The sequence below is a fragment of the Trachypithecus francoisi genome, unplaced genomic scaffold, assembly GCF_009764315.1.
Source record: "Trachypithecus francoisi isolate TF-2019V2 unplaced genomic scaffold, Tfra_2.0 Lachesis_group4, whole genome shotgun sequence".
Classification (NCBI taxonomy): Eukaryota; Metazoa; Chordata; class Mammalia; order Primates; family Cercopithecidae; genus Trachypithecus; species Trachypithecus francoisi.
Window position 1 is genome coordinate 75,699,853 of NW_022681469.1, and position 144,179 is coordinate 75,844,031.

The window sequence follows — 144,179 nt, forward strand, 5'->3', positions numbered from 1 at the left end:
CGAAATATAAAGCAAATATTTAAATACAGATTGCATTTTCATTCTGAGCACCATTTTAAAAAGAAGAGGAAAATAACCTTTCAGAATAAAAAACACCTGAAGGGACAGCTATGGGAGGAAATTAGCTCTCTTTGATCATTTGCTGCAATAGGAACTTTTATGCTTATTTTTTATAAAACTCTTAATCCATAAATCTAAGCAAATGAAATGCAATTTTTCCATTAAAAATGTTTTAAAAGAATGAACAAACACTTGCAGACAGGGCCACTTTGATAAATCTTGTGCAATAAAAGTATATTTTTATCAATAAAGCAGAAAGTACTCATATTTGCTCAAGATTCCCTGTCCGCCTCCACACCTCCAGGAGGTCAGTAAGAACTCACTGAAGCTTTGGTGTCAGCTCCTTTCTCATTTCCTGTTTGCTGTTTGGACAGGCCTGGCAGCTGGGCGACTGAATCTAAGAAGAAAGGCTGATAATGCTCTGCTGGTTTCATAATAGGACTTTTCAAGGCACTGTCCCATCCATTAACTCATTTGAAACGAGAGGTAGGGTTTTCTTTTTTCCCCCCATTAAGAAAGATACTTACATGTTTTATTTAAAATTCTCTTTTAAGCCACCACCAAAGAAGAGAAAGAAATTAACACAATAACTCTCAGGGTGGTTCCCTGTTTACAAAGTAAGTTTTAACTTTTACTTTGTTTTCTTTCAGAGCCCTAAATTCAACTCCTACTTTATTCCATATTTCCATTTTCAGTCATCCTTGATGCCTGAAATGATTTAGTTGATGCCATATTGATTTCGTTATTGTTGGCTTCCTCAAAATGTCTCATTTTTCTGTCCCCTTGGCTCATTTCTAATGTCCATATCCTGCACAATTGCCAGCAGCACCATGACCTAGGGAGGACCCTCATTATGAACAGCGTTCTATAGAAAAAAAAGACGCGCATCCCCTTCAAATGATGTGGCTTGCCCCGTGGAAAACAGAGTTGGTGTCTGAGTCAGGTTTGCTTCTCCAGAGCTCCAGGGCCATTGCTATTGCCCTGTCTCTTTCCTGCATGCTTCCTTATTTGCAAAACAATGTGAATTCTGTTCTTGCTCTTATGACTAAAGGAAAACTGAGGAAGATCAAGAGTGGTTGCTTCAGGGATGTTCCACACTGTTAAGAAGGCCACTTCTACTTTTCCAGGCTCCAGGTATATTTTAAAATGAAGACATGTCAAAATAGGTTTCTGCTGCAGTTAAAATGTTTACACTTATTAGCAATTACATTTGTATGAGAGTTGGAGGCTCTTCCAACACTGTCAGTGTACTTCTGTGACTGTATGTATCTAAACTCATTTGGAAATAAACAATAATTGTCTAATTTTGGCCCTTAACTAACTTGAGGTCCTGGCTTAATGCCCTCTTTTCTCAAAGGAATGCCCTTACATGAACATTAGGACTTTAGAGGACAGCAGGGGTGGCAACAGTGGAGTTGACTGCAGCTGGGGCAAAGGTAGCAGGTTAATATCAGCTAACACCTCCAGAGCATTTGCCATGTGCCAGGGACGATGCTAAGTATTTTACGTGTGCTAACACTATGCTTTCTTAGGCAGGTACTATTATTATCTGCTTTTTGTTTAACAGATAAAGAAACTGAGCCACACAGAGGTTAAATAACTTGCTTAAGGGTACACAACTACTAGTAGTATTGAGTCTATACTCTTAAGTATTGTGCTATTCCATTTCTTACTGAATACAAAGCAAAAAAAATAAGGATCAGAGGAGGAGTATGAGTGTCCTCATACAGCAAAGGGAGGTGAGTGGGTTTGTGTGGTGGTGGGAGGGGACTTACAATATTAATAATGACACTAGGTGGGGGCTCAGTAGCTCATGCCATTTTGATTCTCTACTAATGTGTGGTTGTCCCAGGCTGAAGGAATTGGGTTAACAAGGGTTATATCTGCACTCATACTCTTTCCCCAAAGGCCATATGATATGTCCAAAATTGAAAGTGCCATTTTTCAATGACACATAGAATCTGAGCAGTAGCACAGGACCCTCTGTTCAGAATGACCAGATGCTTAGACGAATGATCTGTTGACGCCATCTTGAAAATCTCAATAATATTTGAACAAATCTCAATAATATTTGAACATTTTGCACTGGGCCCTGCAAATTATGTACCTGGTCCTGTGTGGAATTCTGGGCAATTTGTAGACACTAGTAGCTCCAATTTGCTGGGGGAAACAAGGTTCTATCTCTCTGTGATTCCTGTGGAACTGCAGTGCTATAAATCTGCAGTTGTCTATTAGTGGATTTGCATTTTACTGCAATGTAATACTTTTCCTCACAGGGAAAAGCAGTCTACTCTCGCTAATAGGGGTTTTAATGATGTTCTGCCAAGGTCCATGTGCATAACCTCAAGCAAAAAGGCTCAGGACAGGCTCTGAATTCCACAGCAGGGTTAACTACAAGGGAGCTTCTTTGCAGTATGATAAAACACGGTTAACCTCAGCTGGATTTGCAGCTAGCCCCAAGGAGCACTCCTCAGGAGCAACACAGGTCTACGTATAACATTTCACCTCTAGTCCACCTGGAAACGTGCTCTTCTCATCCCACGGTGTTCGCATAATTTAGGCATGCTATACTTAAGATTTGCCAAAACTTGTAGAGAAAAATCAAACTGTCTCAGTACAAGGAAGCCAAACTGCTAAATCCTCTATTTCCTCTCTCGATGCTCCAGCAGTTTGGCAGTAACAAATGATTGCTCACCAGTGGCAAGTTTCCATGGAGTCGGTAGCTCCTAATGTCTTTTCTGAAGGGAAGGGCAGTGAGCTGATTTTCTCCACCAGGGAAGTAATGATCCCAATGAGCAGAAACTAGGAGAGAAAAAAAAGTCAACTTCTCGAAGAAGACAAAAAGGGAATTTCTCACCTCTATCTGTCAGAGGAGTCAGAGCTTTCCCATTCAAGGAGACCCATTGGGTTGCACTGAATTAATCATGATAGCTAACATCTTCTAGCATTTACTATGCCCTAGATACCCTTGTAAGGGCTTTACACATGTCAACTTAGTTAATGCTCACAAGAACCCAATGAGGTATTATTATCATCTCCATTTTAGACGTGAAGGACCCAAGGCACAGACAGGGTAAGCAGTTAAGTCAGGAGAGCAGCTGCCTAGCTGTGAGAGCCACAGGTTTATCCAGGACAATAACAAGCAGTGATGAGTTCCCAGTGGAGCCTGGCTGGGTGTGCAGCTGCTAGGCTTCGTACTGTTTGTCCTTACAATAAACCCCCATTAATGAGGGAAGCACGATTGGTATCCCCTGCTCTTGCAACCTGAAAGAGCCTATAGAATACAGATGCCATTGTGAATGCTTTTGTAATTTGGAGATTCTTTTTTTTTTTTTTTTTAATCAACGGAATAATCAGCCTTTTCATGTATCCATAGGGAATTCAGGAGAGGATTGAAGAAGCAGTTCCTGTTTTTGAGGCATTTGCAATCATTGTTGGACAGACAGAACCAACAGATGGGGAACAATGGCCAGGGACTCCAGGCCTGGTTTAAGCAAATGCCGCACTGTGGTCTTTACCCATGAATGGTGTGGAAAATGAGAACAGGGAAGAGGATTTACTCACTGGCTGTGGAGTTAGGTCAGAAGGGGGATAGAAAGAAGGAACTGGATGGCTTTGGGGACATTTCTTAATCTTTAGGCTTCACCTTTCTTAACTGAAAATTAAGCCATAAGTTACCTCCAGAACTCTTTCAGTCTTAGCGTTCAGTGGATCTCGATCTTTTCTGTAAAGCTAGATTTTTATGTGTGGCATTTGCGAAAAGTTTGGGCGCACTCATGCTTGATCTGGCCCAGTCCGTAAATCACATGAAGATCACGTTCAATCAGGTAGAAAGACTTTTCTGACTTCACATTAGCGCACATGTGTGCTGAACTTTAGTCTTCTCCTTTTCTTGAAAATTCAGTTTAATAATTATCTCTGCCATTTTACACATTTATTTTTCTTGGCTATTTATATTTTCCTTTTGGGGGGTCAAATATAAAAATAGGATATACATGGACTGTAGCAGTTGATAATAACTTGTGTGCTTTGATTTTTTAAAGAAACAAAATTTACCAAAAGGGATCTCGCTCACTTACCAATTTGGTTTTTTTATATCTCTGTTTTTTACGTATCTTTTAATATTTTAAGTTATTCTAGCCCCCTACAACTGGACTCCTGGTTATGATTACAGAATGTGCAATTTAAAATCCTGTTTTAAAACTCAGTTTTTGGCCAGGTGCGGTGGCTCAAGCCTGTAATCCCAGCACTTTGGGAGGCCGAGACGGGCGGATCACGAGGTCAGGAGATCGAGACCATCCTGGCTAACATGGTGAAACCCCGTCTCTACTAAAAATACAAAAAACTAGCTGGGCGAGGTGGCGGGCGCCTGTAGTCCCAGCTACTCGGGAGGCTGAGGCAGGAGAATGGCGTAAACCCGGGAGGCGGAGCTTGCAGTGAGCTGAGATCTGGCCACTGCACTCCAGTCTGGGTGACAGAGCGAGACTCCGCCTCAAAAAAAAAAAAAAAAAAACTCAGTTTTTGTTTTTCTTTTTGAGACAGGATCTCATTCTGTCATCCAGACTGGAGTGCAATGATGTAGTCATGGCTCACTGCAGCCTTAACCTCCTGGGCTCAAGCAATCCTTCCACCTCAGCCTCCTGAGTAGCTGAAACGATGGGCACATGCCACTACACCAGGCTAGTTAAAAAAAAATTTTTTTTAGAGATGAATGTCACCAGGTTGTCCAGGCTGGTCATGAACTCTTGGGGCTCAAGCAGTCCTGCCTCAGCCTTCCAAAGTGCTAGAATTACAGCATGAGCTACCACGCCTCATCTAAAAATTAGTTTTTATATCATTATGCATACCATGTTTTCAACGGTAAAATGGTTTTACCCCAAATAGGCATGTAGTTAAGGTGAAAATTATCTGATATTACTGAACATTGAGATTTAGAAACAGTAATTAAGGAGCAGGGATTCAGGAGATACTTTTGCAGTATGATCCTTAGGATGAGGTGACTTTCTATAACCTGGCAAATGTTCTGTAGAGCCTATAGACAAGCTGTTTTTTATGTATTGTGCCTAGACCAGCAACGTTGACATTTAACAAGAACTCAGATCTCACTCAGACTCTGTGAGGTGTGACCCAGCAGTCTGTGTTGTAACAAGCCCTCCAGAGGACTCTGAAGTACTGAAAAATTTGAGAAGGGCTGTCACAATCCAGGCTGTCAACAGAATAGAGTAGGATCATATGCTTTACACTCACTACACTATAGCCAATGACCACCTTTCCTTACATAGTCCCTCCCCATGTCCACCTGGATATAGAATTTAGAAGTAAAATCACAACCCAGAGTACTGGCAGTGGCCAGTGACTCCCCATTGCAGATTGCATTTAATTAATTAATTATTTTTTGAGATGGAGGCTGACTTTGTCACCCAGGCTGGAGTGCAGTGGCTCAATCTTGGCTCACTGCAACCTCCACCTCCTGGGTTCAAGCAATTGTCCTGCCTCAGCCTCCCGAATAGCTGGGACTACAGGTGCGTCCCACCGCACCCGGCTGAGTTTTGAATTTAGTAGAGACGGGGTTTCACCATGTTGGCCAGGCTGGTCTCAAACTCCTGACCTCAGGTGATCCACCCGCCTTGGCCTCCCAAAGTGCTGAGATTATAGGCATGAGCCACTGCACCTGGTCTTGAATTTATTTAATAGCTGAATCGCTCTACTTGCATTCAAGATCTTCTGTCTTTATAAAACCAAATCATGTATTCCAGTGTCATCTTCTATTCTTCCTGCTCATATTCTTTATCTTTTAGTAAAATTGGATGGCCGTTCCTTCCTCTGTCTCTAATCCTTGTCATGAGCTGGCAAGGTTGTGAAGAATCTTTAATTAGTGAAGATTTATGGGAGTGCCTTCCTAAATGGCATCACGGTGTAAACAAAGAAATCAAGTCACCTGAACTTCTCGGTCTCTATGTATCACGATCCCAAGATTCTATTTCAAGTACCATTTCCTCTGTGAAATCTTTCTTGATTCCTCAAACAGAATGATGTGATCTCTCCTTTTTATAATGCCAGCCCCCTGTGTTTCATATTTCTTGCACAGTAGATTCTGGTCTGCCTTATTGTATAACCGGTGTGGTCTAATTTCATTCGTCTATAAGTTCTTGAGATTGCAGCTGAATCCTACTCATCTATCGGTCCCTACTACGCCTGTCACAGTGTCAGACACCTAATAATAACTCAGTCAATAGTGTTCAAATTGTGGTATGGAGCAGCAGGGCGTCCAGTCCATCCCAGCCCAGAGTCATTGGATAGCTTTCAGACAAGGCTGTTAGCTGTGTGAGGTAGGTACATATTGCATGCTTGTCCCAAACTATTCTCTTGCAGGTGACTGGCATTCTTTTTTATATTTACAAAGAAGATTTATAGAAAGCTCACAGCCCACGTTTAAAGTACAAAATTCACCTGTGAGAAATCAAGAAATGGAAGGAAGATCTAGAGGACAAGCCTAGCTTTTTTACCCCCTGGAGCAATCAAGGGGCAGCTACAGACACTAGTAAAGACCAGGGCTGGGAAACGGGAACAAATCTTTGATTTCACAGTCTTGCCTGGGGCCTTGACTGACAGTAGCTGCTGCTTTAACCTCCATCTGTGGCTTCACGCCTTTTTAGAAAGGACTCAGGAAATCACACTCGGGTCTTATAGGGAATATTTTCAGCCTAGGAGAAAAATTGTGAGCATGAGAAGGAAGCTTGTCTTGCTTTCCCATACCCAAAGAATGAGACTCATAAGACAACGGTCTGTAAAGAATCTGGAGACACACGGTACGAAACATATTTAGCTTATTATTTTGAATGTTCTTTTTAATACCATTGTAGCAAAAACGAACAACAAATGGACAACCCACTCCTCCTCCAAACAATGTTTAATTTATGTATTTGTTAGATACATATTGAAATTCATTTTATGAAATCATAAACCCATGGCAAATTCTCAGTAGAGAAATTCATTGTAGGAAAATATGATCAGGAAAGATATGGTTTACGTGGATTAAAACAAAAGTTTTTAAAATCCATATTTGTGATTTAATCTGGATCACGTTTTATCCGCATTGCCTGGGAATTTTTTTCCCCCCAGGATACTGCAGCTGGTCTTCCGGGTTCATTTATCGAGGAACACTGCCATCATGTGGCCTGACGTGTTAACACAGTCACTAAAAGACAACTAGCAGCACGGTTTTAATTTTGATTCTCGCTCTTGAAAAATGTTTGTGGCTTTAAAATGTGCTTCGTCGTTTGAAGCTGTGTTTGTTAATACCTTTCTGAAATGGCATCCTTAAAATATTTGCCAAAGGATCAACGCTATGTCACCTTTTGAATTTCTCAAGTATATAGTTATCACATCAAAAAATATATAAAATAATAATTGAACATTGCTCATTTTATAAATTTGTCAAGTCTTCACAAGTTTATATACTGTAAAAAGAGCTGAATACTTTTCTTATATACACTAGTGTGGCTGCTTATTTTTTCTTTACACTGTCAGTTTAGGGAGGGGAGATACAAAACTATAGAAAACTACAGAGAGGCAGCGTAGTGTAGTTCAAAAACTAAAGTATGAAGCTTGACATTAGGTTGGAGTCTTCGCTTTGTGACTAAATAATTATGCAATTTTGTGCAAGCATGTAAGCGAGATGGCCTCAGTGCTTTTTTTCTTAAATGAGAAGATTCGATACTCTTAACAAGAACCTTTTTTGCTATAATTCTGTGATTCTACAAGCAAAATTAAATTCTTTTAAAAAGCAAGAGTGTTGTTTCTCTTTAGGTATACTATTTTTCTATGGTTTTCTGAAAATATGTGCCCCCTTTCTCTCCACTCCTCTTTCCCATTCCTAACTACAGCTTTGTCTGCATAATTTGTTGTGTAATTTTTTTTTTTTTTTCCTGCAAGGTCCCATAGTTTTGGCGTTGTGTTGAGGATTACTCCAGCTCAGTTTTCATGAATTAGATAGTTCCATAGTATAAAATAAAACTGATGAATCTTTGCAGTTGGTAAACAACTTATTGGCTTCTGACAACTGTGGGTGTAAAAAGAATGTTAGAAAAGACAATTCAGAGGACAGTCCAATTTCTTTACCCCCTGAAAGGGAAGGATGATTTTTTTCTCTTACTGCACCTCTGCATCATAAATTTGTCAAAAGTAAAAAGAGAATGCAAATGCTGCCTGGAGTACAATTGTGAGGTTAATGTTCTGATGAGACAAAATTACGGTAAATTATTCCCTCGAGTTAATGTTGTGAAGTGTGTAACTGGGTGAGAGATGGAAATACAAACTGGTGTTGATATTTAAACTGTGCTGGATGGCATGTAAATGCAGGTTAGTTGCTAGGAGACCTGGAACACAGAGCTAATGCCCCCTCTGTGGGGCAGGGATGTTTGATCTCAAGAAACCTTGTCTTTCACAGTCAAAGATGACATTAAATGAATAGTCTGTCAAAATTCAGGTGAGCCAGCGCTTGGTTACTGCTTGTGTCAATCTAGCCATTCTGACATCCACCACCTGTAAAGAGAGCCGCTGAAAGGGAACAATCTAGCATCGTGCCAGTGACCAAGATTCTCCGGAAACACTCAGGGTAATTAGCTACGAATTCAGTTTAAATACTCTTACATGAAAGGCAGCTGGTTTGTTCGCTGATATGGGATCCAAGAGGTGGGCAGTAGCGGCTAAATAATCACTTCAGCATTCCAGAGAGAGGGATGCCAGGCCACAAATAGAGTTCCAAGCGAATATGTGCTTGCGTAGGACTTTGGACCCTCCCGTTTACCAAGCAATCATTTCTGCCATTTGTGGGGATTGTTGAACAGATTTTATGCTAAACACACATGTTCCCAGTATGTAAGACTGAGAATAAATACGCCGAACTTTAGAGCTGAAGCATGTTAGCAGTTCTTCCAGCGTCCCCCACTGCTTGAAGACAGAACCTGAATCAGTCTGTGGACAAGGGCAGCCCATAACATGGCTTCCACAGGGAAGACTTTCAAAAAACTTCAGCAAGGTCTTCTGCCCTTGCAAAATAGTGTTAATCTTTGCCAATGTCCAGGACACTGTGTTCCACAAGGGAGAAAAAAGCCCTAAAGGCTGAGGAGTGGGTCTAGTAGGTCTCATTTTACTTACAGGAAAAGAAGTCACTGAGAGATATTTTGAATTATTGGAAACACACAGCTATGACCACCAGAGCTGGGAACACGATCCAGGTGTCTCAGTCTGATGGTCTTTCACCGTAACACCACTTAGTATTTCTCAGGAAAAATTGTGATGTTCTGTTAGTCCACTGACACGAACAACAGTAATAATTTGTAACTTTCCTATAATGCTTCTCAATAAGCAAAGCACATTTATATACGTTGTTCCATGTGATTTTTACAACCCTGGTAATTATTCTTATGAAATAGCATGCTTAGTCCACAGAATTGATCTGTATTGTTATAAAAGTATAGTTTTAATTGTACTAGCTTACTGGCTCTTTATTATAATATTGTGGCCATGCCCCCAAATCAAGATGTGGAAGTGGAGATTTTTCTTACTTGTGGGTCCACAGGAGCACACCTTGTTCTGATCTATACAAGGGTGGCTTATGGTGTGGCTGCAATCCTAGACTTTACCCAGTTTACTTTTCTTGGTAGCACATATTACCATGTGACAAACTATATATCTTACTGTCTGTTTTTTTGTCTGCTCCCTTGCAGCCCCTCCACTAGTATAAAGACTCCATAAAGGTAAAGATTTTAACATGTTTTCTTTGTGTATCTGCAGTACTTAGAAAAAGTACTGGTGGTAGCTAAGATGGACGCCATTGATTCTCACTTCCTGGTTTTCACAACTGTAACAAAATCCTCTCTCACACTGAATCAGGGCTAGTCAACGTGACCATAGGATATGATAGACATCGTGGTGTATGACTTACTAGGTTAGGTCATAAAAGATGTTACAGCTTCCAACTGGCTCTCCTGGATCTTTCTTTCTGGGAGAAACAAGCTGCCATGTTGTGAGGATACTCAAGCAGCCCATGGAGAGAACTACATGGACACAAACCACATAACCAGTATCAACTTGTTAGCTAAGTGACTGAGCCACTTTTAAAGGGGATTGTCTAACCCCGGACCTTTGTGTCTTTAGTTTGAGGCCTCAGACATCATAGAGCAGAGACAAGCCTTTCCCACTGTGTCCTGATCCACAGAAACCATGAGAGATAATAAATGATGACTGTTGCTTTAAGCCAATACATTTTGAGGTTATTTGCTATGCAGCAAAAGATGACTAATACAGTGTCTGGCTCATAGTAAGTTCCCAATAAATATTTATTGAATGAAGGGCTAAATGTGAGTCAATTTCTTACTAGATTACTCAGTGATCAAATAGAATATCTAACTAACCTGAATAAAACCATATAAAAATCCATTTGAGCAATAGAACATTGGTTGGGAGTCTCAAAATCTAGGCTTGAGTGTTATATCTGCTGCTTATTTGCTATTTGACCTTGTGTAATTCATTTATAGTCTTTGATTCTTAGTTCCCCTGATCTGTAAACTAGAAAAAATAATAACAATTAAAATTACACCACAAATAATACCTCCTGCCTTGAGGAGCCTTGTTGACATTGTGAACTTCTGGATCAGACCTCCGCTGAAACCCAAACACTACAACTGGAATTTTCCATTATAGAAAACAATAAATCTTTACTGTTTAAATCAGTTCCAGTTGCTGGTGTTACTTACAAACAAAAGCATCTTTATACTAAGTACTAACACTAACATATAAAAGAATAGCAAAAAAAAAAAAAAAAAAAAAAGAAAAAGAAAAAACCCAACCAGATGACGTGTAATGAGTAAGATGCTACATATTAGAGAAGTATAACAGATGAGAAGAAAGGGATGTCAGACCACCTAATCATCCATTTCTGTAATAGCAAGGACATCCTAATTCAGCTGCTGGGAAAGTCAGGAGGCCCAAGGGGTTCTGTTGCCACAGAAATTCTAGTTTCCAATTCTAGCTGGCTTCAAATTTCTTCCCTATAGTTGCATTTGATAAGTGATTGTGGCTTAGTAGCATCAAATTCATGTTTAAATGCCATGATAAACCAAGGAGCCATTTGTGTTCCAGAGAAGATACTCCAAGTAGACAGATTATGTTGTACACAGAGAAGCAGCTGGGACTTCGTGCCTGCTGTCTCAGCCATGGGTCCCCAGAGAGTACACGAGGGTCTTAAGGGCCACTTGCCACAACATCATTGCCTTGTCAGAAAGATCTTCATACTATTTCAAGAGCAAAGGACACTGTTCTGGACATGTCATGAAACAGTAATAAAAAGCTCATCTTATAGGATGGAGAGTTTTCATTTTTAAGAGCTGAGGAGACAGGAATTTCTAACAGGCCTGACTAGGCAGTGTGAAACATGACCACTGTGTAATTTGACCTCCTGAGGTGACTTGAAGCAGTGGCTTGGATAGTGGAGGCAGGCCTCAAACCTGCTATTAGCATTGGTGGCATTGCTTCCTATGTTAGAAGGATTTTGATGGGCAATTTAATTAAGCTGCTATTTGCTTTGTAGGTGCAAATAATCTATAAGTTGTATCCTTTGCTGCTCAGGTAAATCGATCAATTGATTTTTAGCAGAATTATATAGATAACATTTTCAACTTGATGCATTTTTTAAATGAAAATTTGCTTTGTTTTCTTGGATTATTCCACCAAGTTTAGATCTAGGATTTATTTATATAGCTATGGGACAAGACTGAAATAGCTTCTGTGGGAAAAATTATAGCCATCTCTTTAGGCTAAAATTTTAAAGTTGTATCCAGATATTAAAGCAATGCTTTAAAATTTCATTCTGAAGTCATGTTGCCTGTGGCCTTCGACCTTGAGGGCCAAGTTTTGAAGTTTGCCAACCCAAGGAAGGACCATCTGTGCATTGATCAGGTTTAAGTCTCAATGCAGACACTTAGAAAGATAGCCGTTGTGAGACTCAAGCATTAGGAAAATAAGGATATTTCTAAATCACCTTATCTCCTTATTTAGCATTTCAAGGACCATGCCTGAAGGACTCACGTCATAGGGTTTCTTTCACAAGGCAAAGATGATAACCATTCCACCTCTGGAGGGAGATCAATAGACTTGCTGACATAGGGAGAAAAGGAAAAGCTAGAGAGGCAGTAAATAGTTCAACTGGACCCTTGTAGCTAGGAAGGCTAGACACCTTGATGGATTATGAGAGGATATATAGGCTCATCCAGGGGTCAGATGGCATGTACTCAGCCCTCCTCACACACTTCTTCCAAGGTTGAACTTTAATGGGATGGGGGGTGGTTTAGAAACAACCAGATATGCCTGAGGAAGTTCAAGGCCACTGAGGTTAGCGGCTCAGCATTAGAGAGAATGTAGACCCCTTGGAAACTTCGTTCCTTAGCTTAGGGCTATGTCTATTCTGGCCCTAAGAAGATGGCAAGAATGTGGCACAATAGAAGATGACTTGTTCTTCATCGTTCTTGTCAGCCAATGGGCTGCAGTGTTTGAGGACATCAAAACTGTAGTCAAATGACCAGAATCACACACTCCAGTAGCCAGATAAGACCAAGTTAGTGAGGACTCATTCTACCACGGAGATATCAGGGAAGGTCCAGAGGACAATGAGTCCATCTGAGGACCCCCTTGCCTTTCAGTCACCATGAAGTCCTATAAGGTGCATTCTTACTGCTGACTGCTATTCACTTGATACACGTGGTCTGGCCATACTGGTAATTTATGACAAAAGTCTCTCTTGCAATTGATACCAGTTGTTAAATATTTGCATTGTGAATATTGTTCCTCCATGTATCCCACATTCCCTGAAACTCTCTTAGTTGGAAAGCCTGAACTCTCAAACACAGAGAATTTTATTCAAAGAGACTGATCATTTACCTAAAGAGACTGCTAAATATTTGGATCAGATTAACACATCAGGTTGGACCAAAATTAAATTGTCCTTCTTTTTGCCACTAAGTTAGGTGTGGAGACCCATAATGGGGGTCGTCAGATCAAACGATTAGATATAAACAAACTATATTATTTTTGTATGAAATTCAGTATATTTGCAACTTTGTGACAAATTCTAGTGTATAGGAAATAGAGATGATCTAGGGATTCCCATTGCCACTTAAATCTGTTAGTGAGCTAAGTTACACATGGGCAGGGGTTTTTGTGTTTGTTCACTGCTGTATCTGCAGTGCCCAGAATAAGTGTCTGGCAAATGGTAGATACTCGATGGGTATATGTGGAAAGAATCATAACAATAGCATAAAACAGACTTGCAAAGTACTCTCTAAGAATGCCAATACAATTTCAACAAAAGCACTGTGTCACAGAGAGTCAGTTGGGAGCCAATCCCTTGGTTGAGGAAGTATTTCCATATATGGCTCTTTTTGTTGTTGCTATTTTTCAAAAATTATATAATTTAAAATTTTCAAAAATTGTAAAATGTTTAACATTAAAAAGTAGAAAAAAAAATTGGCAGGGCACAGTGGCTCATGCCTGTAATCCTAGCACTTTGGATGGCCGAGGCAGGAGGTTCACTTACACTTAGGAGTTGGAGATCAGCCTGGGCAACATGGCAAAACCCTGTCTCTTCAAAAAGTCATACAAAATTTAACCAGGTGTGTTGGTTGCATGCTTGTAGTCCTAACTACTCCAGAGGCTGAGGTGGGAGGATGGCTTGAGCCTGAGAGGCAAAGGTTGCAGTGAGCCAAGATTGCACCACTCCAGTCCAATCTGGGCGACAGAGTGAGACCCTGTCTCAAAATAAAATAACAAACAAACCTAATCTACAGTATTAGAAGTTAAGACTTATTGTTATCTCTGTGAGGCAGGTGTTTTGATTAGAAGAGGAGATAAAGGGGGCTTCAGGTAAACTTGAACTAGTCTATGATTTAACCTCATTGTTGATTACATGAGTGTGTTCACTGAAAATTTGACAAGCTGTATACCTATAACTTGTCAATTTCTTGCATTTATATTACACATCAATAAAACAAGTTTAAAATTATGTTGTGATTTGCCTCATTTACATACTTAAGTAAATTCTAAGAATCAAATAGTATCATTGTAAGTTTTTTAAAAGTCATGTTCTTAATTATTCTGCAGAAAGTTTACACTAGTTTTGACTTCCACAAACAACATAAAATGCAATTTATTTGCATTCTCTTTAGTACTTGAAATTATAGTTTTCCTAATTTTTAATGATTTTATGCAAGAAAAATTAAGTATATACTTTTCTCTCCAACTTTTTATTTGAAAAATTTCAAACTTACAGAAAAGCTGAAAGAATAGTGTAATGGACACCAATATATCCCTTATTAGATTCACCAACTCTTTAAGTTTTTGCCACACTTGCTATTCTCTGTTTCTATTTATACATACATGTATATAATGTATATGTATATATACACTTGTATATATATTACACATGTGTGTATATATTTATACATATACATATATACGTATACATGTACATATATACACGCATGTGTAAATAGAATACATATATACACACACATCTATCTATCTGCATTTCTGAGCTATTTTTAAAGAAGTTTTAGACATCATGACAATTTATCTCTTAGTGTATCACTTAAGGGTAAGAATATTTTTCTACATAACCACAACACATTTATCATTACACTTCTATATTGTCAAGTAATATCTAGTCCACGATTATAGTTCCACAATTGTCCCAATACTGTCTTTTCTAGCTGATTAAAAAACAGGATTCAATAAAGTTCATTCACATGTTGCATTTAGCTGTTTTATCTCTTCAGTTTCTTTTTTACCTAAAACAGTCTCTGCCCCGACCATCCCCCCTCACCCGACTTTTCATGATATTAAAATTTTTCAAGTCTAGGTCGCTTGAAAACCTCTTGTTTGTCTTCAAATATGTATGACCGTGGTTGATTTTACAAACTCATACTGCAAAATTATTATAGGTTTTTAGAAGTACATGTATCAACAACTGTAACAGATTTTCATTTTTGGATATTGGTTAGTCAGAGCAAGACACTGGATATCCAGCCAGGCACCAGATGTTTTTATTGAGGGGAAAAAAAAGAGCATTAAGAGCTTTTAAATCTTATGTTATTACTTTGATCATATAAGAAATAATTGTGACATTTTGTGCTTGGAAATGTATCACAGGGGCTTTCCTTCATATTGACACTGTATATTACTGAATGGATCAGTTAATATATAACCAGTTTAAAGGACCTGAAAATGTAGTGACAGCCAAGAAGGATATTTTGAAGTTTGAAATGATCCCTATATAAATAGAACGGATCAGCATAACTTTGGGATAAAATTAGCTGACAGTTTGTGGACTCTCCAGCATGCGCCTGTTTGCTTGGTGCTGTTCTCTTGATAAATCACAACAAAGCTTCCAGAAGGCGAGGAAGGATGGACGGCACCACTGCCCCTGTCACTAAATCTGGAGCTGCCAAGTTAGTTAAGAGAAATTTCCTTGAGGCTCTAAAGTCCAATGACTTCGGAAAATTGAAGGCTATTTTAATCCAAAGGCAAATAGATGTGGACACTGTTTTTGAAGTTGAAGATGAGAATATGGTTTTGGCATCTTATAAACAAGGTAAAAATATATAGATGTTATTATAAAACTGGTAGAAAATGATTGTTTTTTAAAAAAAATGCAGTGTCAGTTATCCACTCTAAACACTAGCTTGTATTGTTTCTTTAAGTATTCATTTAAAAAATATTTCTAAATTGATATTTTCTTTCTTTTTAAACTAAAACACATGGTGGGCTGATATATATATGTATAAGTTGTGTCTCTCCTTTTCTTTTCCTACCCTTGGGCCTAGGACTTGAAATCCCAGACAATCATTTTTAGCAACGCACTCTCTGTTTTTAACTTTTCTTCTGACTATGATGATATAGAAGGAAGAAAACATTTCTAGATTATGGCTAAGCAGATTGTTGAAATCGTATCTTCGACAATGTACCTGGTTTAAAAACAGGCTGCTAATTCTCCATTAACAGCCACTTAAAGATATATCCTCTCTATATCCACGTGGATGAAAAAGAGGACTCTCCCCAGCATTTGGAGGGTTAATAAATGGATAAAGCAGTGTCACAGGCACCTTGATGGTCTTCATCATTTTAATGAGTTTTCAGTTCAGGCACAAAAGCTGAATTCAGCAAAACAAAAAAGTTAACTTTTTTCCTGGACTACAATAATTGTTCAAAATTGTAGATAAGTTTAATACAGAGTACCTGCCTTATAAAGATCTAAGGAAAACAAATTAGAACTTTTTTTTTACCAAGGAATTTTCTGGAACCCATGCTTAATAAATCAGAAATAAATTAGAGTTCCACTGATTCTGATTTCCCAAATCAACTGGCTAATGGAGGGGAACGTGAGCAGTTAGATCATCTGGTGAGCATACTGCAAACATGCTGCTCAACATCACTAATGTTTAATACAATATAGATGCTAAGGTCTTGTGTACAGCATTTAGAGACAGTCATTATTTTCATGTTTAAAGATGATTTTGGGTCATATATAAATCATCATTATAATCCATTTCCAAATACAAATGCTAATGGTACATTATATATTTCTTCATTAATTTACTGTCCTCTGTCAGTTCTGAGGGAAGTATAGAAGAGTTGAAGCTAGTTACTGTGTTTATGATTTTTACTCAAAGGCTTTATAATATTTTTGCATTAGTGGCATTAATATATTGATGGGAAGACAAAGAAGGGATTTATTTTTTAAAAAGTTTATGGAGTCTCTGTTAGAAAGAAAATTTGTATATACTACATAATTAGATTGCTTTCATCTTATAACTTTGTTCAGTGATAGAATGTCTGAAAGCTAAACTAATTTTAAAGATGTTTTTAAAAAGCTTATAATTCTGCCTAGGGTGAAATAACTCAGGTTTAAGTCAGTGGGTAAGTTATTTGACCCTGAGTTGCAAACACTGTCTACTCTCATCTCCTGAGCAAGTCAAGTTGCACAGATTGTGCGAAGTTTCTGAGGATGTAAGAAACGAAGTTTTAGGTGCAGGCTCTAGGGAAGTGGAGGGGAGTGGGGGAGTTGGTTCTCCTGCTTCCACTGGTGTCATCACCTTTGAAGGAAAAGAAAATACATTTTAAATTATTCTTGTCAATGTGAGCTGACTCCTACGGTCCTCATAGAGCTAAATTTTCATTCACACGAATTGAAGTGTTTTCATAGTGTTAGGACTGTGGGATGTGGCTTTCAATTAAGGAGATAGCAAATTACACCCTCTGGAAAAGGAAAAGAACAGTTCCATTCTTACGTATGCCAGGTGGATGTTTGCACAGAACTAGTAAAATCTGTGGTCTTACTTTTAGGGTTTATGCAGGAAATTTGTGTCTGTGCATTCATGTGTAGAAAGAAACACGCTACTCTGTTTAACACGAGTATGGGCATAAGGAACTGTCTCTTTAGTCTTAAATCCAGGTTAAGACCTCATCTTTCTTAAAAGTTTCTTCAAATTTTTTTCATATGCTTCCAGCCTTATCATCGATCCTTTTAAACTTAGGAATGGAAAGTTAGGAATGGAAATGATAAATAGAATCCTAGCTGCTAGAGATCTAAGTGGTTATATCAATATCTTAAGTCATAAAGTCATTGTCAGGCAACAGCGTGGAGCTGAGCAGTCTACAGTGGTTAGTTAGTTCTTTTCTAAATAGTTCAAAGGAATAGGACCCATTTCTATGTGGTCGTAAAGGGTATGTGGCTGGATTAAAGTTTGTGAGACTTTATTAAATCAAAGGAGAAGTTTTGGACATTGGATGCTGTTGAACCGCTACATACTGCTCTTTGATTTTTTTTAAAGCACTTTTGAAAAGCTCTACACAGAAGTGCATGAATAAGTGTGCAACTTGATTACTTTTCACAGAATAACAAATCTATGTAGCCAACATCCAGATGAGGAAACAGAACATTCCTGTTTACTTTTAAAGTGTGGGAATCTTCAGGTTTCAGTTATTTTTGGCTTAATAAGAAAGACAATGTGCAAAACCTGTAACAAATCTCATGCTACTCTTAAATTTCCTTGTGTAATGAATACTAAAATTCTATATTCAACATTTGATAGTCCTATAGAAAATGAAAAGTACTACAATCAATTCTAAACCATTCTTATTTATTTAGAACATACAGCATTTTTATACAATTTAAAAATTAACTAAATTTTGTCCTGAAATATAGTCCATCTAAGCCTATATGAAAGTCAGTGTATAATTTTTGAAAAGGGAACTCAGAACTCTGCTGGCAAATAAATCACCTAAAATCTAAATAGTGCTCCCCAAATTTACATTCTAGTTGGCACACCAGTAATCAAAAGTTGAGCTCATAAGCAAATATGAAATGTGGATTTTGTGAGGAAGACAGAATAAAGCTATTGGATTACCAATAAGTCTGGAAGCTCATTTCTGCTTTCCTCTGTAGCACTGAGGCCATCTCATTGAGTATCGTCTCTTTCCAGTTTGACAGAAAACAGAGTTTATGTTCAAACTGTGGATCCTATCTTTCTCCAGCACCTCATCACGATTCTTAAAGTTAGAGAGTTCTCACTTTACTTTTCTAAGTTATTTTAAGCTTCATAATAAAAATCTTCAGATGAAATCATGTTTTATTAATTTAAAGAAATTTTCCTCACATTTTGTAAAGTAAACATTTAAAATGTGCTGGTTGTCATCTGAGAGACCTCCCTGGGACTGGCGGAGAGAATGGGTCTTAAAAGCAAAAACAAGTAAGCAAAAATTGCGTTTACCAGGTGATCACTTTAAAATAAAAATGATACAAAGAAAACATAAAGAACAACTTTCTAACTGCCAAATGCAATAAGTCATTGAAAGTCAAGGGATGTCAGTGATATAAAATTTATTATGAGCCAAGCATAAAATAAATCTTTAAAGAAAACACAAATGTCCCTTCTATTGGTTTTCACTGGTGAACTCCATACTGGGAACATGAAGGACTGTCCATCAAACTGTTGTCAAAGGCTTTACCAACTACACAGCTTGATCTTCCTTCAGATGTATGAGCTTTGGCTCATAAATGATACAGGCAGATTTTCATACTTATCTCTTTGATAGGAAACTCCCTAGTCAGCAAGGTTCATCGGAGTCCTTTTATTAATCAGGGTAATGCACTTTAAGTACTTCGTTTATGGCCCATAGCCACTGATTCCTTGGTTGGTGGTCATATTTTTAATTAAAATAACCAGTGAACGATTTCACTTGAAAACTTTCTGGCAGGTACTCTATCTACTTTACTAAATAGTAACTTATATCCAAATGTCATGAAAGCTCTTATTTCCACTCTCCGAATGAATAATTTCTTCATCACCTAATTTTCCTCTTTGCCAGAAATTCACTCTTCTGCTTTCCCATTTCCATCCTAGGGTTCTTTTCCTTTCTTGGATGTTCAAACTTTTTTCTTTTACATTTTACACCTCAAACTTGCTTTTTCCGCCTGCTTCCCAGGGGAACTTTGAGTTATCTGGAAAATATTAGCTATTAAAAAATAGCCAAGAATTGTGCTTCGGTCTGTAATCCTTCAGGACTGTGTAAATACGTGGACACAGGCAGAGCAAATGTCTGCTAATCCAGCCACGAGCAGTGTGTATAACCTTTGGCTGTAATAACAGAGGCTTCTCGTGCGTGGGGTTCTTTTGACTCAGATAACATTATAGTTGATAACTGTTGCAGAGCCCAGGCTTAGCTGAAGGTTTACCAGAAATGTGTACATCCTCTCCAAATGCTGGAGCAGAACCAAGCCCTTCTTCCAAAAGAAGGCCCAAACACTTTGCTCCTTGCTATATTTCTAGGCAGCTTTCTACCCAGCTATTGGGGCCATATCTCTTTGGTTTCAGATTTAAATTAAGCACACACACATGCATGCGTGCACAAGGGGCCATATCTCTTTGGTTTCAGATTTAAATTAAGCACACACACACGCATGCATGCACACACACACACATACACACACACAGGATTAGTCTGCGTATTTTTTTTTCCAGGGATAAAACTTCTAAAATTCCTTTAGAACTTTTAGCTACAAGTGATATCAATTTGGAGGTAAACTGCATGTAGCCTTCGGATCATAGATGGCTATTTAAAGATTTGGGGGCAATGGAGTTTGAGAGTTAGAGTTGGTTCTGTCAGTGCTTGTTAAATGAACATGGACACTTTATACTACTTAACCTCTTCCAGACTGATTATCTTCATTTGTAAAATGGAAGCTTTGACAAGACCCTCTCTAAGTTCAGATTCCTGCATGCAGATAATTAATCATATTATGCAGGTGAAACTGTAAACAGATTGTGTATCATGGTCAAAGCCACATGAGCATAGCCTGTATTTGGGAGTTCCTGTGGGTTTTGTACATAGGGGAAATAATATGTATTTTTCTTTTCTTTGTAGTGAGCTTCTTACTCAAACAGAACTCTTCTGCAAGGAGCTGTCACTGCACACAGACTGTAGACATGGGATAGTGTGTGAGTGGTTTACATTAGAGGGAGGCAGCCGCTGCTTCACCTCCCACCCCCAGCTCCCATGGGCTTGGTTTCCTGGTTCTGCCTCACCTCTGTCCTTTGTGCAGTCTAAACACATAGTAAAAGGGCAGCCTGAAATCTGCAGAGGTGAACAGAGGGGACTTTGAAAGACAAATACTAAGAATAAATCACATCCTAGGTTTCGAAGTCCTGGGAAAATTTTGCTGTGGGAAGAAGGGAGTGTGTAAAAAGTGAATCTGCCTGATCAGTTAATTGAGTTTCTAGCATGCTGTGATCATTGGTGGTTATATTTTGGGGGACAAATTCTGATCTCTTGACATATCAGCATCAGCACAAGATTGTGAACAGGCACAGCCTCATCTGTGGTTTTTGAAGATAGTTTTACTTGTGGTTTGGTCCTCCATGACAGTAAGTGTGTTTACTTCCACACTTACTACACAACGACCTGTAGGCCCCACCTCATTTTAAAGTTATGATTGTACGTTCATGTCCCTTTTGCCAGGGGCTGCTCTTTTCTCTGCTCAAACCAGCAGGCTTTCCTGATATGCTGGGGGCTGAATTATTCAACAATCCCTTCCCCCACATTACCACCAAAGTTTTGCAACACAGCCTCCAGATACACTTCAGTACACCCTAAACCACAGCCTGCAATCTGTCCTCTTCCCATTTCTCCACTTCAGCTCCCCAGGGGCAGCCACTAAGGTGTCTTGTTGCCACCTACCTACACACACTCCTATCTAAGGAGAGGTGAGTTGTAGCCACAACTCCATTCTGGGAGTTGGCTGATTTCCAGGACTTGGTAGTCTGTGAGCCTGATTGACCAGTTAATGTTTATGATTACAGGAGATGCAGAAAAAACTGACTGAGAGGCCAAGGATGACTGATTCACGTAATACATGGGCAGGATAGATTCTTTAGGTGCTACTGGCAAGTTAGGAGGAGGAAAAAAATTCAACTAGCAAATGCATTTCCACATCAGAGATGTGAAATATTATAGATGAATTGTGGATCTTCTTCCTTTCCTTGTGATTTGCGAAGCAGGCTTGGAGGTAATTCTATTCTGCTTCCACAAAGACAAAGACAAAGACAGATAGAAATTCTGCATTGCGGGTATTCTGAGTCTATGAGTTTGGATTGAGGCAGGCAACTCATGGCTCTAGCAGGATGAAAAAGTGGCAGTTTTCTCATCTGGAAAATGAAAGGCTTGGACTGGATAATCTTCCCTCCAGTGCTGACATTCTGTGTTTCTTTGATTTTACATCAAAATGGTGTTTTCTTAATCAGCTCTCTGCTGCTTCCTTTCTGGGATCATTTTTCTTCCCATTGCAGAAGCAGGCGCAAGTTTCCAATCAGTTGTCACAGAGAGCTGCCTAATTTTTGCTGTTAATCAGCAGGCAAAACACACCCTGGTTTTCAGACCTGGAACCAACTTCTTAGGCAGTTAGAAAACACTGTTTTTGCCAATTGCTTTTTGAGGAAATTTGAGTATTAAAATGACTGATTAAGTATTGATGTTAATATGATTCATTCATCATTAAAAGCAAGCTGCATAACATACAGCTTAAGAACTCTGCTTGGAACAGAGATTCAACGTACGTAACTCAATAGAAATGTGTAAATGAATCTATATGCACATACATTGTGTGTGCATATCAGTTTGCACACACATACACACGAGGCGTGGAATTGATACTCCCCATCTCAGACCTTCTATGATACTACTTAGTTCTGCCACGGAAAGTCCGTATAATCCAACACCATCTCTTCCCAGTGTCTGGAATCTCAAATTAACATCTTAGAATTTAATTCTATTAGCTGAATATAGATTTTTCCATAAATTCAGATAATCCTGAGAGTGATCACACTTTAAACAATCCTCAGTCCATTAGACTTTAATGTGAAATAACTGGATTTCTTTTTAAAGAGTAGATTTGGATAAAGGGAAAGGTGGGAGGGAGAGAAAGCAAGATGGCTCTAGAATTCTGAATGGAGTAAAAAAGGGATTAAAGGTGTTTGTGTGTGTGTGTGTGGTGTGTGTGTGTGTGTGTGTGTGTGTGTATGTGAAGCTATGTTGGAGGATACATTGCAGAAAGACAGACTTCCAATTGAGTTCATTCGTTCCTGTGGGATTAATCACTGTGCACAACCACTAATTATTGTGCACCATTAATCACTGTGCACAATAAATAGCTTATTCAAATTAAGTTATTCTTTCCCCTCAAGACAGAGAGACAATAGCTTATTTTAATTTTATTTATTTTTGTTAAAAAGCAATACATGCACAGGATACTACATTTAAAAGTTATCAAGGGGATATTCAAGAACAAATGCATATCTGTCCTGATCCACCAACCCTCCAGTTCTTCTTGGAGGCCACCACTATAACCAGTTTCTTGTTTTCAGTGTTTATAAATATAATTGCATATGATAGCATAGTCTGTATACTGTTTGGCTCCCTGCTTGTCTCACTCAGTAATATATCTTGAGATCTTTCCATTTCAGTCTATACAGAACTGCCCCATTTTTTTTAATGCTTGTATAATATTTGATTGGATGAATGTATCATAATTTATTTAAGAAGTCTCCTATCACTTGACATGGAGGTTGTTTAACCATTCAAAGAATGCTGCAGTGTAGTGCATGTTCTTATATGTAGACCAGGTTGTCAAGATTCCTAAGTCTGGGAGCATGTTCCGCAGAGTACAATACAAATGGTGTTCTTTGTGGAGTTGTGCAATACAGTGGTCCTTTAGGACGTTTCACATGGGTGTTTATGCTTATAGGACAAATACACAGGAGTGGCATGTCTCTAGTGTTTTTCACTTAAATGAGAGAAATTTAATACCTGATCACCAGGCCCACTTTTAATGTGGTCATCATCTTCAGAGCACCCTCTAGTAGTTCATCATTTCTTGTAAGGGGCAATGCCCAGAAGTAATCGTAATATTCTAGATTTCTTCTGGCCTTATCTAATCAGTGAAGAATACAATGTTTGCTTCTCTTGTTCTGGGCACTACACTTTTATTAATGTAGTTTCAGATTGTATTAGTTTTTTGGCAGCACCATCCCACTGTTGGCTTATTTTGAGATTACAGCTCAAATCCCTAGGTTGTTTCTCAAATAAATGACCATTAAATCATATTCTGCTTACCTTGTACTTGCAAGTGGAATTTTTATAACCTATAAGTAAACTTTTGATTTACTCATGTTAAAATTTATTTTGTTGTTTCAGACCTAAAGTAACTTCTATGCTGTGGCTGTTGAAGAACTATCTCTTCATCTTCTTCCCCTCAATATTTCTTCTTTCTGTACCTATTTTCCATTCTCCACTCATAAAAGCTTAAATGCTATGGCTATTGGCATTGACATAGAAAGAAAGTTTATAAAGTCATCATAGTTACAGCTTGTCAAATGTGGCAAAAGTTGGAGACTGATAGAAAAAAGACCAGCTCAGCGTATAGAAGTCAGAGATCAGCGGGAGAAGAGAGAGAGAGAGAGAGAGGCAGAGAGAGAGAATGCACATTTCCAAAAACCAATGGGAAAAATTATCGAAGATCTCAGTTCTAGGCGCATCTACACTTCTCCTGCCCAATTCATTTATGTATGGCTGTAGACATCGTTAATTATGCAACATATCTTATTTTCCTGTTTATTTTAGCTGCTAGGAAATTCAAAGGCAAATTTGCAATGCCATTCTAGTGTACAGGATAGAGTTTATATTTTGTGTATATATTTATCTTACTTTTGACATTTTAATTTTCCTACTTTTTTATTTTGCCCTTATTTTCTAAATCGTTTTAAAAATCTTAAGGTGTGTGAAAGTTGAGAGTTGCCTTAAATTCGTCTTTGGAAAGAGATATTGCATAAATCAACAGGCAGGCAAATAAAATTTTGGAGTGATAATTTTTTTAAAAAATGGTTAAACACATTCATATGTTGGATTGGCAACAACTATAGGAAAAAAGATTTTGGATAGAATAAAAATTATAATCTTGTAACTAACAACCTTGGAATCATTCAAGACAAACTCTCAATGATTGACAGCTTTAAAAAAAAAATCCTTAAAGCATCTCAAGTAACTCACCATGCAAAATAAAATACAATTACCTAAATGAAGATCCCAAAATTAAATGCTTGTAAGACCTAGAAAGGTAAAGTAAATAAAGGAACAAGACACAGTAATAAGAAATAGTAGAGACAGTGAGAGCTTGAGAAAGCCTGTTTCCCTGATGAACATCAGAATACCCTATTAAACAAAATGCCTGCAGACCCACTAGCTGTTAATTTAAAACCTCTGTCATCCCCTCTCCACTCCACTTTTGTAAATGTGACCAAAATAAAATACCTTGTAAAAATCCTCATAAAACAGGGAGAAAGCCTAGGTCAAGAAGTTAAATTTTCTTTCCTTTTCTTTTTTTTTTTCTTTAGGTTATTGGTTGCCTAGCTATAAATTGAAGTCTTCCTGGGCCACAGGCCTGCATCTCTCTGTCTTGTTTGGTCATGTGGAATGCCTTCTGGTGCTACTGGACCACAACGCTACAATCAACTGTAGACCCAATGGGAAAACCCCTCTTCACGTGGCTTGTGAAATGGCCAATGCAGATTGTGTTAAGATCCTCTGTGATCGTGGGGCAAAGCTCAATTGCTACTCCTTAAGTGGACATACAGCTTTGCACTTTTGTACAACTCCAAGTTCCATTCTCTGTGCCAAGCAATTGGTTTGGAAAGGTAAGCCTTTCTGGGTGGCCAACATGGTTGTCTGCTTGTACACTCATGGTTTCAAGACTTTGTGACCATGTGATGTAGTAAGCCTAAAGATGCAATTACACCTAGTACAGAGGGCCCTAAAAATACATAGTTCTGTTGATCCAGGTAATTCAGTGATGATCACATTGGAATCTTATTATTATTATTTAATAGCAGGAAGTTCGTTCATTTACTTAACAAATATTTATTTAGCTCCCATTATGCATCAGGTAATGCACTAAGTAAATGAAAAAGAGAAAATACACCTGCCCTCAAAGAAAGCATATTCTAACAGGGGAGATAAATATTAACAAAATAAATTCATAAAAACATAATTATAATTGGGAAGTGTTGTGAAGGAGAAAACAGGAGCTACAAATGAGAATGTCAGAAGTGAATTACTCTAAAATGTGTAAAGGCTTCTGTAGGGATATTATGCTAGGTAGGCTGAAACTTTAAGAATGAAAAGGAGGGCCAGGTGCAGTGGCTCGTGCTTGTGGTACCAGAATCTTTGGAGGCTAAGGTGGGAGGATCACTTGAGCCCAGGAGTTCGAGACCAGTCTGGGCAACATAGGGAGACCTCATCTCTACAAAAAGTAAAAAAAATTAGCCGGGCATGGTGGCATGCAACTATGGTCCCAGCTACTCAGGAGACCGAGGCAGGAGGGTCACTCGATTCCAAGAGGTCAAGGCTGCAGTGACTTGTGATTATGCCACTGCACTCCAGCCTGACTGACAGAGTGAAACCCTGTCTCAAAACAAAAAAACAAAAGGCAAAAACAAACAAACAAAAAACAAATGGGAAGGAGACAGCCATTAAAAAAGAAAGCCGAGAGGAAAAGGGGTCTAGCTGTAGGAAACAACTTGAGCAAAGTTGCTAAGAGAGCAATAAAACTTGGAATATTAAACAGATAGAAGAGGGCTACTATGACCAGAGTATCATGGGTGTGGGGTAGGGTGGGAAGGACAAGAGGGTAGAGGAGAGAGTCACAAGATGACATTGGATGTGTTAGATCCTGCAGGGCCTTCGAAGGTGAAAGTGTAGGCTCTGAAATAGAGCCACAAGAAAGTTTTCAGTAAGACAGTGACATGACTTAATTTTCCCAAGTCATTATTCTGGAGTTATGCAGAAAATAGATTGGAGGTGGACAAGAATGGAAGCAGGGAGACCAGTAGGGAAGCTATTTTAATAGTCTAGGTGAGAGAAGATGGTGGCTTGCACTAGGGGCAAGTTCAGATAGGGAGTTTAGGAGATGGGTTTGCAATACATTTCAGAAGTAGAATTGTTGGGATTTGGAGATGGATTGGATGTGGGTGGGGTGTGAGGGAAAAAGGAAGTCCCAAGTATTATTGCCAGGTTGCAGGTTTTAGAAAATAAGCAGAGAGTGATGCCATTTTTTGAGATAAAGAAACTTGAGGAAGAAGCACCTATGTAGGGATAATAATTAAATCCATTTTTTAAAAAGTCAGTTTATGGAGGTATAATTGTCATGCAGCAAAATTAACAGTACAATTTAACATTTTGAGAAATACTATTTTTGTGAAACCATCATGCCAATCATCTTAAAAAGTTTCCTGACACCCTTTGTAGTTAGTCCTCTCCCCTTCTACATCTACTGACAACCACTGATGTTTTCCATCCCTATAATTTTGCCTGTTTTCAGAATGTCATATACATTAAATTATAAAATATGTAGGCTTTTGAATCTGGTTTATCCCACTTAGCATAATGCATTTGAGATCCATCCATGTGGTTGCATGGACCAATAAATTAGACCTTTTTATTGCTGAGTAGTATTCCATTGTATACACATAACAAAATTGATCTACCCCCAGTAGAGGGACATTTGGAAGGTCCTTAGTTTTTGTCAATTTTGAAAGAAAAGCTGATATAAACATTTGCATACAGGTTTTTATGTGGATGTTTTTATTTCTCTTATGTAAATACCTAGAAGTGGGATGATGGCTATGTGGTTAATTTACAAGAAACTGCAACACTGTTTTCCAAAGTAGTTCTATCATTTTGTATTTCTGTCAGCAATGTATGAGAATTCCAGTTGCTTGGCAGACCTTGATAGTGTGAGATAAAAAACAAATTCGGCTGGGCATGGTGGCTCACACCTAGAGTGTCAGTGTTTTGGGAGGCCAAGGTGGGAGATCTGCTTGAGTCTCTGAGTTTGAGGTCCGCGTGGGCAACATCAGTTTGCAATAATTACAAACATATTAGAATGGCTAACATATTAGCTAACATTCTAAATGTCCCTCTACTGGGGGTAGATCATTAGAATGTTAGCTCTTCTAATATGTTTGTAATGGTATCTCATTGTTTTAATTTGAATTTCCCTGATGCCTAAGGATGTTGAACATGTTTTCATGTATTGATTTGCCATCTGTATATTATTTACTTTGGTGAAATGTCTGTAAATTTTGCTCCTTTAAAAAAATAGGTTGCCTGTATTCTTATTGATTTGAGAGAGTTCTTTATATATATTCTGAATACTAGTGCTTTATCAGATACTTGGTTTGCACATACTTTTCTTCATTCTGTGGCTTTTCATTTTCCTAACAGTATCTTTCAAAGAGAAGTATTTAATTCTGATAAATTCAATTTATAAATTTTTTTCCTTCTAGCAACAAAATTTGTTTCCTATGTTTCTTTCTAGAGGTTTTGTCATTTCAGATTTTACTTTTAGGTGTAGGATTCATTTTGAGTTAATTTTTTTAATATAGTATAAGTTATGGGTTAGGTTTGTCTTTTTGATATGGATGCCCAATCGTTTCAGCACCGTTTGTTGAAAAGAATATTCTTTCACCATTGAATTGCCTTAGTATTTCTGTCAAAAATCAATTGGCAATATATGTTTGGGTTTCTTTCTGGACTCCAGCCTATTCCATTGACCTATATATCTTTTCATTTTTCTAATGCTCCACTGACTTGGTTGCCATAGGTTTGTATCAAGTCTTGAAATCAGATAGAGTAAGTCCTCCTAGATCAGTTTTAAGTATGAGAGTTTTCATATTTCTTTGAGACTTCAGTGAAAATATCAAAGATGCACTTTATATAAAAGTATAGATTTCAGAACAGAGCCCTGGACTAAAGCTATAATTTCAGAATTGTCAGCCTATTGATTGTATTTGAAGCCAAGGAAATCAATGGAATCACCTGGATAAAGAGTATATACAGAGAAAAGTGAATCTATGAATAAGCCCCAATGAATTCTAACATTTCAATGTTAGAAGGATAGGGAGAAACCAATAAAGGAGAGTAAGATATACTGATAAGTAAAGTTGGAGAAAACCAAGAGTATTTTGGCAACACAAGGACTAAGAAAGAGGTAGTAGGTTTCAGAAGCAGAGAGTGGCCAGCTATAGTGATAGCTACACGGGGTTAATTAGATGTTCATTAGATTAGGTGACAGAGTTATCACTGACAAAAATAGTTTCGGTGAAACAGTGTTAAAAGTCAGATTTGAATGGTATAAAGTGCAAATGGGTGGTTAGAAACCAGAGATGTCACAGGTAAACAGTTGTTGTAAAGAAGTGAGGCTGCAGAAGTGAACATAAAAAGAGCATGATTGCTGGAGGGGCTGGAGGGAGGTCACAGGAAAGTATTACCTACAGGTGGAGATCAAAGAAAAAGCTTGTGTGCCAAAGGAAATGATTCATAGAAAGAAAACAGTTGAAGATGCACAAGACAAGATAACTGAAAGTCTTTCAGAAGTTGAGATGAGATTAAATCCAGAGACTATGGGATGCATCCTCTTTTCTTTTCCTTTCTTTTTTTTTTTTTTTGAGACATGGTCTCGCTTTGTCACCCAGGCTGGAGTGCAGTGGCACGATCTCAGCTCACTGCAAGCTCTTCCTCCCGAGTTCACGCCATTCTCCTGCCTCAGCCTCCCGAGTAGCTGTGAACATCCTCATTTTTAAGAAGTGGGACAAAGTAAAAGATGGTTTTAAATGCCAGAATGTTTGTAGATTTGATAGTGCTAAGATGAGGGAGTTCTGATGGTTTTTCCCCTCAACAATGTGTCGGGCAGTCATCAGCCAAAAAATGAGAGGAGAGCAGGAAGCGTGGACATTTTCATAAGAATGGAGAAGGAATGGGAAGTTCAGGAGAAAAAAAAAATGGGAGAAGAATCTTACTAAAGAAATGTAGTAGGATTACTGGACTTATAAAAGATGCCATGTGGCTAGGAGCCGTGGCCTATGTTTGTAATCCCAGAACTTTGGGAAGGCTGAGGCAGGAGGACCTGTTGAGGCCAGGAGTTTGAGATCAGACTTGGCAACATAATGAGACCACATCTTTACTAAAGGAAAAATAAATTAACCAGGCATGGTGGTGCATCTGTAGTTCTAGCTACTCAGGAGACTGAGGCAGGAGAATTGCTTGAGATCAGGAGTTTGAGGCTGGCTGCTGTGAGCTATCATTGGACCACTGCACACCAGCCTGTGTGACAGAGCAAGATCTGTCTCAAAAAAAAAAAAAAAAAAAACCATGATCTTCTCAACCTGTGGAAATGAAGGGGAAGAAAAAATTCAGCCCAGCTTATTCTCCTACTTCTTCGGTTCACCTGTTAAAAATGAGGGTGTATCCCATATTCTCTGGATTTCATCTCATCTCAACTTCTGAAAGACTGGAACCTTTCAGTTATCCTGTCTCATGCATCTTCAACTGTTTTCTTCCTATGAATCATTTCCTTTGGCACACAAGGTTTTTCTCTGATCTCCAACTGTAAATAATACTGGTCTGTGACCTCCCTCCAGCAATCATGCTCTTCTTATGTTTGCTTTTGCAACCTCCCCCTTAGGAAGGAAGCTACAGGGACAAGGTTAGGCATCATTTGGAGCTTACCCACATTTTCTATGTGTGGCCATCACTGCTCTTCACATTTACTCATTCATTTATGTTTAGATTTAGTTTTTATCTTTATTGATTTTTAAACTTAATTAGTTTAAACATGCAAGCTTTTTATTTTTAAGAGTTTTAGGAATTTTGGAAATTATGTATTAATTTAATAACTTTTTAATTAAAACATTTTTTGTCTTACTTTGCAATAATCACATTTAATGTCTAGTTTCAATAGATTTCCAGTAAATGATGCAGTGTTATTAACTATAGTCATCCTGCTGTACATTAGATCTTTAGAACTTATTCATTCCACATAACTGAAACTTTGTTAACTTTTTATATTGTCACCTTTTCATGTGACTTCATCAACCACAAACTGACAGAGTGGCCAAACCTTTCACTCCCTAGTGGCGTCACCTTTCCCAGCTGGTACAGTCATTCCCCATCTCTTTTGTTCCTGTCAACAGAGGGAGACTACCTAGAGATGAGAAGGAAGAAAGAGGTAGGGGGAAGCTTGGGCAATGCTTGTAGGCTGACACTAATGAATTAGGCTTACAACAGTCAAGGAGAGAGAATGGAAGTCCATTAAAGATCCACTTACTCTTTCAAGCCATGTCATCAAAGGCTGAATTCACAAAGAAAATAAAGATAAATTAGAGAAAGCAAAAATGTTCAACTTTAGTAGGGCAAACATCATAAAATTAAAAGGCAATCATAAAAGTGGGAAAAATATTTGAGACTATATGACAAAAGGCTTACTATATACAGAAGTTTTTCAATTAAAGTAACGAGGCTAACAACTAAAAAATAAAAGAAGAGAGAAAGAGGTAAAAAAAAGAAAAAGAACAAAAAGACCAAGAACAGGAATATTTAAGGAAAAAAAGGAATAATCATATAAATAGCAAATAAATATATGACATAATGAGAGCATTTATTGGTAATCAGTAACATGTCAATTAAAATAACAATTAGATATTTTGTTGTTGTTTATTACATTAATAAGCATACGAAAGATAATATATATGTGACAAACACATAGGGAAGTGCTCTCACACACTCTTAATAGAAAGGAAATAGGTATAAGCCTGGGTGGCAAATTGATAACACATATCAAAAGCTGAAAACTTTCTTTTAACTTAGAAATTTCACCTCTAGGATTAGGGACCAATTCTAGGCAGGGGACCTTTTTACCCAGGGCTCTCATTTACTTAGGGCCTCAAATTCAGACTTTAGATGTTATCTCTGAACCAGGTTATACCTAAAGTCAAAGAGATAACTGGGGAGAAAGAAAAAGACACAGTGATCATGTAACTTAGAATTGTGCGTGGTCACGTGACCTACAGTACACTAGAAATTAGAGACTTTCTCCTACTTCTGTAAGTTTTCAGAATAATGCAGTTAGAGTATATTTTACTTATTTTACCTTATATTTTTGTCTTAGAAGTTTTGATTGGTTAAGAAAAACATTTAAAATGTACCACAATTGAAAATATATAGATAGGCACTTTTAATTTTTAAATGTATTTAGAGTCTCAAAAAATTGCTTGAGTCCTATTTGCCCTCAGAGAGTCATTTATATTACTGAAAAACTGAAAAACACTTACATATCTAATAGAAAATTTCATGTTGTTGCCGCCACGCCGTGCAGATATTTGAAACGATGTTTAAAAGAATGTCCGTTCACATGGGAAGTTTGTAAAAAGCAGCTTATAGGACAGTATGGACTTTACAGATGTATTTTTTAAAACATTGTATGTGACTATGCATATCAAAATAATATTTAAAATGTCATAGTCAAACTTGATATCATAGCTAATGCTTAACTGTAGCTAAGCAATTTCAAAAAGGCTAATGTATTATTTCAGATCCTTGCTGCTAGAATATTTTTTTAAAGTGTGGCAGCTGGCAGATATATAAATAAGAAAGCAAACCTGTGAATCAGATCATTGGGGAAAATTTCAACCCATCTTATGGATGAGGAAATAGAAGGAGAAAGTAAGTGTTTTGCAGGTGGGTCTTCTAACCTGGAAACTAAAAGACTGTGAGCATCTTGTCTTCTTTCCTTTGCATTTTTATGCCTCAGCTTCTTGGACAGTGCTTGGCACATAGAACGTGCTCAATAAATAGTTACTGAAGTTACTGACAGATCTGGGAATGGCTCCAGAAGCCCTGAGTGCATGGATGGGGACCCACTGCCACCTAATAAATGAAAACTGTGTGGTTCATGGTTAATGAAATGCTGCTCTTCATCAGTTTTACCCTCTCAGTCTCTAGAGATATAGCCAAAGGCTAAATTTTCTCTCTCTTAGATTGTGTCATAGGTACTCTGGGGGAGAACTCAAATACATCATTTTGTAGCAGGACAGAGGGAATTGAGACAACATACAGACAAGGAAAATAAGTCAGGCTAACATTAAGCTCAGGACCAGAGAAGTCCATTAGAGGAAGAACCAATGCCATGGCAACTGAAAACAGATGTAATTTCATTTGCTGTTTAATGGGCTCTTTGTGGAAAAGTGCTCTTTGTGGAAAAGGCTAATTGAGGCCAAAAAATTGCATCCAATTTTCTCTTAAAGGATTTGTCCCTGTTTTTTCGGTGTTGCAGAGCCTGCTTTGTCCCCATGCTGGATTTTGTCTGCTGTTTTTCTGTTTGCCTTTCTACTTAATGCCCCCATCTCCTGGCCTTTGTTCCCTTTGGTATTAGTATAATAGTGTTCATCAGTTGAGAAGGCTTATTTACCTTGGTGAAAAACGTCCTCTCCTTGAATCCTGCATTTCCCTATGAATAAAGAGAGTCAAGGCAGGTTTAGGTGGCTGCCAAGCAGCATATTATTTCTACTTATTCCATTCGTAAGAGGAAAATGAAAGCTGCCCGCTTTACTCTGCGTGAAGCAAATCCTGACAGTAGGAGGAAAATTTGTTACTGCAGGAAAGCCATAAAAATTCAAATGTTCCTTAGCAGGATGTAGCATGGGGGCAATGTAAAGGGGACCATGCCTTTTAAAAGACTGTTCCCTGCTACTTTATGTGACAGTGACACAAGTCACCCACATGTTAGGAAATTCCCTGGTCAATGAAGTGTAACATGGTAAGGCAAGATGTCACTGGCCTTCATTTTAATCCGAAATAGATATGCCTGCTGGACAGACACTGCTCTTACCACCTCATCGCCTTCCATCTTTTCATCTTCTATGTTATACATTGTAATAGCATAAATCTGATCAGTCATTTGCAAACCACCCAGAGGATTTTTGCCACATCTGCTGTATTGTGAGTACCGCTGTACAATATGAATTTAATGTTCTCATCAAATTGATATTACTTATTAAATTCAATTTTAAAGGAAACCTGATATTACTCTAAAAAATCGAAACCCCAAATCCCTTGACATACATTGAGGGTAACAGTAACAGTAAATAAAAGGCAATTAAATTCTTGACCTCTATCTGCTCAGAGACCCTCTGTTCTCAGATGGCAGAAAATGACTCTAAAAATCTGCGTCTTCTGGTCACTGCTTTTTCCAGAAGGCTTGCCTCCAATCATTCTGCTCTGAGTGAGTTAACTTGAAACGAGTTTGCAGTCCCTATCTCACACCTGGTCAGTCAGCAGTTACTCCAGTCCCGTAAAGAATGTTCCACGAAAAATCATACCACACTTCGGGGAACACAACCTTAAGCAGTGCTTTCAAGTTGATAGTCTATTTAGTGCTGAGATTGTAGAAGCATCTCTTTAGAATCAGGAATGAAACAACTTTTCTGCTCTCATCACAGTCTCTTCAGCCCTGTCCTGGAGGTCCTAACTGGCACAAAGAGAAGAGAAAAATAAATAATGTATGACAATTGAAAAGAAGGAAGCAAAATGGCCATTATTTAAAACAGGATGTTTGTCTACATAGAAAATCCAAGAAAATCTACAATTAAATAGTTACAACTAGTAATTGAATTGCAGAGGTAGTGCATTTAAGATCAATATATAAAAATCAATTATATTTCTGTATACCAGAAATAAGCAGCTACAAATTGTAATGTAAGAAAGGATATATTTATAATATCACCAGAAATTTAAGGGGCCTAGAAAATATATTTAGCAAAAGAGGTGGAAGAAATGTGAACATTGTTTAAAAGACATTAAGAAGATACCATATTCAAGGTTTATTATAAAATATGTAGTACTGGATTATTCCTTCTTCAGAGGCAACCACTTTTACTTCCTTGAGCTGATTAGTTTGATATTTAGCTCCAAATTACTAAATAAATACCACTTATTTATCCATAAAAGTGGAAAAGAATAAGTAGCAATAGAAGCAGCTTTATGAGAATCTATTGATTGATGCGAATGGAAAATGAGGATCTGGCTCCTTTTCCGCTATCCGTGTCCCTCTCCCCAAGTACTTTTTCATTCCCTGTCCCTTATGATGGAGTTACATTATAACTATGAGGCTTGTGGCCAACTATGATAGCTTCTTTTTTTGTGCAATGTTTGTTATCTCTGTAGAAAATTGTCTTATTTCATTCTTTGGCTTAATTTTCTACATACTCATTGCTATTTAACCTCAAAGCTTTTGCCAATAGTTTTATTTTATTTTATTTATTTTTAGAGACAGGGTTTCACTCTGTCACCCAAGCTAGAGTGCAATAGCATGACCATGGCTCACTGCAGGTTTGACTTCCCAGGCTCAAGCAATCCCCCCACCTCAGCCTCCCAAGTAGCTGAGACTACAGGCGCATGGGCCGTGCCTGGCTAATTTTTAAAAGATTATTTTTAGTAGAGACAAAGTCTTGCTATTTTGATGAGGCTAGTCTCCAACTCCTGGCCTCAAGTGATCCTCCTGCTTATGTCTACAAAGTGCTGGAATTATAGGGGTGAGGCATTGTGCCTGGTCAGACAATAGTTTTAATCTTTTCTGAAACATTTAAACTTAGTGGGTATTTTATCAATTTTATTTTCTTGAAGAAGTTCCTTCTGGAGTCTTCAGCCCTGCTCCAAGTAGGTTCAGGTTGATGTGCACTGTCATCCTGGGATCCCCATTCCCTATCATCCCAGGAACACCCTTTTCCTCTCTCCTGTTTCCTGGACCACAAGTCTTCCTAAATCTTGGTGTCTTGCCTGTTTGGGTTGGATACATCCTCTGGTAGCTTTCTGAGAAAGGGTGCATGAGACTATACATGCACCCCAGTGCATGAATTCTACCCCCAACTTAGTGTAGAGTTCTAGATTCATAAACATTTTCTTTTAGCATAGTGAAGGCATTGCCCCATTGCCTTCTAGTTTCCAGTACTGCAGCTGGAAAATTGAAAGCCATTTACTTCTTCGTTTTTTTTTTATGGGACTTATTATCTTCCTCTCTGGGGAATTTAGATTTTTTTCTTTTTTTTTTTTGGTCTTTGATGTTCTAAAATTTCACAGTGAACTGCCTTGGTAGGTTTATCTTCATCCTTTGTACTGAGTCCATTCAATTCCACAATGCTTGTCTATCAGTTCTGAGAAATGTTCCTGAATTGTTTCCTGCATGAGTTCTTTTCTTCTGCTTTCTATATGCTATCTTTCTTGAATTACTATTATTTGGATATCGAACCTCCCTGGACTGTTTCTCTAAATTGTCTTGTATCGTCTCTCCTATTTTACATTTCTTTATTCTCTACTTTCTGGGAGATCTTTTCTAGGTTGTTTTTCTCTGTTTTTATTGCCTCTGTCAAGTATATTAGAGGTTTTCCTTAGATGTCTTATTATCCTTGGCTGTCTGCCTACATTTAAGATCGAGTCACTAAAAGCTGATTCAGAATCTAAATATCTAGGAAGAGTGGTTTTTTTTTTTTTTGCTGTATAGCATCTGGCTGGACCTTTCATCTGAGGAATCTTTGACATAGTCTCTTAGGAATTGGTCAGATTCTCTGAAGAAAAATCTAACTGTTTTTTTTTTTTTTTCTAGAGAATCAAGACCTAATTGCCATTATTCCAGGTGCTAAGTTAGGGGAAAAGGCTGGGGATGCAAATATAGCATATCTACTATCTAGGATGCTCTGTCCCTCTTCTTTGCTGAGCAAACTTCAACTCCTACGCAAGGTGTTAGTTCAGACTTCACTTCTGAGGATCAATCTTCCTTCATTCCTTTAAACTCAATTAGGACACTATGCTATGTTCTGTATTCTCATATCTCACTGTAGCTTTCCTTTGTGGTACTTATATTTTATTTGTTGAATTCTTTGATTAGTATCTGCCTCCTTCACTAAACCATAAGTTTAATGAAAGCAGAAACTGTTTTGCTTGGCAGAGCCCAGTGCATAGTACATATTGGGTGTTGATTGTTAAAAATTTATTGAATATTCAATCGTTAACAAGTTCTAGCACTAGGGAAAAGAGTGCGATTGAACCAGAGCAATTTCATGATCCTTACTGGTAAAATCATGCTCAGTTGTACACATTGCTTCTTTCCCATATGAAGAGAGTACGTCAGGAAGGAGGGAGAAGTCAGAAATGTTATATACTACAGAGAACTCCAGTAAGTTGAGAGTTAAACAGCTGCTATTGGATTTAGTGACATGGATGGAACTGAAGATTATACCAATCAGTTGAGCGATGGATGCAGAAATCAGAGCGGGGGCGATTGAGAACTAAAAAGGAGGGTGTCTGAAAGTGTGAACAAGCCTTTTAAGGAGTATTTGTGAAGAGGAGACGAGAAGTAGATGAAGAGGAAAATGGGTTTGAACTTTTTTTTTAATTTATTTTTATTTTAGATGGTAGAAACCTGAGCATTTAAAAAACTGATGGAAAAATCCACCAGTAGGGCATAGATTGAAGAAAAAGAAGAGAGGAGGGATAATTTTTGGTGTGAGGGCTCTGAGAAGTTTGGGAAATGAGATCCAGAGCAGGTAAAGGGATTGACTTTGGAGAGGAAAAGCTTTGTTCTATCATAGCCAGAAGCAGAAAAAGAGGGAATGAGAGTTGATATGTGTAGTGGGAAGGCTTTAAGGAAGCTTCCCTTTGAAGGGCATTTTTTATGTAAAGTAAGAAGTGAAGAGAGCTGAGAGTGAAAAGAGAAGAAGCATAAAAGATTCAAGGCAAAAAGAAGTTTGAAATAATTGTTACAGAGAATATATTATATTTTCTGTAATTATAGAGAATAATTATTATAGGGAATTACAAAGAATGGGAAACTAAGTAAAACAGAGAAACATTGGGTTTCTGAGCAGTCTGGAGGGTCCAGCTGAGTTCTGATGTTTGACTTTATGATGGTACTGGTCTTGCACAGGTGGCACAGGTGTTTTTTGCCACACAGCATTCAGCTGCTTGGGTGCAGACACTAAGACAGCAGATAATTGGGCTCACGCAGGGTTAGGGTCACTCATAATGGCCCCAGGTAGATGCTATGAAGAGATGAAGGGAATTTAAAGTTCCACCAAAAGAGTTATTAAAATGATAAAATATGGAACTAAGCTGGATAGAGAAGGAGAGAAGAAAGGAACATCTAATGGACAAAGAGAACACAGAGAGGGCTCTGATGGAGTCCAAGAATGGTTATAGTGGACACTGAACAAGTAAGATGCATAGATAGAAGATTGTGGGCAGAGAATTGGATATGTGAATCAGTGATTTCTGGAGACAGATAAATTTCAGGTAATGACTCAGTCCAGGTATGACTGTGGGTTGGAGTCATCAAGTCAGAGTAGGAGAAAGTCACTGAAGGGAATAAGATTCAGAAACGGGGAGACCAGGAGATTGGGTGGGTCATTCATGCGGTATTAAAGACCCCCAGAATAACGTCAGGAATTTTTGAGGAGAGGAGTAATGTGAGGTAGGTGCCAAAATCTTAAGAAACAGATGGGAAGATAATTATATTAGGGAAAGAGATTAAGTGGTATAGCTGAAAAAGCAAAGCCCTAAAGAAGTAGGGGTGTTCCTTTTATTTATCTTTCCACGAGAATTAGGGAGTAATTGGAAGGAGCAATGGGGAGTCAGATATATGAAAAAGAACACCCAGCTATATACCGCAGGCCAGAGTTAAGCATCCCACATCCGTTGTTTGAGCTTGGAACACAGCAAAGCTAGTTTGGTTGCCATGGTGACCAACGCCATGTCTCCGGGCTCATTAATCCTATGTTCCAAACTAAGCACTTAGCAATAGCTTCTGAATAAATGCAACAAAGCTCTGCATACTGAAAAGGGCACATTCATGTTAAGCAGAGGAAAAGGGTTTTCAATTTCATTCATTAAACTTGAGTAAATAATTTAATATCTTTGTGCGTCAGTCCTCCTAGCTAATGAATAAGGATAAATGCTTAATGGAAAATCTAGCTTAATAAAGTTAACAGCATCGGGGCTACATGTAGAGGAAATTGATGTTGCTGGCATATATGCATATGAAGGGGAAAACTGAAAGGAAAATAACATGTATTAAGCATCTATGATGTGGCTATGTCAGGTACTTGAAAATAAAATGTTTCATTTAATCCTTGCAACAATCATGTGAGGTTGCATATTGTTCTCCTTATTTGAAAAATGAGGAATCACAGACTCAGATAAGTTGAATCAGGCCTCAGTTCACAAAGCTTGTCAGATTTGAGCAGATCAAATTTTATTTGTTTTGGGTCTGTGATGCTCCCACTGTGTCTTGCTGGAAATTGTATAATGCTTATCCTTCTGGGACATTTGGCTAATTAAAAAATTAGGAGAAAAGACTGTGCTAAGGTGACACTTACTATCTAAAAGAGAAACTTAAATGCTACATCAGAATTCTATTAGCTTAAAATAATTAACTATCCTAAGATTTTTAAAAGGCTTTTCTAAAAAAAAAAAAAAGGCAGCTGGGTATATTCGAAGTGTGTTTAATTAGAAGACATGAAAACCTGTCAATATTTCTTCTGAAATGAGTCCCACCAAGGCAATTGTTTATCCCCATTCTATCGTGTCCTCACATGAAGAATTGGAGTTGCAAAGCACACTCTCAACACAGAAACTGATCCTTTCCTTTTAAGTATCATGCCTTTATTTTTTGGTTTCTGGACTTGCTCCAACAAAGGTGTAGATAAGTGGTTGAAAAAGATATATTGAAAATCCATTAATTCATTTTCCTTAAAGTTAAACTCTTTAATTAAAAGCAACACTTCGATCAATTTCTAATTTCTACCTCCAACAATGTAATATAGCAAGGTTTAAAATAATAGAAATAACTAGGTGTATGTTAAATATCCCTGTCACTAACCTTAGATGTTAGCATTTTTCTTTTTTTCTCCAAACACTAATTGTTTTGGCCTCACCTATACGACATTTTTAGGTCAATTTTTTCAAGTTTGGGTTGCTTACTGCAGCCAGGTGATTCCCAAGTGCATTTTCAGAGGAGAAGTAGTAATCACAGCCTTCTTTCCCACCTGTTAGCATTATAAGTTTCCTTCTCTGACCGAGTCTCTTTAAATTCTACAATCAAAAACCATATGTGTCTTCTGTTCTGAGTTTTCAGTCTGGGTGTATTATGTTTGTTTTATAACTGGAAGCATCTGAAACCGGAAATTAAAGGATGAAGTTTCCTTGGGCCTGTACTTCTTTATTTATTTTCTATCAGCACTTTTTCTTTAATTTGTTTCTTACTTAGGGAAACCTGGATCTTATTATCTTCTGAACATTTAAATACCCATTTAGCAGAAGATATCAGACTTACAAACAGAAATGCAAGTGTTTTCTTTGTCATCTCTGTAAGTAATAACTTATGGAAGATAATCTAAACAATTTTAGAAGATTTTTCCATTAAGCTAACCAAGAAAACATACAAATAGGGGAAATGATGAAAGCTCAGAATTGGATGCTAAGAATCAAGCACATGCCAGCTTCTTGAAGTTTTTACTAATTAGAAAGCTAATGGAGACAGAATAACGGTAGACCCCTCTCTTTTTCAAGACAAAACATTTTGCTGGCAGCCAGCCCCCACCAAGAGCTACAAAGAAGTGAACGCTGCAGGGAAGGCCCAGTTAGGGAGTCCGCTGAAAGCAAATCACTCCAGCCCGTTTTGCTTTGTTTTCTTGCGGCCTCAGAATTCTGGCAGCCCTCAGCAACACTCTTCAATTAAGAGGGCCACACCAACCAAAGACCTGGGTGGTAAGAGTAGGAAGTACACGCACTTCTTGCAAGCATACTTGAATTAACCTGGGTGGGGCCAGGAGGAAGAGCCATGAAGAAAGATCGTCTTGGACTTAATAATTAATAATTAATAATAACCCTGTAATCACAGCTACTAGGGAGGCTGAGGCAGGAGAATCGCTTGAACCTGGGAGGCCGAGGTTGCTGTGAACCGAGATTGCGCCATTGAGCTCCAGCCTGGGCAACAAGAGCAAAACTCCGTCTCAAAAAAATAAAATAAAATAAAATAAAAAAGATAATAATAACAGCAGCTGGATATGGCATTTATTTTGCACCCTTGGCACTTTGTCTATGCTTTCATTAATCCTCACAACTATCCTATGATGTTAAGACTGTTATCCTAATTTGCAGATTAAAACACTGAGCTTGAGACAAATTGCTAAATAGTGAAATCAGGTTTTGACCGCAGTGACCTCACTGCAGAGCTCTCGTTTTGTCCACTAGGTGGTGCTGCCTTCCCTTTGCTACTGAGAGTCCTGCCGGTAATGTAACTTAGTCTTGGGACTGCCTTGGGGGACTTTGCTGTTGTTGCCTTATTCTGTGAATGTCATCTCCACTGCAGACCGTGTATGTCAGTCAGCAAACCTGCCACTCCCTCAGCTTCTTCTATAACTGCCTTGCTCACAGCCCCTGATAAAGGGGAAGCACAGGTGCTATCTTCTGTAACACTTGATCCTTCCATGCTGTAGCCTATTAGACCAGGGGTGGTGTTCAATCAAGGGCTGGTCAGGAGGCTTGGACATGGCTTAATATGAAAAAAGGAACTCAAGTACAGTGCTTAAAAGTGAAGGTTCTGGAGTAAGACAGACTGGGTTCAGACCTTGACTCTTCATAAGGGCAAAATTTAACTTCTTTGAATCTTATCCCTCACCTACTAAATGGGGCTATGGATAATTCAAGTTGATTCTAGGGAACTCCAGCAAGGCTTTATGGATTATGTAAGGCTCTTTTCCCCCATCCCTGGACCAGTGAAAGTATCTTTGTGTTGTCTAGAAATGCATTTCCCAAAGTCCACTGTATTAAACAATGATTCTGGAGCTGTTAATAGGTGTTGCAAAAAGAGAATTCCCTGGAAAAATAAGTCCTGGAAAACCCATGTTAAACTGGACAGACTTCCTCATCATAAACTTCTCAGAAACCTTCATATGCTAATGTGAATTGTAAAGATACAAAGGTACATAGAATCTACACATTTATTTAACCACAACGCTTTTATTTTTAATGCATCTTGCAATACTAATATGCCACAAAGCACACTTTGGGTAATGCTGGCTTAGAAGAATGAAATTAGGGCCTGTAGCTAGAAGGGGAACTCATATTTGGTGCAGCAAGAACTCCATTTAGCCCTGTGTACATCAGTCTTTTTTCCAGCTTCTCTTCTGAGGGCAGATTCTATCACTGTGTTAGGCAGAAAAAATGACCCTCCAAAGATGTCTAAGTCTGTATCCCTGGGGCCTGTGATTATATGTTACTTTATATGGCAAAAAAGCACTTTGCAGATGTGATTAAATAAATAACTTTGAGATGGGGAGATTATCTTGGATTATCCATGTTGGTCCTGTCTCTTTAAAGTCAGAGGACCTTTTTTGGCTATAGTTAGAGGAAATGTGACTATAGAAGGAGGGTCAGAGAGATAGAATGTGTAAGGGATTCTACCCACCATTGTTAGCTTTGAAGAAAGAGGAAGGAGATCATGGTCACGAAATGTGGGAAGCCTCTAGAAGCTGGAAAAGGTGAGGAAATGGACTCCTCTATATAGTCTGTTTGACCTCGATCTTAGCCCACTGTCAGGGATTTTTTTTTTTTTTTTTTAAGAAATCGAGCCAATAGAATGTGTGTGTGTGTGTGTATGTGTGTGTGTGTGTATGTTCAGAGAGGGAATGATTTATTTTAAGGAATTGGCTCATGCAGTGTGAAGGTACAAGTCTGAAATCTGGAGAGAAGGCCAGTAGGCTGGAGAACTAGGGAAGAGATACAGTCTGTTGCCAGAGCCCTTCCTTGCTTATGGGAAGTCAGTCTTTGTTCTACTAAGACTTTCAACTGAGTGGATGAGGCCCACCCACATTAAGGAGAACAATCTGTTTTTAACTTAAAGTTTGCTGATTTACATGTGAATCTCATCCAGAAAAACAGCATCACAGAAACATCCAGAATATTGTTTGACCAAATAGCTAAGCAGCATGGCCCAGTCAAGTTGATACCATTACATCCACTGAGACTTGTGTCAGACTTCTGACCTGCATAACTATAAATAATCAATTTGTGTTGTTTTCAGCTGCCCAGTTTGTGGTAACTTGTGACAGAAGAAATAAGAAGCTAGGACTCTCACCTACCCATCCTAGGCATCCTAGGCATTACCATCTGCTATAATGTAAGTGATTTCTTTTTGAGGACTTGGTCATCTGTCTCTCAGTTGTGGTTCATTTCTTTAATTCTGCCATCATCCACAAAGGATTTTGATGCTGACATAAATTACCAATCCAAAATCACTCTCATAACTCCTGGACCTCCACAATTCTAACAACCTGCATTTCACTCTAGGTCAGCTGTCCACTCACATGATCTCATCCTTGGCCCTTTTATGTCGCTCCAGTATTTTCTCTTCTTATCTTTCCATCATTCTCTCTCAGTTACACTGCACCAATTCTTTAATGTCTTCATGACTCCAGTTCCTTGCCCCTTTTTGTATACAGGTCTCTCACCCTCGCTTAATTTCATTTCTTTCTCCACTCAGTCTGGGCTTCCTTGTTGATTACTTGAATTACTGTCTCACCGATACTATCAGTTTGCCACAGTACAATCCTTCTAGATTAGCACAGACCATATACACCTCTAATACACCACTCCTTGCCTACTATTAAATCATCTACAAAAATACAGAAAAACCAAACAAAGCCCTTTAGCAATAGCTATGTAAACTAAATATATGAACAAACTATAAACCAAAGAATGGTGAAATTTCTATTAATTACATCATAAAAGGGAATTAATTTGAAGTCCCTTTTAAACAAAATAGACAGACAACGCCCCCAAGAGTTAGAGGAAGAGGTTGACTGACATGTTCAGTGTCTGGCTTCAGGGTACACAAATTCTCCCTCCCCTTAAATTCATCATTCTGACAGGCATGCAACCTGTCAGGTATTCGAAGAGACACTCTCAGATAATTAGTCACTGCCTGTCTTACCCATTTCTCAGTGATGAAGATGGTACAAAGAAGCACAACCTGGAGTCCTTGAAAATATTCTGGCCCAGCAAAGAGGGAGCCTTACCCTGACTACACAGGGAAAGATAATTCTGAAATGGCCTTTCTGCAAGAAACAGACAAAAATTGTGAAGGCTTTTGCTTAATTCCATCCAAAGTGTGAAGGGGACTTGGCCTCTATGAGACCTAAGGAGACGATGGACTGAGATAAAGGCAGAAATACAAAGGGAGCTGGAGAAAAAAACTTCCCTCTTCCATTCACCTAAGGGGCTGTTCTTAAACCTTTATATAGCCATAGCCCTAGTTTCACCAGCTGGTGAAGTAGACGGTATCACACGTAGGTACCCCTGTGTTTAGCAGCTGTGGACCTCCACATACTGTGTTAGCAGGGAATCTTGTTTCTTCAAGGTACTCCTTCCTGATATGAATTCCCAGCAGAGACAACCGCTGTCCAAGTAATTGTTCTTTCTTTCTTTTTTCCCTTCCTTCCTTCCTTCCTTTCCTTCCCTCTTTCTTTCTTTCTTTCTTTCTTTCTTTCTTTCTTCTTTCTTCTTTCTTTCTTTCTTTCTTTCTTTCTCTTTCTTTCTTTCTTTCTTTCTTTCTTTCTTTCTTTCTTTCTCTCTCGCTCTCTCTCTCTCTCTTCTCTCTCTCTTTCTTTCTTTCTTTCTTCCTTTCTTTTGACAGAGTCTCATTCTGTCACCAGGTTGGAGTGCAGTGGTGCGATCTCGGCTCACTGCAACCTCTGCATCCTGTGTTCAGGCAATTCTTCTGCCTCAGCCTTCTGAGTAGCTGGGACTATAGACATGTGCCACCAAGCCCAGCTATTTTTTGTATTTTTCATAGAGATGGGGTTTCACCATGTTGGACAGGATGATATCAATCTCTTGATCTTGTGATCCCCCCCACCTTGGCCTACCAAAGTGCTGGGACTAGAGGCATGAGCCACTGTGCCCGGCTGCAGTTGCACTTTCTGTAAGGCACTGGTTGTAGAATAAACCCTGGTATTCCCTCTGGACTAAAGGGCTCCTTTCTTGTTATCAAAGATGCTGGCTGCTCCAGAGATGGGCATCATCACCCTTGCTTTTGCTGCTGTTGCTGCCGCTCAAAAAAGTAGGCTCACTGTTGCTTGACGAATTCCTTCTCATACAATTGGCTTCTGATAACCCAATGTCCCATTGGTACCACTCTCCTTCATGTCATGTCATCTCCCTGTTTCACTCCAGTCCACCTCCATGAGCCAGGGCCATTCACCTCTACCCCTAGGGCTGGTCCAGGCCTCCTCTTGCCTTTGAGTCCAGAACAGACAGAATTTTGTCCCTGAGTGGAGGAAGAAGTCCTTATCACTTTATCCAAACTTGTACCCTCTAAAAAAAATCAATCTTCCTGAGGATTAACCTCTTTTTCAGTTGAATGATAATAGCAGCATTAATTTCCTTCAGTGAAAACATCTCTCCAATGATAATATATGGTCTGATTTCATGAGCCCAACAGATTAGTGCAAAATAATATAGTAATGGTACATATTCCAAAGTCTGAGTTATTCAGTCTTATCCATGGTTACTTTGCAAAACTTTAATCAATGATTTTTTGGAATTAAAAAGACAAAAAATAAAATAAATGCAGGGTGACTGAGCTCAGTGTCTGCATCTTGGTTATTCTCCAACAGCACGTCTAGAAAGATATCTTTTCTTTAAGGTTGAGTAAATTAAAAATAAACAAAATGATAAATAAACATGGGTTCAATGGAAAAAATGTGTCTCCCAAAGGATGAGAAGCAATATTCTGCGGAGTTGGCAGATAAGCTTTGATATGAAACAGATTTGCTTCAAGAGACAGGGGAAATAGTTTGTGATATTTGCTTCCTGTTTTCAATGTGGCTTAAAAAATACAAGTAGCTGTTAAAGAAGAAGAAACTCGTTATGAGAGCAGACCAAGTGTCAAATAGTTTGGTTTAAAAAGCATTTGTAAAGCCGAGCTGTTTTCCTATTCCTTCACTGGTATTTGTTCAGTCTTATTTGCTGGATCCGTTACTCTTTTCTGTGTTTAAATGTTTGCATGCCCTAGGCTCAGTCTAAGAGGCCCTTTTCTCCATCTGAATTCAAACCTGTGTGATCCCATCTGCTAAATGTTTGCATGCCCTAGGCTCAGTCTAAGAGGCCCTTTTCTCCATCTGAACTCAAACCTGTGTGATCCCATCTGCTCCTGTGACTTCAAATGTCATCAAATGGTGTTCACTTCCAGCTTGGTATCTCTGGCTTGAGCCTCTGCTCTGAACTCCAGACTCATCTATCCAACTATATATAATCTGTCTGCACTGGATGTTTAGTTATCCTCTCAAGCTTTCCATGTCCAGAATGAAAGTGTTTCCTATCCCTGTGTTAATGATCATTTGCGTGGTTTGTTCTTGTAGAAATGTCTGTTTATATACTTTGTCCATTTTTAAATTGGGTTATTTGGCTTTTTCTATTGAGTTGTAATAGTTCTATTTTTTGTTGTTATTGTTGGAGACAGGTTCTCACTCTGTTGCCCAGGCTGAGGTGCAGTGGAGCCATCATAGCTCACTCTAACCTCAAATTCCTGGGCTCAGATGATCCTCCTGACTCAGACTCCCCAAATGCTGGGACTACAGACGTGAGCCACTATGCCAGGTCTAGTTTTAATAGCTCTTTATGTATTCTAGACACAAGTCTTTTATCATATATATGATGATAGAATTTGGGGAGCTATCTTCACAGATAAAGAGAAAATTGTAGTTTTGATTGCTCAAGGAAGTTGTGCGTAATAGGAAGTGCAAGGAGCAAATGATGACACCCAAAGTGAAGCAAAAATTTAGGGAGTGGGAAGAAAGAAATAACAGAAAAATCATCTCGGATTTTGTTTTCAGAGAGGGAGAAGAAAGCACATCCAAGAAAACTGAAAAAAACAAAAAAAAAACAAAAAAAAAACAGAAAAGAATTTCAAGAAATGAGTCATCAATACCATTAGATGTAGTAGAGAAGTGTGGTAACTAGAAGGTTGAAAAATATAGATAATCAACCACACGCCACTAGTGATCTTCGTCTGAACAGTTCCAGTGGAATGTGGGGACAGAAGCAGGGTTTGTTGGACTGAGGAGTGCATGGATGGCGAGACAGTGGATGCAGAAAAGAGAGACTGCCCTTTCCAGGATTTCAAACAAAAAGCAACAGAAAGAAAATAGAGGTTAGGGAAAAGGGAGAAAAGAGTTGCAAAAGCTTAAGTATGCTTAGAAAATGAGGGCAAAGAGTCCATGTAAGTGGAGATGTTGGGTAAATAATGCAGAGGAATAACTTGTAGAGCCACATTGTACTGCTGGGTGTATGATCCATTGCAAAGAGGAAGGTGTTGGTCTTAAATTGGAGGAGAGATCTCCCTTACCCTAAAATATAAACAGAAGGTAAAGATGCTGAATTAGTCAGTATTTTTTGTTTGCTTTACCAAAACCCACAGAAACTCAATTCAGCTATGGTAGAAATAACTAGTTTTCACCAATATCTAGTTATCTTCCACTCCAGGCTCATGGAAGACCACATTTTCTAGTCCCCTTGAAGTTCAGCAGGCGTATGTCTCTTCTAGCTAATGACATGTGAACAAAAGAAATGAGAGTGGCTTCCAGGCTTAGACAATGAAAAGTCCATGAGGGATTTTTAAAGCCTTCTTCTCCCCATGGTATTGCAACAGTGGGGCAAGCCTCAGGTAGAGATGGTGAAGCCATAAGACCGAGGCAGCTCGGAGCCCTGAGAAATCAAATGGAGGGCCTTGATTCTGAATTGCCCCTTGGAACTGCAGTGCACTATGTGACAGTGAGAAATAAACTTCTGATGCTCTAAGCCACTGAAATATGAGTGCCTTTACAATAGCATAATTAAGTTTATTCTGGTTAAATCCTAACCTAAGGAAAAAAAATAAACTATACTGGCACTCAAGAAAGAGTCGGATGACCTAGATACCTAAATAAGGGTAAGATAGAGATGAAACTGGGCAACTGGAACCACTAACTCAAACTGAGTCCAACAAGATGATGTACAAATCTCTAACAGGGAGTCAACTGCAGGAATGACCAATGAGATTTTTTATCATTGCCATACAGTTTGCCCCAGAAGGTTTAGAATTGTGAGTACAAGTGTGTTGAATGGGCATCCATAAAGGTTTCTGAGGGTGACGTCAGGACAGAGACAAAAGGAAGACTTGAGCCAGACACCTATGCCTTCAGGGAAAATGGGAGACTCACTGGGAGTTAGTAAGGTTATAGATAAGAAAAAATAAAGAGTAATTTCACTGGACTACATAAATCTTAAAGAATGAGGTGCACAGATGAGGAATTAATGGTTCTTGTTGCTCTAGAAGAAGGTAGTTCTCAACCCCAGACTCTAGAGAATGTGAGTGTTAGATAAATGAGAACTTAAGGGAAATAGTATTTCATTTAAGATTTCATTTGAGACAAGACTATGGAAGACACAAGAGAATGTATTTGCCATAGAATGTAGACTGAAAGGGCAAAATTGAAACTAGAACAAAGCAGCCAACTGAAAATATGCTTCGATGACAGTTCATAACATACTCGACACTGTACAAAATTGCATCCTTGAAAAAGAAGCAGACTTGAGAAATAATTCCAGAACACACAGAAAATGAAACGCCCTGAATAGAATAAAAGGGATCTAACCTTTGAATAATAGATGTTTCTAAATAATTCGTGCTATGAAAAATAAGCGAGACGATGTATGTAAAACTCTTGGTGAGTGCTCAAAAAATAGCAGACACAATTAATATTTTCATAAAAGAAAGCATGACAAATGTGCTGTTCTTTATTTGCACAGAAGCCTATACCAGCCCAGCAGGGTTTTGTACTGAGGCAGGTGCAGATCAAGGTGATGAGAGCAGGTGTAAACCAACAAGGACCAAACATCTCAGATAAAATAAACAACTAACGAGCATTCTGAACTTCTACCTGAAATTATAGTAAATGGAACCAAATTCCTTCTCAAATCCTTACCAATAAACCATCATAATATTTTCTCCATGGTCTTTCTGATTTGTCTTAATCCCTTTTCTAAGAAAAGTGTAGTTTTTTAAGGTGATGTTAAAAAGGCAGCCATTAGTGATTTATTATGTTTTAAGTCATGCATTTGAGGACTGGAGTTAAAAATTGTGAGAGGGGATTTTTTTTTCATTGACTATAACTTACTTGATAATTGGTGGGTGGTGAATATTTTAAGCAAAAATGGTTTTATAGTTTTCAATACATAAAGAAGTGTTTTCTTTTTGAATATGAACAATGTATCAAAACAGAGTAGAAGAAAAAAATCTTCATCTAAAAAACATGCCTTTGTTTGGAGATGAAATGGGTAGGTTCGGTTTTGGTAAAATTAATGAAAACATCTAAACCCAGAAAAACCTTTAATAAAATATTAAATTTCAGTGCTGGGGCATTATATTCAATAACATGCTATAGCCCTGAGTTAAGGAATAATTTGAATTCTGAATTTTGATAATGTCCCCCAACAGGGGCACATGTGCCTCTGACACGGTGGTGGGTACTGCACTGCAGGATCTTTAAGGAAGTTATGGACAAAGGGAGCAGAAACAAAATATACCATTAACAGCTGTTCGGCTGATCTCTCCAACTCTTCCAGCCAGCTAAGAGACTGAACAAAGTGAAAACAATTAACACTCTCTCTACAAACTCAGGTTTATTGGAAAGTATTCAAACAAGCTCAACTGGCGGAAGAATAAAAAAAATAATGCTCTGTTGTTTCAGATCTAATAGAAGACTTGGCTAAAGATGCACTCATCAAAAGTAAATAAGCTGAGAGGGTATTCTGGAAACATAGTGACTGAATACAGAGTATTGCCCATTCTTTTCCAATCCCTACTTCTATATCTTTATCTTAGAAGCTTATTATTTAGCTTTTCATTTACTTTTAATTTATCTGAAATTAAACACACACTCCCACTCCCCACCCCCCATTCCCATCCACACACACTAGAGATGAAATCTGTGCTTTTACAACTTTGCTTGTCTTTGATTCCAATACCTGTATTAATACTCCATTATTTATCCACTGCCACACCTATCATTACAAATGTTTTCTGTAGGTAGGTCTGTTTCTAGGCTTTACATTCTATTTCATTGGTCCAGTTTTCTCTTTATGCATCAGCACCACAGTATTTTAATTAGTTTGCTTTGATATTGGTGGGGTAAGTACACTTATTCACTGTCTTTTCTTTCCATCTTATTCTTTTTTTTTTTTTGAGGCGGAGTCTCGCTCTGTCGCCGGGACTGGAGTGCAGTGGCCGGATCTCAGCTCACTGCAAGCTCCGCCTCCCGGGTTTACGCCATTCTCCTGCCTCAGCCTCCCGAGTAGCTGGGACTACAGGCGCCCGCCATCTCGCCCGGCTAGTTTTTGTATTTTTAGTAGAGACGGGGTTTCACCGTGTTAGCCAGGATGGTCTCGATCTCCTGACCTTGTGATCCGCCCGTCTCGGCCTCCCAAAGTGCTGGGATTACAGGCTTGAGCCACCGCGCCCGGCCATTCTTTTTTAATTAAAAAAAATTTTTTCTTTCTCATTCTTTTTACGTCACTTTCCCAAAATTGATATGTTGTTTTTGCTCTTTACCCTGCAAATTTTGTGGAGAAAAATGTTCAAATTGCATTGAATTTATAGACTAATTCTGAAAGAATTGCCATCTTTACAATAATGAGTCTATTTATGAACTTAGTAAAACTTTCCATTTATTGAGTCTTTTGCCTTCAATAAAAATTTTATCATTTCCTTCATAGTAGATCTTTATATATTCTGATTATGTTTTCAATACATAAAGAAATGTTTCCTTTTTGAATATGACTTTTATTATGAAAAATAAATAAGAAAAGCACAACCCAATGAAAAATGGGCAGAAGCTATGAAGAGACAATTCTTACAAGTGAGATTCTGTGGCCTGTATACATATGAGAATGCACTTTACTGGTAATCAGGAGAATGCAAATTAAATCAAAATACCATTTAATTGGCAAACACTAAGAAGTTTGAGAGTATCAAATGTTGGAAATGATTTTGAATCTTTAAACTCTACTGATGGACATACACATTGATATATACACTGATGAATATAATTTAATTTTAATATGGTTGAAAATGTTCATACATTACTTCCCAGTAATTCTATTTCTTCCTCTCAAGTAACTACTGCACAATTTGAAAGATACTTACTATTGGGAAAAAGCTAAAACAACTTTACCATCCTTTGTAAAGGAATAGCTAAACTGTGGTTTATACAAGGGAATTCTGTTCAGCAGTTGAAATAAAAAAAACACCAGTTCTCTATTCAAAGATATATTGTGATGGATAAAAACTGGTTGCAAAAGTGAGACACAATGTATGTAGTTTTTTAAAACACAAAATAATACTATATTTTTTAAATGGATGCACATACAAATAGTAAAAAGAACAAAAGTTTACCAAGCAATGACAAGCATCGATTTTAGAACAGTAATAATCTCTGTGGAGGAAAAAAAACATGGGAGGAGAGAAGAAAGAAAAGGGCTAGAGTTTTCTGTAAAATTCATAGGACAAAAGAGAACTAAAGCAAATATGGCAATAATTAAATTCAGTCAAATATGGGTATGGTATACAGGTGTCAATATTTTCTGGAATTTTCTCTGTGTTTGACTATTTCATAATCCATTAAAGACTTAGATTTGGTGCTGATGTAATAATAGATATTTAGATGCAGTAACACATCAGACTTCTCTTTTTTAAATATAAACACAAAATAATTTTGAATTTTTAAATAACTATAGACGTTTCTAGAAATGCAGCTATGGTATAAATCAAGGTGAGGCTGAACTTTGATTTATTCAGAACTTTACCAATAGTTTTTCTTATTTTGGAATACCATTCATGATGGCAATGATGCTCGTGGTATTTGAATTACAATATAAAACACCTCTATCAGTTCGAATATGTAGCTGTTTGGATTCTATGCATGGGTTCAAGCAAATCATATTTCATTATATCACTTAGGATAATCTTTCCTAAATATTAACATATTGAATTTCACACTACATCCCTATAGTTTATTTATTTTATTTGTAACAATCATAAGTTTTCCTCTACATGTTAGCCAGGGAATTATATCTGTTTTTAAAAGATTATGTGTGAAGGTAGATGATGCTTTCTATGGCATACACTGCAGCATAGGAAGTGTCTGGAAGGGTTGGGAAGCACTTATCTGAGTTGGTCCTCCCATTTAGTACCACACAAAGGCTCTTCAAGGAATCAAGACCATCAGGACCGGAAGAGGTCTCCATCTTCTCTGCTGAAATTCTTATCCTGTCTCTGCTCTTCATCCCATTCTCAGTGCACACAAACCAGTGTTTCTTTTGCCCACAGATAAAATCTGAAAATTCCTTCTTCTTTATCATGCAGAGAAAATTTAAATTCTTATCTGTCTCATTTGCTATCATTCTAGACTAGTTCTGGAGACCCTCTTGCAAAAATTAAAAGATTCATGAAGGAACTTCTCCCATTAAAAGTCACTTTGGGAGCCGAGACGGGCGGATCATGAGGTCAGGAGATCGAGACCCTCCTGGCTAATACAGTGAAACCCCGTCTCTACTAAAAATACAAAAACTAGCCGGGCGAGGTGGCGGGCGCCTGTAGTCCCAGCTACTCGGGAGGCTGAGGCAGGAGAATGGCGTAAACCCGGGAGGCGGAGCTTGCAGTGAGCTGAGATCCGGCCACTGCACTCCAGCCTGGGCGACAGAGCGAGACTCCGCCTCAAAAAAAAAAAAAAAAAAAAAAAAAAAAAAAAAAAAAGTCACTTTATCTCCCCAAGAAACAATGTACTCTGCCCATCTAGAATGAAAACTGCTGCAAATTTTATAGGGTATAGTTTACAGAAATGTAAAGAAAACTTTTTAGAGACAGTATGTCTGCATGGAAGGACTCCATACTGTAAGAATGTCAATTCTTCCTAAATTGATGTGTACACCAAAATAAAATCCAGGCGAATCAAACGTTAAACATTTTTTTAACATTTATAAAAACTAGATTATAATTAATTGAGATTGTTATACAACTTCTGAAAGGAGTAGGACATTCTGGTACAAAGGAAAAGGCAAGGGAAAACTTGACAATCGAAAGTTAACATCACTGTATTTAGGAAAAATCAAACTGGTTACAATGTTTAAACAATTGTGAGAGCATAAGCTTATGTCTTGATGAAGAGCTCATAAAAGTGCAATGAAAGCAGGACAATTTCACCTAATAAAGATGTGAGAACTAAATTCGGACAATTAACTAAAAAAGAAATACCACTAGTTAATAATTACAGATAAAGTGTCTAAACTCTAATAGTCAAATGAATTCGGATCTCAAAAAAATAAGATTTTATTTTTGCTACCAAACTAGCAAGAATTTCTCTTTAAATGTGTAATATACTGGTTAGTGAAGTAAGTAGTCTTATGCATCACAGAGAGAGATAAAAATATAACTTTTGGTAGTTATTAATAAAGACCCTTAACATAGTTCAAATGTTTCAGCTTAATAATTCTATTTTTGGGAATTTATTCCAAGGAAATAATCCTAAAATTTACATACAAAATTATTAATTGTAGCATTAATTTTAAGATCAAAATTTTGGAAAAAATCAGCACAGTGGGGTAAACTTACTCTAAGGAGTATGTAGTTATTTTAAATTATGTTTAAAATGCCTATACGATAACATGGAAATGCTTATAAGAGTAACATAAAAGCATTGTTGGTCAGTAAAAATATTAACATGTCTAACTTCATTGGTAATTAGGGAAACCATTCAGATGCAATGAGATATCACTCTACAACGAACAAATTGGCTAAAATTAAATAGACGGAAAATACCAATGTTGATAAGGTTGTAGTACAATGAGAAACCCTCATGCATGGCTTATCAGAGTGTAAGCTGGTACAACTGCTTATCTGACAGTACTTAATGAAGTTGAAGATATGCATACGCAGTGACCCAGCAATTCCACTCGTAGATGTAGAGCCCAGAGAAACCCCTGCACGTGAGCACCAGAGTACAAGAATGTGCAAGAATGCCCATGGCATCAGTGCTTGGGATAGCCTGACACGGATAATGCCCACCTCCAGTTGAATGGATAAATTGTGCTAAAAGACAGATATAATAAAATGAACAAATGAGAACTAAACCTCACAAGATACATTATTTTCACCAATACAATGTTGAGTGAAAGAAGCGAGTCAAAAGAATTTGTGTTTATGATTCCATTTATTCAAAGTTCAAAAATTGAAAAATGGAAGGATTTTCTGGGTCTAAGAGTGTCTGATTTCTTGACCAAGGATGTAATTAGATGGTGATGGCTTATAATTAAAGAAAACTGTGCATACTTATTTTTATATACTGTGTAATGTATGTCATGTGTTACGGGTCGAATTGTGTGCCACTCCCCAAAACACACACACACAAAGATACGTTCAAGTTCTAATCTCCAATACCTCAGCACATGAATTTATTTGGAAATAGGGTTGCTGCAGATGTTATTAAGTTATGTTAAAATCGTACTAGAGTAAGGTTGTTCCTTATTGCAGTATGACTGGTGTTCTTATAAGAAGATGACCATGTGGAGACACAAATGAGACAGCCAAGTATAATGGGGTCCCCAGAGACCCTCCAACCAACCTGCACACTGGGAGAATGGGATGGAGCTATGGAAGTTCCTGCCGTTTGCAGTGGGGAGCAGCCGGGCCTCTCCTGTTCCTGGTGGTAACCTGGCATTCAGTCTGTGATGTGGGGCCTGTTAACAGGAACCCCTCTCACTTTGCTGAGAGTCTTTTTCCTTTTTGTTGAATAAATTATGTAACCCCTCATCCTTCAAAGTGTCTGCATGCCAAATTAACCTGGTCATGTGACAAGAACCCGGATTTTCCTACAACACAGAGACACAGAGAGAATGCCATGTGACGGTGAAGGCAGAGAATGGAGTGATAGGTCTACAAGCCAAGGACTGCCAGCCATCAACAGAAGGTAGGAGAGAGGTCTGAGGCAGATTCTCCTTCAAAGTCTTTGGAAGAAACCAACACTAGATACTTTAATTTTGGACTTCCAGTCTCCAGAGGTGTGGGAGAATAAATTTCTGTTGTTTTAAGCTACCCAATGTGTGGTATTTTGTTAGGGCAGCTCTTGGAAACTAATACATTGTATTTTCACATTAAAAATATATTCAAAGCTCCCAGGAATTTATGTTTCTGGTCTCTAATTTCTTGAATAAATCACAAAGTCTAAAATAAAAAAGTAGTCAAATCATTGTACTTTATATATTTCCTGGAAAAGTTATACTGGTGACACAATTCAAGTATAAAAATAAGGAACTCCTATTCAGAAAAGGAAACCATGTAGCATATCTAGTTGTACCAACAGGTCAAAGATCAATTGTAAATGTCCAACTGCTTTAAAAAATAAAGGATGTGGTTTGTTCCAAGTTGGCCTGTAAGAATTTCATCCTGACCCTTTGATTCTCTTCCTTACTGGAAATTCTCCAGCATCTGAAATGACCCTGCACATGGCTTCTGGGAAGACATTCTCATTCATTCCATTTCACTCCAAAGCAAAGATGAGCCGACCTGAAATAAGACCTGACCCAGAACTTCTCTAGGGCAGAACACTGATACAGATGGCTTCGTGAAACACCATCTTTGGTTACAGTTCTGCCTTCTACAAGTTACGAATACAGTCTCAGAGTTTACAGAGCAATGTACTCTTAGGTACCTTCCTTGGGGACTGATTTTGTATAGGATATTGAGCATGCTTGTAGGAGTTTTGGCTTTCTCAAATATGTTCCATATGATCAGCAGATGCCATAAATAAGGGCATAAAGGAACAATACATGGTGAACGGATTTTTTTAAAGCTAACAAAATGTAATATTATCTTTTTACTACTTTCTGGTTTTCATATAGTAAAAGAGAGTAAACTACAGAAAAATTTTCCTTCAGAAAAGTAATATGAGGTAAAATAGAACAGTGATAAAGAATTTCCAAGCCAGGCTATCTGTTTTCAAACCTTGGTTCAACAACGAGGAAGGGGTCCCTGGTGGGAGAGAGCCCCAGGCGGGGAAGAACAATGAACAATTGTTCTGAGACATGGGAAATCACAATGACTTCTTCCTGGCACAATGACCTTGTTCTGTGGGCACAATGATCTCCTTCAGCACAGCAGCTCCCTCCAGCACAACCCTATAAAACTTCGCTGCAGTCGCACCCTGCCGCTACACAGCCTCTTCTCTGCTGTGCTGCCGGTTGCAACCTTGCAACATATTTTCATACTTCTCTAATAAATCTGCCTTTCTTTACCTAGAACTGTCTTGGTAAATTACTTTACCACCTGTGACACTGACCCGAGCTAGTTGCACCTGTGACAACTAGCTGGTTGTACTTTTGGCTGATTATTAACCTCTCTGAGTACAAATTTCTTCATCTGTAAAATTAGGATAAAAACTGCACCTACTTCAAAGGATTACTTGGAAGATTCAATGAAGCAGTATATGAAAAGCATTTAGCCCAGAATGCTGCACATGGTTAAGAGTTTAATAAATACTAGTTACTAGCATAGTAATAGTAATAATAATAATAATAATGTCTCTACAGATGTGAAGTAGCTATAAAAAAATCCAGTAGAGTTGATTAATTAGAGTTGGCCCCCTAGGGGTCATTTGGTTCACCTCATTAAATTAGGCAGAGAAGGAAAATTTCAGCTTCTTGAGTTGACCACTCTCACACTTAACATTTCGAATTAGAAAAACAAAATTCACTTAAGTTTTCTAGTCTGTTAAATAAGTGGGTTGGATTAAGTAATTCTAAGGAGCTTTCCAAGCACAAAAAATTCCTATTTCTAACATCCTTTGTGAACCATAAATCAAACATTTTACAGTCTCTGAATCATTCTCTCTGTCTTTCAGTGAGTATTTCTACTATACCATCTTCTACACCTTTTGATGAAAAATATAACCTTTAGCCTAGTTTGGTGACTAAAGTGGTGTGTGTGTGTGTATGTGTGTGTGTGTGCACGCACATGCATATTTGGTGGTGGTGGTGCTGTGTTCCAAGAAAGCCTCACAGACTTGGGCAACCCTAATACTGTAATTTCAGTCAAAGGGATAGGAAATTTCCATACCACTGAAGTTTACTTGCATCAGACTTTTAGGTTCATCTGCTATGAAAGAGAAGAAAAGTATTATTTTGTGGAATATTCAAAACAGTTGATTTTTTTTTTTTTTTTTTTTTTTTTTTTTTTTGAGACGGAGTCTCACTCTGCCGGCCAGGCTGGAGTGCTGTGGCCGGATCTCAGTTCACTGCAAGCTCCGCCTCCCGGGTTCACGCCATTCTCCTGCCTCAGCCTCCCGAGTAGTTGGGACTACATGCGCCCACCACCTCGCCCGGCTAATTTTTTTTTTTTTTTGTATTTTTTATTAGAGACGAGGTTTCACCGTGTTAGCCAGGATGGTCTCGATCTCCTGACCTCGTGATCCACCCGTCTCTGCCTCCCAAAGTGCTGGGATTACAGGCTTGAGCCACCGCGCCCGGCAAAACAGTTGATTTTTAAAGAGTCAAAGTTTGTGATATAACATTTGTATTTAATGATATTAGCAAATATCATTGTTATATTGATAAAAACGACTTAGTTATAGAAATCTCTTGGTATTTCCAAATCCACCTGGGAGTAAGAAGCGAAATTCAGCAAGGCTCCAGCATTCTGGCACAAATCCTTCCTTCTCCTCCCATGGGTACCTTTGCTGGTTGTCCAGGAGATGGCAATGTTGCTTCAAGGGAATGGCTTCCACCAGGCCCGGGAAGGGAGCCTAGGGACAAAGGGGTTGAGGGCTAGGGATAATATATGGCAGAAGTTAAAAGAGAAACAGTAAGAAAAGTCTTATTTAATGAACCTTAGGAATAATGACAAAACACATTTAAATAATTGTCTGCCTCAATTTCCCTTTGTAGGGGCGAATGTGAACATGAAGACCAACAACCAAGATGAGGAGACGCCCTTGCACACGGCTGCCCACTTCGGCCTTTCAGAGCTGGTAGCCTTTTACGTGGAACACGGGGCCATAGTGGACAGCGTGAATGCCCACATGGAGACCCCCCTGGCCATCGCCGCCTACTGGGCCCTCCGCTTTAAGGAGCAGGAGTACAGCACAGAGCACCACCTCGTCTGCCGCATGCTGCTTGACTACAAAGCCGAAGTCAATGCCCGGGATGACGACTTTAAATCTCCCCTCCACAAAGCAGCCTGGAACTGTGACCACGTGCTCATGCACATGATGCTGGAAGCTGGCGCGGAAGCCAATCTCATGGATATCAATGGCTGTGCTGCCATCCAGTACGTGCTGAAGGTCACCTCCGTGCGCCCTGCTGCCCAGCCTGAAATCTGTTACCAGCTCCTGTTGAACCATGGTGCGGCCCGAATATACCCTCCACAGTTCCACAAGGTGAGGCTCTGCCCAGTGGTCAGGAGGTTGAGGGAGATTCAAATAGCGGCCCTGTCCGAAATCTCCAAGTAACTGAAGCTTGTTTGAGGCTTGAGTCCTGGGACTAACTACCTCTGATCCTCTTTGACCTTCCATTACATACCTAATCCTAGCTGTCTCCTCATCTCATCCTAGTCTAGGTTTGCTTGAAATTGGGTATGACAGCTAGAATGAGAACAAGAGTAGCAAATAATTTTTTATACCTTGTGTGAACACCAATGCACTGGTGGCTTCCTGGGGGACTGAGGTAAGTCTGCCAGAAAGGTGAATAGTGTTAGACAGGCATACATTTGCCATCTTTTAAACAGAATGGCTGATCTAAAGATGACTCAGTCTGCTTTGAAATTAGCTTGTAGCCATGAAAGGGCCACCCGATTTTCAAGTTTAATGAAAGCTAACATTTATTAAGTACTAAAAATTATATTTATTATATATAATAAATAAGCACACTCTTATAAGCATTTTGTATCTCTTAATTCTTACAATAATCATACAAGATATATATTATTATTGCCCCTATTCTACAGAGGAGGAAACTGAGGCACAGTTAAGTAAATTACCTGAGCTTCCACAGTGCCAGTGCCAGGATTCAACCTTAGATACTTTGGTTCCAGCATCTATTCTTATGATATCACACTGCACAGTTTTTCTTAATAACAGTTGTAATCTCAAACAGACTCGTAGGGACCAGTTGCTAACAGTATTGATATGACTAAGACATGGGACCTATCCTCAAGAAGCTTAGAATCTAGCAGATGAGACAAATAAATAAAGGGGTAATTTTAATAGGTTGTGATAAATGATAAGGTAGAAGAATAATGAGTGCTACAGAAATGTGGAAGAGTGTGAATTCTGCATAGTTTTCTTGCTGGTAATTTGGAGGCCAAAATGCATTTTATCTGAAAATAAATCACATAGTACTATACTTAGGATTCTCCCTTACTCTAAAAATTTAACTAACAAGAAGAAGAGTTTGAAGTATACGACAGCTGACTAATTAGGCCACAGAAAGCAAATTAACAGATGTTTTTCTGAATTCACAGCTTAAGTTCTACCTCTTACCTGGGTAAAATGTCAGGGACTTGTCTGAAGTCCTGCAGTGTGAGGCTTAGTTAGAAGAAAAGTTCTACTAGAGAATTTAAGGGTAGTTCATTCAGTCAGGGCAAATTCCAGATGGACAAACCAGAGAACTTTCAAATGAAGATTTTATGGGTTCAGCAATTCCTGTGATCTCAGTAAGGAATTTTCTCTTGGTTATCAGGATGTTAATGGAAGATTAACTAATTCTTTTTTTAACATTGTATGTAAAACCCAGAATGTCATGAATTTTTACAAAACTTTCTTAGAGAACTACAAATGATTAAGACGAGGAACAGAGTAAGAAGAATGTTACAATAACTGTCCTGTGTTGAGCTCTAAATAGGTTTTATACAGACTATTTCGTTTTATTTTTATAATTGACTCTGAGGTAGGCACTGGCATATTCACATTTAAAAGGTGATTAAGCTAAAGCTAATAGTCTTAAAATATTTTCATCAAGTCACACAGAGTAAGTGTCAAATTCACTCATTTGTTTATTTAACAAATATTTACTAGACACCTCCGAAGTGTCGAGCACTGTTTTATTTGCTGGAGGTAGAGCAATGAACCAAAGGCCTTCCTGAAAGATACTTTCTAGTGGGAGACAGAAAACAAACAAAACAAAACCAAATAAATATACACTGATATGCTTGGTACTATGGAGAAAAATCAGTGTTAAAAAAAAAAGAGAGAGAATGCCAGATTATGTGTGCTACTTTAAGTTGATTAGAAAAAATAAGGATGTGGAGGAACAAGCCATGCAAACACCTGATGGGGAGGTGGGGAGAGCATTCCAGGCCTAAGGAAAAGCAGGTGCAAGGGTCCTGAGGTAGGAGAGGGCTAAGCATGTTTGAGGGAGAGCAAGGAAGCCACAGTGGCTGAAGTGGAGTGAGCAAGGAGAAGATAAATCCAAGAGGTATATATGTGGGTTGTCTGCAGACCATATATGTGGCCTTGTAAGCCGTGGGAATATTCTTGGTGTTTTACTCTGCATGGGAGAGGAAGTCACTGAAAGATTTTGAGTTGGGAAAAATAAAAATCTGATTTATATTCTAAAATGATCCTTTTGACTGCCTTTAAGAGAATAACTCTGAGTGGGGGCCAGCAAAGTTGCAATAATTTAGATGAGAGATGAGGGTAGCTTAGACTCACAGCGGAAATAGTGAGGGTGGTGAGAAGCACAGACTTTGGGGTCAAACTTGGTTTCTGTCACTTACCTAAGAGTGTGACTAAATAAACTGCTGAAAGTTTCTGGGCCTCAGTTTCTTCCCCTGTTGAATGAGTATACCCTGAATTTATGCCTTGGCAATAATATGCAGACTCAGTCCTTCCCCAGAAGGAAGTTATTCCTACTCATAGCACATCACAAATATGCTCAAAGCCCAGAGGATGGTGCCAAACATTTCTTTCCTCTTTCTCTTGGACTTCTTTCCCAGTTCCTCCCTTCAGTCCTATCCTGCATCTATAAACATCTCTGTCTTTGTTTACTACCATCTTTTTTTCTTACTTACATCTTGCTAAGGGCTGATCATACTTCATGATGTTACCTCTAAAAGACAAAAACATCTACCTCTGTAATACAGCTCACTTCACAAAGCCTAATTTTCTGCATATTGTCATTCAGAGACTACTTTCCTTCTATGGAAAAGGATGTACAGGGACACAGGGCATGAAGGTGGCAGAGAAACATACTCTATCACTTTATCCATGATTAGCAATATCCTTCTTGTAAGGTTGTTTTGAGAATTAAACGAGATAGTATTTGAGAAGTGGTTAGCACGGTGCCATGGGCATGGTGACCATTAAACAAATGATGGCTATAACTATTATTATTCTTACACATGTGTTGAGCAGGAGAATTGGTGCTCCTGGGCCTGGTTTACTATAGCGATCTTCCCAACCAGGAGAGACAGTATGTGTGTGAGTCCCTGCCCAGAGACTAAATGTTGAGTTGTATTCTGAAACTTGCTGTGGACTCCAGTAGTGGCATTCAACCCTGGTGTTTCCTTTTCTCCTCCTCTCAACATGTGCTGTTGGTCCAGCATAGGCATCTCCCCTGCTGGCTTTTCTTGATGGCTCCACCAGCCTGTAAAGTAGGCATACAATTGTGTGTTCCAACCAACTTTGTCCATGGTTAGCATTTTCTTATTCAGTTATTTTGTTCCTTTGAGTTCCTTTAGTTTGGCTGTATGCTAAAGAGACTAAGAGTTGGCTACTGGTAGATGGCTGGTATTACAAACAAACATTTTTGTTGCTACTCAACAGACTGTGTAGGAGAGCTGGACCCCTTCCAAAGGAAAAGCAAAGAAAAACTATTCAATTTACTATGCAGATGCTTCAAAGTGATTTAGAACAACTACTCCACAGTCTGACTTTCCAAAGAGAAAGTCATCTTTATGACAAGTAAGTGACTGACTCATTTATCCAGAAGATAAAGTGATTCGTTCTTGTGTGGATAGGGAATTCAGTTTCCTTATTTACAAGGAACAAGGTCAGGGCTGAAGATGCTTTCTTCCAAATACAAAGCAAATTTGTAGAGGGTGTATTTCACTGAAAGCCAATGTGTAAATTACATAAGCGGGGGAAAAAAGACTTATAGGGTCTGCAATTGCTTTCCAGGGTACAAAAGGACATTTGATTTTTTTTTTCTCCCAGCATAATTCAGAAGAAAGTGACACCCCAGGGAGCCAAGATTGGGTTTTCTTGTAGGGCAAGAAAGACATTTTTCTACAGGAGGAAAGGTAACATGAGGGTTTGGGGGAGGTGAGGATGATTTCTGCCGTTGAACAATGCTGTGTATGAAGCTAGGCAGTTCTCTTTGATCATTAAGGACCTTTCTGAACACATACATATCAATATATAAGAGTGCAAGTGGCTTGAGAATGTTTCTGCTGAAGTGACTTACAGATGATGTTTGGATGAGAAGAGAGGCAGGGAGACTTACCTTGAATCTCTTTTGCAATAGATTGTGTATTAATCCATGATTTTGGGGTTGGATGGTGAGATGAGGTATCTAAATCTCTCTCCAGTAGTCACCATAGTAGAAATAGCTTTTTTGTCTAATTGTTCCTCCATGAAGGGAGAATAGAGATGCCAGAGACTCATGAAGGTGAAGCTTACTGAGTATCTTCTGTTTTCTGGACTGGGAAGGCCAAAAGGAGGCTGTGGTTTCTCCCTTTGGGGTCCACACCAGTCTGCTGTCTCATGTTTCCTTTGTCTCATGTTTTCATGAGGAAAATGCTACTAAAATAAAACCCCCACTAATCTCTGTCCCCAACCTTCTCACTTCACTTAACAGATTGATGAGTTGGGAGGCGGAATTGAGTTAGCTTGCTTAACCTTGGGTCTAGAGGATCCTTGAATTCTTTGTTCATTCATGTGGAAGCTTCCAATAATAAACTCTGTCTGGCAGGCACAGGCCTGCAATTTGGGGGTATAAATTCAGTTTAGGGGTAGAGTGTTAGAATCTGTGTATGGCCCCTAACTAAAAATATGTAATCTATTTTATCAGTAATAAAGATGATATCCTGATCTCTGTCATCTTCATTTCATTTTTTAATGGGTCCTACACTAAGAAGGGAAAATTATTTATTGGGCCTCTAACACTCTGCATGCTATGACACCAAGGGTGTTAAAGATGAGGACAGGCCAGCCCTAGCTACAACTTTTCGTTTATCCTTTATTTATCCCCCACAATCTGTTCCTTACCTGTTTCAGTCCACTCAACTCCCAGTGACTTGACCTTCTAATTCACTCTGCTAGTATTTAATCTGTCTTCATCTCTTGATTTTCACGACCCCCGTGATAACCTCACTTTGAATGCTTTCTTCATTTGGTGTCTTTTACTCTGACGTATCTGGTTTTCTTTTGACTTTGGAGTCATGCAGACTTGAGTTTAAATCCTGACTCTACCATTTCCTGGCTAAAAGACCCAGAGGTTAAATTTTCTCAGCCTTTGGCCTTCAATTTCTGAAATGGGGATGATTATAGGACCAATTTCATAGGATTGTTCAATGGCTAAGCAAGTTAAAGTATATGAAGATTTATCACAGTCCCTTGCACATAGTAAGTCCTCAAAAAATGGTAGCTATTATTTTCCTTTCTTCCTCTCTCGTGCCTACTAGGATTTCTGAAGCTGTAGGTAATGATCCTCTATCTTTTCCATTTATACCCATTTAGAGTGTCGCTGAACTTCATGGCTTTAGCCAGCACATACTTTGATGACACATAATAACTATATATTAGCCTTCTCATGGGAGCCTCTATTGTGTACATTTTTGGCTGATATGAATGGCTGGGTGCGGTGGCTCACACCTGTAATCCCAGCACTTTGGGATGCCTAGGCGGGCAGATTACTGGAGGTCAGGAGTTCAACACCAGCCTGACTAACATGGTGAAACCTTGTCTCTGCTAAAAATGCAAAAATTAGTCGGGAGTGGTGGCATGATCTGTAATTCCAGCTACTTGGGAGGTGAGGAAGGAGAATTGCTTGAACCCAGGAGGCGGAGGTTGCAGTGAGCCAAGATTGTGCATTGCACTCCACCCTGGGCTAAAAGAGTAAAATTCTGTCTCAAAAAAAAAAAAAAAGAACTATCCTCCTCCTCATTATCTGTCCATCCCAGATTAGTATGTTCCTCATTTCTGTCCATCAGTGGCAACTCTGTTTGTCCTCTATCTGTGGCTTCCAAGTTGTATTCTTTCCTCCTCCTATCTGATTAGTATTAAGCCCTAGACTTGTTCCTTCTCCCAGCTTCAGCCACCCTTCCTTCCCAACACTAGCGCTGACGCCAGCCTAGGAGCCGGTTGGTGTACTTCCCGTCAGCCTCCCCTCCACTCTCTGCCCTTGATGCACTGGTCTTCTCTGTGCGTTGCTGATGGTGCTCAAGGAGCACTTGATGATCTTTAAGTTAGTCTTTTACTACTTACTGACTCATATTGCTCTCTAACTCTTTGAAATTATTTGTGTCTTTTCTCTTCAACTAGGTTGTAAACTCCTTAAAGACAAAAAACAGGTCATAAATGTCCCAGAATTACTGTCATAGTACTAAATCTGTGCTCAATAAAGGCTTCCTAATGGAATGGATAGGTTGAATATCACCTCTTCTTGTTAAGAGTGTATAATAGCCTCTTGTTCTCTGTCAAGTCAATCCCAAGCTCTTCAGACTGGTTTCCAGGTGTGCTACCAGCTGGCTTCATCTTACCAGCTCTGACCTTTAGCCCTTCCCTGACTCCATTCAGGTTGGCCTCTTTACTGTCAACACACACAGACACACTCACTCACACACACACATGCACACACTCTTACTTAGTTGAGTATTAAGATCATAGCCTTTCTGTCTCTGTTTTATCTGTGATCCCAAGACATTAGGTCTTTACCACCCTACACTGAAAAAGGCAATGCTAGACCACCTATGAAGAAGGTTGTCAAGCATCACATTTCCCTATGGAGGGAAAGTCGGTTTTATGATCTTTTGCTCAACAATAATAAGTTGAGGTTGAGATGGTCTGGGAAATTAGGAAGAAATGTCTTTGGAGAAAGTTGTTTAAAGGCAGAGGCATGCCTCTCTTCTAATGGTGAAGGATGGGCTTCCTCCTCACCTAATACCAAGTGAAAGGGGCTTTAGGAGGACCCCTTGGAGAAGTTGATTTATGTTTTCCAAAGTTTCAAGGGAAAAATGGGACTGATATGAAACTCATGATGAGAAAATTTAGAAGAGCAGGTCTGTGGCTGGAGCTGCTTGTCTGGTGGCAATGGAAAGAAAGATGATTAAACTGGGACTCAGGAGTGCCTTTTACTGGCCACACCAAAAGTTGGTTAAGTGTATAAACATCCATCTAGTTTGATCTAAATGTTAAAGCTAAATCTTTCTGTCTCCTGAAGGAAATTCTGGCCACTTTGACTCAGCTTTCGAGTATTTTTGGTTGGTCAATAAACTGTTAAGCAGAGTGTGCTAAGAGCTAACTGAATTTCATGTTATCTTTTATTTGTTGATGAAAGGTAAAACACCAATAAGTGTGGTTTAGTACATGACACCAGCCCTCTGCAGGTATTGAACTGGGAAGATAACGAGGCTCAACTTGCATGTTACTCTGTAGTTTACTTTACCTCGTGGTCACCAGCAAATCTAAGTTGATTGACTAACACAGAATTTTTTGATAAAATGTTCTGTAGAGCTGGAAGAGTTTCCCAGGCAGCTGGAAACGTATTCTGTGTCCAGCATGTCTCAAAATTGCTTCAATTATGTACAAAGGCAAAGTAATTCTTCGGTTCTCATCTTCTTTGTTAGTGACTCTTTTTCACTTGCTCGTGAAAAGTGAAAGAAATTGATCTGATTTTATTAATCTGCCTATCTGCCATGGTGGCAGTGTAATGGAATACTTGAAGGCATGAAACTTCTTAAAATCATTTTAGCTATATAGGGAGCTTAGTTGGTCTGTGGGTTCTGGTTTTTTTTTTTTTTTATTCTTACAGATAGGGTCTTGCTATGATGCCCAAGATAGCTTTGAACTCTTGGGCTCAAGCAATCCTCCTGCCTCAGTCTCCCAAGTAGCTGGGATTACAGGCACATGCCACCATGCCCACTGGTCTGTGAACTCTTGATGTCTCTGTGAGCAAAATGAATGAACCATGTATGTGCATCAAACTAATGAAACTCTGTGCTTCCTCTGCAGGTGATACAGGCCTGCCATTCTTGTCCTAAAGCAATTGAAGTTGTAGTCAATGCCTATGAACACATCAGATGGAACACAAAGTGGAGAAGAGCTATCCCCAATGATGACCTGGAGGTAAATAATCAATTCCCTTCCTATAGTTTTCACTATCGAGTACTTCCAGACTGCTCTAGAAGTATGCAAAATTCTAATAAAACAGTTGGTTTTGAGAATGCCTTTAAAGCCTATTCAAATGCAATGAGACAAAAGGTTATAAAATACGAGTTTGAGAGTTAATATTTCCATCAAATATGTGGCATTAAGGAGTGTCTTGGGGAATTCCTCCATTTAAGGGCAAGTTGAATTAAGTATATAAAGGGAGCGGCTTTCCTTTCTTCTCATTAATTTAGATGAGTTAAATGATGGCATTTGGGATTGCTCATATAGTATTTTTACCGGAATATTAAAGCGTTTTGTGTAGATTATTTCATTTACTTTTAAATATCGTGAAGTGACTATTAGGCAGGAAAGAGTTTTTAAAACCCTGTCTTGGGTCCTACAGAAAGCCATTGGCAGAGTCAAGTTCTCACTTGCAGACTTTCAGACTTTGCTACCTATGTATACCAGTCCTTCCCACTGAACATCCTTGGTTCTTGGTTTTAGAAGTCAAAGTCTATCTCTAACACATGAAAGGTATCAGGCACAGGGTGCAAAGTTCACTGGGCTTGGAGGTCTGTGGCTTAGGTGTAATCTTATTCTGCTACTTATTAGCTGTGTTACTTTTTAAAGTCACCTAACTTGAGTGAGCTGCATTTATCCTTCACTTCCATTAAATATCTGAATATATGCATCACACCAAGCATATAATGTGTTTTAAATTGCTATTTTGGTTTAGATTGGTCCAGGCAGTTCACACATGCATATTTTATCTTATCTCCTGGGTTCTGAATTATAGAGTGTTATTTCCCCTCCCCTTTCCTTGTATACCACCGCCTCACTGCTCCCATTTCAATATTGCATTTAATTTTTGCCTCACCAATAGAGACCCTAGGAAGCTGCCATTATGTGTAAAGTAGAGGTTAGTTGCAGCATTGTTGATTTTTATTGATGTAAACTGTGGGGACTTGCTAACTTTAATTTGTCTTGCTTTCCTTTTCAGAAATACTGGGATTTTTACCACTCTCTCTTTACTGTGTGCTGTAACTCTCCAAGGACTCTCATGCATTTATCGAGATGTGCCATTAGAAGAACGTTACACAACAGATGCCATAGAGCAATTCCTTTGCTTTCCCTCCCATTGTCATTGAAAAAGTACTTGCTTTTAGAGCCAGAGGGAATTATTTATTAAGCCTTATGAGACAGCAGTTCCCAATCCTAGGTATTTAAGTGGACTCGCTGTGTAGACACAGTTTGCATAAATAAAATGGTACTTGGGTTGATTATAACACTTCAGGGATTTCAAAACACTTTACAAACACTGTCATTAATCCTAGAATATCATGGTATGGGGAAATAAACAAGAAGTAAAGTTAAGGAATTTTCAAAGACAAAGATGTATTCAGAATGCACTGATATAACAGTAATAACTAATATGTATAGTGCTCTAAGTACCTGAAATATTTTTGTAAAACTTCTCATATCTTATCTCATCTGAAATGGGACCCAGGTTTTCTTCCAACCAATCTAATTCTGTGCCTTATCAGTAATATGTTTACATTCTCATTCTAATGGCCATATAGTAGGCTTTGCAATTGGCCTCTTAAACTTGGTGTCTTCCCCCATTATCTCTTAGCAGTAATTACTGTCGCTAGTTTTGCAAACTCCTGCCCCCCAAACCGAGCTACTCGAGTTTATTTCAGTGATGAAAGCATATGAGCATAGTCAAAACAAGGAGATCTTGGAGTCAAATTAGAAATGAGAAAGAAACATCAGTCCAGTTAATAGTCAAGAATGGACATTTGAACGGACATCATTGAGCCAGAGACTGGAGATGCAAAGATGAGTCCCATGTGACTCCTGCCCTCCAGGTTCTCACCATTTAGCAGAGGATCCAGACATACACACAGCTAATTGCAATATAAAGTGACGGGGCAAGAGTACAGGTGCAGACTCATTTTTAATGCTTGTCTTTCAAAGTTGTGTTTCTGACATGAAGTGTGATTTTTCTTTTAAGCATGAAGATGAAGAGTGAAGGGGTTATGTAAAGTAGAGGGATTTCCTGCTCTTGTTAGGGTATTTTTAAGGTTTTTTTCTAGATAGTGTGTCATTTTGGTATGGTTTCTTTGTTAGTATTAATACTTTCTCAGACTCCTTGAGAAAAATATTGCACACTAAATGGCTCCAGTGCATGTGAAAAGGAAGCATAGGAAAATGGGGGAAAGAAAGTGTGTGAGGGGACTTAGTTGATTACTTCGGTCTTTTTATGTAGCAGACTGACATTTCGTAGCATTGTAGCTAAGAGATAAGGAGCACTTTGCTAGTGACAGTGGGCTACAAAAAGTAAGTAGAGAGACTTTTTGAAAATGGTAAAAGTTTGAGAAACGTGGGAAGATAAGTGTGTTAGTCAGGGTAGCTAGTTAGTGGATTGCAGAAAGAGAAATGTAGGTGATTAAGCTCTGGGCTTTGTGGTTTATGAGGTCAATTTTGCTTCACTTTTTTTTTGTTATTGCTAATCACTTTTAGATAAGCTCATTGCCTCTTAGCATCACTTTTTAGAGGTTAGAGCAGAAGTAAATTGCAAACAAATCTGTCAGTTGTGAGCAGGTTTCTTTTACGTGTGTGGTTCTCCGTCATATTTAACTTTGGATGCTGGAGCGTTGAATAGAGATGATGTCAGATATTCCAATAGGCTATCATTTAATGTAACTGGCAATCACCTAACTGGTTAATCCCAGTTGAGACTGTGCTTCTCAAGTGGGATTGTCTTACTCCCAGGGCTGTGTAGGAAAAGTCATAGGTGGATACAGTAATCTCTTTTAAGTATCAGTTTTACTCAGATATTTTGGTAGAGATATTTTGTACTAAGACAAGATCTATATCATGGAATAGAATGCTGGATTTGTATGAATTATTCATATAAAGCTTGATCCTTCAAAAAATAGTTTGCTTGCAGCAACTGCTATTAGAACACATCCTAGAACAGAATGAAATGATGTCTTTTGCAGCAACTTGGATGGAGCTGGAGGCCATTATTCTAAGTGAAGTAACTCAGGAATGGAAATTGAAATACCGTATGTTCTCACTTACAAGTGTGAGCTAAGCGATGAGGATGCAAAGACATAGAGAGTGATATAATGGACTATGGGGACTTGCAAGGGGAAGCCTGAGAGTGGGGTGAGGGATAAAAGACTACATATTGGGACACTGCTCCAGTGATGGGTGCACTAAAATCTCAAAATTCACCACTAAAGAATTTATTCCGTGTAACCAAAAACCACCTGGACCCCCAAAACTATTGCAATCTTAAAATAGTAGTAATTTAAAAAGTAAAACAAGATCACACCCTGGAACAATCGGAGGATTTCTTGCTGCCCTGCATCTTAAGGAGTATTCTTTTTTTTTTTTTTTTTTTTCTGTTTAAATTTTTATTCTAACAGAAAAGCTTGTGATGCACTGACTTGGGGCAGGTAAAACTGATGCTGAGGACAAAGGAGAAGATGTTCCTTGCCAAGGGAAATGAAAACTTTTCTTATTCATCTTGCTTGTGCTTAAACACTCATGTTCATCTAGTGTAGAATACATGGCTACTTGTTTGTAATTTTTTTATTGGTGGAATTAAAGTGATTTTTCCTTAACTTTGAACTTCTATTTAGAGAACTTAAATAAAGCTCTTCTGTCTCCTTTCATCTTTGTGAGTTGTTTACTTACCAATAAGACTCTTTTCCCTAACCCAACTTTGACTTTTCAGCAATGACACTGAAGAACTCTACACATTTCATTGCTTTTATCAACAGTTACAAAAAAAAAGAGATTCAGGGATTGTGTCTCTAAATAAATAATGTTTTCAAAAGAAAGTAAAGGGTGAGTGTGACCAAAACACAAATACAGTGAAGACTCTTGCTGTAAGAACAGGGTGTTTTAATAATAATAAAGAAATTGTACTGAATCATTCTCCTCTGCCTCTCACCATATCTGTCTTCCTGGGGTTTTTCATTTTCCTTCATTCTCACTGTCCACTAAACCCTGGGCAAAGCAACAGAGGAAATTATATCCTCCTGATGCCTTTGTTACTTTCTTAGAAAACTTTCTGTAAATAGGATCTACTATCTTGAAGAAAAAACTATCTCTCTTCTGAAACTTACATGAGAGGAAGAATCTTAGATATGAGGGAAAGACCACCTATCTGGTTTTCTCTGCTTCTTAGAAACTAGACACACTTGTATTCTATTTTTTAATCACCGAGTGTTATGTCTCTACTTTGTCCTTACATTCTAAACCCAGTGGGTTCTGATAAAAACACAGGAGTCGAACAATGATTGTAGGGATAAGAAAAGTAACAAACCATTTGCAGTGGTTTATCAATGTTGGAAAAGACAGCTGAGCCTTATGTTTTTATTACTTATCTGATTGTGAAGAACTTACAAAATTCTAAGTTGGTACACTTTCAAAACTTTTACAAATGAATTCAACTACCCACTCATTTTCTTTGAAACATAAACACCGCAGCTAGTAACTGGAAGGAATTCCTGTTACTTTCTTTAGGCGGATAAAGTAGATGCATTACAGTTAGACGTTCAGAGGTTTGGCTCCGATGCTGTCTGTCTGGGTCCCCACTTTATCTGACTCATAAAATATGGAAAATGACACACCTGCTCCATGCCTGGGTTTTCTCATTTGTAAAATGAGAATAGTCATGGTGCCTACTTCATAGGACTTTTGTAGGATTGTTTTGAAGGTTAAGTTAATTAATAGATTAAAGGTAGAGCAGACCATGACACTCAGTAGCATTTTATTACTACTCATGTCCTTGTTTTTGTCCTAATCATTATATTGTACAGACAGACTCCCACCAGTGGAGTAGTATATCCTTAGAGTGAAGCTGTAGCTGCAGATGATACATTGTAGATTTCTATTCACTTTGGGAACTGTTGGGTGAGCTTGTACTGTGTCAGGACTTTGATGACAGCTGGGAATCCATGGGGGAACAAGACAAACCAGGTCCCTGACCTTCTTGGGCTTTTTTGAGATAGGGAGTAGGGATAGAAATTCTCCACTGAATGGAGGATTAGTAAACATGCCAACCAATTAATTTTTGAATCTTCGTATTTGTGTAAGTAGTAACACAGATGCAATGATCTATTTTACTATGGAAAAATTTAGTCACCTGAAAATTTATCACGTACAGAGCTGATTTCTCAGCTGTTTCCATCTTCAATGGGGGAAAGAGAAGGAGGAGATAAATTTTGTAGCGGGACATAGATTAGCAATGAGATTCCTAGCACGGAGGGTCATTGGACATCAGAATGAATGAACAGAGGGTAGAATAATTTCATTCATTTATTTTTTCACATGCAAGAATTTATTCTCTTAGCTGGGTGTGGAGGCACATGCCTGTAGTCCCAGCTCCTCCGGAGGCTGAGGCAGGAAAATCACTTGAGCCCATGAGTTCAAGATTGCATTGACCTGTGATTAGACCACTGTATTCCAACCTGGGCAACAGAGCGAGACCTTGACTGTAAAGAAAAAAGTTTAAAAAAGGACTTTATTCAGTATTACTACCTGTGTAGTTCTCTGATAAATGTGGGAAGAAGAAGGAGTGTTGTTACCAAGTCACTTTAAGATTCATTTTTAGTAGCTCAAGGTTTTGGTTTATTTGCTTTTATTTAGAAATAAGGATAAAAACTACACAGTTTTTTAAAAAAAATTAGATGCTATCTAACCAAGCCATTTGGTTGATCAGAAAGGATTTTCAAAACCTTCATTTCAGTGATAAGTTGCTTTGTTCATGTTTGATCATATCTGCCATCAGTGAAAAACTATGTATGCAAAAGCATCCCCCAAAAGTGGCTTGTTGTTGTTGTTGTTTGTTTGTTTCTTTGTTTTGAGACAGAGTCTCTCTCTCTGTTGCCCAGGCTGGAGTGCCATGGCAGGATCTCTGCTTATTGCAATCTCCATCTCCTGGGTTCAAGCGATTCTCCTGCCTCAGCCTCCCAAGTAGCTGGGACTACAGGTGCCCGCCACCATGCCTGGCTAATTTTTGTATTTTTAGTAGAGGTGGGGTTTCACCATGTTGGCCAGGCTGGTCTTGAACTCCTGGCCTCAAATGATCCACCCATTTTGGCCTCTCAAAGTGCTGGGATTACAGGCGTGAGCCACGGTGCCTGGCCAGCAGTTGTTGTTGTTGTTTTTCTTTTTTAAAAAGCTACACTAAGTGGTTTAAGTGAGCTTTAATTTCTTCTTTACTAATTGTTTTTCTGTTTTCTCAGATAGAGGTGTGCCTCAATGATATTGGATAGCCACTATGTAAATATATGCTGAATCCAGTTATGGAAATAAAATAGCCACCTTATATTTCTTAAAGACAGCCTGGATTAGTTTTCAGTGCTTACTAAGCAGGGAAAAATGGACAAAACAGAGCTCTCATGCTGGGGTGTATAAGGCAGCCTCAGATGTAGAAGGTAGGTACTGAGGTCCTTCTCAAGATCCAGGAGTCTAGACACCTGCTGATAGGCACAAAGGCAAACATTCACTCCATGTCCTGTTCCAGATGTAGTGGAAGCTGAAAGTCAGTATTTGACTGACAAATGGTAGGAACCAATATAGATTGCAATTAATTTGATTCAGGAAGCAAGACATACAAAATGAGCTGCCCATTCTCTAAACAAGGATCCTCTCTCTACCCTGCTCTGGTTCTTGGCAGAATGACTTTCACAGACTGTATCAACTAACTCCCTGTCACCTGGCTTCCTAGAGGGTTCAGTCCACGGGAAGATAAGCAGAAGATTGGGGCCCTTCCTGGCTCCCTCCCTGCTTGGTCACTACTTGCTGGTGGATGAATTCCTTTACCAAAACCACATCTCCTGTCAGCAGCCACTCTTAAACTCCTATTCTCCCCGGGTTATAGTAGCTGCTTCCTCAGCTTGCTTTCTCAGACCCAGGGATAGTCACAGCTTCCACTGAGTTGCCTGCGCCCCTGTCCGGGGTGCTTCATCATTCCTTGCTTGCTTCCTCTAAGCTACCTACACTTCCACAGATAGCCCTTGATTAGATTCTCTTCAGTCACCCCTATTGAGTGTGTCTTCCATTTCCGCTAAGGATCTGACTGATGCACACACAAAAAGCACTGTAACAAGTCAACAAGTCCTTGACAGCCTGGGCGGTGGTCGGGATGGTAAGTTCTATTGGATTTGAGGACCAATAGAAGCCACTATGGACCAGGGAAGGCAGGTGGACTTGGTCTGTGGCCTGAAGAAGGGTGGGGTTTAGGTAATAGTTTGGGTAACAGTAAGGCCCTGGGGTTTCGGGGGGAATTTAACAGTGAGTATCCCTGACAAAGGGTGAGAGCTAGCGTATACACTGAGTTTTCACCACTGTCAGTTAGAGTAAATTGATGCACGTAGATGAACATTTGTTGTGTGTGGGAAGCAGAGGATGAGGTTGGAAGAACTGAGTGGGATGAAATCATGAAATGTCTCAAAGAGTGGGGAAGCACCATGGGGAATCAACGAATATTATCATCATCATAATTATACTTTGTCCAACCTTATCATTTTTACAGAAGTAACAATTATGATACAACCGTGTAACATTTACAGGGTATTCATCATTTTCAGAGCATCTTCATGATGTTTAAGACCAGATAATTGCCTTTATCATTACCCTTTTCTTCCATGCCACCCCCAAATACAATTCTGATCTTTTAGATCCGGAAAAAAATATGTAAAAATAACACTAATTAACCCTCCCTTCTCATGTAAAACACTCCAATCATATGGAATAATTTATTCTGGAGCAAAAAAGGGGATGATAGCCTTACTTTTTCTTTCTATCAAAAGCTAAAGATTTTAAAAATTGCATTAAAAAAAAGAAAGAAATGTTTCTTCCAGGGCATCAGGAAATGACAGAACAGAGCAAAATTTGGAGGTCTAGGACTGCTTATACTTTTCAACACGGCAGTGTTCAAGTGCTGAATTATTCACTGAAGCCCTGATGTCATTACAGTCCTTCAGGGACCCCAGGACTCCAAATACTGCTGAAGTCAGATGGTCAACAAAAGGTCTCAGGATGATCCATCGAGGAAAACACAGGCAACAGCAAATTGTTCCTAAGCAACGTCTGGTTAATTCTATACAAAAATACAAAGAAGCTGAAAACTGTTTGCTCCAATTAGCACTGCAGTGTGGCACAAAGAAAAATATATGGACTTTGCAATTCATTGGCTGAGTTTTAATCTTGATTGTTCCATTTAATATCTGTGTGAACTTGGGTCAGTTTCTTAACTCAAGTGTCAATTTCTTTATTTAGTTAATGGTGATTAACTACTTGACATTCAGGACTCTTTGGGGGAATTTATTTATTTTTATTTATTTTATTTTGTTTGTTTGAGATGGGGTCTCACTCTGTTGCTTAGGCTGGAGTGCAGTGGCACGATCTCGGCTCACTGCAACCTCTGTCTCCCAGGTTCAAGGGAGTCTGTCATCTCAGCCTCCCAAGTAGCTGGGATTACAGGTGCATGTCATCATGCCCAACTAATTTTCCTATTTTTTTTGGTAGACAGGGGGTTTCACTACGCTGAGCAGGCTGGTCTCAAACTCCTGTGATCCACCTGTCTTGGCCTCCCAAAGTGCTGGGATTACAGGCGTGAGTCACTGTGCCCAGCCAGATATGGCAGAGTTTCTAAGACATTTATGTGGACAGGCCAAATACCCAGCTTTTTGTTTTTGTTTTGTTTTGTTTTTTCTTTTTATTGCATTTTAACTGCAATGATTTTCCTATGGTACAGACTCACTCTCTGAAACAAACCGTCCCAGGCTGTTTTGTTAAGGGTTCATTGCTCCTGGCAGTTTGGCCTGAAGAAGGCACTGTAGGAGAATTTTCTCCCTGTCGTGAATCACAGCCGTGGAATTACAGACAGCTTTCATTTCTAAAGGCCGTCTTGAAGAAAATTAAACCCAAAAGATCAAGAAAGGTAAATAGGCATTCTATGGCACTTTTCTTTAATCTCCTGCTTACAGTTTCAAAGAATTTTGCTCTTCCCTTCATTGGAAGGAGACCTGGGTATCAGGAAATGATTTTAGAACCATAGGTTTCTGTCCTGTGGTTACATAATCCGGAAGGAAAAAAACAACATTGCAGTTAGTTTCTCTCTGTGTAGCACTGAAATGGACAATTTCATTAGTAATTCCATTCATTCAATTTCCCTTCTTTCTTTCTTCCTCCCTGTTTGTCTTTCTCTCTCTTTCACATTCTCTCCTTTTCTCCCTTCCCTTATTGTCTCTTGTCCTCATTCCCGGGTGTGGTTTTGTTTTTGTTTTTGTTTTGCCCCTTCGTGGCTAGGATCTCAGTGTGAGCATGTACTTATGTAGAGTACATGTTGATATATTCTTGGGTACTTTCAACAACTGACAAGAATAGTGTTTGTTGTCTTTCTAGCAATAGATTAGAGGTGAGAGATCAGGACCAAGCTAGGATCAAAAATTACCAAGAGACAGGAGAAAAGCCTCCAAAATGAGACATGCATGTTTCTGCCCATCCCAGGCAATGCCAGAGAAGCCTAATCATGCTATCTGGGTTACAGGTGTCCAATGCACTTTTGCACATAGTCAGACATATCCACCAGTATGGTCACACAGTTGCTCCCTTCTGGAAAATCATAAAAGAGTTAGGTATTGAGATAATATGGCTGAATAGGTAACCATACAGACTAATGCATAGAATCAGACATGCCAGAGTTGGAATTCCTCCCTGCCACTTAATATTTTCTGAGGCCCAGTTAGCGCCTTTGTAACTAGGAGCAATAATTGTTTAGTACAATGTCAGGCAGCTGGTTAACTTTTAATAAATTGTAATTATTATTATAGTCCCACCCTGCTTGAGTTCTAGATTTCTGTAAGTGACTGACTTGTAGACCCTGCACATTCCAGAAATGGTTAGACACACACGTCTAACAAAAATATGTGAGCGTATGAATAGTTATTCAATGATATTCCAGTTGCAACCCACTGAAGGAAATCTGCCCATTTGTAGACATGGGACACATCTAAATAAATTACTACGGGCCCTCTTTCAATGTGTGGATATTTGATTTGGTCTCCAATAATTCTTAAATATTGTTTTTTCTGCACTGGAGCAAGGTTGACTCACTCAACATATGCTGTGTCTGTATCTTATTTAGATATATGTGGTGCTTGAATTTGAGCACTTCAGGGATGGCAAAAGTGGGGTGTGTTTTTTTTTACACCTATGGCAGACAATAATAACCAACCAAAATATTCTCTCCTTTTGAGCCCAGACTCAGCCGCAGAGTTCTTCTTAGTACAGTGTAAGGACTGTTACTTCCAATTGCTTAGAGTTGATAGGCAAGGTGAAATACATTTGTCATCCTTGGATTTCATTCTCAATCCTCTCACAGGTTCTTGATCTCGAATTATGTAAATAAAAAGCTGAACGGAATTAGAAGGCAGGGTTGCCGGCACAGGATTTCACTTTTGGTTTTCTTTGGTCAGGAGAAGCATAGAATTTTGTCATTTGTTCAACAAATATTTATTGAGCTGGACTCTGTATCTGCTGTGGATTCAAAGGTGAATAATGGCAAAGTCTTGGTCTTCATTGGGAAACTCATGAGTCTGCACATTAAGATACCTGGGGTGCTTTCAAAAATACCACTCCAATTTCCACATCCCCTTTTAAAAGCTTTAATAAGCTAGTTAGGTTAAGTACCTCACTTATACTGTGTTGTAAATGCCTGTCTGCCAGTCTCTACCACCAGGCTGTAACCTCCTTAAAAGAAGGAACTATAATCTCTTCAGTTTTTTAAAAGGCTCAGGTAAAATTTACCAATAGTGAAATACACAACTTTAAAATGGATAATCATATGAATGTTTACAAGTGTATATACCCTTGTAATCAACACTCTAATCAAGGTAAACAATACATTTATTACCCCAGAATATCTTCATGTTTTCTTTTGTCTCTTTCTAGTAAATTCCTATCTCCCACAGGCAACCACTGTACTGTTTCTATCACCATGGGTTAGGTTTACTTGGTTTTGAACTTCACAAAAACAGAATTATACAGCATATATTCTTATGTGTTTGGGGTCATTCTCTTGACGTAATATTTTGGAGATTCATCCATATTTTGCATATATTCATAGTTTATACTTCTTTATTGCTTAATCGTGTTCTATCCTGTGAATACACCAAAATAAATATTTATCCCTTCTCCTAGCAATGGAGATTTGGGTTATTTCCAGCTTAGGGTAATAGTAGATGTGAGGATTAGTTTTGTGTGTTAACTTGGCTAGGCTATGTGTATCCAGATATTTGGTCAAACATCAATTTAGATGTTGTTGTGGAAATATTTTTTAGAAGTAATAAACATTTAAGTTAATAGGTTTTGAGTAAAGCAGATCACTCTCCATAATATGGGGCTTGTTCTCATCCCATCAGTTGAATGCCTTACAAGAAAAAGACTGAGGTCCCCTGAGAAAGTGGGAATTCTGCCATCATATTGTCTTCAGATTCATGACTGAAACATTAACTCTTCCCTGAGTCTCCAGCCTGCTGGCTTTCCCTGCAGATTTCAAACTTATTAGTCCCTATAATCATCTGAACCAATTTCTTAACATATTTTTTCTCTCTCTTTCTATGTGTATATAACCTACTGGTTCTGTTCCTTTGGAGAGCCTTGACTAATACAATGGACAAATATTCTGTAAACATTCTTGCTCAAATCTTTTTTGTGGGCATGTTTCCATTTCCCTTGGGCAAATGTCTAGAAGTGAAATTCAAGGTCAGCCACTTTACTATTACAAGAAAGTACCAAACTATTTTCCAAAGTGATGTACATGTTTTCACTTCTACCAGCAATATGAGAGTTTCGATTGCTGTCATTCTTGTCAATAGTTGGTGATGTAAGTCTTTTTAATTTTAGCCATTCTGATAGGTGAATAGTGATAAGCCTCTGTACTTTTCATTTGCATTTCTCTGAGGGCTAATGATGTTAAACAGCTTTTCACTTGCTTATTTGCTATTTGTGTATCTTCTTTCGTGAACTGTATGTTGGAAGAGTTTGTCATTTGTTCCCTTTGTATCTCAACTACTAGCATTTAATAGTCACTCAGTGTATACTGTTTTATGAATGAATGAATGTTATATCGTCTATCAGTGATGATTCCAAAATGGTTATTAAACTTTTGTGTTATTATTTTTAATGCTTATAAAGTACTCAGCAATGGTGCCTAACACATAGTCAACACCCTGCAGTTGGTAGCTATTAGTGCCATCCCTATTTTGACTATGAGGAGGTGAGGATTGGAAAAGTTGTGTTACTCAATCAAGGTCTAGTTACTAATTATCAAAATTGCTGCTGAAATCTGGACTTCTCAAATCTGTATTTCATGTTTTGAGTTTTTTGTTACCAGTCGCTTGACTAAGTATTAGATTAAGCATTAACTGTGTTGTTTCATTCATTTTTTAACTCTTATTTGTAGCAAACCTGACATGGAAAACATAATGATGCTAATTCCTTTACATGTTTAATTTATTTAATTCTCACTATAACCCTATCATAAGGAAAATACTATTATTTTTATTTTATAGACGGTTAAACTGTACTATAGACAGGTTATGCAATTGCCTAGTATCTCACAGGTAATTAGAGGTGGAGGCAGGATTCAAACTCAATCACTTCCATACCAATGCCTGTGTGTTTTGCTTTGTTTTTAAACCATTATACTATCCTGTTTCTTATGACAAAATTAATTTTGGACATGTTGATTTTGAGGGGCTCATGGGATAGCAGGATGGGGATGTCCAATAAATCCCTGACAGTTAGGAGAGAGTTACAGGAGGATGGGGATATAGAAAGAGCGTGCACTTGGTAACTACAGTGCAAGACCGTATTAAGAAAGTGGTTAAAGTGCCTGAAATATTGGAAGATGGAGGAATTTCACTAGATTCAATGCCAGAAAGTTCCATGGGAGACTCCATTTTTAAAATGGACTTAACCTTGTTCACAAGAACAGGTCAGTAATGATTAAATCTTACAGTCTGTTTTTAAGAAATTGTACAATATTTTGGTTGCTGTTTGTTATTCGTATCTAAGACAGATGGACCTAGGTTGCCTGCCTAGAGGTTCTAGGAGCTCACGGTTTCTCTAAAGACCCCTTTTCTGTTTACTAGAAACCCTATGCGCTCTCTTCGGGGCTTCTCAGGCCAAGCTGATTAATCCTTCCTTCTGCTCAAATTTCACTCTTCTGAAAAGGGAGTTTGAGGAGCAGGGAGTGAGTCACTAGCTCCAAGATGGCAGCAAGGAGCCCTGGTGTTAATCTGTGTTATCTTAGCTCCTACAGGGTGAGTAATCACGCCTGGCCAAATCTCACTGGGGAAAACAGGTGCAAGTTTCCAAAGGAAGGCTTTGTGACCATAATAGGTGTTTAGCTGAAATCCAACCTATATTTACTCCTTGCAACAGAATACTTGAAGAACCATGGTTTACAGGAACATACAGGTTCCCTAAAAACTTATCTCTTCCATGATGATGGAAACAGAGCAACGTACCCAGCCTGGACCTGGGGACTATCTTAGCTTCTGAGGGCTTGCACAGCAGGTCTAAAAGCCAAAGCCTGCCTCCTGACACTCCAGAGAGGAAGTATGTGACACAGAGTGACTAAGCCAGGCCCTGCCCACAGGGTTGCACACATAAACATGTTTTCCAAGCCCTTTATACACTCAGCAGGGAACACACCGTTCTCTCTGGGAGGTTACCAGAAACTTATAAGAGAGTCTGGTCAGTGCCAAGAATAGACAAGCAAGGCCTCTCTCCTGCCTCGGAAGGGAACACTGTGTGGTGCTGAGTTGTTACTGCCCCTTTGTGCTCCTCTAGCTTGCCTAAAGCAAGCCTGAAACTGTTTCCCTGCACTGCTCAATCTCTTGATCAGTTGAAAAATTATTGCTGGAGGTCGCTATACCTGTTTGGGCACCTGTAATCTTGTTGTCCAAACCCAAATGCAAATATTTTCCTTCTGCTTGCATTTGTTTTGCATCTCAGAGACTCAGGCCATGGATCTTTTAGGTGGAACCCAAGGAAAATAATCAACAAATTTGTTCATTTGCCCAGGAAGAGTCTGAGTTCTTCTGTTCTTCGTTAGCTCTCTGCTTTAGCTTCAGCAAGGATGGCAAAGGTTACTTGAAATTCAGCCAGTACAGGCAATGTTGAGAAAAAACTTGACTCTTCTCTTTGATGTACAAGATGTCTCTCCAACCCCTTCGCCAAAGTTTTCTTAAATCCTTGGTGTCTTCAACTTGGCCCAGCTCTAAAATTAAATATTTACCATGTTTTTTCCTCTATAATAATACTGGGAAGAATCAACCATCCGTTTTTAAATAAAAGTCTCGCTTTCTTCACCCAGGCTGGAGTGCAATGGCATGATCTTGGCTCACTGCAACCTCCATCTACCAGGTCCAAGCAATCCTCCTGCATCAGTCACCCGAGTAGCTGAGACTACAGGCGCAAGCCACCATGCCAGGCTAATTTTTGAATTTTTAGTGGAGACAGGGTTTCACCATGGTGGCCAGGCTGGTCTCGAACTCCTGACCTCAGGTGATCCACCTGGGTTGGCCTCCCTAAATGCTGGGATTACAAGTATGAACCACTGTGCCTGACCAGTTTTTAAATAAAACACTTTAAGTGAGTTATTCACATATCCCTTGTATTTATATAGGGTATAGATTTTTTGTTTTAAAGCTGTTTGAATCGTTCTCCAAGTTTCTGAGACTCAAATGCTTTTTTGGCATATGAAATTGCCATTAATCAACATGCATTCATAAGGTATCAATTCCCTAAAATGTAGGTATTTAGTCCATTCCATCCACCCCTCCATCCATCCATCCATCCATCCATCCAAAAATTTTTGTTTGAAGTCCCTAAAATAACCAACCATCCTTTATATGACTGAATTTGAGAACCTATGGCAATTAACAGATGATAAATGGCACACAGATCCTTATTGTTTATTAAGCAACTGAAAATAGAAAGGCTCGGGGGGAAATGATACTTGTAAATGTTAGAGACTTTGCCGTGGAGAGATTTCACCAAACATATGCAACTACAAAATATAGAACGTCAAACCCAGGCACAATAAGCTCATTCTGGGCTTAGGACCTGCTAATTGGTTTCACATGTGTGTGGAACCAACCCAGGACTGGATTCCAATATGGGGAGAGAAATGAGGTATTTCACTGAATGGTATGACTGAGTTAGACTGAAGGAACTCTTATATGACACTGCACTATGACTTTAATCAGCATTAGTGTTAGGATGACATTTTGCTTAGAGGGATACTGATGGTAATAAAGAAAAGTGGCTTTACTCCAGTTCACCATTTCCTAAGCATGACCTTGAGCTATTCATTCACTTTATGTAGTCATTTAGTAAATATTTATTGAGCCCTATATAGGCCAAGCACTCTGTGAGGTGATGGAAATTCTCCTGCCCTCAAAAAGTAACAGTAATTATTATTTGCCATCTACCTCCCTAAGGCATAACCATGCCCATCTTTCAGAGTTGTGTGTAATAGGATACTAAGTGGAATTTTTTTGTTGTCTCGTAGTTGTCTACTTGGCTCCAAAGTTAGAGACAAATAGGTGAAAATTAGGGGACAAATAGATGATTGGTAAACACCGATCATTAAGAGGCTAATTCATTCTGCTACTCTGCTTACCACTGTACTCACTAATCTTGAGGGGACTATTGAATTGTAAATATTCAGCCTCAGAAAGGGTTCTGTGTCTTTTCATTTTACTCTTTCTCAGTGCTCCTTATGCATAATCCAATGGGGTATTCCGAGGAAAATATTTTTAATGACTGGGGGGTGCCTGCAGTAAGTTGAGCCTGAAATCTCGTTTTTCAGTTGGATACCTACTCATATCATGGATCTGTACTATTCCTTTTGCTTACTCCAGCAGTAGGAAAAAAATATAGGGACAGAACTCAGGACAGAGAAAATGAGCAATAGGGCAATGAGGCACACTCCCATTGTCTGGTAGAAAAGAGATGCATGAGTCTTCCATAGGTCAAGTAGACAGGACAAAGGTACCAGGCTTGAACTATTGTGATGCAAGTCCATCCTAGACTGTGACTTACTAAGAGAAGAGCCCCCCAGCAGCAAAAGCTTGTAAGGTGAGTTATGTAGGAAACTAAGAGAGACTGGAAGAGGTCTACAGGGGCTGATTTCCTATGAAAGGAGGTTGTGCAATGAAGAGACTGCCTGCTACATGGAGGACAGAGGTCACAACAGCAACTGGTAAGCAAAACATTTCTGTTGTCTTTTGAGAATTCTCTCTTCTTCCTCAACATAGAAAAGGGCTCAGAAAATGCAAGAGGGAGGGGAAAGAATTAAGAGTAGCCTCCTCTCCCTGCCACTGTATCCTGGGGAGGAGATGGACGTTTGAATTGGACAAGAAACTGAAGTGGATGGCACTGGATTGCATATTTTCCAAACTAAAAAGTTCAGAAAATTGGCATTTGCAGGAGAAGCCATGAAGTCTTGGGAATGGGAGATTCGACAGAGCATGTTACAACCACAGTAGGAGAAAAACAAAAGCTTCTCAGGTTTGAACCCTGCTGAGTTCACAGTGTTCAATAAGTTGCTGACAAATGTAAAGTGCTTAGGCAAGTAGGTAGTGCTCTGCAAATGGTAGATATTATTCTGGTCACCTAGAGAGAATAAATGTTCAGAAAATGTCTACATATGTTTCTCTATCAAAGAGCGAATAAGATATTCCATTTGTATTTTTTGCTTTAGATAAAGCATAGTACACTTATTCTGCCTTCAAGTCTTCATTTCCCCCACGAAGGAAGGTTTTTCTGTGTTATTTGACTATATGCCTTTTGCTGCACTGGGCACTTGCCTTCTTTGACCTTTTATGGACAGTTGCACTTTACCCGCCAGGGATTGAGGAGATTACAAAGGTCATCTAACTATCTAATCTCGTTTCCAATTTGGTTAAGATAAAATATTATTTTATTACTGGAAAAATACTTTGTTATTAAAATCAAAGTGTCTTGTGCTGGTTTGCAAACAAAGTCATTTCTACATGCTAATAACCCAAAGAGGAGACTAGATGTGGTGAAGTAGAAGACACAGGACACTGGCTTTGGAGCCAGGGGACCCAGAGTGGCTCCCAGTAATGTGATATTTTATGCGTTTTCCAACCCCATGCAGCATCCATTTCCTCACCTGTAAAATAGGAATTTTGACAAGGACCACACTGAGTTATTGTGAAGAGTAAATAGATGATTATAGAAAACATGTCACACAGTGCTAGGCACATAGCTGAAGCTTGTCCTGTTTCCAAGGTTACAGAGTCAGAAGACACCCCTAAGAAGAATAAGGTACTGTTGTGCAGAAGGAAGGCATTGGGAAAGTCAAAGAACACCAGAAGTAGTGAATTCAACATTCATTTACACATTTGACCAAGGGTGGTGATCATTTATGCAGCAGTATTGAGGTGATCCATAGAAAGTCATGATGACACTATTGAAGCAAAATCACAATATTGGTATTTTCATATGTATCTCATGATGTATATAAATACTCATATTAACACCCATTGTTTAAAAACTGTTCAGAATTCAGAAAAGTTTAAAAAATCATTTAAACTAAATATTACATATATTGACTATAACTTACATTTCAAAATGTAAACATTAACCATCTATTATCATTATAATTTGAATTATCTGGATAACAAGCAATAAAAAAGTACATAAAATAAAGTAAACATTGTATAAAATGAAGAAAATGAATCCTGAAAATTGAAAACGAATTAAGTTGGATTTTCTGGCAAATATGGTCTTAAGAACAATGTGTATCAATGGTGTTATCTTTGATGATGAGCCTCATTTTGGGGCAAAATCTTCTAGCCACTATAAACAATGTCCATAATTTACAATAGACAGAAAAACAGTGAAGAGACAAAAAGCAACTAAGTCCAAATGTCTTCCTCTGGAACTTTTATTTACAAATAATTCCATCTCTTTGTGATAGTACAAAGATGATCTTTTAGAAATCTTTATTTCTATTAAAGACTACAATATTTTTATTGACAGCTGTAGTTTTTGTTATTAAGGCCCAGAAGTCAGCTTACTGGATGGCTGGTTCTTAGCTTTTGCCTTCCTTAAAACAAAACAAATCCATCAGACAGGCAAGAGCTTCTACCACTAAACACTGACTGTTTTAGCTATCAATCTGATACCATTGGAGGCAGCCTTATATTGAGAGTAAGACGGACTCCTTTTTCCTTATAATTCTCTTTTAGGGAGGGCCTATTTAATTAAATATTCAGGGAAAACTTTTTCTTTTTTAAATCTTCTTTCAGGAGGTAGAACTAGGGTGAATTTAATCTGAGAAAATTTGGGTTACTGTCCCAGTCGTCTTTGCTTTCTAGCTCATAAGGCCTCTCTTTTAATGTTGGGTTTAACTCTCTGGTACTTCTCAAAGCAGAAATAATTCATGTCTCAGGTTTAAAAAGTATTAAAATATTGATATCACACTAACAAAATATTGGTGTTTGGGTACGTAAGAGTATGTAGTATGATCTACTAGAGTTCTAGAATGTTGAAAATTGATGGTGCAATTGCTAATTAAAATTATCTTGCTCAGAAGATTTTACTCCATTAAACTACACTTTTTAGAGTAACTCACTTTGGTTTAAGGCACCTGTTCATAGGATCTCCTTAAATATATGAATATTGTCTTAGGAATTACCCTTTTAGTCATTAATAACTGGGCATAAATCACTTATCAGCCAGGCAGTCAAGAACAGGACCCAGAATAAGTCTTTTTCTTTCTTTCTTTCTTTCTTTCTTTCTTTCTTTTTCCTTAGGCTGGAGCAGTGGAAAGAGAGCTATGCACAAGGATGAGGAGAATATTTCTGATTGTGGGACAGGACCCTGGGAGGGAGGTATAACAGACTGGTCTTGGAAAGCCTGCAGCTGCATCAGGAAGGCAAAGCATGCTTGGAAAAAAATGCTGACTGAAGTCAGGCAGAAGCTGGAGGGTGGGCGGATACCTTGTCTCCATAACTGTATCTACATTGGGCACTCTCTTCTTCCAGAGCATTTGCATAAGTGCATCTGAGAAAATAGATGGCAAAAAAAATAGCCTATGCTGTGAACAGCTCGAGGATGGGGGAAAATCATGCGTAATATGTGCTAACTATGTGAAGAAAAGCACAAGTTAATATGATCACAAAAATATTCAGAAAAACATAGGGTGAAGGAGGTAAGATAAGAGGTAATGAAATAGTGAAGTATGGGCTCCTGTGCAAGGGAATATCCTGAGACAGACTTTTGAAGAGAAGTTGGATGTGGGCTGATAAAGAGGAACTGTCACTCCACATTGAGGGAGTGGTCTTTGCAAAGGTGGTAGCTTAGCTTGGATTCCTAAGAAAAGAGTGTGAGGTTCATCTTACGAGCACAAGCTTTATTGTGGAGTATAAGTCCAAAGAAGCAAGTGTGACAAAAAAGGAAGGACAGGAAACAAAAGGTCTTGTTATTGAGCTCTGGTTATAGGAAATTTAAATGGTTACTCAGTTACACTGAACATCTCCAGAGAGATTCATGAATTCACAGCGTCTTAGAAAAATTCTTTGGTGGGAAGAAGGGCGAACAATCTACCTACTGGCTTCTTTCCATCTCCTGCTTCATATGCCTACTTGACCTAACAAAGTGTTAACTTGCACATCTTCCCTCCAGACAGCTGCTTGGTTAGTAACTAACTCTGACTTAGTTACTGGAGCTGCTGCGGTTTCTGCTGTGTTGAGAGGTATGGAGGCCATGTCAAATCCTGTTTTTTTCTCCCCAGGATTTGCAGGGAAGGCTGCAAAAACCAGGGTGAGGATGCTGAGTCTTCTGAGTTTCATGACCATTGAAATGGCATGAGTCAATCAACTATTGCTGAGCTCCTCTGATCAGGACTGTGGGCTAGCAACAGTCCGGGGTTGAGGGCAGATGAAGCCCAGGAGGATCTGAGGAAATGTACAAGATAGGTCTGGAAGAGTGAGGAAAATGGATGGTGAAAAACTTAGCATATCTAGAGGGATTGAGGCCTCAACAAATGTGTAACTTAGTGTATGTAGTATTGGAGTGACATTCTAGGAATGGCCAAAAGCTAGGATTTCATAGGCTGATTTGGGTGAATTTGAAATGTGTGCCCATTTTGTTGTGCTTATTATGACTGATCCTATAGGTTTACCTATTCAATGATCATCTGAACTTGCTTCTTAAACAGCTGAGTCTAGAAAGCTAAAACTAGCACTTTTCAGACTTTAATGAAGTTAGAGTTCTGGATATGATTCAGGTTCTACCGAAGAGACGTATTCATGATAACTGAATTTAGAACTGAAGGAAGTGGGGGAGAGAAGCAGGAGCTGTGATGGCAGTAGTTGCTGGGTATGTGGCCAGCAGCCACTATGGTACTTCCTATCATGGCAGAGTCAGCTGCTCTCAGGGGTGCCCAGTTGTGTGGTGTGGCTTTGGACATTTCTCCTGGATGCTCAACCTAGAGACTGTTTATGTCTCAAGTGATTTGTAAACCTTTTAATGCTCTGTGAAAAAAAAATTAATCCCTTTTGCCTAAACCAGTTAGAGTGGATTCTTTTTTTTTTTTTTTTTTTTTTTTTTGAGACGGAGTCTCGCTCTGTCGCCTGGGCTGGAGTGCAGTGGCCGGATCTCAGCTCACTGCAAGCTCCGCCTCCCGGGTTTACGCCATTCTCCTGCCTCAGCCTCCCGAGTAGCTGGGACTACAGGCGCCCGCCACCTCGCCCGGCTAGTTTTTTTGTATTTTTTAGTAGAGACGGGGTTTCACAGTGTTAGCCAGGAGGGTCTCGATCTCCTGACCTCGTGATCCGCCCGTCTAGGCCTCCCAAAGTGCTGGGATTACAGGCTTGAGCCACCACGCCCGGCCGAGTGGATTCTATTCTGAGGAAATGACCATTAACATAAAATTTTTTAAAGGTTTGCTGGAGAAGTTTGGGTGGGGGGCGGAGAGAGAGAAATATAAAAATAGAGATATAAATAGCAAAATGGAAGGTAGAGCTATTAATTCTGGCTCTTAGATAGTGGGCAACTCAGTATCCACAATTATTAAACCTGATTGTTCCTCTCAGCGCACATTCATATAGATACCATACATGAAGAATATAGAAGAACCCTGAAGGTATCCAAATGAAATTTACTTCCCAGTCTTCATTAAACATTTAGAGAACTTCAACAAAACATGTTGCATGTTAAGGACTTTAGCACCTAAAAATGAGGAAAGATGCAGCTTTTGATTTTAGACATCTGTTGTTTTCAAGGGAAAGCCTTCTGTATCCCTGCACACTTTAAGCAGGTAAATGTTAGGTCGCTGTATCAGCTCATGGACTCTGCATAACTTCTGATGTCCTTCTGGCAAACCTTGATCCCTTATTGCGTCATGTGACCTCCTCTCCCCCAGCTCGAGCTCTGCCTAGCAGGTAAGTAAAAGGTCATTTTCAAGAAGCTGCAGTTAGATAAGTAAAGAACAACTTGCACCTAATTTCATATTTTATCTGAAGGTGTGTGGAAAGCAATAGACCCAGTAACATTAAATAACTGGTTTACATCTAAATGGTTTTTGACTAAAACCTTAAAGCTAGACCTATCAAAGGGCTCAACAGAACAAAAAGTGCTTCCCTTTAAAGAATTCTGTGTCCTTAGGTTTATGGTACAAATGGAGTTTCTTTCAATAACTTTAAGAGGAAAAATTACTTAAGACTGGTAACTTAAGACTGAAGCTATGTGAAAGAAGTAAAAGTGACATTTGAAGTAATCAATTATCCAAGAGGCTTTTTAATAACATTTCACTGATCAGTCTTGATATTTCTCACCAAAAGCAAGGATAGTTATTTGCAGAAGTCTCAACCCAAAGTAAACTTATATTGGCTATGCTGAAACAATTTAAAAGATATGAACTGTTTTCTACCTCCTTACTATTTTAAGTATCATCAGCAGCATTCATATTACCTGGGAAATTGTTAGAAATTCAGTCTCAGGCCCTACCCTAGACTTACTGAATCAGAATCTGCATTTTGACATTGCCAGGTGATTTTTAAGCACATTAGAGTTTCCAATGTCCTGTTCTAGATGCTGTAAAATTATTCATAAGGTCACTTGCTGAAATGATTCCATTCAGCACTTAATATGTTATGGCAAATGTCCATTAAGGATCAGCAAATACTTATTTGTGTCCATATTAGTGATACTATTATATGGGTTTTTAATTTATGTTATAAGGATTATTAATTTAGTCAATATTTGTTCTAATAAAGGGCTCTGATTTTTTTTTTGAGACGGAGTCTCGAGGGCTCTGATTTTAAACCATTTTATCCAGTAGTTTTTCTTGAGCTTCCCAAGGTGGTGAACAGTCTCTGTTTTCTTCTTATATGTTCTTGTAGCTAATTGTTTTAATCATCTTTTTATTGTTACTTCAGCCTCAAAGATGGGGTTACTATTTAAGGATTCTCAAAAAGCCTTCTAATATACCCTCAGTGTGGTCTGGCAGACTCTGTCTACCCAACAGCCATTTCCCCATTCTTCTTTGTTTATAGAGCCACAGTTTGCTTGTGTTATAATGTTTTTAGTCCTAGTCTAAGAAAATCATGATGATCTTATGTTCCTTTGCCATATACTCAATTTTTCATTTTTGTTTATAGCTGAGGGTGATCACATGACTGAGATCTGACCAAAATGGGATTAAAATAGAGGCTTATGAGAAAGTCTTTGTTCCTTAATAAAACAGACGAGGGCGAAAACGATAGCTTATTGGCTCATGTGATCCCTTCTTTCAGCCTACATACAGACAGGATGCTTGGTGTGCTATGACAGCCACCTTGAAACCATGAAATCGTAAAAACAGGGACAAAAAGTCAACTTACTGAGAATGGTAGAGAGGAAGACTAGGAAGACCCAATTCCTAGTGACAGGATTAAGTCACTACTTATATCCTGAACTCTGTATTCAGAGTTCAGAGTTCAGGTTTTGTAAAAACAAAGCAAAAAAGAAAAGTAAACAGAAACAACCCTATCTATTTGTTATTATTAATTTACTTTGCTATTTGCTGCTGAAAGTATTCCTAACTCTTATAAATAAGAAGGACTAAAGAACTTACCGTCATCAGAGATTTACTCTGTAAGAGAGTATGGTTGTTGAATACGTGACTAGTCTATGTAGTGAGGCAACACAGAGTGGAAGACTATCTGGATTTTGTTATTGGCTCCTGTACTTCGCAGCTGTGTACAAAGCACACCTTGCTTTACAGAACTTTGACTCTCTATTTACAAGGTCAGTGTCAATTCCTAGTGCCTTTTTTTTCTGGCAAAAGGGAAATGGGCTAAGTTCTAGGAATTTTCCCTAATGTAAGTATATGAGGTTTTCTAAAACTTTCTAGGGAGTCAAATATTTTCCTTGCTATTGGTTGCTTCCTATAAATTAGGTTTAATCACAGTATATTCCTAGTAGCAGGATTTTGATTTTTAAAATGGTGATTTTTCTTTCTCTTTTGGGGATGAAAAAGAAAAATGAAAGCTTTAATGATATTTTCTTTCAAAGCAACCGCCTTATTTTTCAAGATAAACAAAATACTATGCTAAATTAAGACCAATTTTCTGAAATTAGATTTTAAAAAGGGATTTCAAAAAGCCACATCTAAGACTTTTGAGGAAAATGGAAACATTATAAGAAAAATAACAAAGTAGCACTTGTAGTATTTCAGGTCTAGTAGACTTTAGGTAAAATTTAATGCACACTTTTCAAACTGGTTGACTTTAATAGTCCACAGACATCCTGGCTGAATCCACCAAGGTTTTTAACCATTTGAATGTGTTACCAATAGTTCATTTTTTCTCATCTTACCTTACACTGTCTCCATACCCTGATGTGCTTCAACTCAGAAGCACTGGAACTCTCTTGATACCAAAGTTGTGTTATGGTATGTGATAAGGTTGATTATGGTGGGTGTTATGGGTTGAATTGCATCCACCCCAAAAGATGTTAAAGTCCTACCTTCCAGGATCTGTGACTGTCACCTTATTTGGAAATAAGATCTTTATAGATGATCAAGTTAAGATGAGGTCATTGGGGTGGGCCTTAATCTAATATGACTAGATTCATATAAGATAGACATAGAAACAGAAGGAAGAGAAGGTGGTGTGAAGACACAGGGAGAGCACTGTCAACAAGTGAAGTAACTCTTCAGGCTTCTGATGCTAAGAGAGAGAGACCTGGAAGACATTCTCCCTCACAGCCCCCAGAAAGAATCAACTTCTCTCATACTTTAATTTTGGACTCCAAACTTTCAGAACAATACAGTTCTGTTGTTTAAGCCATCCAGTTGGTGCTTTCTTATAGCAGTCCCTGGAAACTAATACAGTGAAGGAGGACCTCCATGATTACATTCTGAGATAGGAGCTCCTAAGCATTGCAGCATGAAAACCAGTGCTTAAAAGCTTAAGCAGTATTTTTCAAAATATTGACCTTTAAGAAAATACATTCAGTGGGAACTGAGATAGGAAACAAATCTGAATAACAGAACACATTTCAAACTTTCAAAATTGTGTCTTCCTCTTACTGTGGGTCCTTACTCCTGAATGAAGTTCACCACACCTGGCTTCATGTTGCAGAATATTTTTTTTTTTGATGCCTGCCTTATCTGACTTCCAGTCATGCCCTGGAATTTGAGTGTCTCTCAAACATAAAAATCAAAAAATATATTGTAAAAATGTCTATACTATGCAAAGTAATCTACAGATTCTACGTAATTTCTAACAAGATTCCAAAGACATTTTTCACAGAAATAGAAAAAAATCTAAAATTTATATGAAAACACAAAAGACATCAAATAGCCAAAACAATCTTGAACAAAAAGAACAAAGCTGGAAGCATTACACTATTTGATTTCAAAATGTACTGCAAAGCTATAGCAATCAAAACAACATGGTCCTGGCACAAAGAAAGAAATATGGACCAATGAAATTGAACAGAGAGCCCAGAGATAAATTCGCCCATTTACAGTGTACTGATCTTCAACAAAAGTGTCAAGATCACACAACTGGGAAAGGACAGTCTATTCAAAAAATGGTGCTGGAAAAACTTGATATCCATATGCAGAAGAATGAAATTGGACCCTTATTTCATCCCATATACAAAAATCAACATAAAATGGATTAAAGACTTAAATGTAAGATTGGAAACTGTAAAACTATTAGAAGGAAACCTAGAGACATTGACATTGGTCTCGGCAAAGATTTTTGGGATATGACCTCAAAAGCACAGGCAACAAAAGCAAAAAGAGATAAATGGAATTACATCAAACAAAAAAAAGCTTCACAGCAAAAGAAGCAATCAACAGAGTGAAGAGAAAACCTATGCAATGGGAAAAAATATATGTAAATCATACATCAAATAAGGAACTAACATCCAAAATATATAAGAAATGCAAACATCTGAATAGCAAAAAAAAAAAAAAAAAAAAAAGTTAAAAAGTGGCAAAGGATCTGAACAGAGGTTTCTCCAAACAGAACATATGAAAGGCCAACAGGCATATGAAAAGGTGCTCAACGTCACTAATCATTGGGGAAGTGCAAATTAAAATCACAATAGATATCTATCACCTCACCTCTCTAAGATAAGCATTTGCAAAGATGTGAAGAAGAGAGAACCCTTGTAGGCAGTTGGTGGAAAGGTACATTAGTGTAGCCTTGGGGAAAATAGTATGGAGGTTCCTCAAAAAATTAAAAATAGGACTACCATATGATCCAGCAATCTCACTTCTGAATATGTATCCAAAGGAAATGAAATCAGTGTGGTAAAAAGATACCTGCATTTCCATATTCATTGCAACATTACTTGCAATAGCTAAGACAGGGAATCAATTGATGAATGAATAAAGAAAATGTGGTATACATAATATAATGGAATATCATTTTGCCTTAAAAAGGAGGAAATCCTGTCATCTGCAACAAGCTAAGTGAAAAAAACCAGGTACAGAAAGACAAATACTGTACGATCTCACTTACACGTGGAATTTTAAAAAGTTTAACTCATAGAAGCAGAAGGTAGAATGGTGGTTGTCAGGGCTGGGACTGGGGGTGGGAGCGGGGAAGCGGGGAATGGGGAGTTATGGTCAAAGACTACAAAGTTTCTTTTTTTTTTTTTTTTTTTTTTTGAGACGGAGTCTCGCTCTGTCCCCCAGGCTGGAGTGCAGTGGCCGGATCTCAGCTCACTGCAAGCTCCGCCTCCCGGGTTCACGCCATTCTCCTGCCTCTCAGCCTCCTGAGTAGCTGGGACTACAGGCGCCCGCCACCTCGCCCGGCTAATTTTTCGTATTTTTAGTAGAGATGGGGTTTCACCGTGGTCTCAATCTCCTGACCTTGTGATCCGCCCGCCTTGGGCTCCCAAAGTGCTGGGATTACAGGCTTGAGCCACCGCGCCTGACCGACTACAAAGTTTCAAATAGACAGGAGGAATAAGATCTAGTGATCTATAGTACAGATTGTGATTTTAGTTAATAATATTGTATTGCACACTTGAAAGTTGCTAAGAGAATGGATTTAAATGTTCTCATCACCAAACATGAGAAATATGTGCAGAAGTGACAGATGTATTAATCTGATTTAATCATTCCACTGTGTATACATATATCAAAACATCATGTTATACACCATACATATATACAATGTTCACTTTGCCAATTAGAAATAAAAGTTATTCATATAAAAGAAAAAGAAAAGTAAATAAAAATAAAATAAAATTCAAATTCATAACCCAAATTTCCCTAGACCTCTGCCTCCTCTGCATATAACATGTTTGAGTCTTGCCTAAACTCAAATTGGACCTCCACAGTCTTAGCAAAACTCTTTTAGAAAGTGCAATAATATTTCTTAATAATCTGTCCCAGGTTATCACTTACCATAAGAAAATCCTTTTTCGAATTCTCCTTGAAACCATAGTTCAAAACAAATGTGTTTGTTCTGGCATTATTTTTGGTAGAGAGAAGAACTATGTGATAAGATAAACCTTAAGATAAATCTATGTCTATTGGGGATAAAAGTTTTAAGTTATTCTACTCTTCACAAAATAACCCTAGTTCTTCTAATCTTAAAGGTTTGAGCTTTCCACTTTTAGTTATTTGAATTTTGGGGAAACGACCCCTCATCAATTTCTCCATGTTAAGATTTAAATCATCAAACTGGAAATGAATTTTTTACACATCAAGTGAAAATAAGTGGTATACATTTTCACAGGAAATTTTCCCACAATAAAATTTCTAGGTAGAAGTTCAAGTCCTTGTGCCTGAGCTCCTTAGATTAAAAAACATAGCAGTTATTTAACACTCCTTTGAAAGAGAAAGTATGAAGACATGGTGAAACTATTTTGCTTATCACATTAACATTCCTTTGAAAAGAAACAAAGAAAATGACATGCGGTTGGGAATTCTTCAGTTTAGCTCTATAGAGATTTTTAAAAATGTTTTCACTTTCAAAGGCACTTTTATAGAGCTATAAAATTGCCTCTCTCCTCTCCAGGTTATGCTGTACACAAATGCAGTTCTAATTTTTATCAAATGCTCCTTTGATCATTCAGCTTCTTTGTCAAACTCAATAATGACTTACAGTGTTTCAGATCATGTCTACACTTTTCAAGACCCTTGATAATCTGCCTCCATCCTACCTATCCCACATGCTATTTCACATTTCTCTATAATAATCTTTGTTATTACCTTACTGCCTTTCTCTATCCCTGTCAACTGCAACACATATGGGTTTGCATATAAAACACAACACACACACGTGAACACACACACACACACACACTCTTCATGCATATTCTGACCCTGGGACTTTTACTTATGCGTTTTTCCTTTTTCTGATGTCTACATATGTATATTTTTTTCTCTTAGCAGCATCTAAACTTCTTTAAAAGTCACCACAAATTCTACTTTCTTCTAAGAAGCTCGCCTGATGACCGTAACCTACATTATGCATCCACTTTTTTTTTTTTTTTTTTAAATAGGGTCTTGCTCTGTTTCCCAGGCTAGAGAGCAGTGGTATGATCACAGCTCAGTGCAGCCTTGGCCTCCTGGGCTCAAGCAATCCTCCCACTTCAGCCTCCCAAGTAGCTGGAACCACAGGATCATGCCACCATGCCCAGCTAATTTTTATTTATTTATTTATTCATTTATTTTGTAGAGAGAAGATCTTGCTGTGTTGTCCAGGCTGGTCTCAAACTCCTGGCTCAAATGATCCTCCCATTTCAGCCTCCCAAAGTGCTGGGATTAAAGGCATGAGCCACTACTCCTAGCCCACTTTCTTATTTCTGTTACTTATTTAGGGTGATACTGTCCGAGACTTGCCTAAATACCATGTTATTGTGTGTCTTTTTTCAATGAACATATAAACTGTGTTGCAAGTTTTAAGCTTTCTTTGCATCTCCCACAGTCCTTCCTGGGCATACAATGGAGCATAATCAACAAACATTCAATTTCAATAGCCCTCTTTGCACCTGTCTATAGAGTGCTGCAGCAATGACTCAACGCACAGCACCCCCACGAGGAATCCTAGCTGCCAAAACACCGGAAATGGTGTATGGGTGTCTACACTAGAACCCTGGGAATCATTCTTGATAGTTTACTTCTATTTACCAAGCATATCCAGTCAGTCACCAAGTCCTTTCAAATAAATGTTTGGAGCACATACTTTAAAAATTGACATAGACGATAAACTATACATATTTAAGGTGTGAATTTGATATGTTTATATAACCATCACAACAATCAAGAAAATGAATGTTTCTACTACCCCCAAATTCCTCATACTCCTTTTTATTCCCTCCCATCCACTTTTCCCCCACCATCACATCAACCACTGATGGATCAGGTTCTCTCACCAAAGATTAATTTTCATTTTCTAGAATTTTATATAAAGGGAATCACAAAGTATACACTTTTCTTTGTTCTATCTTCTTCACTCAGTGTAATTAGTTTTAGATTCATCCTTGAATTATGTATATCGATTATTTTTCTCTTTATTGCTGAGTCATATGTCATCATACAGATACATAAAAATGTGTTTATCTATCCACCAGTTGTTGGGCAATTCACTTGATTCCTACTTTGGGATACTATTGGAAAAAATAATATAAACATTCACATATAATCTTTGTATAGATATATTATTTTTTCTTCTTCTGGATATCTGGAAAAACCAGAATATGTGGTAGATGTATATTTAACTTTTTTCAAAAAAAAACTACCAGACTATTTTTCCTAAGTAGTTGTATATTCCCACCAGTAGTACATCAGAGGTCCAGTTGCTCCACATCCTTGCCAGCAAGTGGTATAGTCAGACTTTCAAGTTTTAGTCATTCAAATATGTATGTAGTGGTACTCCTATTTTTTATTTGTGCTTCCCTAAAGACTAATAATGTTGAAAATGTCTTTATAACATTATTTGCCATTCACATATCTTTGTTTATGAAGTGTCTAATCAAATTTTTGACTGGCTTTTAAAAACTGGATTATATGTTTTCTTATTGCACTTTGAGAACTTTCTACATATTTTGTATAGAAGTCCTTTAACATATATATAATACACAAATATTTTTCCAGACTGTAGCTTGCCTTTTTATAATGTCTTTCAAAGAGCATAAATTTACAATTTTGATCAGATCTAATTGATAGTTTTTGTTTTCTTTTTTCTTTTTTTTTTTTTTTACAATAGATTGTGCTTTTGTGGCATGTCTAAGAAATATTTTCTAATCTAAGAATGCAAATATTTGTGTTTTATGTTTTCTCCTAGACGTTTTATAGTTCTAGATTTATACTTAGGTCATTGATCTATTTGGAGTTACTTTTTGTATATGTTGAGATTGAAGTGTACTTTTTTCCTATATGGATATTGGATTGTACCTAGCTCATTTGCTGACAAAACTATCCTTCTTTTGTTGAATTGCTTTTGCACCTTTGTCAAAAATCAATTGTCTGTATATGTGTGGGTTTATTTCTGAACTCAATTCTCACCAATTGATTTTTTTTTGTCTTGATGCCAAAACCACATGGTCTTGATTACTACAGCTCTATAATAAATCGTGAAGTCAGATACTATTACTCTTTCAACTATGTTCTCCTTTTTCAAATTTGTTTTGGCTCTTCTATATCTTTTATATTTCCAGAGGAATTGTAGAATGAGTTTGCCAATTTTCACTGATAAGCCTACTGGGATTTTTATTAGGATTTCGTTGAATCTAAAGTGTAATTTGAAGAGAATTGATTTTTTAAAAAATAATAAGTGCTTTGATCTATAAATATATCTCTATTTATTTGCATCATCTTTGTTTACTCTCAGCAATGTTTTGTAGTTTTCAGTGTACAAATCTTTCATCAATTTTATCCAGAAGTATTTTGTGTTTTTTGATACTACCAAATGGTATTTTATTTTAAAAATTATAATTTCCAATTGTTCATTGCTAAAATATATAAATCTGATTGTTTTTTCATGGCGATTTTGTACTTACAACATTGCTAAATGCACTCATTGTTTCCTGCAACTTTTTTTGTGGATTCCATAGTGTTTTCTATATACATGATCACACTGTCTGTGAAGAAAGACAGGTTTACTTCTTCTTTTCCAATTTGTATGCCTTTTTTCCTTTTTTTGTGATTCATTATACCGATTAGAACATATAACACAATATCAAATAGTAGTGGTAGGAGTAAACATCCTAGCCTTCCTCCTAATCTTAGGGGCTTTTCAATTTTAACTCTAAATGGTCACTGAATCCTTCATCTCCCTCCGTATTTATCACTACTATCTTATCTTGGGTTACCTTATTCAGTCATCACAAACACCAAACAGAGCTCCTAGTGCTCATCCTGGGTACTCCAACCCACCTCCGATTTCTTCCACGTGGTGCAGCCAGAGTGCTATCTTCAAAACTTAAATCTGATCATCAAAACCCATGGATAGATTCCTATTACTTTTCTGATAAAGACCATTGCTCTTAATTTGGTTGACTGGGCCACTTATGATGGAATATCACTTAAAATATCTTAAAATTTCCCTCTTGTCCCACTCTGCATCTTAACCACAGCACATTGGCCATTCTTTTTTTTTTTTTTTTTAATTTTTTTTTTTTGAGACAGAATCTCTCTCTGTCACCCAGGCTGGGGTGCAGTGGCGTGATCTTGGCTCATGGAGTGCAAGCTCCGCCTCCCAGGTTCACGCCATTCTCCCAATTCAGCCTCCCGAGTAGCTGGGACTACAGGCGCCCGCCACCTTGCCCAGCTAATTTTTTGTATTTTTAGTAGAGACGGGGTTTCACCGTGTTAGCCAGGATGGTCTCGATCTCCTGACCTCGTGATCCACCTGCCTCGGCCTCCCAAAGTGCTGGGATTACAGGCGTGAGCCACCGCGTCAGGCCACATTGGCCATTCTTAAGTTCCTCTGACTCACCATGATTCTTCCTGATTCTACCTCCGGGCCTAGGGATATGTGATCCCCTCATCTCAGGAACACTTTCCTCAGTGTCTGCTTTACCTGATAAGCCTCTATTTCTCCTTTCTCAGAGAAGCCTTTGCTCAATCCCAATTACTAGGTTAGGCACTCATTTGTTTAAGATCAGAATAAGCTGTACTTTTTGTTTTATAATTTTGAAGACTGAAAATGTATTGAAATAATATTATTTGCTTTGCTCTTATCTCTGTAGAAATTTCTTCCCCTGTCCCAGTCAAAATCATAGTCAATCTTTAGTGGGTTTTTTGGCTCAAGGACTTTTACGTTGTTGAGTTAAAAGAGGGGACACTAGGCTGGAGAGCTTGAGCTCCCTTGTTTAATTTTTTAAAATAACCTTTTTATTTTAAAATGTTCAAGATTTACAGAAAAGTTGTGAAGATAGTATGGAGAGTTCCCAAATACCTCATGCTCAGTTCCCCAGTTATTAACACTTTACATTAATGTGGTACATTTGTCATAGTTAATGAACCCAATATTGATATATTGGTATGTTATTGATATATTATTGATATATTTATCATTATTAGCACAACTCCATGTTAGTAACTAAGATCTGAGTCTTAGGTGTGTTCATTGCTACTGGGGTATCATTATTTCAGAGACGACAAAGCAAGAAAATATATGTGTATATAATCACATGTATATATACATATATTTATGAATGTTTTCATATTTCCATATGTATCTTTTTATATACTACACTAATTATGAGTTCATAGTTATGTTTCCAGCTCTAATCCATTATCACTTAGATCATTCTAACCTTTTCCCCTTGCTTATCTATAGCTTTCCACTTCAACAGTGAGAAACCTGGCTTCCATATCTGTCATCCATAAATGTAAGTATTTAATTCCAGTACACATGTGCACTGGTTGCAGAATAGAAGCAACTTTATCAACTAGTGTGCAGTGCTTATGTGCAATTCCTTTTGCCTTTAGTCTTAAGACTCCTCTCATTTCCAAAATCACTTACGTCAGCACCTTTTCCCCCACCCTCTGCAGTGAGTTGGTACATACATTAGTAACACACATTCTTTTCTCATATTCTGTATTCCATTCTGGGATCTCTCTGACTTTCTAAATGATTTTAAAAATTTGCATACATTAAGATTCATTCTTTGTGATGTAAAGTTCCATGGTCTTTGACATTTGCATTGTGTTATGTATTCACCACCACAGAATCATACACGATAGCTTCACTGCTTTAAAAGTCCCATGCTTCACCTATTCACTTTTCCATGCCTCCGTTCTGAATCCCTGGCAACCACTGATCTGTTTACCATCTCTCAAATTCTGCCTTGTTCGTATATCATATAAATAGAATCATACAGTGTATTGACTTTGAACTGGCTTCTCTCATTTAGAAAATACATATTTAAGAGTTATCCATGCCTTTTAACATCGGCTTGAGTGCTCGTTTATTTTTATTGCTAAATAGTATTCTATACATATTCCATCTTATTAATGTATAATTTATTGATCAATTCACTTAATGAAAGACATTTTGGCTGCTTTTCATTTTTGGTAATCATTAATAAAACTGCTGCAAACATTTGCTTACAGATTTCTGTGTGGACAGTTTTCAAATCACTTGGGTTAATACCTATACCTAGAAGCATAATCGCAGGACTGTATGGTAAGATTATATTTAACTTTAGAAGAAATTGCCGGCCGGGCGCGGTGGCTCAAGCCTGTAATCCCAGCACTTTGGGAGGCCGAGATGGGCGGATCACGAGGTCTGGAGATCGAGACCATCCTGGCTAACACGGTGAAACCCCGTCTCTACTAAAAATACAAAAAACTAGCCAGGCGAGGTGGCGGCGCCTGTAGTCCCAGCTACTCGGGAGGCTGAGGCAGGAGAATGGCGTGAACCCGGGAGGCGGAGCTTGCAGTGAGCTGAGATCTGGCCACTGCACTCCAGCCTGGGTGACAGAGTGAGACTCCGTCTCAAAAAAAAAAAAAAAAAAAAAAGAAATTGCCAAACTGTCTTCCAAAGTGATTGCAACAGGAGAGTTCCTGTTGCTCTGTGCTTTGCCAGCATATGACATTGTCGTATGCTAATTCTAATAGGTGTGTTGTGGTATCTCATTTTTGTTTTAATTTGGGCATTTTCCTGATGACGAATGATGCTTGAGTCTTTTAATATGCTTATTTGCTATTTCTATATCTTCTTTATTGATGTGTCTGTTTAGATCTCTTGCTTATTTTTAAATGTCTGTTTTCTTATGATTGAATTTTAAGAGTTTCTTGTATGTTTTAAATACAAGTCCTTTATTAAATATGTTTCACAGAAAATATTCTCCCAGTCTGTGGCATGTTTTTCTTTTTAAATCTCTTAACAGGGACTTTCACAGAGCAGAAGTTTTATACTTTGATAAAGTCCCACTTACCAATTCTCTTTAATGGATTAAACTTCTGGAATGAAGGACTATGATATTTCTTGCAATTTTAAAGTGCAAAATTTGTACCCACTATATACTAATCAAGGTATAATTATATTTTTATTTGTGTTATTTTAAAATTAGCCAGGTGAGGTGTCATGTGCCTATAATCTCAGCTACTTGGGAAGCTGAGGTGGGAGGATCACTTAGGCCTAGGAGTTGGAGACAAGCCTGGGCTATATAGTGAGATCCTATTTCAAAAAGCAAAAGCAAAAACAAAGTCTTTGTTTTTGCTCACTAAATGCTAAGTTCCATGAGGTAGTGATCATGCCTTTTTTGATTACTATTATATCCCAGAGCCTAATTTTGTGTTCAGCACATGGCAGATACCTAACCAATGGTAATTGCTTTGTTCATATGTAATGAATGATTGGCGACTTCACTGTCTGGTGGACTGAATGTTTCCATTATTTTGTTCACTGTACTCTAACTTTATTGCCTCTTTCTTTTCATTTTATTTACCAGGAAAATTCATAACTGTAGATGAGTGGAATCTTCCATGTGTTCCTTGCTTGTATCAACCTAGAAGCTGACTAGGGAGCTAAGAACAATTTTTACTTTTTAAGGATTGTTAAAATAGCAAAGAAAAGTATGTGAAAGAGGCTATGTGTGATCTAAAATATTTTCTATCTGGTCCTTTACAGAAAATAAGATTTGCTGGCCGGGTGCGGTGGCTCATGCCTGTAATCCCAGCACTTTGGGCGTAGTCATTGTCCTGAGGAAGCTATTGTCATCTTTTCCTCTTGGAGAAGCTTTCTGATGATCAAATAGCAGAAGGAAGTGAAGAAGCATGGGTATTTTCATGTTTCTGCATGGTTAGGGATTTTGGGGCAAATTTTACTGGGATTTGGGTTCAAGGACAAGCCTTGAAATTTAAAGATAACTAATAAGATAGTAAGAGACTTACTTGCCTGCCTAGAGATATGTTTCTATTTCAAGAGGTGATGAGAAAATGTGAGAAAAGCTGGAGCATGAAGACATTCCAGGGGTTGTAAAACAAGAGACAATTGTCTTATATTTCCCTATAGACATTTACTTACATGCCAAAGGGTTAGAACCCAGGATCCTTCCTATTCTCTCCCAAAAGTGCGTTTGTGTACGTTAGGAAGCAAAGGCTTCTTTCTCTGTCTCGGAAGGGAAACAGGGAGATAAGTGTCTCTCTTCTATAAAAACTCTCAGATTCTTATGGGATTCTTTACCTATAGTACAGATCCCGGCAAGTATAAGGTGACATCTGGCTTTCATCGCATTACCTTATAAGGGGGAAAAATTAGGGTTAAGGGGAGCTGATGCTATTATTAGTATGAGTAAGTACAAATAATTTGTCCCTGCCCCAGAAATCATGCTTGTATTCTCAGAATCATGAATAAATATAGATATTAAAACAATAGTATTTGTAAATTGAATTTTTATGTTCACAAATAGGCTACAATGCGCTTGGGTGTAGGAATCCTTGTAAATCATTATGGAGTTCCTACTGCCTGGAAGCATGTGGTACTTAAATCTTTGTTAATGGCTGGTTGAACAGGTAAGTGAATTGTCTTAGTGCCTGAAGAATAGGTAAGTGTCATTCAGTAGAATGTGGGAGCTGATCTAACAACCCAAAGCTGCTGATGGCTCTGCAGGTAGGTAGGGCTTTCTTGAAATATTTGAAGAATTCCAGCGACCTAAAGTTGGTGGAATTGGGTCAAGTCTGATGAGGCCAATAAGGGTGTTCCTCTCCCCTGTAGACTAGTCATGGGTTACTCATTTGCATGGCCTCGGGCATTCGGCTGCCTTGGTGCTGTCCTGGGGGCATTCCTTGAAGGACTGTTTCTACAGAGCAAAGGCTCTGGAGTGTATAGTGCCTTAGTTCCCCAATCTCAGCTCTGCCCCTTGATAGGGCCAGTTTATTCAACTTCGTTGTGACTCACTGTCCAATCTGTAACATGGGTGGGATAATAATACACAGTTATTGTAAGAATAAAAGGAGCCAATTTGTTCATAGGAGTTAACATAATGGATTGTTGTGATGAAAAAAAAAAGTAGTAATTTCTTTTTCTTGTTTTCTTTCTTTCTTTATTTTTGTTGTTGTTGTTGTTGTTGTTTGTTTTGAGACGGAGTCTCACTCTGTCACCCAGCCTGGAGTGCAGTGGCCGGATCTCAGCTCACTGCAATCTCCGCCTCCCGGGTTCAAGCAATTCTCCTGCCTCAGCCTCCCGAGTAGCTGGGACGACAGGCGCACGCAGCCACGCCCGGCTAATTTTTGTACATTTCAGTAGAGACGGGGTTTCACTGTGTTGCCCAGGATGGTCGCAAACTCCTGAGCTCAGGCAAACCGTCCGCCTCGGCCTCCCAAAATGCTGGGATTACAGGCGCAAGCCCAAAATCCTTAGAAAAATACAGGACACATAAGTTCCATAGATTTTTTTCTCATTTGCTATTCAATTTAAAAAGGTTTCAGAGAGAAAATTTAAAAAGGTTTCAGAGAGAAAAGAAAGTCTGGTGAAGCCAATTTCTATTTTAATACCTGAAAACATATTTTATGGCTACTGAAAAATATAATTCAAAAGAAATCAAATCAACATTATTGTCTCTGGTTAAGAAAGCTTTTCTTTAAGTATTACATCAAGTTTTATCCCTAAAATAATTTCCCCTAAATTCGTGCATGATAAATGAAAATTCTGCCTGAAACTATCTGAATTACATAAAAAGAATAACATCAGATTCCACATAAAATGTAAGGTATATTTTTAGTTACAAAGAACTATTGTCAGATATTCTAAGAAAAAAGTAAGAAAATATTTTCTACTTTCTAACAAGCCGGGGTACTGTTTTCAAAGCTTTTAAAGAACCTTGTTTTTGCTTTTGTTATCTTTCTAAGGTCCTACTTTCACAAGATGAAATATGATATTTAGAAGGGGAAAGAGGCTGCCTAGGGAACAACTGAAGCCTAATTGTTACTTTAATGGCTTAAGCCTCCTTTCATCCGCTAACAAACAATTATTGAGAGAGTGCTCTGGGCAAAGTGCTGTGTTAGGCTGTCTAGGTATATATTTATAACGTGTAGTGAGCCAGCTTCTCTTCTGTGTTCAGGGAGGTAAAGCTTTGCAGCGCTCTCAAAGGGACCTAAAAGAGTTAATAGATCTCATTAGGTCACACATGGCACCACCATCCACCCAGTTTTTGGTTGGATAGCATTACTGAAGAGGCCAAGGTCTCGGTTTGATCCCTGTCTGAACAGGTTTCAGCCTTCCTCAGCAGTTTCAGGTCACAGACCATACTTTGATCTAAAAACTGAACCCAAGACTCACAAACAAGCAATAGGGTGTATTAGAACACATTTGTTACTATCACTGATACATTGCATGCTTACACTGTGTGACTTCCTGTCTTAAAGATCATACTTTATTTTTATTGCAATCAACTCATTTGTTTAAGAACTTAATATATGGATCCAGTCTCTAATGCTTAAATAGCATTACTGATAAAATAGCTAATGTGTATATAGTATTTCTTTCTTTTGTGTGTGTTTGTTTTGCTTTTTTGAGACAGAGTTTTGCTCTTGTTGCCCAGGTTAGAGTGCAATGGCACGACCTCAGCTCACTGCAACCTCCGCCTCCCAGGTTCAAGCGATTCTCCTGTCTCAGCCTCCCGACTAGCCGGGATTACAGGTGCCAGCCACCACACCCAGCCAATTTTTTTTTTGTATTTTTAGTAGAGACAGGGTTTCACCATGCTGGCCAGTCTGGTCTCGAACTCCTGACCTCAAGTAATCCACCCGCCTCGGCCTCCCAAAGTGCTAGGATTACAGGCGTGAGTTATCGCACCCAGCCATGTATATAATATTTCTTATATGCCAAGCACTGTTATAAATACTTTATGTATATTAGCTCATTTTAATTTTCATGACACCCCTATAAGGAAGAGGCTATAATACTGCTCCCATTTTACAGATCGGAAAACTGAGGAAGAGAGAAATTGTGTAACTCCCAATAGCTATGAAGTGGCAGAGCTGGGATGGAAAGCTAGGCAGTCCAGCTCCAGAGTCTACATGTCTGACAACTACGACACTTGGGTGCAAATCCATTGTTTCAACTCATCAATCAATATATATCAATGCTCTCTTTGGTTATCAGAATATTACATTCTCATTTCAGAAAGTTATACTAATTGCTACACTGTATTTTGTAAATGAACTGACAATATACATGGTCTTGAGATTTTACTCAACAGGGCGATTTGGATCTTTTTACCATTCTATTATCTCTTTGATACCCCAGGTGCCACATCTAGACATTCAAACTATCTTCAGTTGAGCTCCCATTTACCTTTCCAACTTTCTCTCCAGATACTTTCTTCAAAGTTCTTGTTTCCATTTTCCGTACATAAATTGTCTTCTTTTCACCTAGTCACTTTAGTCTGAAATCACTTTTCTTTCTTTAAATTTTTTATAGTAATTCACGAGTGCATTAACCTGGCTCTCTCTCTATATATAGGTATATATATTTTATGATAGGTATATACATATACAGGTATTATATATGTATTATATATAAATATATATGGTATATATACCATATATATAATTTATATATAAATACGTATATGGTGTGTATATATATAATATATATATGGTATTATGGTATCTTCTCTATTGTTGCCTTGGAGTGTTATAAAAATCCTCGGCCACAATTTAAATTCTTACATGTTTGTATCTTGACTCTTCAAATTTGCAATAGGATGCTAAACTCCTTGAGGGCAAAAACCTTGTATTAAGCCTGAAATAAAAGGTTTAAATTAGTGTGTGTACATATTACAGCCATGATCCATCTGGAAACAAGCATAAATCCTTCCCAAATTGAAAAAGAAATGCTGAGGGCCATTAAAAAGTACTAAGATGGATGGCATTGGTCTTAAGTCAGTAGAATAAACTGCTCAATTAGAGATTATTCCATTGCTTTTCTCTGTCTTTCCAACTCATTAAAAACATATCAATTATGAAATGCTTTTTCATATCTACTATTCGCAAGACAGGCTTAATGTGATGGTCTTTATGTAGGTAAGTATAACTCATGGTCCTAGATTGCAGGGAACACACAATCTAGTTGGGCTTCTGGACTTTATACCTATCTATAACATGTAACTAGCGCCCCTAGCAGGTATAAGTATTAAAATTGTCCTGACCATGTGAAAGTTTACAAGAGGTCGGCATGCCCAGTCCATGAAGGTCAGATTTAACCTGGGCCCAGAAGATTGTAAAAAACAGAGAACAGAGGAAGGGTATTTCAGGTAGGCGTATTTACAATGAGCAAAAAGAAACATGGTTGTTACATGTTTAGAAAATAGTATTCTGAATGGTTCAGTAATGGAAGATATAAATTGTAAGGTTGAAGTGCATAAAACTGTAAATATCATATACATTTCAGATTCTTAGGCCCTGGGAAGCCAGTAAGGGATTTTGAGCTTGGCAGTAATATTATAAGAAGGCTGGTTTAGGAGAATGAATCTGGCATTATAGTGCAGGTAGACTGAAGAGAGATTGGAGGCAGGGTATTTAGTAAAGAATTACTAGAAAACTTACATTCAGAGACTTTAGAATTTGGCATGCCTTTCTTGTACAAAACCCATTTAGGTAGAGGAGAAGATTGAAACTCAAATAGATAAAGAGAATTGCATAAGAACATGGTAAAATATTTTTGTTTTAAAATCTATTTCTGTTTTTAATAACCAATTTATAATAAAAATCACCATCTTTAAAAATGAACTTAAAAGAAAAAGATTGAATCAAGGGCAATTCTACCAAATATCTATCTATATTGCTATCTGTCTATATTTGGGTAGAAACATAGTAAATAACATAGCTATATGAAATGGATAAAAACTTAGATTTTGCCATTCAATAGACTATTTGTCTTAGATATTAAAGCATCCTTTTACATGTATGGAAAACAGTATGCCAATAAATAATTTGTAGCTATATTGCATTATTTGACAACCAGTCCTGTGTAATTTCCATTACATTAATGGTAGCAGTAAACATGAAAATGATGTCTCATGATTCGTTGATGAGCTTTATTATTTTGTTGCTGGATTTATTATTAAGACAGCTCACATCAGTTTCACATCATTTAATAGATTCAACATGTTTTCAAGGTTACTGACATTTCTGCTGGTTTTGAGTGGCTTTTAATGTTTATTTGCACTTGGGCAGGAACTGAAAAATCCCATCAAAAGACAGTTATTCATTTCCATTAAGGAGCCATGATGTATGGATGGTAATATGTTTTCATCTGAGGCCAAGGTAAACACAAAGAAAGAATACTCATAAAATCTGAAGCCCTGGCCCATTTGCTCAAGAAATTTCCTTAGTAGTGATAACATTAGCCATTATTTAATTTCTTGTGATATATGTAATAATTTCACAGCCAAAGGCCACCGATGGAAAGTGACATTAAACAAAAATGAGTTGCAGTTTAATTGGTTTGGAAACATATCTCAGAGTGTCTGCAATATTATAAAACTTCTTTAATACATCTTCCAGCATGAGATCTTATAAACTTTGATGTACTATTACTTAACACAGAGTTCCAATCTATACTTAAATGCAGGGATACTGTTCTACGGCCAGAAGTTTATTCATGTGTTCATTTATGTATTTAGGCCGTGAATGTTTATTGAGTGCCTAGTAACTGCGATATAAGGTAAAAAAAGGATAAATGTTTTTAAAAAAAGACATATGTGGATGGAATGCTAATGAAGATAGAACCCTACTGCTTTAGGTGTTCATAGTAGGACTCAGTGACTTCTTATATAGGCTTTTATGAAATTATAAAAGTCTCATAATTCTTCCACCAGGACAGACCAAGATGATCAGGAGATTTCACATACATTTTCAGTGTTGGTATACATCTAAATGTAAGTGCATCCCTGAAAGTATAGTAGGAGAATAAAGGAATTATCACAGTTGATGCCCAGGTTACTAGCTCACAATGATCTCTTTCTCTCTCTGTGCATATGCATTGGTGGTTGAGATCAAACACTATTCCTAGCCAAATGTGGAATTTGAGAGAAATGGTCTAAAGATAGTTTTGGTGGCAATTTGGCCCACTTGATTGTACTTGAAAATTAGTTTCCTTTGGAGCATACACATTGACTTGAGTCAAAAAGATATATGTGTGCAGACATGGAGAGTTGTAGGATTCAAAGTTTTACAGTTATTAAGAGAACATGAGTGAAGATTCTAAGACTGTGGAGTGCACTAACTCCCTACTTCCCTGGCAGCTTGGTCCAAGAAACGGTACAGCTAGATCTTGTGCGTGTGTGCAGGTGCGTGCTCCTCTTAGCTACACATGGTGCAGTGCTTCCTCAACAGAAGCAGAAAAAGTGAAGGCAGTCAAGGAAATAGAGAGTCTCACTGTCAACTTCACTAAAGGTATTTTAGTAAAATGTCAACCTTACTATAGGATTTTTAGGGTCTAATGCCTTAGGCTAATGGCATTTTTGATTCAAATATGATTATTTTGACAAGATTTATAATTTAGTTATGGCAAACTCATTCCACTGTTATCATTTAATTCTAATCTATTTTCCTCCTTCTCTTCCCTCCTTCCCTTCCCTCCTTCCCATCCCAGCCCCCCATTTGTAGAACCTTGCCAATAAGGGCATTAGGAAGGTGGGCAAAGGATGTTGTCTAATGATAAAGTAGGATTAAAATAGTAAAGAAAAGCACTAAAGAGAGCAAAGATAATACATGCCACAATTTAACGTAGTAATTTCTATCCTATTTCCACCTTATCATTACTCTGACATTTAATCCAGAAGTCATTGGGAACCTAAGTTATCTAATTATTTTGGTACTCCATTGTTTGTATGCAAACCCAGACATAAAATGAAACCTTAAATTTACAGAAATATGCAGAGAACATATGCATTGCAAAAATGATTATTGTATACAAATGTATAGGCAAACACACCATTGTACTGTGTTATCTTAACTCAAATTCTTAGTACCTTGAGGTAAAGTGAGAAAAGAACTTTAAAAGACAATGTCTTCTATTATCATAAAAAGTATTTATTATAAAAAATTATCACATTTCTCTGTACATAGCATAAAACACAATGTATACATTAATAATTTAAGTGGGCCTGAGTATTCAGTATCCTTCTACTAGAAACCCTGAAGCTCTTCCACAGATTTCACAAATACCAATGTAGATTATTTCTATTTGATCAAAGTCCATTTGCACCGTTAATGTAATTGAGATACTAACGTTTCCTTTATCTAGTGTTTTAAAGATAGTTCACGGTGTTTGGGTTAATTAATTAATCAACTGATTTAAATCTTTGGTAAATACAAGTATTTACATGTAAAAATGTTTAGCTCAAATTTCAGTAAAAAACTGAAATGACAAATAACCTGCTGCAAACTGTTTTGTATAATCAGAAATGTGAGCTGGACTCCCACCATTAAGAAATGTTACTGTCTAGGACTTCTGATGATAAAATCTGAAATCCACAAAAAAATAGTTGAGCTTCTATTACCATTACCAGAAGCACCACAACACTAGGCCACCACAAAATTACACACAAATGTCAAATTCAACATATAAACCATACTGATTATTTTACAATGCAGAAAATCCTCCATTTTTTCTATATGCCAGTTTAAATGTTAATTGACACAGATAAGTTTACCTCATAAAAGCCTACTATCTTGTAAGAGTGAGAGCCATTTAAAGAATCCATACTGCTTTCAAAAACACCAGCTCTTCCTCTTGCCAATGACACATGCATGTAAATACAGACTTTTTTTGAAATAATTTGTGGGGAAAATAGAAAATTGTGCCTGCCTTCTGCTTCCCTCTCTTCCTATATCCTTTCTTTCCTTCCTGCCTTCTTTCATTTTTCCCTTCCTTCTTCTCTAAGAGTATTCAGTGCGACTGCCTGCCAACCTTCAAATTATGCCTTAACTCTCCCAAAAAAATACAATATGCATTTCAGGTGTCATTCATTAGCTCTCAGTCACAATGATTCACAAATGAAAGCATGCTCACATGAGAATCTCTTACGTCCAGGCTATTTGTTTTAAAAAATCACTCTAAAAGGCACTTAAATTCTAATGCTCTTGAGTCATTTGAGAATTCGAAATGTTTAAATAGACATATTAATGCTGGAGTGTACAGAATATAATTAAATATATCAAAAATATATCTTTTAAGCCTAGAAAATGGATGCCTGTGGATTACCATCATTTCAGGATAGTGAAAAGCCCTTCCTACTGAGTTAGGCTCTGAACATGTGATTTCTTTCACTAACACTAGTTTTTCCAATCTGCTGATTTATTTATAAACAAAGCAAAGTAAGAGATATTTTTGCTGTTACTTTGGCAATTCTCTCTCCAATCCCCAACATCCTGAGTTCAGTGCACATCTAACAATTCACTCAAGACCAGGCACCTGACAATAAGTGTTCACTTAGTCTGTAAACAGGAAAAGCAGCAGAATAAAGGAGCTGTGTTTTTATCAGCGGAGCCTTCCTTCTGAGATTCTACATAAGTTGATGCCTTCACTGCAACCTTGAATAAAATGTTTTGAAATTTGAAACATTTGAATAAAATGTTTGAATGCTTTGAATAAAATTCCTCCTCTTTCAGCGTAAACCTTATTTTAGTCACCAGCCTTTCCTTCCAGAGCACATAAATATGTTCAAAATGTACATTTACATACATTTCTAACCACATAGTGTAAACTAAGTTTTAATCCTTTGCATGGCAGGAAAATGCTGGTATTCTGACACTGATATCTTTTGATGTGAACAAGAGGCCTAAAATATTAGTCTATTGAAACTGCTAACCGCCATCTTCACGCTCACTCCCTTTCTCATTCTTGTTATCAAAAACAGATGGAAAACTGAGGCTTATTTCTTTGGGATTTTATATAAACTCATGAGTTATTCTACATAAAAAAATAAGGAGCTGACCATCTGTTAACTCCTTGTAGTCTTGCACTAAGTTCTCCTGGGTCACAGAAACAAGCTCCAGTCCTCATTGGATCAGTGTTCTGATTAAGGAGTTTTCGTTGCTGTTGTTTGTTTTGGAGGAAACAAGGGTTCACACACCAACATTCAGGAAGCAGCATTGGTGCAGACCCACTTTGATCCCATAAAGTGTCCTGAGTGTCCCTCTTCACATGGCGGCTTCTTTTGCCAGGTTCTTTGGTTCCCTGCTTGGGATACACCAGTCATCAGCCTCAGAGCTCATCTGATAATGTTTGAAGGCTGACATGTTAAAGACTGGAAGTTTTTCTACAGACTCAGAAGACAAAGCCTAAAAGAAAAGGGGGGAAAAACATGAGACCAAAGAAATTATGCATGGCATAATTTGAAGTTATTATTCAAAATACATTCAGAGGTAAGTATCCAAACACTCAAATACATTCATTTAATTGATACAGTAATAAGAGCACACTGGTGTCTGCACTCAGTCTATTGCTCTTTCTCAATAGTTTGAAGGCTTTTGCTCACTTAAGAAGTGAATACATTAACTGTTTCAGGTGATCAAAGGCCATTTGGCAAGTAATTCCAGTGCAAAAAATGGGAGCCTGAAAGTTTAATGTTTTAGTTGCTAATATCTGTAAATATATTTTCAGTTGAAATAGTTGGCAAATGATGAACAGAATCAAGACAGTGCTCTTAACAAAGAAATTGAGGCTTTACCAGAAACAGAAAAACATGCAGCAAGTTTTATTTATTTATTTTTTTAAACGAAGTCTAGCTCTGTTGCCCCAGGCTGGAGTGCAGGGGCACCATCTCGGCTCACTGCAACCTCTGCCTCCTGAGTTCAAGTGATTCTCTTGCCTCAGCTTCCTGAGTAGCTGGGGTTACAGGCGCCCGCCAACACGCCCAGCTAATTTTTGTATTTTTAGTAGAGATGGGGTTTCACTGTGTTGGCCAGGCTAGTCTAGAACTACCGAACTTGTGATCCACCCGCCTCGGCCTCTCAAAGTGCTGAGATTACAAGCGTGAGCCACTGTGCCCGGCCAACATGCACCAAGTTTTTAAGTTCAAACAGTGAATGTCTGGCACCCCGACTGACATTTTGCGAACAGTCAGTTTTCCTTTCCCGGGATTTCTAACAAGGTCAGCTTAAGGTCCTGAGTATCTTGATATCTGTTATTTTTTCAGGCTGGAACATTATTAGCATATACTTCCCACAAATCTAAGTAAAATAAAAGTACAGCTACTCTTACAGATGCCAAAAGGAGTTGCCTTAAAAAATTTGCATTAGCATGTCCTCATTCTGAAACTTTGGTAATGTATTAACACTTCTCGGGAAGCCATTTTGCTTCACTTGAGGCAGGTAGCATGGGCCAGCTTCCTCTTTGGTAAGTTATCATATTAAATAATGTACACACACCCAGAAACAGAATAGAATGATCTGTGGTCATTTGCATTAACTCAGTTTGGGGAATTCACTCTGGACCATAGCACGGAGGGCTGTAAAAGCAGCAATGGTTTTAGAAATAGGATTTTGCTATTGAATTCAAGGGATACCTTTAAGTAGATGATAGCATCTGTTCCATATCCTGATAAAGAGTAGAGATTCAGATCTCCTTGAAAGTACTTGGCATAGAGACGAGAAATTGGCAAGCCGTAACCAAAACCAGCCTAGAGAAGAGAGATGTTATCAGGTAAAGAAGTGTACGTGATCATTGAAATACAAACAAATAGGAAATTACTGTCCTCACTGATACTAATGTCCTAGAACCTAAATAAATATCTTCTACTTCCAATCAGACACCCCTTGTTTCACCATTTTTAGCATGCTTTATCATGCATTCTCATATCCTTCATGTCTAATTTTACTAAATTGATGAATTTGTCTAAATAATCCCTTGCAATCCTTGCTCTACGTTTAGAACTAGGTGGCTGAGATTAATTTAGCCAAATGATTGTTCTTACCAAAGGAGCATTCCGGGAATTATCCATCACAGGCGTTGGTGCAGTGGAATATGTATAACTAAAGAGGCGGTCAATAATTCTCAGGGGAACACCACCTCCTCTGTCTGAAATCTAAAACAAACAAACAAGTCACCAGAGCCACACATTAAAAACAATGCCTACTTGTCTAAATAAAAATGGCTTTCCTTCATTTAAAAAGCACCTGGCATATATGACTGTTATCTATTGCAAAAAGCAGAGAGCTTTATTACTATTGACCCTATTTAATTCTTTCAAGAGACACCCAAAAGAAAAACAGAGAATGGTTACCTTAATTGTAAGGTCTTCTTTTCCCAAGACAACAATCACCTCAATTGGTGTAAGGGAAGGCCAATTTTCCTGGTGTTCAACTGTTGCCCGCATTGCATTCTAAAGGAAACCAAACCGTAAGGAATTCAATGGCAGAGGAATGAGGGACAATAAATATCTGTTTTTTTAACGTTTAAAATAAAAGTAGCACAGGGAGGGTAATTCAAAGTTCCTATTTTTTTAAGTTAGTAGTAAAACAGCTTTGTAAATAGCCATTTATGAATGTGTCATGTAGGATGTATAATGAAAAATATTCATTTACTGTGTAATATAGCTCCTGGGAGTAATGTCTAATGGAAAAACAATTCTGCTAGCTGTCAAGTTCTTATTTGTAAGCTTAATTTAAATGTGGAAATTGGTTTTTATAGTCCATTTCCTAGCTCTCCCTTTTCTGTCTTTCCATTACATTTTACATCCAAGCACCAAAGACTATTACATAACAAATGAACAGTGAATCACTGAACCAATTTATTGGCTTTTATAAAACTTGCTGTGAAAAGGTTGTTACTATTTAAGAGGGCAGTTGATAATTCTAAATTAAATTTCAGTTTGCATTTGATTATCATCTAACTTTTACCAATGATGGCAAAATAACTCTATGAGTTGCATCATTCAACTTAAAAATAAATCAAATCAATGAAAAAGTATCCTTTGTCCTTTAACACAGAGCAAACTAAAAGAAGTTTTCAGTCTATTGGCTGAATATCATACAGATAGAGTCTTGGTTTTCTTAACCCATTTTCCTTTCTCACCACCTATCCGCTTTCTGCTTTCTGGTTTTTATATAAAATTAAGTTCTAGTCATTAGCTGCAGTGAAATAAAGTAGATCAGATGTTTGTAGTACAATCAATACTTCACAGCAGTAATATTAGAATAAGTTAGGAAACGGGAAGCTCCGGAAAGAGTTATGTCAGAATTAGAGCAGATTTCAGATTTCACTTTTTTTAGCCTTCCTTCTCTCCAATTCAGGGGACTCTTAGGAAGCATCTAAAAGCTTAAGGTGTTTTTCTGTTTTTTGGTTTAAGTTCAACTTGATCTTAATTTAATTTGATCTTAGGACGCATGAAAGGATTTGATTCTTAGCACCTGGCTGCCTCAGACCAGTAACATCTGTACCCTTTGAGAGCTTGTTAGAAATACACATTCTCAGACCTAAAGAATCAAAATCTCTGGGGTGGAGCCCAAGAATCTGTGTTTTAACAAGTCCTGCAGGCGATTCTAATGCACACTACAGTTTGAGAAGCACAGCTCTACCGGCCTGCTAGGAAAAGCATGCATTTGGACCAGCAGCATCACCCCTTAGCTTATTCAAAATCAGAATCTCAGGCCCAACTCTAGACTTCCTGAATCAAAATTTTTCACTTTAACAAAGTCCCCAGGTGATTCATATGCACTTTAAAGTAGATGATTGAAGGAAGTACTGACTTTGCTCTGAGACATTCTGGACTCTGAATGGCGCCATGCCACCTACAGGAATTCTGGACCTGAACCTCTGAGTTTGGAGGTGGACCAGCCTGTGGGGTGGAGGTAACAAGGCCTCATTCACTGAAACATTCACCCCATGACCTCTCTTAATGAATGAATAAATGACTGGCACTTTGATGGACACCTGAAAAAATAATAGGAACCTCCCCTTGGCTCTAAAGCATTGACACATCATGAATTGTATGATGCATTCTCAAATACGTGTTGATGCTACAATGAGCTACATGTACTTTGTCAAACATTGACTGTGTAGTTACTTTCTCCTGGGAGGACTAGAAGCATTCTTGGGAAAAGATATTGAGGCTCCTGTTTTGTGGCAAATAATAAAGGAGATAAAAATATAACTGTTAAACCTTTTTAAAAGGTAAAATTTCAATTATTGGAACTATCGTACCTTAAATAGTTCAAAGAGCATATGATGGAGGTGAGAAGGAACATACACAATGTGGATTGGTTGGTCGGGAAATTTTCCTAGAAAAATAAAATTCATGAAGATTTTGATACTTCACTAAAATAAACCACCACATTCATGTGATTGACATTTTAGACTTCAAGAGGGTTGGCATATTCTCTGTCTTCTCCCTCCCCAAATCCTGCCCTAGAACCTTCTCGCTTAAACAGTAAATACTACTGGTTTACATACAAAATGTTATTGTAGTTGCTACATAGTACTCTTTGGTTAATTTTTTTTTGTAGAGATGGGGTCTCACTATGTTGTCCAGGTGAGTCTGAAACTCCTGGCCTCAAGCGATCCTCCAGCTTTAGCCTCCCAAACTGCTGGGATGACAGGCATGAACCACCTTGCGCCATATGATTAATTTTTGTATTTCTCCACAAATGTATGAAGTTGGGTAAGTGTGGAAGAATAGTGCTATAAATTAGATTTTGTGGATTATTTCTATTTTCACCATTTTTGTACTGGACAATTTCAGAGTCAAAATTCTATGTATTTTAAGATAGAAGGGGAAAACTGTGCTTATAGCATAATATTGAAATTAATGCTAACTATAATGTTCATATTTTTAGTGCACAGTAATATAATACACCTGATTTTTCTTGTTTTTTTGTATCACCCAAACATTAAATTTTACCAAGAGGATAAAGAAAACAGAGAAACAAAAACCTCTTAATGCTTTTTGAAAAGAAAAATAAAAAGTAAAATAAAAGTAGAAAAAAAACATAAAAGAAAAATAAAAGTATTATTCTTCAGTATTCCAGGCCTTGGCAAAGTTTGAATCAGAAAACACAAGGTCTGGCACAAGCCCCTGTTTATTTTGTCCAACAGTTGGAGCAGTTTATCTACCAGTATTATGCAACAACCCTGTTTATGCTCAGAGATATGTTCCATTCTTTATTTGCTCTTCTACTTTTAGTTTAGTGTTTACTTACATTTGCATGTCCCTAATCTGTTAGGCTACTCTTTGAGCAACTTGATTTTAACTCTCACCATAAACAAAAACTGTTGCTGTATAAATATTACTTGAGAAAGATGTTTACTTTAAATAGAAAAGAGAACTAACTCCAATTTAAATATACTGTTTTAAGATGCAACTATTTACCAGAACAGAATGGGAAGGGGTGAAAATAGTGCCTTTCATTTATCATGTAATCACTCCAGTCATTCAGACAGTATGGGAAGACCTTGTCAGAAATGAAGTTTTGTTTGTTTGTTTTTCTGAGACAGGGTCTCACTCTGTCACCTGGACTGGAGTGCAGTGGGACAATCATGGCTCACTGCAGCCTTGACTTCCTGGTCTCAAGTGACCACTCCACCTTAGCCTCCTGAGCAGCTGGGACTACACGTGTGTGCCACCATGCCTGGCTAATTTTTATTTTTTGTAGAGACAGTGTCTCCCTTTATTGCCTGGGCTGGTCTTGAACTCCTGGGCTCGGGCAGTCTTTGCACCTCGGCCTCTCAAAATGCCAGGATTACAGGTGTATGCCACTGAACCCAGCTGAGTTGAAGTTTTTTGAAGTATGTTCTGCTTCCAGAACAGTAGTCTAAACCAATAGTGCAATTATTTTTTGTATTAGGGTGAAGGCATTTAACATGAGATCTACCCTTTTTATCAAAATGTTAAGTGTGCAATACAATATCGTTAAATATAAGCACTATGTTGAACAGCAGAACTCTAGGATTTATTCATCTTGTATAACTGAAGCTTTATATCTGTTGGATAGCAACTCCCCATTTTCCCCTTCCTCACAGCCCCTGATAACTACCATTCCACTCTGCTTCTGTGAGTGTGACTATTTTAGACATCTCATGTAAGTGGAATAATGCATCTGTCACTGGCTTATTTCTTACAGCGAAATTTAAAGTATTTTTGTTTCCAGGTCTTATGGGTAACCTCTTTAAGAGGATATTTCCACAACTATATCCTCCCTACTTCTGGTCTCCTTATCCCTCATATTCTACAGCAAGTAATCTTTCTTTGATTTAAGATATTGGAAAACAGTTGTTACTTTAATCCCATATTATTTGTTCAAAACATTCTTCTTTATGAATCCTCATTAGCAACTGAACAGGCAGAATCGGAGCCTTCCAGTTGAGATAGTTAAAGAGAACCTTGTCTTCAAAAAAAAATGTGTACAAACTCTAGGCAAGAGAAAAAAGGAACACAGAAGTTGCTTTATATCTACAAAAAAAAAAATCGTATTAGGAGAATACAGAATTTTCCACAGGTTAAAATATATTTTACTTAAAACTTACCATTCACTTGTGTGAGCTTTAATTCTGGAGATGTTAAATAATACTGATCACAGAGCATCCTTGAACACTCAAAGGCATCTGGAATAGAAGTTGTTTTTTATAACAATGAAATGAATTTATGCCAAGTACAGTTCTCAATTAATCTTCAGTGTCTGTATCACCCTAATATAAAATATGTACTAAAGTACAGGTTTATGTATATAAAAATATATTTTAATATTTTATTGAAGAAAAATTAAGACAGTGTTTGCATTGCAGTTTTAGCAATACAAATATGTGCACTTCAGAGATTAAATACAATATATAAAATACGGCATGTTAGTCACTTATATTTGGATTTTTAAATGATATTTTAAAGGAATGTTTATACTGCTGACTCTCAAAAGGAAAGGACCTTGAAGATAACATTTATAAAATAAAATGGAACACTCTGTGAACATAAATTCATTCGCAGAGTCACCTCAATTATACATATGTCAATCATACAGTGTACATTTTCAATAAGGGAAATGCAGAAATATAGAACATACCTTGGACCACTGCTACCACATCACAGTTAGGATCAATGCTTCCAATGTGGCTTGGGTTTCCTGTCTGTGAGTCACTAAATATAAGAACTGTTGAAAAATAAAAACAAAATATTGCTATAAAATTCAGGATAATGATTAGTACTACCACTGCTGCTGATTAGTGAAACATCTAGTTATAGTATGCCTTATATTCTACACCCATGTCTATATACCATGATCATGATGAGCTAACTTACTGTGCTGGTTCATCAGCATCCTAGTAGAAATACGGTTCATGTAAAATCGATCCAAGAAATACTGAAGATTTTGATTGGTGACTGGGTCAACTGTACAGGCATCTTTATACTCTATGATTCCTTGTGCCATTGTAGGGACTACATTATGGTGTCGATTTCGAACTTTGATGAGTGTATCTACAAAGCTAAGCCATAATATTTATGGTTAGTAAAAGTTCAAATACATTTCATTCACTTACACTCCTTAGGTTACTTCACAGAAGGCTAAAGATCTTTTTGCATTACTCATGTGAACAAATCAAATGATAAAACGTTAGTCCTTTATTAGTAATCTCACCACAGATTCTTCCACTAGAGGAGATAATTTCATAAACAGACTCATTTTGTTTCTAGCTTATATGTACAACTATTAGCCTTATAACCAATGCATTCATCAGATGTATTCATTAAGTCTTCTCTTTATAAAATAATGATTAATATATAATATCATCATTCTAGAGATGACTCTAGAATGCCATTGTAAAAAACTTTCAAAATTTCTTGTCAGATTTGGAAAAGATTCTTATTTAGGTAGCTAGCAACTATCAGTTACTCTGAAAGAAAATGTTTAATCTCCAATGACACTGAAATGTATTAAAATTATGTAAAGGTAAATCCTCCTGCACATCTAATCATTGGAGTAAATTTATAGTAAAAATAGGTCTCCCTAGGGGGAACAAAAATGAGTCCCCTTCACACTTAGCATCATTTCTTCACACTTAGCATCATTTTCAATGCCATATTTCTTCACTTCTAAAAAACCAACAAGCCAAAACTTGTCATGTGTAAGGGGGTAGTGATTTATTATTCAGAGCTGAATTCCTTTAATTTAGGTCTAAAAATATCTTAGGAATTTGTCTGGAAAGAACCAAAGTTTAAAACATTTATTCTAATGCATAGAGCTTACTCTGATAATGCTTTCTGGTCATCTGGGCTTTTCTCATGGAATTCCACCAAATCCATCAGGCTCTGTATATACCTGTGAAGAAACAGGTGTGCTTTGAGTTTTAAAATTAACAGTCAGATACAAATGGCTGAAAATAGAATAACTTCTTCAAATAATTTTAAAAGAGAAAGTAAGCATTATGTTCAAAATTAGAACTTTCCTGCAGAACATTTGGAAAATAATAAAAATTTAAAATGCTAAAATTTTTAATCCTTGACTTTCAAACTTAAAATTTAACGCAAAATGTTTCTTTAACTATTTCAGGTCAGTATTCAGTTTCCTGACTATTTTATTTGGCAAATATTTTCATTTCTTCTAGCAATAATACTTAGAAATAACTTTTTTAAAGCTTTTAATTTTTTTCTACTACATTCATTCATAGAAGAGTATAAGTCTTGACTGCAAAAGTAAATACTACAGATTGAATATGTTTTAGATTGTAATTGTCTTATAAATATATAATACATGTAGTTCTTGAATCAATGAACAAAAGGCTCTGCAGTCAGTGGATTAAGATAAGGCTCTCATGCATGTCTGCCACCTGTGCATATCCTGCTTCTGTGATCCAAAAATTTGCTGTTTTGGGTTACCTACCATCTCTAAGCATCAGTATCTTCATTTATAAAATGAGATTATAACAACTGACACTTACTGACTATTGTCTGTGTGCCAGCTGCTATCCTAAGTGGTTTTTTTTTTCTTTTTTTTAATGGATTATCTCATTTCATTACACTCAAACATCCCTCTGAGGCATATACTTTACTCTCCTTAATGAGAGATGGGAATAATAACTCAATGGCATAAAGAGTTTAAGACATTTGCCAAGGATTCCACAACTAGAAGTGACAGAGGCAGGATTTGAACCCAGAGCCCACTCTGCCAATCACTTTGTAAGTGACAAAGATTAAGCCTCCCCTCAATAGTAGTCATTTGAATTGGTTTCTAGGCATAGGATTTCTTTTGCAATATCAAACTCTTTTATTATTGAAAGTACTCTTGTATAATTGAAAATTAAAATTGCATGCCAATTATTTTTCCAATTTATCCTAGAACTCAAAATTTTATTATAAAGCAGTCGACTTTTTCAGGGTAAAAATGTCTGTTTATAGTTTTACAGCTTCCCTAATGATAATTTATCCTAAGTTAATTTTAAAATCCCTACATCTTTCAAAAGTAATTACCGTTCAGATCATCTGTTTTCCAATTATGATGTTAACATAGTATAAGAATTCATACCCTGGTAACTGTTTCAAAACTAGAGACTTCAATATGGTTCACCACTTACCAGCTTTTAACCAATTGCACTGAAGAGGTATTTATTAATTGGGTCGGGAGGATATCAATTTCCTTCAGAATATTGGCGAGCCTCACAGGCAATTCTTGTCGCAAAAATGCAAAAGAAGTTCTTTCACATGCGTTTTCTGAACCTATAATAAACGAAATTAACTTAGTTTTTGGGAAAAAGGTGTGTCTAAATGATATATCTAAATAGCATTAACTATCAAATATTGAACACACATATATTATAAAATTATATTTCACTCTCAGTTGGGTTACTGTTAATCGATAATTCGGGGCGATTGTCTTCTTAATTGACTATCTCTTTTCTTCCTATTTTCCTTCCTTTCCTTTCGTCTTTCCTTCTTTCTTTTAAAAAGTGACAAATACAGGATAATTATTGTCTTCTCTTTTTGAAGAGGATTCACTTCCAAGAAGTAAGAATATCCCACAGTTCTTAGCATTTTTGAAAGACTGCAGGATTCGGTCACACCACAATGTCAACAACACAACATCCTTTAATGAGTGTGGACATGAAAGATGGGGGATAAGAGGCTGGAGTGGAAGCTGTAATATTTCCAGAGCAGTGATATCACATTTAAACCCTTGAAACTTTCCTTGTAAGATTACTGCAACAAATGTGTAAATATTTTCAGCAATAATGCAAATATATGGAAAGCTATAATGATAAACAGACAAATCTGTAGGGATGCAGAGAGATGTACCCTGTGGAAGGATGACGGTGGCCAAGGAATAAAATCTGTTAATTTGAGGCTATTTAATACCATTTAGAATCTTCTCCAAACAGTACTACGCTGTGAAGGAGGGGGAAAAGTTTCCAGTCCATTGTTAAACGGTGACGGAAAGCAAAAAGTAATTTGACTGGAAGAACGGGTCAGAAAGAAGAGTGTGCAGATGAGGTCAAACGTTATCCAGTGTCGGCAGGCTTGCAGGTGGCCTTGACCTGGCGGCATCCCTGTCAGAAAGTAACCAAATCTAGGAAAAGGAAAGGTGTGCTGTCGTCGAGGCTCCAGGGCTCAGCAGCAATGTGAACCCTAGTTATTTTAGCTTGAGCCTAGCCTCCCTCTCCCGAGGCTGAAAGTTAAGGCAGTTCCCCATCCCCAGGACCCAGCTTGAGCCTTGTGTCCCCTCTCACCAAAGTCCAGTAGCTGCTTCATGGACAGCGGGGAGGGGCTGTAGCGCGAGAAATGCTCGACCTCTCGGGGCACCAGGCCGGCGCCGCTGAGCGAGCCAGCGCTGCGCAGCACGAAACGGGCCGCCTTCATCTTGACGCCCACCCGGCCTTGCAGGGACTGTGGCTCGCTTGAGGGGCGAAGTCTGCTCGGAGCAGAGCCGGGTTCCAAGGGGGCACGGCGCGTCCGGGCGAGGACTGCAGGTGCGCTGGCTGTCTCGTGCGCCCCGGCCTGGGCTAGGGTTTGAGGGTGCCGCGGAGTGAAGAGGCTGGGCAGCGAGTCGGGGATGCAGTGGGTTGAAACTCAAGTTCGCGTCTTCCCACCAGCCGCCGCCGCCCGAGGTTTTATTTGTCTCCCCGCACTCTCCCCCCGAGTCCCAAACAGGAGGAGTCACTGGAACTTGGAGACGCGTCCTGAACTCCAGGCCGCGCCAATCAGATCAGAGAAAGAGCTATGGGCCCCGCCCCCCTGGCCGCGGTCCCCGCAGAAATGGCCTGACACGGTGACCACGGAGTGCCCTGGCACCGGTGCCCGCGGCTGTGAGGGGAATAGGGTGGGAAGGACAGGGAAGAGGAAGCAGAAGCAGGTATCTGGGGCAACGTGGGCTTAAGCTTAGCCTCTTGGGACAGGGCTCCAAGTCGCGTGGGCTGGGGTCCCGCCCAGGCTCGTCCTTGTTTACAACTCGGAGGCTGTTTCAATGTCAAGTACTCCTGGCAACAAACTGTTTCGAAGAGTTTGGGCTCTGAGCGCTCATTGGTCCTTTCTCAGAGCAGGGCTGTTACAGTAGCCAACAAGTTGCGTTCAAAAGTATGGGCTTCTCTGCCACTAGACAGAGAGAAAGGAATAAACAACCTAAAGACGTGCGCCCCCACCCCCACCGCTCCCTTTTCTTCAGAAGAGACCCGCACATAGCAGGAACTGTATGTTCCTTTTGCTGAGAGTTGAGGGGCTGCCCAAATACATTTACTTTTTCCTGTGGTAATAAAAGGCCACATCAATTCGCTCTTCTCCGGCCACACATTCTTTCCGTTAGGTTTAGTTCTATTAATTAAAAACAAAATTAAAAAGGAATCAATTTGTCAGTTTGCCTTACCTTTTGCTGTGATCAGAGAATTTGTTCACTCTGACCTGCACGAAATGTCCTTACTCCAAATCTTTATCTGAGACATTCCATTCTACCCTCAAATGTCTGGCACAAGCTGTCTGCTGCAAGAAGTCTTCCTTGATTACTTCTCCCCACTTCTTCCAAATAAGGCCTTGGTCTTTCATGATATTATTCTATAGCTATTTATATTTTTATATTATCCGTCTCTGACTACCCCCTTTCCTGAAAGAGATCAGGATAGGGACCCTGTCTGATGCATCTTTGTGATTTCTACTTTTTCACTACTCAGTATTTATTAAATTAATGACAGTGGTTGAGACACATTATCCTGTCATAAAAGTCTCATACTAACCTCCATTTCCTCTCCTGACACTCTTAAAAGGCCTAGGGAATGAAACCACCGTGTTTGGGAAAGTTGAGAGTAAGAGATTTGGTTACAAATATAATAGAATGGGAACTAATGGGGTGTTAAAAATGATAATTTGTTATAAAAGACCCCTTTTGATCTCATCCCTCTGCGTTTATTTTATTTTATTTTAAGTAATTAATTTATTGAGATAGAGTCACACTTTGTCTCCCAGGTTGGAGTGCAGTGGCACCATCTCAGCTCACTGCAACCTCGGCCTCCCGGGTTCAAGCAATTCTGCTGCCTCAGTCTCCTGAGTAACTGGGATTACAGGCACACGTCACCACACCCAGCTAATTTTTGTATTTTTAGTGGAGATGGGGCTTCGCCATGTTGGCCAGGCTGGTCTCCAACTCCTGACCTCAAGTGATCCACCCACCTTGGTCTCCCAAAGTGCTGGGATTGCAGGAGTGAGCCATCACGCCCAGCCTGCCCCTGCATTTACAAGCAGAATGGGCAACTGTGAAAGTCATGAGTGATCCTAGGCTCTGCTGTCATCCTTTGCCCTCTTCGTCTAGGAGACTGCATTAAATCACAGGACAGATTTCCAATTCTATCTCTAGCACGAACTTTCTTCCAAGATCCAGATTCTTCTATTCAATTGCCTATTTGGTTTGTCCATTTGGATGTCTAATAGGCATCAATTTTGCTTCTCTAAAATCAACCACCATTACGAGGGATCTGAAACAGTCCTGGTAAACCCTATGTCAGTTATGTGGCCTGTGTGGAGGCATCGTACTAGCTCTCCTATTATTTCCCCCATTGTCTATACATTACCTATAGACGGTCTAGAATTTGGGACTTCCTGTTATGACCAAATATTTTGTTCAGACCTTTGAGAAACAGTTATGTGAAGACATGCAATATTCATGATCTTCCAGTGAAGAGGATGGGGCCTGGGTTCTAAGAGAATATTGAGGGATGATCCAAGTATAGACTCTAGCAGTTGCACTTGAGTGAGACAGAAAAACAACCAAAAACACAACAGCTCAAGCACTTATCTGAAGCTGAAACAGTTGTGGGAATATGGACAAGTTCCAAATTTCATCTCCACTTGTAGATAGGTTTCGATGCCACTATTATTTATATTTTTGTACTTGGAATCCTTTATTAAATATTTGCATAGTTTGATGCAGCAAATAAATGTATCCAAGTAGCCAAAAAACTAAGTAAGACTCTCTTTGATGAAGCAAGTAAATTTAAGGTAAAAATTCCTTCTTTTTCTTAGATTGGGTCCTAACAACATAAGTAAAAGTAAAACATGCATTTGCTTTTCTCACTGTGTGTGGAACCTGGAATAGGCAAATATATATATTACAAAGAATTATACTTTGATTTTCAGAGGAAAGGCAATGGAATCATGCATTACAGGCAGTCTAATTCAGGAAAGTCCCATGTCCTCAAGTACATTTTACCCAGCACTACTACTCTATGTGCTGTGGGTTGATTAAAGATCAGGTGAAATCATATGATGTTCACAGAGATGACTTACGGCTAAATGTGAACTGAGGTCGCCAAAATTTTGTTTCTATGTCATCCGTTCTAATAATATTTACCAAGTTACTGTCACAGTGCATTGCATTCTTCTGTGTCATTTCTGTATGATGGGAACTGTTATTATAATTGGCAGCATTCATGATAGCTGGCCTAGAAAGGTCAGATCAAGTTGTTTACCCAGTTGGCTAAGATGCTATGTATTACCATGATTAGAGAGTGACCTGGGAAAAGAGTGGCACTTCTCTTTTCAGGTTGAACACAAATCTTGGAGATTATCCGGTTGGGACAGAGGTGAAACAAAAATATTATTTGGGGGCAATGGGTATGACAGATCCACGCATTCATTTGAGTAAAAGTAAACCATGAGAAGACTATTAAATGATTAATGCTAAGGAGTAGAAGAAGTAATCAAAGCTGTTCCCTTGCATACAATGCTGAACATAACATCCCCGCTTGCAATACCTGATTCCTAAAATTTCCATGGGCACCTTACCTAGCATTAAATGAATTCTGTTTAGTTTGCGTGGAAAAATCTAATAACATAAGGCCACTGGTAGAACTTTCAGAATGCAAATCACACTTTTTCCAGAGGGTGGGGGATGGCCAATTTGACAAAATCGGTCAGATCACTTAAAGAGATGTCTATTCAATTTTTCCACCTCTAGGATCATATTCCAAGAAAGCAATTTAAAATACACGTAACAGGAACTCCAAAGACATGATGGAAAGATTAACAGACTTGACCATAGAATATTACAGTTAAAATATGAACAGCAGACTTGAAGCATATATTTACAGAATATGTAATAGACAAATCATTATTTAAGAGATGGCTGTTTCAGTAGGGAACCATGTGGTCATGATCTATTCCCTCATGGAGATGATAGACTTGTGGGGGAAATTGGCATTACAAAAGCATACGGACAATAAGCCTATACGTTAAGATAGGACAAGGGCTAAGAAGAAAATGATTGTAAAGAGTGTAATAAGGCTGGAACTACCTTAGATTTGGTGGTCAGGGAAGGTCTCCTTGAGTAAATGACAATTAAAAGAAAGGGAATGAGCTTCTACTGGGGATGAGAGGGAACACTGGTGAAAGCATATTGGTGAAGCTATTGGGAAAAGCAGGACCTAACTCAAAATTTGGTCTCTGATGTTTCTTTTTTTTTTTTTTTTTTTTGAGACGGAGTCTCGCTCTGTCGCCCAGGCTAGAGTGCTGTGGCCGCATCTCAGCTCACTGCAAGCTCCGCCTCCCGGGTTCCCGCCATTCTCCTGCCTCAGCCTCCCGAGTAGCTGGGACTACAGGCACCCGCCACCTCGCCCGGCTAATTTTTTATATTTTTTAGTAGAGACGGGGTTTCACCGTGTTAGCCAGGATGGTCTCGATCTCCTGACCTCGTGATCCGCCCGTCTCGGCCTCCCAAAGTGCTGGGATTACAGGCTTGAGCCACCGCGCCCGGCCTGATGTTTCTTATAGTTACTGTTAACCTGGAAGATACTAGGTGCCAGGAGCTGGAGTAGGTGCCCTGATGGATGCAAAAATGTCTGCTCTCATGCACCTCAGATTATTAGCAGATGATAGAAAACAATAACTAATTATTTTTTAATTTATTAGATTTTCATTTAATCCTCAGGGTAAAATGCTATAATTAAATGCATTTTTAAAAGAGCCCATAAGAAAGGTTCATGCCATGGGCGATGTTGATTGTGATGGTATTGGTGGTAATAGTGATGGTGCCAGACAGTGGATATGTTAAGTGTGATCTGGGGTGTCTGGAGGAAGAGCTATGTTGGGCATCAGGAAATACTACTAGAATTGGCATTCCGGATGGCTGTAGAAAGATGAGCAAGATTTTGGCAAGTGATTGGTAGACAGTGGGGGAAAATGTCCAAGACTGAGTAAAAGCACAGATGTAGGAGCTAGAGATACATTGGAGAAATAATGACCAGTTTCATCTGGCTGCTGTCTAGAGTACCCTAAGGGCAGAGGGAAAGGAAGATTCAGTTATCTCATGAAAGCCTGAAATGCTAGTATGAGGACTATGAGATTACTAGAGTAGGCAGCAGGGAACTGTTAAAGCCTTTAAATCAGGGAGCAATGTGTTTTCTGTTCAAATTTGTTAACGGTTAAATAATTCTACTAAACTTTATTGAACACCCACTATGTACTAGACACTGTGATTGACGCTGAGGACATAAAGATGAAGAAGGCATAGTTTGTCTTAAAAAATGGGAGAAAGACATGAAAATAACCTAAAAAATAGCATGTTGCATATACGGTATGTGTACTGGGAGGACAAGCAGCAGCCAGGGGAGGCTTCCTTGGAGGAAGTGATAGGTCATCTGACTTATAAAGGTGGAGCAGATATTCATAGAAGACAAAGAAGAAAGGTGTTGGAGCAGCGAGGAGAGGGACTGAAAAGAGCCATTTGTTGGTAGTATCTCTAGGCTTTGTCAAATCTGATAATGAAGAATTTTTTTAAAGTTCTCTAATATTCTAAACCTGTACCGCTGGGAGGAGGTGATTTTATTGATAGAAGCAGGGAAGTCAAAAGTGTCAGGAGAAAAGGATAAGTTGACTGAGGATGGACCAGTAGTGCAAGTGATGGGTTTGTTTGGGAACACTTTGAATTAATGAAAAACCATAGGATAGTCATGACTAAATTACCGTGAAGGGAAGATGAGAACCCAAAGGCTATTAAGCCTCTGCTGAGAAGTGAAGATAGATGGGTGAGATTCTGTCCCCAGTTTCTTTACACAAAACTCCCTTCTCCTATCAGCCTACAGCTATATCTTACTTTTTTCTGTGCACAATAGTTCCTGCTGGAGCAGCTCTTTGTTTCATTCTTGTCCTTATTTTACTTATCAAGGCCAAAATCTTTTCCCTACATCATAGCAAATGGGTTCATTCTTCTTTTTGCACTGTGGCTCCAGTGTTATCTGGAAAGAAAAGGAAGCAAATCCTGAAGCTAGCACATCTTGACTTTTCATGGAAAGATAAGAAGAATTTTGCATCAGTTTCAAGTATAGGTTAAGCATTCTTTTTACCCCTGCAAGAAATTTCTCAATTGTGTTTGATGTTTGCCTTTGATGTTAGTAAGGAAAGGTGAATAAAGGAAATGAAAAAATGACTGAAGAAGGAAAACAAATGTGTACTAAGCATATAAAAGCATGCTCAAACTAATGAGTGAATAGGAAAATAAAAAGTAAAAAGATAATGAGACACCATTGTTCTAATATTAGACTCGCAAATAAAGAAAAGGTTGGTAAGATCTCCTTGTTGGCAAGGCCTGGGGAAATGAACACTCTCCTATATTATTTGTGGGGATGAAATTGGCAAATTTTTGTTGGAAGGCAATTGGCAGAATCTATAGAAATTTTAAAGATAGCTACCCCTTGTCTCAGCCATTTCACTTCTGGAAACTTATCCTATGGTTTTACTGACAGAGAGAATAAAGATATATGTACAAGATTGCTCATTGTAGCATTACCTGTAAAAACAAAAATTGAAAAAGAACTTGTTTCAACAATAACCCATAGTGTAAATAAATGATACACCTATGCACTAAAACACAATGCAGCTGATATAATGAACGACATAGATTTTTGCAGCAGCTTTGAGGTCTACCCTGAGATTTCTTTTAAGGAAGTGCTTGCCATTAGTTGCAAGGAATGAAATTAGCTGACAGCCTTCAGCTGCAGAATCTTTGGGATCCAGACAGCATTTGAGCTGAGACCACGTCCTTCTCAGGCAGCCCCACAGTGATGGAGGAGCATCTAGAAGGACCTGGCCATTTTTCCTCAATGTAGGATCCCTCTGATGGGAATTCTTTGTCTGGAGACACGAGCTGAGACTTTGTCATATTGGCATCCCTGTCCCTGCTCAATTCTGCTCTCCATGCCCCCTTTTCTATCACAGATATCATAGTCTGAAAGCTTTCCACAACCAATACTTCTTCCTATACCCCTTAGCCTTTCTGGATCTCATTGAGGCTACCATTTTACTTTCCTTCATTCTTCTTATGTCTTTTCTTCCCCTCTTATCCAGCATGGACTCCATGAACCAACATTATAATTAGGCTCTTGAGAAAACCCTTAACTCTCTCTCTCTCTGTTACATTCACTTGGCAAATCTAATTAAAACTACTCTAGTTAAACCCACTAAGCCTTAGTTAAAACCATTCTAAATATATGGCCTGATGCGGTGGCTCATGCTTGTAATCCCAGCACTTTGGGAGGCTGAAAAAGGTGGATCACGAAGTCAGGAGTTCAAGACCAGCATGGCCAAGATGGTGAAACTCCATCTCTACTAAAAAATACACAAATTACCTGGGCGTGGTGGCATGCGCTTATAATCCCAGCTACTCTGGAGGCTGAGGCAGAGAATCGCTTAAACCCAGGGGGCGGAGGTTGCAGTGAGCCAAGATCGTGCTACTGCATTCCAGCCTGGGTGACAGAGTGAGACTCTGTCTAAAAAAAAAAAAAAAAAAAGGAGGGGGCGGAGCCAGATGGCCAAATAGGAACAGCTCCGGTCTCCAACTCCCGGTGCCAGCGACACAGAAGACCGGTGATTTCTGCATTTTCAACTGAGGTACTGGGGTCATCTCACTGGGGAGTACCAGACAATCGGTGCTGGTCAGCTGCTGCAGCCCGACCAGCGAGAGCTGAAGCAGGGCGAGGCATTGCCTCACCTGGGAAGCGCAAGGGGGAAGGGAATCCCTTTTCCTAGCCAGGCGAACTGAGACACACAACACCTGGAAAATCGGGTAATTCCCACCCCAATACCACGCTTTAAGCAAACGGGCACACCAGGAGATTATACCCACATCTGGCCAGGAGGGTCCCACGGCCACGGAGCCTCCCTCATTGCTAGCACAGCAGTCTGCGATCTAACCGCAAGGCAGCAGCGAGGCTCGGGGAGGGGCGCCCGCCATTGCTGAGGCTTAAGTAGGTAAACAAAGCCCCTGGGAAGCTCGAACTGTGTGGAGCTCACATCAGCTCAAGGAAACCTGCCTGTCTCTGTAGACTCCACCTCTGGGGACAGGGCACAGCTAAAAAACAACAGGGGAAGCAGCAGAGGCTGTGCAGAGGCGAACGACTCTGTCTGACAGCTTTGAAGAGAGCAGTGGATCTCCCAATACGGAGGTTGAGATCTGAGAACGGACAGACTGCCTGCTCAAGTGGGTCCCTGACCCCTGAGTAGCCTAACTGGGAGACATCCCCCACTAGGGGCAGTCTGACACCCCACACCTCACAGGGTGGAGTACACCCCTGAGAGGAAGCTCCCAAAGTAAGAATCAGACAGGTATACTCGCTGTTCAGCAATATTCTATCTTCTGCAACCTCTGCTGCTGATACCCAGGCAAACAGGGTCTGGAGCGGACCTCAAGCAATCTCCAACAGACCTACAGCTGAGGGTCCTGACTATTAGAAGCAAAACTATCAAACAGGAAGAACACCTATACCAAAACCCCATCAGTACATCACCATCATCAAAGACCAGAGGCAGATAAAACCACAAAGATGGGGAAGAAGCAGGGCAGAAAAGCTGGAAATTCAAGAAATAAGAGCGCATCTCCCCCTGCAAAGGAGCACAGCTCATCGCCAGCAACGGATCAAAGCTGGTCAGAGAATGACTTTGACGAGATGAGAGAAGAAGGCTTCAGTCCATCAAACTTCTCAGAGCTAAAGGAGGAATTACGTACCCAGCGCAAAGAAACTAAAAATCTTGAAAAAACAGTGGAAGAATTGATAGCTAGAATAATGAATGCAGAGAAGGTCATAAATGAAATGACAGAGATGAAAACCATGACATGAGAAATACGTGACAAATCCACAAGCTTCAGTAACTGACTCGATCAACTGGAAGAAAGAGTATCAGCGATTGAGGATCAAATGAATGAAATGAAGTGAGAAGAGAAACCAAAAGAAAAAAGAAGAAAAAGAAATGAACAAAGCCTGCAAGAAGTATGGGATTATGTAAAAAGACCAAATCTACGTCTGATTGGGGTGCCTGAAAGTGAGGGGGAAAATGGAATCAAGTTGGAAGACACTCTTCAGGATATCATCCAGGAGAACTTCCCCAACCTAGTAGGGCAGGCCAACATTCAAATTCAGGAAATACAGAGAATGCCACAAAGATACTCCTCGAGAACAGCAACTCCAAGACACATAATTGCCAGATTCACCAAAGTTGAAATGAAGGAAAAAATCTTAAGGGCAGCCAGAGAGAAAGGTCGGGTTACCCACAAAGGGAAGCCCATCAGACTAACAGCAGACCGCTCGGCAGAAACTCTACAAGCCAGAAGAGAGTGGGGGCCAATACTCAACATTCTTAAAGAAAAGAATTTTCAACCCAGAATTTCATATCCAGCCAAACTAAGTTTCATAAGTGAAGGAGAAATAAAATCCTTTACAGATAAGCAAATGCTTAGAGATTTTGTCACCACCAGGCCTGCCTTACAAGAGACCCTGAAGGAAGCCCTAAACATGGAAAGGAACAACCGGTAACAGCCATTGCAAACACATGCCAAAATGTAAAGACCATCGAGGCTAGGAAGAAACTGCATCAACTAACGAGCAAAATAACCAGTTAATATCATAATGACAGGTTCAAGTTCACACATAACAATATTAACCTTAAATGTAAATGGACTAAATGCTCCAATTAAAAGACACAGACTGGCAAACTGGATAAAGAGTCAAGACCTTTATCAGTCTGCTGTATTCAGGAGACCCATCTCACATGCAGAGACATACATAGGCTCAAAATAAAGGGATGGAGGAAGATCTACCAAGCAAAGGAGAACAAAAAAAAGCAGGGGTTGCAATCCTAGTCTCTGATAAAATAGACTTTAAACCATCAAAGATCAAAAGAGACAAAGAAGGCCATTACATATGGTAAAGGGATCAATTCAACAGGAAGAGCTAACTATCCTAAATATATATACACCCAATACAAGAGCACCCAAATTCATAAAGCAAGTCCTTAGAGATTTACAAAGAGACTTAGACTCCCATACAATAATAATGGGAGACTTCAACACTCCACTGTCAACATTAGACAGATCAACGAGACAGAAAGTTAACAAGGATATCCAGGAATTGAACTCATCTCTGCACCAAGCGGACCTAATAGACATCTATAGAACTCTCCACCCCAAATCAACAGAATATACATTCTTCTCAGCACCACATCGCACTTATTCCAAAATTGACCACATAGTTGGAAGTAAAGCACTCCTTAGCAAATGTAAAAGAACAGAAATTATAACAAACTGTCTCTCAGACCACAGTGCAATCAAACTAGAACTCAGGGCTAAGAAACTCAATCAAAACCGCTCAACTACATGGAAACTGAACAACCTGCTCCTGAATGATTACTGGGTACATAACGAAATGAAGGCAGAAATAAAGATGTTCTTTGAAACTAATGAGAACAACGATACAACATACCAGAATCTCTGGGACACATTTAAAGCAGTGTGTAGAGGGAAATTTATAGCACTAAATGCCCACAAGAGAAAGCTGGAAAGATCTAAAATTGACACTCTAATATCACAATTAAAAGAACTGGAGAAGCAAGAGCAAACACATTCAAAAGCTAGCAGAAGGCAAGAAATAACTAAGATCAGAGCAGAACTGAAGGAGATTGAGACACAAAAAACCCTCCAAAAAATCAATGAATCCAGGAGCTGGTTTTTTGAAAAGATCAACAAAATTGACAGACCTCTAGCAAGACTAATAAAGAAGAAAAGAGAGAGGAATCAAATAGATGCAATAAAAAATGATAAAGGGGATATCACCACGGACCCCACAGAAATACAAACTACCATCAGAGAATACTATAAACACCTCTACGCAAATCAACTAGAAAATCTAGAAGAAATGGATAATTTCCTGGACACTTACACTCTCCCAAGACTAAATCAGGAAGAAGTCGAATCCCTGAATAGACCAATAGCAGGCTCTGAAATTGAGGCAATAATTAGTAGCCTACCAACCAAAAAAAGTCTGGGACCAGATGGATTCACAGCTGAATTCTACCAGAGGTACAAAGAGGAGCTGGTACCATTCCTTCTGAAACTATTCCAATCAATAGAAAAAGAGGGAATCCTCCCTAACTCATTTTATGAGGCCAACATCATCCTGATACCAAAGCCTGGCAGATACACAACAAAAAAAGAGAATTTTAGACCAATATCCCTGATGAACATCGATGCAAAAATCCTCAATAAAATACTGGCAAACCGGATTCAGCAGCACATCAAAAATCTTATCCACCATGATCAAGTGGGCTTCATCCCTGGGATGCAAGGCTGGTTCAACATTCGCAAATCAATAAACGTAATCCAGCATATAAACAGAACCAAAGTCAAGAACCACATGATTATCTCAATAGATGCAGAAAAGGCTTTTGACAAAATTCAACAGCCCTTCATGCTAAAAACGCTTAATAAATTCGGTATTGATGGAACGTACCTCAAAATAATAAGAGCTATTTATGACAAACCCCCAGCCAATATCATACTGAATGGGCAAAAACTGGAAAAATTCCCTTTGAAAACTGGCACAAGACAGGGATGCCCTTTCTCACCACTCCTATTCAACATAGTGTTGGAAGTTCTGGCTAGGGCAATCAGGCAAGAGAAAGAAATCAAGGGTATCCAGTTAGGAAAAGAAGAAGTCAAATTGTCCCTGTTTGCAGATGACATGATTGTATATTTAGAAAACCCCATCATCTCAGTCCAAAATCTCCTTAAGTTGATAAGCAACTTCAGCAAAGTCTCAGGATACAAAATTAATGTGCAAAAATCACAAGCATTCTTATACACCAGTAACAGACAAACAGAGAGCCAAATCATGAATGAACTTCATTTGGGACATTTGGGTTGCTTCCAAGTCTTTGCTATTGTGAATAGTGCTGCCATAAACACACGTGTGCATGTGTCCTTATTGTAGTATGATTTATAATCCTTTGGGTATACACCCAGTAATGGAATCGCTGGGTCAAGTGGTATTTCTAGTTCTAGATCCTTGAAGAATCGCCACACTGTCTTCCACAATGGTTGAACTAGTTTACACTCCCACCAACAGTGTAAAAGTATTCCTGTTTCTCCACATCCTCTCCAGTACCTGTTGTTTCCTGACTTTTTAATGATCGCCATTCTAACTGATGTGAGATGGTATCTCATTGTGGTTTTGATTTGCATTTCTCTGATGACCAGTGGTGATGAGCATTTTTTCATGTGTCTGTTGGCTGCATAAATATCTTCTTTTGAGAAGTGTCTGTCGTATCCTTCGCCTACTTTTTGATGAGGTCTTTTGATTTTTTTCTTGTAAATTTGTTTAAGTTCTTTGTAGATTCTGGATATTAGCCCTTTGTCAGATGGGTAGATTGCAAAATTTTCTTCCATTCTGTAGGTTGCCTGTTCCCTCTGATGGTAGAGAAGACGTTAAATGACCTGATGGAGCTGAAAATCATGGCACAAGAACTTCCTGCCTTCTATTTCTAACAATCTCGGGCATACCAAGAGGCTTGGAGACTTAAAACCTGAAGAGCCTGCAGTCAGCTTTATCCTTTACTATTCCTGCTCATTGTCTTCTGTGTACTAATATTGAACCATGAAACTTTGCTTACAGTTTTGTGACCTCTTCCTTTCCTCTGATTGCTGATCATTGCATGAATTTTCTGAGATTATCACTGAATAGGACTTTTCTTTTTCCTGTATCCTCTACTACACACACAGAGTTCAAATAGAATTCTTTTAGTTGGAAAACTCCAGGTTTTGCTAAATTCCAGCCTTGGTTTGTGTAGCACTGGCTGGCTGCCGTAGACCACTTTTTCTGGGGTTTCAGATAATAAAAGGAGCACAGTCAAGCACCAGGTCATCTGAAAGACAAATTTTAGAGGTCACTTTCTTTTCTGATTTTGTTAGTTAGTCCAGTGCAGGAGCGTCAAAGCTGTATCACCATTGCATTCACTGTCTAGGTAAAAATGGGAAAATTCAGTCAGTTATATTAATATTCCTTGCTACTTGCAATTTATGTGCACTGGCCTATTGTTATGAGCAATGCATTGTACATCTACATTTTTGGCAGTAAAAGGACAGATACCCAGGTGTCACACTAATTTTTCTGCATTTGTTTGAAAATACTAGTTTAAGCAATTACATGTTATGCAAGTGGTTAGTCCTTCCCTCTCCAACTTGGCTGCCACCAGTAATAATGGATCATAACATCTTCTCCTGTGTGATCTGATGTGGCCTTGGGATTCGTCCCAACACAGGACTCCAGAGATCAGTGGAGATGCAACCCCTGTTATTACTGGGCTGGGGGCCCCAGCAGCTGCTGGTGGGGTATTCTGCCCTGCAGCAGCACTCTACCTCCACCCTCCCCTTTCCATTTGGAAGAACTATCCTTTAGTGAGATTGTCAATGGAAAACATGAAAACCATTCATTTAATCCAACATTTTCACTTGCAGAGGAAAAACAGGCAGAAGAGTTAAGTTACCAGAGTCATATAGCTGGTACGAAACATGGGTTCTCTAAATCTCAGTTTAAACAGAAATCCTTGTCACACTCTTCTGGCGATCAAGAGCGTAAGATTGTTTTTTTTAATTGCCTTTCTGAAACTTTAGAAGTATACCTATTTGCCTTGTTGGTCAAAACCAGGCAACTGTGTGAAACAGTTGAGTGCTAAACAAACTAAATAGATGCTGGAAACTCAACCGTTTGTTTCTTGAACAAAATTGATTTTACCTGATGTCCTCTTGAGCATCAGTTAGACTTTGCCAGAGAGAAAACTAGACTGTCTGCAAATTTAATAATAATCACACAGACACTCACTTCTTTCCCCTTTAGTTTCCCATTTTGAAAATAACTCAAGGGCCTGACAAATGCTGAGTTTGGGCAACATGGTTGTGTTCTTGATTGAGGAAAGCAGGCCTGCCTGACCGTGTTTCAACAGTCAGTGCAGAATCTCAAGAGGAAGTACAAACAGGAAGGGTTAAGGGTCCTCTTTTTTGTTCTTTATTCCACCCCTTGCACACTAGGGTTCTCTCACCTCTTCTTTCAAATAGTCTTCTCAAAATGCACTGTGTATTGGAGCAAAGAGGGATTGTTTATTTTTATTTTAAAATAAGAAATGAAACCTATAAATTAGTGCCCTAGGGAAAAAACGAAGTTACTTTCTGCTATGCACAATTTTTACCAACATTGTGTTGGAAGGAAGAAGCAGCTGGCCTGCGGAAGCTAAGCAGATGCTGGGGCTCTCTGGAGCAGTCTAAGTGGGTGAAAGGTCAGTCCCACACCCACAGCCTGGGCAGGACTGCCTGGCTGCAGTCAACAAGGGGAAGTTTAGTAGGTGAAGGGTCACTGCTGCCGGAGCAGAAATAACTTTCCATGCCTCAGCTCTCAGGCATTTAGTTTCTTTTCATGGAAATAGAGCTCACTAGGGGAAAGGTCGGTGAGACCAAAGCGGCTCTATCATAGCCCTGATCTGACACTGTGTTCTTGCCTGAGGCTCAGCTGCTCGGGTCTCCTGGTTGTTAGGAATTCTGCTGCTGAAGTGGAAAAAACAGATTGCAAAGTACTTCATAGATCACCCAGTACTGAGTATGGCAAACTGATAAACAGCTTACTTACTGCTACATTTATATTATGTAAAATAACTTTGCCAGGAGAGATTGTTTTCAAAAGTGTATTTCAATAAAGAAACCTGTAGGTCATGAAATCAGTTTGATGAGTCACAAACAGCGTTAAAATGAAATAGAATCGAGGGAAAAAAGCACGTTTGTGATAAGTGCAGTTTTTTGGGGGGTCAAACTTTTGTTTCAGGTCTATCTGAATGATGATATAAGAAGACCACTGTTCTGGATTTTAAGAACAAAAGCTTTGCTGCCTTGAACCCCCAAATAATTGCTCAAATTCAAACTGGTTGTTAGCTTTTTAAAAAGCTCAACTGATTCCACAGGATGTTGTGGCTGTGAATTGGGAAGTCTGCCATGCTATTATTTTGAAAAGTGCTGTGCACAGAGTGTTCCTCTCAGATGGTTTCCAGAGTTAGTTCTTTACAAGTATTCCCTCTTGTAACATAGGAAATCTAAATAAAGGTAAATCAATTCCATTTACCAACCCCCAAAAGTAAATTGATTCAAGAGAGAAAGACTTTGGTTGCTCACAAGGCTGGATGAAAACTTGTTTGTTGTAAACTTCATTCAAAGAAAACTAAACTAGCTAAGAAGGAGCCGTGATAGCCTCTCTTACCTTTGCGATTATGGGGTGGTAAACCAGCTGTCATGAAAACGTCTAGAATCAGCTAGATGGTAGGATTTGTGCTCTGAGAGGATGGAGCATTCCCACTGGAGGAGCCGAGCAACAGCATAGAGGACCATTAAGTTACTATAAGAGAAAGAACCCAGAAATTGTATGGAGAAGATAGTAATAGTGGTGCAGGGCTTTAATTTTTGGATGGCCTATTTTTCCCTGTCCTTTCTTCTTCTTTCTTATTTTTCTTTTGATTTTATTTTAAATGAGTTCTTCTGAGTTATGCTAATCCTTCCTTGGCTGCTAACGGATATGGTATTTCAAGATGCAGTTGGAAAAATCTATACCCTGCATCAATTTGAAGGGAGATAGGAGGCCACAGAGATATTAGACATGTTTAGGACATCTCTGAATGACTGAGATTTCTACATTTTATCTAAATATTTTGACACAGCCTTTAAGGAAACTCATATTTTTCTTCTGCCTCTACATTGAGGAAGAAGAATTAATATGTTGTAATCTATCTTTCAGAGAAAGGTGTTTAATGTTCTAATCCACCAACTTCAGTATGCTGATTTATGAAAGAATTGCTCAAACCCAGTGGATAATAGCACTTGCCCTTCTTTCTCAAAAAAGGAACATTTGCTTTCTTTTGGCAAAGAATAATTAAGCTAATTTCTCCATGAACCTTGGAAAAAGTGGCAACGAATAATGGATTTGTCCTTCAAAGAACATTTCAGGCAAGCATCTTATCAGCTACAAATTCATTTGAGGCAGTTCCAGGTCAGCCATAGGTGATTTTTTTCATTAAAATTCTGTTTAAATGGTTGTATCCAGATGACACAGGAGACATATCAAACAAACAACACGTGCAAGAAGAACTGGTGAAGTATTGATTTTTCATCAATCAAAAAGTTTACTGAGCAGATGAAAATAATTTGCCTCCACAGTGACATTTTCCTGAGGTCTTGCTAGTACTTTAAGGCATTGTTTTTTCTTTAACACCCAAACTTTAATTACCAGAAAAGGTTAGCAGCAAAACAAAGGACATGTTGGTAATTTAGAGGCCATATCAGAAAAATAAATTCCTTTTGGTTTGAATGAATTTTTAGTCTCATCTCCTTCTCCCAATTTGGCCACATCCCCCTTCCCCATATGACCATGCTTTCCTGTGTTCATGATCATTCTGTTAACAATGGATAGATTTGGAGATTTCTTTCTAGTTTTATAAGTTTTTCTAAGTTTTATACATCTGTCAGTAAGCACAACTATCCAGTTTAAAAAAAGAAGCAGTATTTTGTAGCAGAGAAGTATGAGTTGAGGACGTAGGAATCCAGTTTTACATTCCTTTTGATATTTACTCACTGAAGGCCTTTGGGGGAAAATTATTTCATCTCCCTACATCTCAGCTTCCATATTGACAAAAATTTTATTGTTCTAGATGACCTCTAGGGTGCATTCCACTTTTCAAATCTCCTTGGTTGCTCATTATTGATTTTAAAATTCTCACAGAATGAATCTGCATAATTGTTGCATTTCCCTTATTGAGGAAGTATCTTTGATTAGAGTTCATTTAGCATAAACTCCTTCTCCAAGTAGGACATCCTTACAGCATCCCAAACCAACAACTCTCTCATTGCTGCTGGGATACTTCAGGTGACATAGTGCTCCCTGTATAATAAGGAACTTTATTTCCTCTTGGCACAGAAAGAATTGTTATTATTTCTTTATGCTAAAACATTGACTTCACTCTACCTGTCTCTTGTTTTTCTAGTTCTGCTCTCTGGAAGAACTTGAAATAAATTTAGCCCCTTCTAGTTTCTTCATCTAACATTTAGTAATTTTGGCTATCTCATAGCCCAACTTCTAGCTTCCAAATTGTGCCCTGATTTCCTTTTGGGAACACCCCTGTTGTGTTTTGTCTTGGAAGCAGAAGTGTTTACCTCCCATAAAAGATACAGGGATCTCTCTTTTCTTCATTCCCTCCTATAGCCAGGGTCAGACACCTGACCTGATCCAACTCCTTGATCAGATTTTAATTTTAAGTGAGTACTGCAACTGCAAGAACCTGAGGGCAGGTCTGGTCATTCATCATTAGTGACATTGGAGGAAAGTAGTGGTGGGGACCATATGGCTCCTATGTGTGGCCCTGCTGGGCTTCTGGCTGCCCTGTCTCAGAGCTCCCTTCATCTTTGCTAAGCCTTATCCACCTGCCACTTGTGGATTTTGTGAATAAATTTCCCATTTGAATAAGACCTAGTTAGGTACAACCACAGCTTTAAAAAACAGGCTTAGAAGCTGGCAATTAAGATGCTTGAATTACATTCCATGAAATTTCTCCCACACATTTGGAGGCCAGTATCATTATGCCTGTGTGTTCTTTTTCCCAAACTTTTCACCCATTTCCTTTGATATCATCCCCAGACTTTCCAGCATCTTATAGATTTATAATGGTACTTAGCTACATTCTCTTTCTTCTTACTGTTTTTGACATGATTCTCTTAATAGTGTAGACCAGAGTTAACTGGCTTTTGATGCAGTAACATTATACTTTTGGTTGAGTTTATTGTCAATGCAAACTCCAATGCCTGGTTTTCCCTGTCCCTTGAAAAACATATACACTTAACTAATTGATTTTTCAAAGCCAATAAAAGTTTTTTATATTTCATTAACCTTGCATGTCCAGATATTAATGAATTCAAATTCATATTGACCAACTTTGTTTTCAAAATTAGTTTGTATTACCTGAGAATTTGACAATTCTGTTTTTGACATTTGACCAAGTTGTTTTTAAGCATACAGCAAACCATAGAAAACTATTTCTGGAAGAAAATATAATAGAATATCAATTCTGTAAAATGGTGCTGAAAAAAATAATACCATGCTCAAATACATGTGAAAAATGCACATATTAAATCAGCCTTTTTGAGATTTAAAATATATATTGATAATTAAAAACCAAGTAGAATTGACTTGGAAATTTCTCTCTCCAGATTGACGTTCATAAATTAATTTAGCATTTCCCAAACTGAATATAACAAGTGGATGAATGAATCTAAGAGCCTAAAGAATGGTTTTCTGGCCGGGCGCGGTGGCTCAAGCCTGTAATCCCAGCACTTTGGGAGGCCGAGACGGGCGGATCACAAGGTCAGGAGATCGAGACCATCCTGGCTAACACTGTGAAACCCCGTCTCTACTAAAAAATACAAAAAACTAGCCGGGTGAGGTGGCGGGCGCCTATAGTCCCAGCTACTCGGGAGGCTGAGGCAGGAGAATGGCGTGAACCCGGGAGGCGGAGCTTGCAGTGAGCTGAGATCCGGCCGCTGCACTCCAGCCCTGGCGACAGAGTGAGACTCCATCTCAAAAAAAAAAAAAAAAAAAAAAAAAAAAGAATGGTTTTCTGAAATAAGACAATCAGATAAGAATAGAGAAAAAAGAAAAAAGGAAAGAACAAAAGCTCTGAGAAATAGACTCAGTAAAGAGATTGAGTAAAGAGACAGAATCTGAAACTCACTTGTGTCCCTGAAGGAGATGGGGAGAATAGAACCAATTTGGAAGACATATTTCAGGCTATTATCCATGAGAACTTCCCCAACCTAGCTTGAGAGGCCAACATTCAAATTCAGGAAATTCAGAGAACCCCAGTAAGATACCTCACAACAAAATGATCCACAAGACACATAATCATCAGATTCTTCAAGATTGAAGTGAAAGAAAAATTTTATTTTATTTTATTTTATTTTTTAGTGAGACAGTCTTGCTCAGTCGCCCAGGATGGAGTGCAGTGGCGCAATCTCAGCTCACTGCAAGCTCTGCCTCCTGGGTTCTCACCATTCTTCTGCCTCAGCCTCCCGAGTAGCTGGGGCTACAGGGGCCCACCACTATGCCTGGCTAATGTTTTTTGTATTTTTAGTAGAGACGGGGTTTCACCATGTTGGCCTGGATGGTCTCGATCTCCTGACCTCGTGATCCACCCGTTTCAGCCTCCCAAAGTGCTGGGATTACAGGCGTGAACCACCGCGCCCAGCTCAAGAAAAAATTTAAAGGCAGCAAGAGAGAAAGGTTAGTCACCTACAAAGGGAAGCCCATCAGACTAACAGTGGACCTCTCAGCTGAAACCCCACAAGTCTGAAGAAATCAGAGGCCAATGTTCAACATTCTTAAGGAAAACAAATTCCAACCCAGAATTTCATATCCAGCCAAACTAAGCTTCATAAGCAAAGGAGAAATAAGATCATTTTCAGACAAGCAAATGCTGAGCAAATTTGGTACCACCAGACCTGCCCTGCAAAAGCTCCTGAAGGAAGCACTAAATATGGAAAGGAAAGACTGTTAACAGCCACTACAAAAACACACTGAAGTACACAGACCAGTGACACTATAAAGCATTCATACATACAAGTCTGCAAAATAACCAGCTAATACTATGATGACAGGATCAAATCCATGCATATCAATACTAACCTTGAATGTAAATGGGCTAAATGCCCCCAAGTAAAAAACAGAGCGTGGCAAGCTGGATAAAGAACCAAGACCCATTGGTATGCTGTTTTCAAGAGACTCAACTCACATGCAGTGACACAGATTGTCTCGAAATAAAGAGATGAAGAAAAATCTACCAAGCAAATGGAAAACAGAAGAAAGCAGGGGTTGCAATCCTAGTTTCTGAAAAAACAGACTTTAAACTAACAAACATCCGAAAAGACAAAGAAGAGCATTACATAATGGTAAATGGTTCAATTCAACAAGAAGATCTAACTATCCTAAATATATGTGCACCCAACAGGAGTACCCAGATTAACGAAACAAGTGTCTAGAGACCTTCAAAGAGAATTAGACCCCCACACAATAATAGTGGGAGAATTTAACACCTCACAATATTAAATATTAATATAATACCTGACAATATTAAGGAGATTATCAAAACAGAAAATTAACAAAGATATTCAGTACCTGAATTCAGCACTGGATCAAATGGATCTAATAGATATCTACAGAACTCTCCATCCCAAAACAACATAATATACATTCTTCTCATCGCCACATGGCCTATAGTCTAAAGTTGAACACATAATCAGAAGCAAAACACTCCTCAGCAAATGCAAAAGAACTGAAATCATAACAATCTCTCAGACCACAGTGCAATCAAATTAGAAATCAAGACTAAGAAATTCACTCAAAACCATATAATTACATGGAAATTGAATAACCTGCTCCTGAGTGACTTCTAGGTAAATAATGAAATTAAGGAAGAAATTAAGAAGTTCTTTGAAACTAATGAGAACAAATATACAACATACTAGAATTTCTGGGACACAGATAAGGCAGTGTTAAGAGGAACATCTGTAGCACTAAATGCTCACATCAAAAAATTAGAATGATCTCAAGTTAACAATCTAACATCACAACTAAAAGAACTAGAGAACCAAGAGCAAACAAATCCCAAAGCTAGCAGAAGCCAAGAAATAACCAAAATTACAGCTTAACTGAAAGAGATAGAAACACAAAAAGTCCTTCAATAATTAACAGATCCAGGATCTAGTTTTTGGAAAAAAAAAAAAAAAAGTAAAATAGACTGCTAGCTAGACTAATAAAGAAGAAAAGAGAGAAGATTTAAATGAACACAATCAGAAACGATGAGGGGATATTACCACTGACCCCACAGAAATACAAACAACCATCAGAGAATATTACAAACACCTCTATGCACATAAACTAGAAAATCTAGAAGTAGATAAATTTCTGAACCCATACATCTTCCCAAGACTGACCCAGGAAGAAATTGATCCCCAAACAGACAAATAGTGAGCTCTCTGAAATTGAGTCAGTAATAAATAGCCTACCCACCAAAAAAAAAAAAAAAAAAAAAAAAAAAAAAAAAAAAACTGGGACCAGACAGATTCACAGCTGAATTCTACCAGAAGTACAAAAAAAAGAGCTGATACCATTCCTACTGAAACTATTCCAAAAAAAACTGAGGACAAGGAATTCCTCCCTAACTCATTCTATGAGGCCAGCATCATCCTGATACCAAAACCTGACAAAGATACAACAATAACAGAAAAAGAAGACTTCAGGCCAATATTTTTGATGAACATCAATGCAAAAATTCTCAACAAAACACTGGCAAACCAAATCCAGCAGCACATCTAAAAGCCTATCCACCATGATCAAGGAGGCTTTATCCCTAAGATGCAAGGTTGGTTCAACATATGCAAATCAATAAATGTGATTCATCACATAAGCAGAAGGAAAGAAAAAAACCACATGGAGCCGGGCATGGTGCCTCACACCTGTAATCCCAGCACTTTGGGGATCAAGGTGGGTTGATCACCTGAGGTCAGGAGTTTGTGACCAGCTCAGTCAACATGGTGAAACCCCATCTCTACTAAAAATACAAAAATTAGCTGGGTGTGGTGGTGCACACCTGTAGTCCCAGCTACTCAGGAGGCTGAGGCAGGAGAATCACTTGAACCCAGGAGGTAGAGGTTGTGGTGAGCTTAGATTGCCCCACTGCACTCCAGCCTAGACAACCAGAGGGAAACTCCATCAAAAAAACAAAAAAAATACCACACAGTTATCTTAATAGGTGCAGAAAACACTTTCTATAAAATTCAATATCCATATAGGTTAAAAGCTCTCAATAAAGTAGATATTGAAGGAACACAGTTCAAAATAAAAAGAGCCATCTATGACAAACCCACAGCCAACATCATACTGAATGGGCAAAAGCTGGAAATATTCCTTTGAAAATAAGCACAAGAAAAGGATACCCTTTCTAACCACTCATATTCAATATAGCAATATAGCATTGGAAATCCTGGCCTGGGCAATCAGGCAAGAAAAATAGATAAAGGGCATCCAAATAGGAAGAAAGGAAGTCAAACTATCCCTGTTTGCAGATGACATGATCCTATATTTAGAAAACCCCATAGTCTCAACCCAAAAGCTTCTTAAGCTGATAAACAACTTTAGCAAAGCCTCAGAATACAAAAATCAATGTGCAAAAATCACTAGCATTCCTATACATCAACAGCAGTCAAGCCAAGAGCCAAATCAGGAACAGAAGCCCATTCACAATTGCCACAAAAAGAGTAAGCCTAGGAATACAGCTAACCAGGGAGGAGAATGATTTCTGCTAGGAGAACTACAAACCACTGCTCCAGGAAATCAGAGATGACACAAACAAATGAAAAAACATTCCATGATCGTGGATAGGAAGAATCAATATTGTAAAAATGACCATAGTGACCAAAGTGATTTACAGATTAAATACTATTCCAATTAAACTACAATTGAGATTCTTCACAGATCCAGAAAAAAACTATTTTAAAATTAATATGTAACCAAAAAGAGCCCAAATAGTCAAAGCAATCCTAAGCAAAAGGAACAAAGCTGGAAGCATCACACTACATGACTTCAAACTGTACTACAGGGCTACAGTAACCAAAATGGCATAGTACTGGTACAAAAACAAACACATAGAACAATGGAACAAAATAAAGAACCCAGAAATAAGGCCACACCTACAACTATCTGATCTTCAAAAAGCCTGACAAAAATAAGCAATGGGGAAAGGACTCCCTTTTCAATAAATTGTGCTGGGATAACTGGCTAGCCATATACAGAAGAGTGAAACTAGACCCCTTTCTTATACCATATACCAAAATTAAGTCAAGATGGATTGAGGACTTAAATGTAAAACCCCAAACTATAAAAACCCTGGAAGACTACTCAGGTAATACCATTCAGAACATAGGTATACACAAAGATTTCATGACAAAGATGCCAATAGCAATTGCAATAAGAGCAAAACTTGGTAAATCTAAAGAGCTGCTGCACAGCAAAAGAAACTATCAACAGAGTGATCAGGCAACCTATAGAATGGGAGAAGAGTTTTGAAAACTATGCATATGACAAAGGTCTAATATCCAGCATTTATGAGGAACATAAACAAACTTACAAGAAAAACAGCCCCATTAAAAAGTGAGCAAAGGACAGGAACAGACACTTTTCAAAAGAAGACATAGTTGCAGCCAACAATCATATGAGAAAATGCTAAATGTCACTGACCATTAGAGAAATGCAAATCAAAACCACAATGAGATACCATCTCACACCAGTCAGCATGGCTATTATTAAAAAGTCAAAAAGTAACAGATGCTGG

General features: G+C 38.4%; 2 protein-coding genes and 2 long non-coding RNA genes across 4 annotated transcripts; 2 read left to right on the forward strand and 2 right to left on the reverse strand.

Annotated features, from left to right (window-relative positions):
* Positions 1 to 15,454: 15,454 nt before the first annotated feature.
* On the forward strand, positions 15,455 to 69,384 carry ASB4 (ankyrin repeat and SOCS box containing 4). The gene is made up of 5 exons (XM_033193457.1): positions 15,455 to 15,706; positions 25,059 to 25,358; positions 57,577 to 58,067; positions 65,859 to 65,972; positions 66,997 to 69,384. Exons 1-5 carry the CDS (start codon positions 15,520 to 15,522, stop codon positions 67,183 to 67,185), a joined length of 1,281 nt encoding a protein of 426 aa, XP_033049348.1. The 5' UTR covers positions 15,455 to 15,519; the 3' UTR covers positions 67,186 to 69,384.
* On the reverse strand, positions 57,045 to 59,251 carry LOC117072965. Its single transcript, XR_004433035.1, has 3 exons — positions 59,169 to 59,251; positions 58,310 to 58,359; positions 57,045 to 57,434 (listed from the first exon to the last, which is right to left on the reverse strand). It is a non-coding gene; the product is annotated as an uncharacterized LOC117072965 (long non-coding RNA).
* A 5,483-nt stretch (positions 69,385 to 74,867) lies between the features above and the next one.
* Positions 74,868 to 99,319, forward strand: LOC117072466. Its single transcript, XR_004432806.1, has 3 exons — positions 74,868 to 74,964; positions 98,375 to 98,426; positions 99,151 to 99,319. It is a non-coding gene; the product is annotated as an uncharacterized LOC117072466 (long non-coding RNA).
* An 8,744-nt stretch (positions 99,320 to 108,063) lies between these two features.
* PDK4 (pyruvate dehydrogenase kinase 4) lies at positions 108,064 to 121,055 on the reverse strand. The gene is made up of 11 exons (XM_033192640.1): positions 120,701 to 121,055; positions 119,552 to 119,693; positions 118,228 to 118,299; positions 117,282 to 117,466; positions 117,046 to 117,132; positions 116,516 to 116,593; positions 114,197 to 114,273; positions 112,278 to 112,376; positions 111,969 to 112,079; positions 111,561 to 111,674; positions 108,064 to 110,334 (listed from the first exon to the last, which is right to left on the reverse strand). The coding sequence occupies exons 1-11, from the start codon at positions 120,828 to 120,830 to the stop codon at positions 110,194 to 110,196; spliced, it is 1,236 nt and encodes a 411-aa protein (XP_033048531.1). The 5' UTR covers positions 120,831 to 121,055; the 3' UTR covers positions 108,064 to 110,193.
* Between the last annotated feature and the right edge of the window lie 23,124 nt (positions 121,056 to 144,179).

Bases quoted from the DNA above. Each gene is read 5' to 3' on its own strand.
- ASB4 (XM_033193457.1), top strand. From the start codon at position 15,520: ATGGACGGCACCACTGCCCCTGTCACTAAATCTGGAGCTGCCAAGTTA. The intron at 15,707-25,058 runs GTAAAAATATAT...TTTTTTCTTTAG, and splicing joins TTTGGCATCTTATAAACAAG to GTTATTGGTTGCCTAGCTAT. The intron at 65,973-66,996 runs GTAAATAATCAA...TTTCCTTTTCAG, and splicing joins TCCCCAATGATGACCTGGAG to AAATACTGGGATTTTTACCA.
- PDK4 (XM_033192640.1), bottom strand. From the start codon at position 120,830: ATGAAGGCGGCCCGTTTCGTGCTGCGCAGCGCTGGCTCGCTCAGCGGC. The intron at 118,300-119,551 runs GTAAGTGGTGAA...GTTTCTTCACAG, and splicing joins GTGCAATTGGTTAAAAGCTG to GTATATACAGAGCCTGATGG. The intron at 112,377-114,196 runs GTACGATAGTTC...GGTTTCCTTTAG, and splicing joins TGCTCTTTGAACTATTTAAG to AATGCAATGCGGGCAACAGT.